At 38.0% G+C, this 114,559-nt stretch overlaps 7 protein-coding genes and 1 non-coding gene across 13 annotated transcripts; 5 read left to right on the top strand and 3 right to left on the bottom strand.

The window, feature by feature from the left end:
• The first annotated feature begins 2,806 nt into the window (after window positions 1-2,806).
• LOC131325054 (vacuolar protein sorting-associated protein 52 A-like) lies at window positions 2,807-24,347 on the top strand. 3 transcript variants are annotated; one of them, XM_058357098.1, is made up of 21 exons: window positions 2,807-3,065; window positions 3,735-3,817; window positions 3,995-4,089; window positions 4,875-4,932; window positions 6,164-6,259; window positions 6,846-6,947; window positions 9,750-9,833; window positions 11,362-11,442; window positions 11,573-11,716; window positions 13,807-13,898; window positions 15,313-15,394; window positions 16,876-17,058; window positions 18,298-18,413; window positions 18,532-18,590; window positions 18,963-19,063; window positions 19,754-19,804; window positions 20,584-20,763; window positions 22,388-22,522; window positions 22,686-22,760; window positions 23,504-23,561; window positions 23,654-24,347. In XM_058357098.1, the coding sequence occupies exons 2-21, from the start codon at window positions 3,791-3,793 to the stop codon at window positions 23,956-23,958; spliced, it is 2,124 nt and encodes a 707-aa protein (XP_058213081.1). In that variant the 5' UTR covers window positions 2,807-3,065; window positions 3,735-3,790; the 3' UTR covers window positions 23,959-24,347. The 3 variants fall into 3 exon arrangements, with proteins under 3 accessions (XP_058213081.1, XP_058213088.1, XP_058213097.1); XM_058357105.1 differs by having other exon boundaries at window positions 2,852-3,020; XM_058357114.1 differs by lacking the exons at window positions 2,807-3,065; window positions 3,735-3,817 and having other exon boundaries at window positions 3,995-4,085.
• Window positions 24,348-27,497: 3,150 nt separating this feature from the next.
• On the top strand, window positions 27,498-35,970 carry LOC131325040 (rac-like GTP-binding protein ARAC7). The gene is made up of 9 exons (XM_058357089.1): window positions 27,498-27,744; window positions 27,795-27,894; window positions 28,402-28,489; window positions 28,780-28,889; window positions 29,172-29,235; window positions 29,492-29,556; window positions 29,678-29,743; window positions 29,904-30,010; window positions 35,564-35,970. The coding sequence occupies exons 2-9, from the start codon at window positions 27,796-27,798 to the stop codon at window positions 35,595-35,597; spliced, it is 633 nt and encodes a 210-aa protein (XP_058213072.1). The 5' UTR covers window positions 27,498-27,744; window position 27,795; the 3' UTR covers window positions 35,598-35,970.
• A 2,729-nt stretch (window positions 35,971-38,699) lies between these two features.
• Window positions 38,700-41,989, top strand: LOC131325024 (cyclin-dependent kinase F-1). Its single transcript, XM_058357088.1, has 2 exons — window positions 38,700-39,282; window positions 40,786-41,989. Exons 1-2 carry the CDS (start codon window positions 38,782-38,784, stop codon window positions 41,710-41,712), a joined length of 1,428 nt encoding a protein of 475 aa, XP_058213071.1. The 5' UTR covers window positions 38,700-38,781; the 3' UTR covers window positions 41,713-41,989.
• Window positions 41,990-43,299: 1,310 nt separating this feature from the next.
• Window positions 43,300-57,604, bottom strand: LOC131324988 (probable plastidic glucose transporter 2). Of its 3 annotated transcripts, none has more exons than XM_058357084.1 (15): window positions 57,404-57,604; window positions 55,360-55,483; window positions 54,521-54,632; window positions 54,293-54,360; window positions 54,021-54,153; window positions 52,196-52,295; window positions 51,948-52,060; window positions 51,743-51,836; window positions 47,004-47,157; window positions 46,696-46,839; window positions 46,546-46,619; window positions 45,313-45,401; window positions 44,425-44,539; window positions 43,762-43,946; window positions 43,300-43,642 (listed from the first exon to the last, which is right to left on the bottom strand). In XM_058357084.1, exons 2-14 carry the CDS (start codon window positions 55,448-55,450, stop codon window positions 43,764-43,766), a joined length of 1,470 nt encoding a protein of 489 aa, XP_058213067.1. In that variant the 5' UTR covers window positions 55,451-55,483; window positions 57,404-57,604; the 3' UTR covers window positions 43,300-43,642; window positions 43,762-43,763. The 3 variants fall into 3 exon arrangements, with proteins under 3 accessions (XP_058213067.1, XP_058213069.1, XP_058213070.1); XM_058357086.1 differs by adding an exon at window positions 55,797-56,050 and having other exon boundaries at window positions 43,300-43,946; window positions 57,404-57,594; XM_058357087.1 differs by having other exon boundaries at window positions 43,300-43,946; window positions 57,365-57,594.
• Window positions 52,581-52,686, top strand: LOC131308810 (small nucleolar RNA snoR100). Its single transcript, XR_009194572.1, has one exon. It is a non-coding gene; the product is annotated as a small nucleolar RNA snoR100 (small nucleolar RNA).
• A 5,793-nt stretch (window positions 57,605-63,397) lies between the features above and the next one.
• LOC131324962 (phosphatidylserine decarboxylase proenzyme 1, mitochondrial) lies at window positions 63,398-76,389 on the bottom strand. 2 transcript variants are annotated; one of them, XM_058357082.1, is made up of 12 exons: window positions 76,096-76,389; window positions 75,599-75,687; window positions 74,931-74,984; window positions 74,712-74,777; window positions 72,438-72,498; window positions 72,115-72,224; window positions 71,757-72,004; window positions 67,506-67,612; window positions 65,509-65,576; window positions 64,746-64,823; window positions 64,144-64,266; window positions 63,398-63,764 (listed from the first exon to the last, which is right to left on the bottom strand). In XM_058357082.1, exons 1-12 carry the CDS (start codon window positions 76,256-76,258, stop codon window positions 63,606-63,608), a joined length of 1,326 nt encoding a protein of 441 aa, XP_058213065.1. In that variant the 5' UTR covers window positions 76,259-76,389; the 3' UTR covers window positions 63,398-63,605. The 2 variants fall into 2 exon arrangements, with proteins under 2 accessions (XP_058213065.1, XP_058213066.1); XM_058357083.1 differs by lacking the exon at window positions 64,746-64,823.
• A 4,519-nt stretch (window positions 76,390-80,908) lies between these two features.
• Window positions 80,909-96,937, top strand: LOC131324946 (protein tesmin/TSO1-like CXC 5). Its single transcript, XM_058357081.1, has 8 exons — window positions 80,909-81,564; window positions 83,456-83,563; window positions 85,114-85,285; window positions 89,348-89,704; window positions 90,215-90,318; window positions 90,394-90,488; window positions 92,268-92,723; window positions 94,093-96,937. The coding sequence occupies exons 1-8, from the start codon at window positions 81,251-81,253 to the stop codon at window positions 94,356-94,358; spliced, it is 1,872 nt and encodes a 623-aa protein (XP_058213064.1). The 5' UTR covers window positions 80,909-81,250; the 3' UTR covers window positions 94,359-96,937.
• Window positions 96,645-108,493, bottom strand: LOC131324929 (peroxisomal fatty acid beta-oxidation multifunctional protein AIM1). The gene is made up of 18 exons (XM_058357080.1): window positions 108,158-108,493; window positions 107,993-108,064; window positions 106,241-106,303; window positions 106,096-106,152; window positions 105,841-105,908; window positions 105,669-105,750; window positions 105,509-105,564; window positions 104,064-104,366; window positions 103,690-103,776; window positions 101,789-101,963; window positions 100,919-101,040; window positions 100,524-100,687; window positions 99,715-99,969; window positions 98,886-99,007; window positions 98,687-98,808; window positions 98,372-98,520; window positions 97,571-97,709; window positions 96,645-97,045 (listed from the first exon to the last, which is right to left on the bottom strand). The coding sequence occupies exons 1-18, from the start codon at window positions 108,249-108,251 to the stop codon at window positions 97,001-97,003; spliced, it is 2,175 nt and encodes a 724-aa protein (XP_058213063.1). The 5' UTR covers window positions 108,252-108,493; the 3' UTR covers window positions 96,645-97,000.
• Window positions 108,494-114,559: the final 6,066 nt, after the last annotated feature.

Below are 114,559 nucleotides of genomic sequence, written 5' to 3'. Positions count from 1 at the left end.
ACAGAATATTCAAGAGTTAAGGGTTACAATATTCCATAGTCAAAAGATCTACAAATAAAGTTACAAACACATCTTCAAAAAAGATTTACAAAGATGCCTAAGTAACTCCTCAATCGTTAGCTTTCAAAATAATTCCACCTTCAAGCATTTCAACCATGCACGCTATTGCCCTGTGTTAGTACCTGAAAATGATAATAGGCTTGAGCTACACTAGCCCAATAGGAAATTCTACGCTAACATTTTATGCAAGAGAGATGCAAGGATGATCACAAGGCAAGAATGGGATAGAGACCCAATAATAGGCAATAACCAAGGTTCAACAATCCAATATACTTGATACGAAATCTAGTAAACACCTCAACCTTCATTCATCTCAACTTCCCGTGTGTCCAATGTCACTTCGCATTATGTGTCATGAGCCGAAGCTCCTACCGGGCTAATTATGGAACCCCGATACCCCCTACCAAGCGCCCACCTAGAAGGTTAGGCCTTGAGTGTCCAATATGAGCATTAGCTCTTGCCGGGCTAATTATGGGACCCCGATATCCCGTGTCAAGCATTCACCCGTCGATAGGTCCCGAATGTATTCGTTGTGTCAACAAGTGTTCAAGCGTATCACATTCTCATTACGTGTGATTCCAATTCAATTCAAAGTTAATTAATCGACGTCAAAATTTATCGAACAATGGCAAATGATGCAAAGGACACATAACGAACTCAACGAATATGATTAACAATATTATAGAGTGATTTAGTGATGCTTAGAACAAGTTAGAAATGATCAAGGGTCAAAACGATGAAGTTTGGAACAAAAGAAGCGAAAATTGTCCATAAGCATATGGTATCGATACAGCCAAAATAGCTGTATTGATACAAAAAGCAAACAGAATGAGAAGCTACAATTTCGAAATGGTATCGATACGACCAAAGGCCCGTATCGATACGCTGACGTTTCGAGCAGATTTTCAGCAGAATTTATGGGTTTCAATGCCATCAACTACTACAACAATAACAAGCATGGATTCAAGGATAGAAACACGTCTTTTACATATATTGAAAGGTAGAATCCCTACCTCAAAGTCGAAGCACAATTTCCAAGAAATTACGAGCCCTAGCCTTTCGAAAACCTTGATTTGAGCGAAAACACTCCACACTGAGCTCTAATCGACGAAGAGCAAGCCCAAAATCACGTGTAGAACGAGGAATGAGAGAGCCGAGAGATAGAGAGAGCAAGAGAGAGCCGAGAGATAGAGAGAGAGCCGGTGAGGGAGATGAGAGGGAAAATGATTCTATGCTCTCTCACCCTCCTATATATACTCTTATATATAATAATTACACATGCACCCTTCAATTAACCATCTTATCACATTAATCCCAAATCACATAAACACACTTATTTCATATTTCTTTCTCGATAATCAAACATTTATAAAACATTAACTTTGATAAATAAATACGGGTCTCTACAATTCGACTCTGGACTTCCGGATATTATGCTGCAATCGACCTAACCTTATGCTTGGGGCAATCTCTACTACGACACACTTTGGTGGAGCAAGCAAGGGACGACTGTGGAGATGAAATGATTGAAGGGGAGGGAAGGAGGGGGAGGGAAGGGAGAGTTCAAACGTTTTAGAGTTTTTTTTTTTCTTGTAAGGATTTATTTTGGAAAAAAATACGAGTTTTTGTTAGATAGTATGTTTGAAAATTTCTAGATTTTTATTGGGTTGTATTGAAATTTTTTAGAAAGTACAAAAATAGGTTTGAGTTGTATTTAGAAATGGGTTGTATCGAGACAATCGGCATGGAGTCCTACATGAAATTGGTTCACATCTTTCCCTAACTAGACAAGGCTCCGTTTGTTTGGACGTAAATATTTTTTGATAAAATATTATACTTATTTTCCGTTGTTTGGCTAGAAAAGAGAAAGAGAAGAATATTTTCAAGGTAAAACATTTTGCACAAGCAGGGTGTAATTGTTTTCCTCTAATTTTGATCCTAAGTCATTTTAGCATTTCACCCCGATGGTCCGACATTTCCCCAAAAACGTATTTCATTTGTTTCTTCTCCCAAATTATACTAGATCGAGAGAGAGAGAGAGAGAGAGAGAGAGAGAGAGAGAGAGAGAGAGAGAGAGAGAGAGAGAGAGAGAGAGAGAGAGAGAGAGAGAGAGAGAGAGCTTACTCGATTAAAATATTTCTAAATAAACAATCTCTTATTATTTTGAAAATTATTTTTCATGTGCCAACCAAACATCTAAAAATAAAAATTTAAAGTTGTTTTTTTGAAAAAAAAATATTTGAAAAGAATTGTACATTGTAAAATATTTTACACCGAAAGAAAACGGAGCCCAAATTCTAATTTTCTGAAACTCCATAACTGATCCTAAAATAACGAACCAGTCTACTGGCACAATAAATCTGTGTACAAATTTTTATGTGAGGCCCATTACGGATTTCATACAAGTGATCTGAGCCATTCATTATGTTTAAAACATTTTTTCAAGAGCTTCTGCGAAAAATCAGCTCAATCCGGTACATATAAATGCTTTATTTAATCATCTAACTTTTCATTCAAATTTTTGAGAATGAAAAGTTGGACGATTAGATCAAATACTTATAGGTATCGGATTGAGGTAATTTTTCGTTGCGGCCCTTGAAAAAATGTTTTAAACATAATGAACGGCTCGGATCACTTTTGTGGGACCCTTACTGGGCTCCACATAGAAAACTGTGCACAATCTGTGCACAGATTTGCTGTGCCAGTAGACTTTGTGTAAAATAACTGTGGAGGGGTAGAAGAGGAAGAACACCACGTCTCCGCCCCTAGAATACGGGGTCGATCTATAATATGTTCGGTTCGATTTCTTCCTCCGATCTCAAGCTTTTCAATGTTTTCATTACCGTTACAACTCTGTCGAGATTCTCTCCGAGTGATTTAAATTTTTTTTGAACGGCAATTTCTTTCCGAGTGATTAACCTCGGCTGCGTCACATTGACGGGATTCTGTGAGTTGCGCAGGTGATTCCAATAAGCTGAATCAAGATTGAATCTCTCACCCGTTTGGTAATTCAATCTCATCTATTGATTCTGATTTGTGTAATGCTGATTTACAAGTAACGTTGATTAGTTTTTTTTTTTTTTTTTGATATTGGTTACAGCCATAGAGTGCATTACTTTCTCACTCGATGTTTTACCATAGATTTTGCACTGGCCGTAAATGAGTTATGTAAATCAGGATCCGCAAACAATTAATCTTGTGGGGTTTATCTAATGAGTAAGAAACTTTTAGGAATCGAAAGGCCTTTTGAAATGAATACAACTTGGACCAAATATTAGGTTTCTTGTTGGAGTAGCAATACGTTCATGTACTTAAAGTATATAATAAAATATAATTGATTTCCTACAATTCTAGTTTAACAGCGCTAAGTACGTCCTTTTGGAATATGTTTCTCAGTTGTACTACAATCGATCTCAGATAAAAGGCTTCAAACTCTAGTCATTAAAACTACCACAAAAGAAAAGTAAGAAAGTCTTTTTCTTGACTTGGCCTGCCGGGAAAGCTGTCTCGACCCGGCCAAAAAACACAATTTCGATTCATCAAGATTCAATCTATTTTGGGGGTGCTGCTTTTTTTCCAGAATGCACGCCAAAATTCCGCACATGTGCTCCTTTTATTTACTGGTACCTTGTGACCTCATGTTGTTTGCATATATTATTACCTTTTTTTGATAGGTCTCCACGTACGCTTAGATAGGCAAGCCCAGTGAGTGTTGGATTGGTTGAACAAGATGGTGGAGGTCACCACAAACAAACAGGTAGTCTTTCACGTTTCAACTTTCAAGTGTATCCTTTGGTATGTCTACAGACTCTATACTGGCAGCGAATGGAAATTCTAAGTATATAATTTTCCTTTTGCCTTTTGTTTATGCTTGCTTACTTTCTTTTTTTCCTCCTTTCTGCATATGTATGCGGGTCTACTTATGTATTTGCAGGGTGAATCATTTGGCGAGACTGGTGATGCCCATGGAGCTGTATTCGAGTTGGGAGCCTTTGTTGGGGATTTAGCTGTTGAGGAGGACGCAAGTATGTAAGTATCACTCCTACATCAGTGAATGCACATAATTTACGGTTCCTCGATCTCTGAGTGAATCGTCGGATATGAGAAGTAATTGCAATTTTGGTTATGGACCTCTGGGACATGTGGGCATAATTATTTCATGAAACAAGTACGTTAATTGGAAGTGACCGGTGTTGTGATTACTGAAAGATTGTACAGAATTTAATAATTAAACACCTTATAAGTTTGTGCTTTGGTATCATGTGATAGAGTATCATCTGATTCGACATTTTGGAAAATACACTTACGGTTCTTTGGTCTCCCCCACCAACTACCGTATAACATTTGCCTTAACAGTCATCTTAGTAGCACAGTGCAGGACTTCTGTTGTACTGACAATCTCGTTCGCAACTAGGTATATACCATAGTGCTAATAGTGCTGATTCTTTACTCTTTAGGAATTACTTTAATTTCATATTTCCACTGTACATCCCGCAAGGGAACGGCAATTGTTCTGCCATGCTGAAAAATGTAAAAGGTTTGGACAAAATTCCAGAACCAGGTGATGTGATCAAACCCATGCTGTTGTGTCACCTTTGATATACTGGTAGAGAATTATTTTCTTTAGCTTTAGTTTGCTCATCTCATGAATATATACTGCCCATTTTATGAGAGACACATCTGCATGTCCTTTTATTGAAATAAATATTTGCTTCAGTTTGTAATTACCATTTCACCTACATTTGTTGGTTATGCCTTTGATTATGTGGCTCCACAATAGCATCCTGAATTGATGTTTGGTCATTTTGTTGTAGTGATGATATATCACTTGAAGGACTAGAACAAGAGCTAGAAGAATGTAAGACTGATGATGTAAGTGAATTGTTTTTTTTTCCAGTCACACTTGCACGGTTATGTTTTAAATGTTACTTCAGGTTGCGCTTACTTTATACTCTATACACTTGTTTTGTTTTGCCCATTCAGAATCCTACCAACTTTTTTGACCCTGTGAAATAATACAAAGCTCCTGCGGTTAAACGTAAGAATTGATATTCAGCTCTTAACTATTGAAATAAAAAAATTCAAGTTCTTGTATCTTGTTCCTATTACTCACTGGTGAAACTGACCAACTATCCAATCTGGAGTTAGTGAGTTACTTACTTACTTTCCTTAAGGGGCAGGGCTACCAAGGGTGGGTGGCTTGTATCACCCCAAGTTTCAAAAATAAAATTATATGAACTAGAAACTTTAAGCCATATTTTTTGTGATTTTTTAACTTTAAACCCTACTTTGTATCATATGATCTAAGTAGTTAAACTTAAGAGGGTTTCGTATGATTTTTGCTTTGGGGCCTTGAAAAGAGCAGACACCATTCCTCCTTTACTATATTCCTGCGTAATCTCTCCCTCTGTCCCACTTTTCTTATCTCTCTAAAAACCAAAAACAAATCCACCTTGTTTTCAGTATCTGAAAGAACGTCGATTACTTGTTAAACTGTTTTTTGTTCTATGTTTATGGATGATTGGACTTTGAACATATGTACTTTTCTTTGGGTATTAAACGTAAGTATTTTAGTGGTTGATTTCTGGTAAGTTTGCCAGCCCCGAATTCAGATTCTGGCTCTGCCCTTGCTTTCCGTATTCCAAGGTTCTGTTTAGTGCTTCATTACACCTGTATGGGTAGGAAATGTGGGACTGCTACATGAATTGGAATAGAGAAAGAACAATAAAAAATGGGTCGGAGGAAGAAAATTATCTATGTTCGCTTGCCATCAGTATAATCGATTAGTGGTGGTGGAAGTCAAAGTAAAGGGGAGCACGTTTGCTCTTTTGGAGTGGTGGTGGAAGAAAACTTGTTTACGATGATTTGCATACTGTCTTCTGAACTAATTGATTGAGGCACAAACAATAATAACTAAGGCATTGAAGCATGCAGCTTAACTCAAGGAGAAAAAAGGGACTGGTAGCATGTATTTAACTGAAATTAACACTTGATGGCGCTGTATAAAAGAATAGAATTCATGTAGCTAGCCCTGAAATGGTGGGATATGACCTTGAATAAACGTTTATTTGTTTGGTTTTCATTACAATTATTTTTCTTGCAGGTTGTTACAAACATACTGTCTAAAGGAACAAAACTGCGGGAGTACACAAAGGGCGTTGAGAACAATTTACGCCAAGTTGAATTGGATTCCATTCAGGTTGGTGATTAGATGACCGAATTTATCTTGCAACCAGTGGTCTTGTTGCCTGCCTTTTCTTGTCAACTTATATGTAGGTTTCATCAAAGGGAAAAACGAAGACTACAGCGTTTTTGCTAAAAATATTTGCTGGACCAAGTTGATGCCAAGTGGCCATCTGTCTCAAAAGTGTCAGGCTCTTTCTCGACCAATATAACAAATGGAAAATGTTAGGCATACATTAGCCGATACACTGACCTAATTGACCCTTGTTGACTTTCAAGACTTCCTGTTTTGTTGGAGAAATGTTGACTCACTTTGTGCATGAATCGTGATAAAACTTGTGTGACTTGGTTCATTGCTCTTAGCAGTCTAAAAGGGTACCACAGTATTTCGGTTTATATAGGTAAATATGTTGTGACTTGTTTCATTGCTTGTAGCAGTCTACAAGGAAAGCGCAACATTTCAGTTTCATATTTCATTTCAAGACAGTTATTCAATTAATATGTTTGGAAAAGATGCTGTTTTATTTGTATCTTGTCAATACTTCTTCCTACTTTTTTAGAATGTCTTTTCCTTAAGCAGTACCCTTTTGTTACCATGGCAGGATTATATAAATGAAAGTGATAACCTGGTCTCGCTTCATGATCAGATTCGTGATTGTGACATTATTCTGTCACAAATGGAAACTCTACTCGGTGGATTTCAGGTACTCTCAACACATCTTAGAGACTGATTCTTTATTATTCCTACTGATGATTGGCATGGTGTTTAATTTGCTGGACTATGTTGCAAATAGGAATTTTTCAAATGCAATTGCTGAAAAACATATAGAACTGGAAACAATTACAATCTACCTTTTGGCTGTAGTTGCAGGGAATTCTATCAAATGTTGCCAGAATTTTTTTCTTTATCTCTCTGCCTTCATGCATAGTCCATACTGCTGGGTCCATTAAAAAGCACACTTGATTATTACGTCCTTTGGATAATTCTCAGGTTTTATCTCATCTTGTAATACTGTTCATTAGGAAACAAATACTGAATGAAAATCAATGTTACATGGATCCTTCATTTTGGCTCAAGTACCGTTGTTGATGTGCCTAACACCCGTATCCATTTTGTACTCTCGGATCCTCTAATTGATATGATATTTACAGAAAAGGAATAGCAAATTAGCTAGAAAAGCCATATTTCGAGTATTTCACATGGAAAGGAAATAGCAAAAACATATTTTTCTTAACCCCTTCTCGTTTAAATACATATCTAAATTTAATTTACAGTACATAATCTGAAATTTTTTTGCAATATATACTGCAAACAAGTGTTCAAGACGTGTCCCCGTACCCATGCCCAATTTGGGGACTCATATCCCAGTATCGTAAGATTTAAGTTTAGGAAGGTCCGACGCTTGGACTTGCACCTGCACTCGAGTCCATGTAACATTGATGAAAATAACTATCAGCAAGCCCAAGAACATCAATTCCATTTTTACCCTAATCCTAATACTTCTAAAGGTGGGTAGGTAGGTAATTTTTCTTCTGAGAGTTTGCATGTTTGTGAATAGTAATTCAACTACATCTTATTTGCTTCTGCCTACTAGGAATCACAAGTCAGCATCCTTTTCTTCTGCCAGAAAGGATTTATTGAGCTATTAATACGTTTTCAAGTGTCTTATGAAACTTTAAGGACATGGAAAGCAGTACGTTTAGGTCATAGCAGAAGTGTTACTGATAGATACATTGTCTTACATGACCATAAGCAGGCAACGGAAAACAATTCACCAACAATAAATTTCTTTCTTCTATTGGTTCACCTGTATGACCTTTCATAAGAACCTCAATCTATAACACATGGTCGATAATGGCCTGGCTTATACGAGCACGCTTTGCTGATAGAGTCTATTGAGACTATGGGGTCCTCTTGTTCTAAATTCTTTTTCCAGTTACACAGAGGAATGGACTACACGAAGAGTTCGGAATTCAACTACAGTAAATTTCTTTCTTCTATTGGTTCACCCGTATGACCTTTCCTATGAATCACCCACATATAACATGTAGCCAATATGACCTTTCCTTTACTAGCACTCTTAGCCAAAGGAGTCTATTGAGACTATGGGCAGTGGTGTGGCCAAGAATTTGCTCGAGTGGGGGCAACTATTACTCTATTAGACAAACCATCAATCAGTTTCTTAGTGAGAAACAATCGTAAATAGCTAAATTTTTAAACTGAAAATAAGCATAAAACAGTTAAGATACTCTTTGATAAAGTTTCTTAACAACAATTCGAGGACGTAGCTTAGATCTATGATGAGGTTACCAAAAAGATTGATTTCCAAGCTTTTCATGAAAACTAACCTATCCTTTTATGAAAATCAAACATACTGAAGTTTGAGTTCTCTTTCAATAATGTGTTTCTCCATGATTATTTTTTAAACAGGAAGATGCTAAACATAACCCTTAGGATGGTGGATAATATGTAGGGTGTGTTGAAATCCGAGAAAACGTGTATTCATACCCATGAGTGTGTATCGATATCTGTGAGATCGGTATCAAAAATTTAACTTGTTTGGCATTATATGCATATTATCCACCGCCTAATGGGCATTGGTAGTCAGGACCCTTTTAAAAAAATGAAGTAATACACAAACTATTGCCCTTAAAAAAAATTCCAGGACAAAATGTTAAACACTTGGATATGTCTAATGCACTTCAACTTCGATTTGATAAACAAGGACAAGTCAAAGACTCAAAAGTAAGTTGACAAGTGATAGGTATGTTATTAATGCCATTTCCAATGAAGCAGTCCAAGTTGAAGCTTGGCAAAAACTATTAGGATGGATGAGAGATTGAGGGGCCATGGACATACAATTTTGTAGGGGAGAAAGGTTGTCATATCTTTTTAGACTTAGGGGTACAAGTGTTAAGTTACCAATTGTCCCAAAAACTTGAGCTTTTAGGAAATGGGCCCAACAATGTATATCAAACTATTCAACACCCTGCCTCACATACAACCCCATCTTGCACGTGGAGATGCAAACATTCATACAAAATGCATCAGAATGTAAAGGGAAGACTTGAACCCAAGGCCTCTCGCAACTTGAGCTCTGATACCGTGCTAAGTTACCAATTGTCTCCAATGCTTATGCTTTTAGGAAATGGCCCAAACAATGTATATCAAGCTATTCAACATTAAGTAGTAATTTGAAAAAATCCAGTTGGGCAGCTTATGTTAAATCTGCCATTGTCTTTGGGGTCCTCTTGTTCTATATTCTTTTAAGTTTTACCAGTTCCGAACATTTGTTTACGTGTGCTTTGGTTTTTTCCTTTCTTTTCGGTAATATGCTCGCTTGTTCTCTTGTCCTTTTCCCTCCTTTTGGGGTTATCTGATACCTTTTCAAAATTTTGTCTTGCTTAATGCATAAAGAATAGGAATGCTTCCCTCCCTCTTTTCTTTCTTTGTCCTGAAATCTCATGTCATCAAAATTGTTAATATTCCCTAATAATCATGCCAGGTTGAGATCGGCTCTATAAGTTCAGATATAAAAATTCTTCAGGAGAAGTCAATGGATATGGGACTAAAGTTGAAGAACCGCAAGGTACTTTTTCTTGGTAAGCTTTATATTTACTTTGAAGCGAGGGTAATAGCTATCAATGAAAACATAAGAACATTGAATGGCCTCTGTATTGATTTGCTACTTTTGCTTTATTTTGTTTTGTATATTGCTGAAGTTGCTTGTCTCTTGTAATGTGCTTACTCAATGAACTGGCAGCAATAGAAGTTGTATTTTCATGGATCTGTTCTTATCGAAAGGATATTGCTATATTAAAGAAGATACCAATATCACCAATAATCTGTCTATCTCTTGTGCCATACTGCCATCTAAGATTCCTAGTGTATGCGTACGCTTTATGGTTAAATTGACATTTCCCTGTCAAGAAAGAAGTAGCAGCATTTTGCGGGTGCTGGTTCTGCAGCATACGACTCCCAAGTACATTGATAAAAAGTAATATACTCCCTCCATTCCTAATTGTTAGTCCCCCATAAAATATCGTACAAAGTACTTCCGCTCATAATTATTTATATTTGTCGCATCAATTTAAAGAACTAATAATTGAGATGTTTAATTTGGTGGAATTTTTTTTTAAAGAAATATGCGCAGAAGTACTTTATTTTTTGATCGGACAATTGCAGGACTTTTTTGTGTTGGACTAACAATTTGGAATGGATGGAGTCATCTTATACATAAAAAAAACCAACTTTTACTATAGTTATTCCATAGAAATGATGTCTTTGTGTGCTTGCAGCTTGTCATATCCTTGTCTTTTGTCGATATCTGTCATGGTTAGAAGTTAGGTCCAAGAATATATACACTTGTTTGTGTTTGGATAAGGCTTTGTCACATTTGAGTTGAGTTGGATATATGTTTGCATATCAGTAATACTTTTGGAGCCCAGTTTGATGTTATGTAGTCGAAGCCTTTTCAACTTTCTGTCTTGCTTGTTCTTTTGGCCTTCAAAACGGTGTCTAATTGACTTTCTTGACAACAATCTCAACTAAATAGCTGGGTTATTTTCAGAATTTTGTTCATTTGAGAGGGTATGCATGACATGAGGGGTGAGGAAGCATATCACATTGTGTTTATTCAATTTCCTTAGCGTGACCTTTTGTCTTCACTGGTTAATCCTTTTGACTAGCTTTCTGTAAAAAAGTTATGGTTTGCACTTTTGCTCGTAAGAAACAAATATTTAGCATATCTTTTCCTTGCGAGAATGATGTTGTGACCCGTGAGAGACATTGTCCGGGGGCTTGGAGTTAGAAAAGCTTAATTATTTAGAGTTGATTTAGACAAACACTAAGAGGCATTGTTTTCTCTGGATGATAATGTTGTATAGCTTGAGTTTTCTGGAATCACTTCCTTCTCACTTGTCTTTATTTTTGATAGCTTCCTTAATTCACTCTAAATACAATCCCGCTATAAAATGCTCATTTCTGTCAGTTGACCAACCTTCTATTTACTACAACGATGGTGGTCTCTCTCTTTTATGATATCTCCCCTACCCCCAGTGGTGTCTTTTTTGGGGGGTGATAATAAATTGTAAGAGTTGAGTATTCTTGTTTGACAGGTGGCAGAATCAAAACTAGCAAAATTTGTGGAAGATATTATCATTCCACCGAGGATGATTGACATCATTGTTGAGGGAGAGGTAATTTTCCACTGGTGACCGTAGATTTCCCAAGTGTACAGTACACCTTGAATTTTTTCCCATTAAAAAGCTAGAAATATTGTGTTGTTTCATCAGCTACTGACGTAGATGTTGTGGATTTCATCTTTAGGTTAGTGAAGAATATACGAAGACTCTTGAGAGTCTGAGTAAGAAGCTGAAATTTGTTGAAGTGGACCCTATGCTTAAAACTTCAAAAGCTCTAAAAGATGTACAGCCTGAGCTAGAAAGACTTCGGCAGAAAGCAGTCTCAAAGGTTATTTACTAGATTAAGTAAACATTTCCACTGATTGCTGCTGATTATTGAGAAACTTGGTGCCTATTTACATATGATCTTCAGATTATTGCAGAAATCATATTTTCTATCAAGTTAATAGCTATCCCGTTTGCATGATTATCACTGGGATGACTTATTTTTTTTCCTAGTACCTGCATGCGCAAAAGTTCCTCAAAGGGTAGATGCAGGAAATGAAGCAAAATCTAGTGTTTGGTGTAGGAAGCTTGATACATACATGCATACATACATATAAATTTGTGTGTAAATATTTAAAGATCAGCCACAAACCGGATAAGTTGTGGTATAATTGTAAACTTGTAATCCTATGCCACTTCATCAACGCCTCCTTTACTGTTTCAAAATCTTAAGATACGCTTTATAATGTATCTCAAATTTCTACTATAAATCAAAGGAAAGGTGCTTCTGATTGATGTTTATTCAATGGTACCTTGGCTTGTTGACTAAGTTATGCCTCTCTTGGGATGAATGAAGAGTAAAGGTTTGTGGATGTGGAAATATCTTCCATATTCATTAGGTTATAATTTCCCACAGCTATGAATGGTTTTTGCTATGGCAACTTTCCTTGGAACTTGACATGGAAACTTTCTAACCAGTTTCTTCTCCACACGCTAGTTCAAAACATGAATAAGGGAAACAAATTTGGGGAAATCATATTGTAAATTAGGTGGGAGCTACTAGGGGATCTTAAAGAATGTTTTGCTACCCGAGGTGGACATTCCTGAGCATTGAATGGTGTCTCTAAGGGAGTCTTCTTGTAGCTTCTTGTTACAGGAGGTTAGATAATCGTGGTGATGCTAATTTCCTATGCAAAAGGTTATGGCATTCTAAGGCCATTCAGAGTGTGGCCTTTTTTGCTTGGACTGCTATTTAAGAGACTATTCTTATCCTTGATGACATATGAAAGCAAGGAAAGGTTTTGTTGGGCTGGTGCTGTATGTGTTGAGGCATGAGGAAGAGGGTGAATCATCTTGCATCGGATTATCCGCTGACCTCATAGATTGGGGACTTTCTCCTTTGATATTTTTTGGTGTAGCCTGGGTCATGCCTTGTTCAATGAAGGCTGTCATCTATTATTGGCATATGGGATACCTAAGAGAGGTGATAAAAAGTGTGGTGCTGCCTCTCTGCATGATGTAGTGTATTTGGAGGAAGAGGAGATTTAGATCTTTTCACGGGAAAGAGTTATGTTCATGCCTTAACAGTGCCTAGAATTTGCTGTTTCTTCTGCATGCCCCCATTCTAGACATTCTAGACACTTACAGAATATATGTGTATGTCAGTATCTTACAAGAAAAAAAGGATATGGTAAAGTCTTTGAGGAAATAGGTAAAACAAAAATTGGACATATTGGGCCGATGATCACTCAAGGATTTAATAGTAGAAATGATCGTTTTTATCATTCTATGATATCATAGTGCAACATAATAAGTACATCCATCAACCACTACATGATCGAGACATACACAGAGTTATCATGTCTAGGACTTTAAATATAAGATCATAAGCCAACAACTTATCCTCCTCACAACCGGATATTACATATAAATTGGTCGCCCTACTCTTATTCTCACTGTGGTTTCTTCTGGCTCTTTCTCCTCATCATCTCCAGCTCTCATGTCGTATTCTTCTAAATCCTCCCAATTATTCTGGCTACATTTATGAGATGATATAATTCAATTGAAGTAACTGCAAGGTTATCCTAATTGCCTGTCTCTTGTAACAGTTGTGCCGAGAATTTTTTTGTCAGGATAGTCAAGTTTGTTTTGCGAATTACTTCTATAGTTTTATGACGACAGTCCTTCTAAAATTCTAAAATCCTATACAATTATGAAGTTTTCATGAGCAGAGACTTAGTTTTCTTGCTTAAGAATTTAAGTAGAATTTAGATCTTTAGCTGACAATGATTTTCATGTTAGTCTTGCATAGGGTGCTGGATGATCTTTTATTCAGCTAGTCAAAATTGCTGCCCGTCTATCGTCGGTTAATGGGAAAGTATTATAGTATTTTTCAGATGTCTTCTTCTCTTTTACCTTGTCCTTGTTTACCAGGTGTTCGAGTTCATTGTTCAAAAGCTTTATGCATTAAGAAAACCCAAAACTAATATCCAGATCCTTCAACAGAGTGTTCTTCTAAAATACAAGTAAGTTGTATCTTTTCCTTCTCAGTGGTGCTCATCTTAATTAGGGCCATCGTTTACATAGCGGTGATTTTCTCTCATCAAAATTGCCATTAGTGGGCTCTCTTGGCATTGCATACGTTTTTCATTGGAAAAGAGTTTTCTAAGTGAATCTAATAGTTTCTGTGATGTGCTTCTTATGGTTATTTTCTGCATTCTCCAATTTGTAGATAAATCTACCCACTAATATTTCCACTGCTGACCTTATTGTGCTATATCATCTGTAAAAATTCGTGGCAAGTGAAGCAAATTTTCTCATTAAGTTTGTCATTTGAAATATTCTCACAGAATGTACATGTTCAGTTTCTTGTACCAGAAAAGTGCTGTTTGAACTTAGAATAGATGGATAATGCAGAACCCCAAAATATTCTTAGGAGTTTCCAATATGACTTTATATAGTTGGACAACTGAGAAGGGTTACTGCCAACATATATTGATGGATTACTGAACTTAGAGATGACCCATTTCTAGACACAAACCTTTAAAACAAAAATGTTATACATCCCTTACTACATCCCTGAGGAGTTAATGATTCCAGATGACTTCTCTGCTTCCCTACACAAGCAACACCAATTGGGGAGAAGGGAATTCACCTAATATAAGAAAGCTTAAGATTGGAGTCGAAAGTTAAAGTCCCAACAAGAAAACCGCCATTTTATGAACCTGGATTTTTTAAGTAAGCCTGCATGGTAAGGACCTCCTGTAATTCTCACACGTGACTAGAGAACAAAAAGATGTGAGAACATTTCAGTAACCATTCCTCCATTTCATCATGTCCTCCCCTTGCTTATTGCCCTGTTATGATATATCCTCAAAATACTCCTTACTAACTTCGACTCCCAAAGTTGGACAACTTAACTGAATTGGGTTCAGATGCCTTCCAAATTGCTGAATTATTTAGGCCCCAATCCTTAATAAGACATTCTTGAATCTGTTTTCCTGAATGAAAAATTCTAAATACATAAACTAGGACTCAACTCCCTGTGATGGATGCTTCCCTCCGGACCAAAGCGGTCAATCCTATTATTTCTTTAACCCCATGTAGTATTTGATGGATTTGTGAGCGTAGTTTCTTTTACTACGCTCATGAGCCAGTTTGAGCCAAGACTAAGGGTGGAGCGGAGTTGAAGAATCATCGAATTTTTCTATGATTGGAGGTATATTAAATCAGGACGCCCAACTATATGATATACCATGTAAATTCCACTTTTAGGTTATCATTGGATGAAAGCGGAAAAGCTCTTTAATGTTGTGAATGCAGGGCTTATAGGTTTGCTATTTGAGCAATTTTATCTTTGTTAGTTGAATGACATAATTTAAGATTTGCTTCTTTAATATTTCTTTCGAGTAAACTGGTGCTCTTTTATCGAAAATGTAGGTATATTATCTCCTTTCTCAAGGAGCATGGCAAGGAGGTATATACTGAAGTTCGTGCTGCATATGTTGATACGATGAACAAGGTAAACACGGAATTATTTTTAAATTTGTACATTGTGGTTTGCAGACTTGCATTTTGAACGAAATTAGTTGATGTTCTTTGAGAGCTGGGAATGTTCTGATCTCTCTATGAATGACCATGAAGCACTCCCTGCTGTATTTCGTCCTTCAAATTCATTTTGAGCAGTGCCAATAGATAGTGTTTTTTGCAATTTTAATTGGAGCACCCTACACTGATACTGTTAAAAGGTGCATTCTCTGCTGGTTGATGATTGGGCTTCGGTAAATAGCAGAACCTTATTTCAGTTTCATGCTGCGTACTTGATCGGAGAATTAAAGTATGGTGTCGTTGCAAAACGCTTTTCAGTTTCAAGCTGCATGTTCTTGCTAGTAGATTAGTAAATGATTACTACCTGCTTTATTTTTCCTTGTTAATTTGGTAATGGGTAGTGTGTAATGTTCGACTTCTCAATTTTAATTGGCGGCAATGCATGCCTTGGGGTGGAAGATGCATACCAGACAATGGTCCAATGGAAGACTGTTCTAAAACTATATACAACCTATATAGATACGCTTAATGGTCATACTCTTCACTGTTAGATGATTGGACTTCTGTTATACTCCCTCCGTCCCAATTTGTTTGTCCAATCGTCGAAATTCGTGTCTTTCAAAAATATACTTATATCTTATATTTTATAACATTTTTTATGATTTTGAAGATTTTGTATAATAAAACTAATTGAGATCTATCAAACGAGATCCATATTGCATATTAAAAACATTACGAATTGAAAATTATAGACAATTTTTTGAGAGGTCAAACGCTCTCAAAAAGTCAAAAAGAGGACAAACAAACCGGGACGGAGGGAGTAACATTTATATTCATCAGTATAGTCTTCTTGCCCCTCGTCATAGTTCCACTTAACAAAACAGTTATTCTTTTTCTACTAATCCCCCTCCAAAGATGCAAAGCCATTTTGTTTAGTACCTAGAAACCTAAAGAAAGCAGCAGGGTGCTATGATGAATGTTTGCAATATTCTCAAGTCCTAAACATGAATACCAAACCAAACCAAGCCTTGTGTCCCAATCAAATGTGGTCAGCTACATGAATCCAATTTTTCCATTGAGCTCTGTCTAGGGCTACCTCTTCACTCAGATTTAGTAAGCCCAAGTCCTTTCGTATCACGGCATCCAAAGTCAATTTAAGTCTTCCTCTTCCCCTAGCCCAACTATCCACTACTATCATTTCACTCTTCTCTTGAGTAAACATGAATATCAACTAAAAGTTTCATTCACTCAACCTCTAGCAGGTTGTTTGACATTGTGGCATACTGCGGGTTTATTGACAAAGAACAATGTTATCTATTATTCTTTTCCACTTCTTAGAGGTTCTAAACTTCTTATTGTCATTATCCAAGACAATTCTAGTATAAGAAAACTAGACATTGGTATGTTTTAATGTGTTATCCGTATGTTTTAATTTGGTAGTTGTTATGGATGCAGGTTTTAAGTGCACACTTTCGTGCTTATATTCAAGCGTTGGAGAAATTGCAATTGGATATAGCAACATCTAGTGATTTGATAGGTGTTGAAACCGGAAGTACTAGCCTTTTTTCCAGAGGGAGAGAACCTTTGAAGAACCGATCTGCTGTTTTTGCTCTAGGAGAGAGAATAAGCATTCTAAAGGTTTTATGCTGCCATTAGAAATATGTAACTTTGCTATTTTCCCAAAAGCATTTTTACGATGTTAATTCATCTTGACATGATTTATCCACTCCACATCGTCACTCCTAGTGCATAAATTTGTCATGCCCTTACTCTAAGCTTCTGTCAATATGTTCCATTCTTAGGACAAGTGCTATACATATACACACGACCATACATGTGTAGATAACAGGAGCATTGCTTTTGTTTCTGTCTGATGATCATCATGCCATAATGATACTATATACTAAACGTGTTGCAGTTATATATAATTGCACTAAGTGTGTTTATTTCCTTTTGACTAGTCATTATTAACCATCGGTGTTTTATTTCGTGGAACTGCATGCTGAGCTGTCTTAATTTGGTACTTTGCAAAGGAGAGGGAACAACGTAGTGCTATCTATTGCATAATGAAAGATTACAATGAATAACAAAGCAAACTAGGTTAAATAGAAAAAGGAGAAACCCAAATTAATGCCATGACTAAACTACCCTTGGAAATAAAATAAATTTACAGGAGCACTAAAGATGCTAAACATATATACATTCAGAAAACTTGACATCATGTCAACTCATTTTTACCTTTCCATAGACGAATTCCGCATATTTCACATATAGGATTTACATATACAACATATATCACTGTCAAGAAGGAATTTCTTGTTATTTAGGTATTTCGAGTCAAAAAAAGGGGCACATGATCCATGGAGGAAGGATTCATAATGCGTGTGTACCACCTTTGCCAACTTTTTCTCTGCTTTCTTAGTTTTTGAGGAGTGGTCTTCATGGCTAATAGGATCAGCAGATGCACAGAGTGATAACAAATATACAACTCATTTCTGTAACTATCTCTAGAAGGAGCAGGTTGTTTTGTGTCCGGTATACACGTTATGAGCAAAGCATACATTCAGTTGAATCCGAACTTCTGGCTTTCAATTTTTTTCTACTTCCTCCAACTGAACTGCTGACATTCTATTTCCTAATGATGAAAGAGCACACATTCTTGCTTATAGCCATGGTTCGGAAAACTGGGCAGCAGAAGAGAAACAGTCTAATCTCAGTTAAACCACAGACAGAATCATATGGGCTTAGCCTAAAGTTCTTGTTTATAACTCGGATTTGGAATTTGGGACAGTTGCATGATGTACTAAACAAAGTTCAGGTATCTGATTATACTTTAGGTGAAATTGGCTTTGTAGTTGAATATATTTACCCTTGCAGGAAATTGATGAACCTGCATTGATTCCACATATAGCTGAAGCCAGCTCCCGCAAGTATCCTTATGAAGTGCTATTCCGGAGCTTGCACAAGCTGCTTATGGATTCTGCTTGTTCTGAGTATACATCCGGTTTCTTTGTTTTGGATATCATATTGAAATGCTAGTCAATGACTTCACATTGCTACAGTGATTTAGCGCACCAGATGTGCGTATTGACCCTTTTTACTAATTTACAGGTATCTTTTCTGTGACGACTTCTTTGGCGAAGAATCTGTATTTTATGAAATTTTTGCAGGTAATGCCGTAAGTTGTCATTTATTTTCATCTATTGTAGATAAAAATGTAAATAATCCATAGGAAATTGCAAGTGCTGGTGTTTAATAAAATATTTGCAAATTGTCACAAACTCTTCTCGACATCTTCCTACATACATATACATGGATGATAAGCGATGCCCTTCAAAATGTTTTTAATCATCTTAAAAAAGGCTTGAAGTTTGGAGCCGTTTTGCAATTACAATAGCAAGCTTTCATTGCCTGGTTGAATTTCTTGAATATAAAATGGGTTTTTAAGCAAAGAATACTTCAGACCCATAATATATTTAACAGTATGCCATGTTTCAAATTATGATGATTCCTTGACATATGCTTTAAATCTATGGTATCAGGTCCATTTGCAGTAGTTGATGAACACTTCAATTCAATCATTCCATATAGTTTTGATGCAATTGGCCTTATGCTTATGATCCGCATTATACACCAGCATCAGGTAACATTGGACACTCAAGTAATCCTCGTTTGAGTTACACGAATAGTATATGTACTTGGCCAGAATCCAATTTCTTCATATTCCTCACAAACATATGCTTAAAGCTTCTCCCTATAGACTATACCTATTGCAAAGCAAGAACTAAGAGCATCTCCAAGGGAGGTAGCAAAATCAAAAGCAAACTACATTTGAAGAGCCACATAAGCAAAACACTGTCCAAGGGAGAAAGCACACTTGCTAGACGAGCTATTTTGGTGTATCTCTCTCTCTCTCTCTCTCTCTCTCTCCAACTTTGAAGAGAAAGAATGCACTATCCAAATTGCCACATCATCAAATCTAATGCTTATTATTGGTGAATTGTTGATTTCTTAGGCAAAGTGGGTCCTTTAAAGTTAAATAAAGTGATAAAAAATCAATATCTAAAGAGTCCCTTGGAGTGCATAACTCTCCAACTTGCCACATGGGTCATCAAAGTACATATTTGATGTAAAATTTTGCTTGTTCCCTTGAGATGCTCTAATGGATGATTCAAGAATTTCCTTAATTCTGGATCAAATACTTCTGAACTCTGAGTTGGCCAGAAGCCTATTTATTAGTCAATTTGATGATGGTTTATTTATAATTAGTGTTTGAATATGATCAAAGTAGCAATGTAACACTTGTTTTCACTCATATTCTTTTCCTTCCCAGCTCATTATGTCTCGAAGGCGGATTCCATGCCTGGATTCATATTTGGATAAGGTATGCATCTTTCTAGTTTGTCTGAATGATGATGATGATGATGATGTGTGTGTGTGTGTGTTGTGCTTAACCTTTTGTTTTTACAACTGGCCTTTGGTTCTCTCTTAATTTTGACGCTGAGAGTTAAAACAAGAAGCCGCCATATAGTAGCTTGTCTATTTAGCTTTATATTCAAGAGCCATATATTGGTATATGCAGTGGCTAGGGCACTTTGATACGTAGTGAAATGCCTTGAGGGGTGCACTCCTTTGGTCACAATAAAGCCTTTGGACGAACCATTAGAAGCCTTTGAACAGGCCCAAAGTCAGAAAGTTTCATGAAATATGGAATTAGGAGTTGCTTTCAACGAACTAATGATTTGTTTCAAACCTGATGTTTGTGTGAAGTCATATACTCTTATTGTCCATTTTCATTAGTCGGCCTTTAATCAGATCAACAATAGTGCATTTTTCGGGAGTTAATCAGTTTTTTGAAAGTTTTCCCACCGATCAAAAGTAGCTGTGCATTTTTCGGGAGTTAAATCAGTTTTTTGAAAGTTTTCCCACCGATCAAAAGTAGCTGTGCTACTCGTGTCTTTAATCAAATCAATGAATGCTCTCATCTTCCTAACTTCTTTTTTTTTTTTTTTCTGAAATCTTTTCCACCTATCGAAAGAACGCCAAAAATAGACAAACAAAATGGGATGGAGGGAATGGCTATTTCCTTAGATTCTGCTTACCTTGTTTATCGATCAAGCTCAATATAGACCAATAGAAGTCCTCTGTAATGAGTTTGAGCAGGTCAACATTGCTTTATGGCCTCGTTTCAAGATTGTATTTGACATGCACCTCAGCAGCTTGCGGAATGCAAATGTGAAGACATTGTGGGAAGATGATGTTCATCCTCATTATGTAATGAGACGCTATGCTGAGTTTACTGCTTCACTTATTCATCTTAATTTTGAATATGGAGACGGCCAGGTTAGACATACTTCAGGTTCAACGATACTTTTTATCGTGCAATTATGATTAGCATGATCTAGAAGTACACAGACATCTACAGGCCTCACTTATGCATATAAGATACGCTACACGCTGGACAAGTGTCAGACACGCCTAGATATATGTTCGATATGACTTTTTATATTAAATTGCCTTAGTTGGAAACCATGGGCACATATTAGAAGGTCAAAATGCAATTTTAAAAAGTTGAGGTTAAAATTGTCTTAGATGCTTAGTTCATGTATATTATCTAATGGCTGTTCTTTATATATTTTCATGATGTTATTTTTATTTGTGTTTATCCTAATTTGAGGGAACAATTTGTAATTGCTATGCAAAATTATAGTGATCCAAATGATATTCATTCAACTTTTCCTCCCACATGTCTGTGTTCTAGTTTTTGGAAAAATGACATGACATTGTCATTAGAATTGTCCAATCCACAATTCGTTTCAAACGGGTCAGGGAGTAAGTTGGTGAATCGATGAATTCAGTTGTTCGATTCATTGGCTATTCGCTAAATTTGGTTTTCTGCTCCTTTTTCGCAATCGAAAGAAAATTTATTTTTAATAGTAAATAGGAAGGGGCAGAGACAAAATATGACCCCAAAGGCCTTTAAAAGGGTTGTCTATTACATAACCTTTCGCCACCAAATAAGGGCCAAAATAGGATCGATTAATCTACATCTCTTGCAATAGAAGCCACTGTCTTACCTATGACCACGTGATCATCAATTAATCATTATGAAATTTTTTAATCAATTTAGGCACATAATTTTCCTTCATACATCCTATCTTTATCTTCAAAATGCATAGATATATTTTTCCATCTTAAAAATCATGACCGTATCGGAGCATTCCGTTTCTGATAGAGGGGAGTGATAAAGAAATCGATTTTTTCAGATCGCCTAATTCAATAACTCAAAAATAGGTGGAGTTCGCCCTTTGAAGCATAGTTAAGTGTTGCAACAGGGGGCTTGTTCAGCGAACGGGAAGCAAAGTCTCCTTTGGATTTCTTTTCATTTTCTTTCTTCAATCATTGATAAGAACTCAGAAGTCGAGTTTCATTCAAATTTTTTTAATGAATAGGAATTTTTAATCATTTTGACTGACTCTTTTTACGTAAATGATAAGTAGAAAAGCTGTAACGTTCTGATTCGAAGAAGCCATATCGATTCTCAATTCGGTTCATGATTTGACAACTATGTGGGATGCTTGCTCCAGGATTTTGGTTCAGCTGTGACAAAAATGTTCAGAATTTTTTTTTGTATACGGATTTTTGAATAAAGTAGTGATATTTATTTTGTTTGAAAATTAATTTGACTTGATTTATTTTATTTTTTTTGAGTTTTATTGTCTACTTACTCACAAATGTAAGTGAATTGGAGTATTATTCACTCTAGTATCATATAAATTATTCAGTGCGGACAATATTATATAAAAAATAAAATCTATTTTAAAATGTAAAATTTTAGTTCATTTTTTGAACTCGGGGTTCGCTTGAACTGCCCTCAACTTACACTAGAGCCGCCCATGGGATGCTATCTGTGTCCATGCTTCTTAGAGAATGATTGCTGAAATATGCTGCCTTCCTGTATTTCCAGCTTGAACTGAACCTGGAAAGACTGAGAATTGCTGTTGATGACTTGCTTGTCAAGCTTGCAAAAATGTTTCGGAAGCCAAAACTGCAGACTGTTTTTCTTATAAACAACTATGACATGACAATTTCTGTACTGAAGGTAATTTTCTTGTATTCTTTGTGTTTCAAATGGAGGTTGCCTTGATTAAAGCCAATGTCCATGCTGATGCAACGCATATCTAATTAGTTCAAATATATAAAAGACAGATTAAAGTTTACCAATTTTTGTGGAGCGGGTTAGAAATTTATCATTTTGTTCCCAGGAAGCTGGTCCAGAAGGTGGGAAGATTCAACTGCACTTTGAGGAACTTCTGAAGAACAACACAGCAATTTTTGTGGTGAGTAACCGCTAACCAATGGCTTTAAAGCTTGCATTCTAGCAAATGCGGGTTTGCTGTTTTATGCAAGGCGTAAAACCAAATTCTTTATCTACGGTCATTACACTGGCAATCGTTCATATTTGAACACACCCATAAACCAGACAATGTTTCTTGCTGGTGGCAACAAATGGGTTTCATGACTGGCTGACATTGAATTCACGTATGAAATCCAAGGCATGGCAAACTCATTGAAAATCGGGTGCCTAGCATAATCTTCTAAGTTTACCAAGTCACATTTCGAGACTAAGATGTCAGCAGGTTTAAGATATTCATTGTACAAGGAAGCGGGTCGGGAAGGCCCTCAAGGGCGGTCCTGCACTTAGGATATTTTGCCAAATTTCCTTTTTACTTAATGTTAGGTACTTGTCAAACTACTCATTCGATTCCCCTCGCTTATTTGCTTATATTTTTATTAGCTTGCTGTTTTTATTGAACATTTTTCGTATTCTGGTCATTTTGTAAAATTTCTGGTAGGTCTCGATCACAGGAATCAGGAAGTGAACAAATATAAGAAAAATAGTCTACGGACAAGTAAAAAAGGGTGAACAAAAAGATTTGGAAAAACAAGAAAATAGGCAAGGGGAACCAAACGGGCAAGTCATTAGTCCTTTATCGTCATGTGATTAGGTTTTTGGCATTCCAAATCTTCTCCACTGCTTTCATTTAGTTCACTCTTTAATTTTGCTCATTGTTCCTTGCAGGAAGAATTACTCCTGGAGCATTTCAGTAATCTTATCAAGTTTGTAAAAACCAGACCATGTAAGTATTATTTTGAAAGAAGAGTAAAATTACAATGGGATCTTAGTCTTCTGACGGTGGAGCTTGGACTTATTTTGCATGTTATTCATCAGCGGAGGACCCAAATTCTGGTTCCGAGAGACCAATAACTGTTTCTGAAGTTGAGCCACTCGTGAAGGACTTTTCTAGTAGATGGAAAGCAGCAATAGAGCTGATGCACAATGATGTCATCACTTCTTTCAGCAACTTCTTGTGTGGTATGGAGATCTTAAGAGCTTCATTGACTCAGCTGCTGCTATACTATACAAGGCTCTCAGATTGCATAAAGAGGGTCATCGGTGGGTCTTCGCTGAATAAAGATCTTGTTTCCATATCTTCAATAATGTACGAAATCAAGAAATACTCGAGGACATTCTAGATCGATCGCTTTTCTGATGCCAACTGATCACTGAAGATTGTAATTACTCACGATTTGTTTGTGGGAAAAGGTAAATAGAAGTTCTCGTCATTGTTACAGGATGTGTTGACATGTGATATTTTTTCCCATTTTGCCTCGTGGTCTAGGAAGATATTGTATGGGACAATTTTGTTTGCAACGATCATCAAGAGATGAATAATTGCTGCAAATATTGTGGTTTATCTCGGAGTTTTCATTTACACCGATGTTGAGTATGCCACTTTTTTGTATATGTTGTACAATAAGATGGTGTTAGGTGCCTCGGTACCTCATCACCTGTAAAATGTAAGGAAATTGTTGAAATTGTAGCTGCTTCGCTCACGTATTAGTAAAAGTTGGTAATTCTTTGTCGTGTGTGTCTTTTAAAGTGAATGGAAGATTTGTATATTGTGGCCACAAAACGAAGAATGAGTTCAGAAACCAAGAATTAAACTACAGAAAGTGATCAAGAATTATCACATAAGCAAGCAAAAGGCCCTCCCAGTTAGTTAGGGCCTTGCATTGCTGATGCGTTGATTCTTGATCACTTTTGGGATTTAATTCTTGATCCTTGCACTTATTTGCACTTTCTGTTATCGTAACAAGTAGAATTCTAAGTTCTAGTCTATGTTTCATAGCCCATTTACATTCTATGTTCTCAGCACTTTGACTATTGCTAGAAAATGCTAGAATGGATCATTTGAACTACATCACATCACTGTGATGTTTGCCTCATAGATTGTGTACCTATTTTCCCTATCGGCTCACACTCTCGGTTGATTCAATCACCCGGAAATGGAGCCAAGTCCTTTGTGCCTAAATATTGCTATACCCCTATTTCTGCAGATTTTCAGCTACTACAGAATTTATGCGATGCACTTGTAAGGAGTTGTGTTCAGATGGTTGTGCACCTAGCACTCTCTGCGTATTACTAGTAGTTTAACGCAAAATGGAACCCTAAGTGACACAATTCTACTGAGTATACATTACTCTCGGGACCAGATAAATGTTGTTTCTTTTACATCTCAGAAGATGACTTGGACTAGAAAGTGACTTTTTGGTTGTAGTAAAAAATTAGGCAAAGGAGAAATTGATTATGACATTTCATTCGAGTAAATCTCTCTCTGAAAGCAACTTGTGCAGAGTGAATTTGTCACCAATGGGCTTTTGTCCCAGTTGGTAACTCTTGTCCTCCGCATGTAGGAGACCATGATTCGAGTCCCGTCATGGGCGTTTAGAATTCAAGATTATAGATAGCCTCTGAAATCTCTAGTGGACTAATCTACTACTAACACTCCGTTGCCGATGTATACAATATTGGAAAAATTAAAAAGGTGTGAATTTATCCTTCCCTCATCAACATTGAAAACGTTACGTACTTAACTTCAATGGCTATTTTTTGTGGATTTTTCTTGGGAAAAAAAGAAAAAAAGCTTGTTCCCGATAATAGTATAAAGTTTATAGGTTTCAAACAACTTCTTTTATTTGTGTTTTTTGTTTTTCTCTCTTTTGGTTTGTTTCTGTTTTTTACCCAGTTGGCATGGTTGGAGTTTGGCATTTTCTGTTGAAGCTCTTACATGGGATTCACTCTTTATGCCATTAAAAGTTGACAAGACGGAACTTTGACAAAGGTTTTTGTGAATTGTTAATTTGTCTCGATAGAATGAATTAAAAAAATAAAAAATTAGTATGACTTTAACCCAATTGTTTTAAAACTATTCAAGAACAAGCCCAAAAGATCAATTTTTTAGATTTTTTCTTGAATAATTTCAAAAATATTCGGGTAAAAGTCACAATTTTTTATTTATCAATTAGAGGAATCAGATAAGTAAAAAAATACGACTTTCATTCAAATTTTTAAGAAGTATTCAAGAAAAAGCATAAAAAGTCAAAAAAATTCTCATGTCCACGAATGTTCGTTTCACTTTTCAAAAAGAATTTTTTAAAAAATTCTCCCAACTTTCAATATTTCTCTCTCTATCTCTCTCCACTTATTACTCCTACTATTTTTCAAAAAAAATTTCAAAACCCAATCCAAACATATATTTGAGGCAAAATTAATACTACTACTAACTTAAAAAAAATTATGGAGAAAACAAAAAAAGTTAAACTTTTTAAAGAGAAACTACCTAAATGTACCAATGAATTTGCAAAGGGCAAATTTCACTGACCTCCCCTGAGGTTTCTGAAATGACACTGCCCTCCCCTTCTTTACCCGACAATACCAAGGGACCCCCCTGCCGTTACCTTTCCGTTAGAAAATGGATGGAAAAGGTGATGTTGTACTATACTTTTTACAATACCTATACTACTCTCATCAGACTCTTTACCCTTCTCATTTATAAAATATAAAATACAAACATTTCTACACTTTGTGCTCATTTCACTTTGAGATTTTGTCCTTATTTAAAAGGATTCGTATTTGTTAATTTTCTGTCAAACTCTTGTGAATTATTGGTTCGTCTTGATAAGAGGAATTGAAAAAAGTAAAAAATTAAGACTTTTACCAAATATTTTGAGAAATTCAATATTTTGGGTAAAAGTAATAAATTTATACTCTTTTGATTCCTCTCGTTGAGACAAACCAATAATCTATAAAAATTTAACGCAAAACTAGCAAATACGAAAAAAATTCAAATATAAACAAAAATCAAAAAGCCTAAAAATCCCACAAACAAGCCTGTATGAAAAAATTGAATATGAACAAAAACTAAAAAGTCTAAAAATTCCACAAACAAACCCACAAATTTTTTTTTCTTGCGGGCTTGTTTTTGGGGTTTTTTTTAGGCTTTTTGGTTTTTGTTCATATTTGAATTTTTTTCGTATTTGCTAGTTTTGCGTTAAATTTTTTTGGATTATTGGTTTGTCTCAACGAGAGGAATCAAAAGAGTATAAATTGATTACTTTTACCCAAAATATTGAATTTCTCAAAATATTTGATAAAAGTCTTAATTTTTTACTTTTTTCAATTCCTCTTATCAAGACGAACCAATAATTCACAAGAGTTTGACAGAAAATTAACAAATAGGAATCCTTTTAAATAAGGACAAAATCTCAAAGTGAAATGAGCACAAAGTGTAGAAATGTTTGTATTTTATATTTTATAAATGAGAGGGGTAAAGAGTCTGATAAGAGTAGTATAGGTATTGTAAAAAGTATAGTACAACATCACCTTTTCCATCCATTTTCTAACGGAAAGGTAACGGCGGGGGGGTCCCTTGGTATTGTCGGGTAAAAGAGGAGAGGACAGTGTCATTTCAGAAACCTCAGGGGAGGTTTCTGTTCGTGTCAGAAACCTCAGGGGAGGTCAGTGAAATTTGCCCATTTGCAAACCGAGAATACAGATGGACCCCAGCTATGGCAGAGAGAGTCTAGGTGCCGTTAGATAAGGGGTTTATAGGGACCCACTTCTGGATTTGTGCATTTCAAAAACCTTGAGAGGGGAAAAGCGAAGTGACACTGTGAGACCTTTTTGACTTTCTCTCTCACTCGCTAGTGCACCATTTTCTTCTTAACGTTTTCCTTTCTTGAAACTAGCAACTACTCCGTAGTATACATCAGCTCTTTCTTATTGTCTCTTTAAACATTTCCAGAGATTCTGCCTCTTCCTCGTCTTCCTCCCATCTTTTCCTTCAAGACTTTTTCTTGAAGCCCCTTTCTCACTTCCACTCAAAAAGTTGTAAACTTTGGAGAGTTTTGTAGCTGAAGAACCTAACTGTTCAAGCTAAAGTTGGAGAGAGAGAGAGAGAGAGAGAGAGAGAGAGAGAGAGAGAGAGAGAGAGAGAGAGAGAGAGAGAGAGAGAGAGAGAGAGAGAGAGGATGAGTGCTTCAAGGTTCATAAAATGTGTTACAGTCGGAGATGGAGCTGTTGGGAAGACCTGTATGCTTATTTGTTACACTAGTAACAAGTTCCCCACTGTGAGTACCTCATTTTGAAACCCAATCTAATACTATCAAAAACAACCCTTTTGTTTTTACTGTTCTACTTGCCTTTTTTCTTCTGTTTATTAGCTTTCATTACAATATTGTATCTGGGTTTTCTAGTGATTTCTTCAGTGGGTTCTTGAACTCCAATATTTTAAGGGGTTTTTTTTCCTTCCAGAAATTAGTATGTACTAAATTTCAATTTCGCTTTCTTTGGTAGTGCCTTTTTCTGTTGAATATGTGCTTTTATGGGGAGAGAAAACAGAACAAATCTATTATGTTCGAGTTTAGGGGCATTTTGGTTTTCTTGTGATTGCTTCAATGGGGTTTTGAAGTCCAAAAAATGGCTCTTTTTTTTGGGATGGAAGATTAGTTCCTTTATTGGGGTTTTCCTGTGTAGTGTTTTTTATTCAGAATGTGTGCAATTTAGGGACAGTCACATCTCTCTCTCTCTCTCTCTCTCTCTCTCTCTCTTATATTATTCTCTCTCTGGTGTGGCAGGACTATATACCAACAGTTTTTGACAATTTCAGTGCTAATGTGGCTGTGGATGGAAGCATTGTCAACTTGGGATTATGGGACACTGCAGGTATCTTTCTACTGCATGTTTTGTGGTCAGTGTTTGTTTGATGAGTTTTGAGTTATGTTCCTTTTGCCCTCTTTCAACTCCATGGCTTCAGTGTGATCTAAGTCACAAAATGCACATGCGCAAGTCTGAAAGCATTTTTCAAAAACATCCCAAACTAGTAAATTTCGTGAGAGCAAGGACTGAGAGAGCGAACATATAGTGAGAATTGGGAGTGCGAATGCGGAGTCCTACGGAAAGATTATGTGACTAAAGTCGCGACTGAATGATTGATTTGTGATTATGATTCAAAGGTCAGGAGGACTATAGCAGGTTGAGGCCACTGAGTTACAGAGGTGCAGATATATTTGTGTTAGCTTTCTCTTTGATCAGCAGGGCTAGCTATGAGAATGTCCTAAAGAAGGTACTCATTTTATTGCTTGACATCTTTAATCTCTTCTAATGCCTTTTCATTCCAAATGAGGATACATGGTTCTTAGCTTCTCCCTTGACCACGTCACATGATGATAGTTGTTGTCTTCAACTTTTGTTGTGATCTAAGTTTGAATATAACAACCGAAAAGAGCAAAAAAGCAGGTTGAAAAATGGTCAATCAGCACTGTCATCAATTGACCAATTAGTCTTTTTTTTTTTATCTGGGTAGATATTAACCAAACTGAGGTGTTTCTTTCAAATTTTGTATCAGTGGATGCCAGAACTTCGACGATTTGCACCAAATGTTCCAATTGTTCTTGTTGGAACAAAATTAGGTACAGAATTAACAAAAGGACATACTTGCAGTTGCAGGTTTTATCTTCCTTATCTCCGTTCCAAAAAGATTGTCCAATCTGCAAAACAAGAACTTAAAAGTAATGTACTTTTATTAGAAAAATCAGATTTTTACATAAATTGAAAGAATTCACTAAACATTGTTTTCAAGTTCTCATTTTGTGGAGCGGGCAAATCTTTGTGGGATGGAGGTAGCAACAAATAGCAACAGATTAATCTTGTTTTCCTTTTTCTCAGATCTTCGTGACAACAGAGGGTATCTAGCTGATCATATGGCATCCAATATCATAACACCTGCACAAGTATGCATTCATAACTTCTAACTTTTATGTGCTCAAGTTCTTAAGGCACCATGGTTCCAAAGCCACAAAATTGTTTTAACTGGAGACATTTAAATTGCTTAACTGGAGAAAAATGTTCTAGGGGGAGGAGCTGAGGAAACAAATCGGTGCAGCAGCTTTTATAGAATGCAGCTCTAAGACTCAACAGGTAGATTTGCAAAAGGAGGAGGATGTTGTGGACGTTTTTGTCATTGTTCACTACATGCGAAATTTCATCACCCCGCCAAGTCGCCAACACCTGTTATAACTCAATGCAATGACATTAAGTCTCAAGTGAATTCTGACTAGTTTTTCTCCTTATGTATTAGAATGTCAAAGCCGTTTTTGATACTGCGATCAAGGTTGTGCTTCAACCTCCAAGAAGGAAGGAAGTGGCAAGGAAGAGAAGGCAAAGAAGATCTGGCTGCTCGGTTGTGTGAGTAATTTACCTTACTTTTGAACTAGAGTTAGTGGTGGTAACTTACATATGGGATAAGCTTAGTTAAACTCTTCTAGTGCCCTGGAGAGTGATAACTTCAAAAACCCATCTCTCACTTAAGATGCTGGTGACTAAAATACGAGACCGAATGAGTAGGACTAAAGCAGCATCTGTCATCAGATGGTTATGTTTCAATCGTTCTTCCTTTGGGGAAGCCAAGTTGATGAGCACTTGGTCTCGAAAATTAAAAGGCTTACTTATGCCCACTGAACTTACCTCTACTTGTGAATTCTATCTTTGTGAGAGGAGTATGTTGACATGAAATCTGATTGACGGCCAAATATCAAATATGATGTCCTTTATGCCAGTGTTTTGGTGTCATATGTAATGATCTTAGTGACTTAAGTGTTACAAATGTTGGAGGAAGACAAGAGAATTGTATTGCATTATTCGATTAGATAACTTTAAAAATATCTACAAATTGTAAAATTGAAGAAATGGTGATGGTGTGTGTGCTTGGTGACAGGATAGTGAATGTAGAATAAGGGACATCATCAATATGATGGTAAATGGTGGTTGGAGACACAAGATACATGTATTGACATCCTCTCAAACACAAAATGGTTGAGAGACCAAATTGAGTTTGCAATGAAGAACTTAAGAACTGCAACCGTGGATTTGCTGAGTCGGTGAAGCTTTAAATCCCTAGGTGGATGACCCATAGAAGTCGGTATGAGAGAGCGCATTAGTGCCGATTGAGATTCGGGGCAAAACTTGGATTGGGCGATCCCATTTCAATTATCATGGTCGGACCTCTATATCCTGGGGCATATTCATAAGAACCACACAATATGGGATGAGAAAGTGCATGCGTGTCAAATGAGCTATGACGCAAAATCCGAAAGAGGAGTCAGTTTAAATAGTTATGGTTAGAACTTTAGATCTTGAGGCATGACCACGTCGTTCCGTGTCAAAAATAAATTTATAAAAACTAGGAATTAACTACTACTTTGTAGAATAGTGGCTAAGTCCAAGTATCGATCCTCAGGGACAGTATGGCTAAGTTACTCTAAATTCAATTAATTTCTAGATCACTTCAAAAGGAAAAAATTGGATTGTTTTGAGTAAACTAATTAAAGCAATTAATTAAACTGTTGAAAATTGATGGAGAAGAGTCTAGGGTTTAGAATCCACCCCAACCGCATAACCGTGTATCGCATAGACTGGTTAACACTCGAATCGTAAATTACTAATCGCTAGGGCTTGCAATCCCTATCGATAGTGGCCAAGTAAATTTCTACAATCTGCCAACCGGCATGGGCTATCCCACGGCACGAACCGTCTCACTAGCGCGGTCTAGCTGCCGTCCGTCTCACAAGCATAACCCATCTCATCACCCGGATTGCGAACAATGAAAACCATTATGTGAACGGTATTTGAAAACCTAGGAAGCAAATACTCAACCGATAAAAGAATTAAAAACCATTCCACTGATATCATAAAAGGAGTTCTTGAACACATAATCTAATTCGAATAAAAACCCTAATCTATGCAAAAGAACAAGATTACTTGGTGTGAGGCTTCATCCTCCCCCTAGACTAGGGGTTTAGCCGGCCATGGAGAAGAAAGATCCGTTTGAAATTGAAGAACACATGAAGTTCTCATTTCGATTCGCTCTTGCCTCTTTTTTCTAACGTGCTAAACAAAGTTTGGAACCCCAAATAATGGCCCAAAAATTACACTTAGAAACGTGAAATAAAAATCCTGCGGATAGCCCGCTGGTCCGGACCAGGACTAGAAAAACAGAATGTCCAGAATCTTGCCCAGCCATGGTCGTCCGGACCAGCCATTCCTTGGTCCGGACCAGCGAGACCAATTTTTGCTGTTTCTTTCTTTTCGCCGTGAACTCCACCGGAACATTCTTAACTCTTGATTCTTACTCCAAATACTTATCGAATGCTCCATAAGCCTTGGAACACCACAAACCAATTAAATCTCGTCAAATAACACTAAATAGGACCGACAAAGCTTAAATTAATGGGTATAAACAGGTGCTTTCCAGCACCTATCAGGGCGGAAGACTAACATAAACCGGGATAGTAGAGCAAGATCAGGGCCAAATTAAAATGATGGAGTATTCAGGGTTGTTGGGAGGGCAAATTATGAATAAAGAAATTTAAACTTCTTTCTGAGAGGAAGCAAAGACAATTGCAATTTTTGGGACAATTAGAATTTATATGATGGCTATTCCAACCGTCTATGGTCGCTCTGAAAGTGATGAGGACTTGGTGAAATGACATGACATTGCGCTTGAGCATAGTGTCCCACACTTGTTTCGTGTTATGAGTAGATCAAAATGCGTGCTAAGTGACAAAGAAATCGAGATAATTGAGCTAGTAGCAGGAAGCCTCAAAAGTTTGGGCTCGGATCTTGTCCAGTGCCCTAAAAACCTATTTAGTCCAGTTTGTGGCCAAGATTCAGCTGACCTACCTTTTCCTAAATCAAGGGCTGGGATCATCCAACCCATTTATGCTATAATTGAAAACTAAGCTCGAAAAACTCATCCCAACCCCATGCCGGAAAATTACTGCCAGCGATTGATAATTACCGCCCATAAAATTCATCCCAAACCACCTTCTCCTAAAACAACTAATGAGAGAAATTTGGGTCCCCACTCCCACGCTCTCTCTACTTGCCCCTTTCAATCCCTCCCTACAAAAACACAAGAATATGCAAAATTTGGCAATAAATCTACGGCCCCAAATGAAATTAGGGCTTTTTAAGCGAGGGAAAAATCTGGGTTCTTCTCCCTCTCTCTTTCTTTCTTGAGTTACGTCTTCGTCTGGATCTCTCTCCAGAAGTAGATACGAAAATTTATAAATCCCTCTCTCTCTAGCGTCTCTAGCGTCTGTGTTGTCGGAAGGATTGAGTGAATAATGCGAGCCCCTCTCTTCAGTCGCCGATGTCCATGAAACAAAATCAGAACAAGTATGTTTGGGGAATCAATCAAGTTTATTAAAAAACATAGAGAAAAAGAAAAGGAGAGAGAAATGAGGAGGAGATGAACGAGAGGTGGTGGGTGGGATGATCCCAGCCCTTGATTTAGGAGTTGGATTGGCTGAATCTTGGCCACAAACTGGACCAAACACCTCGTCCATCTCCTCCTCCCTTCTCTCTCTCTCTCCCCCCTTTTCTTTTTCTCCGTGCTTTTTAATAAGCTTGTTTCCCCAAACATCCTTGTTCAAAATTTGTTTCACGTTCACTCATCCCTTCTGACAACACAAACAGCTAGAGAGAGATTTATACATTTTCGTATCTACTTCTAGAGAGAGATCCAGACGTAACTTGAGAGAGAGAGGAAGGAGAACCCAGATTTCTCCCTCGCTTAAAAAGCCCTAATTTCATTTGGGTCTGTAGGTTTATCACCAAATTTTGACTATTTTTATGTATTTGTAGAGAGGGATTGAAAGTGGCAAGTAGAGAGGGTGGGGACCCAAATTTCTCGCTCGTTAGTTGATTTAGGAGAAGCTGGGATGAGTTTTTTGAGCGGTAATTGTCAATCGCCGGCATGGGGTTGGGATGAGTTTTTTGGGCTCAGTTTTCAGTTATAGAATAGATGGGTTGGGATGATCCCAGCCCTTGATTTAGGAAAAGGTGGGTTGGCTGGATCTTGGCCACAACGGGACTAAACAGGTTTTTAGGACACTGGATAGGATCCGAGCCCCTTTCATAGGTCCAACTTTCCTCAATAGATGTCATCCTTTGTTTAGTGGATCCATCAAAGGTTTCTCAACAACCATACCAAGTTTTCTCTAATGCCATAACAAACCAAGACCTTTCTTACAAGGAGAACCCACGGCTCCCCTTTTTGAATATCCCCCGGATTGAGGTTTTTTTTTTTTGCTGGATTTACAGATTCCTGTCTTTCGCTCATATTGTCTCCTATGGAGATGGATTGATATGGAGGGTTTCTACTTCTTACCTGTTCACTTCTACTTGAACCGTTCAACGAGCACTTTAAGGATCCAAAAGCAAAAGAGGGTTTCTACTTCTTACTTGTGGGGTGTTGCATACCCTGCAGACAACAACTGCTGCAATCACTATTCTGGTCCCCTACCTCACAAAGTAGCTTGATGGCCGAATCACTCCTAGGTTTCCGGCTACTACCTCAGCTATCAATAGTTCTTTGCCACTTAGCGGGCTTTTCAATCTGCCTTGACACAAAGCCAACACGCATTACTGTACTTAAGTCCCATTTCACCTTGTCATTATTGCCTTAGAGTGCAATAAAGCTATGGGTTTGATTGACCGATTCTTCTTCCTTCGGACAATGTGTGACTACATGTGCCATACAAAGTTGTAGAGTGCAATATACAACGAGGTTATCCCTTTGACTCTTAATAAAGCTATGGGTTTGATTGACCGATTCTTCTTCCTTCGGACAATGTGTGACTACATATGCCATACAAAGTTGTAGAGTCTGTGTTTATGCCTCCTTTGATGATGGGATTTATTCCCAGTGTGCTTTCTGCAAGATAAAATACTGGTAGCAATACTCTGGCTAGTGGTGATGACAGGAAGAAATGCCCACCCAACGGTCAAGTAGTTTCTACTCAAGGGCAAACTAAGGACCAAACGGACCAAACAGTCCTTTCCGAGACTCTAAAACAATGTGTTCTCTCAGCAGTATTTTCTACGAGCCTTGTGCTGTCTCAGCTTCTGGTATTTATAGGCTAATGGGCTAACCACCCTAAGGCCCCTTACCGTCCCTTTAGCCATGGGCAAGCGTCATCATTACTGTCTTTTTCCTAAGATCGCATGTGATTTGGGACAGGCCCATGCAGCTACCTATTAACTCAGATTCTTATCGGTTGGCTGATGTGCTAGAAGGTAGTCATTTTGGTGGGGCACATTCTAAATGACTACTTTCTAGGCTTCCTACTGGAAGCGGAAATTACACAGAGCCTAAATCTTATAGATCTAGTCCTATGCTACAATGTAGAAGGAAGAAGAGAGAATGGCATTGCCTTATTTTGCAGACAGACATTCTCTATAAAGAGAGAGAAATGGTGATGATGAAGAGCCTTGGTGTGCATGCTTTGTGGTAGTATGGTGTATGTGGAATAAGGGATATGGATTTGATAGCAAATAGTGATGGGAGATACAGAATACATGCAGTAAGATTAAGAAAGAAAATCGCCAAACAAACCTAAGTACCGTAGTAGGGTGAACCAAAGACCATTCTCTTGTCTTAAGCTTCTGTAGTTAATGATCATGTAGCTCTTTCCATCTGGGATTTGGTGATAATTGATATAATCCAAACTAATATCATGCCATGCACTTGTTAGTTGAGGTTTCTTATTTGCAAAATACTGAAATAGTAGGGAAAAATCACTTGACATAGATTTTAAAATTGTCAACATTACATACCTATTTGGTCTGAACATTTTTCAAGAAACACATCATGACATTTAGTCACATGATGTGATTTGTATAAGTCATTGTCTATGATTTAAATGTTCCTTTTTGTGGTATCTTTCTTGTTAACAGCAGAGGCATGGTGTGTGGAGGTTGTGTTGCGTAGGGCTGTCTGATGTTGTCGCCTGCCATAATGGATGTAGTTTTGCTGTCCAAATGTGCTGAATGTTTGACAAAGCTTGGTTCACCTAGCCATATGCGAGTATGTGTGTATCTAACATATTGCAACGTTGTTTGATGATTAGCAATTTAGCAGAAATGGTGATTTTATGCTTAAAAGTGCCCTGTGAATCGTGTTATGACTAGTGCTTATGGAAGTAACACCTGCTTAGTGTTCTTAATATCCGATCCACTCTAAGTTCGCAGAAACAACCAAACTCTATTCATTATATAAGCTATTTTGTGGATTGCCGTTTTCCAGATTTTATATGCAACAGTTCTAGCCTTTGAAGTTTCAGGACATCCTCACTCTCCAGATTTATGTGGCTTTTCATAATTTGATATTGTCTTTAAAATAGTCCATAATGATCTGATTCTGTGTCGTGAGGACAAGCAATGGTATGTGCCTTCAAAATGAAATTTACAAATGCAGGGTGAAGTTTTGGGATGTTTTCTTGCATTTGCTTTTCAGAAAGCCTATAGGGACATACCTTTAAAACCAAAATTGGAACACATCTGTGTTAAGAATGGTTCGATAGATGTGAATTCATGTGCACCTAACGGTTCCGGATATGGTTGTGTCTGGATTTGTGTTTTGAAGGTGTGTTAGCAGTATTGCTCCTTGCTTTTAGTGTAGTTTTTAAGTTTCCGCGTTAACCAAAATGATGGCTGTGCAAAAACTAAACCATTATTTGTGTCTGGAGATTCTGCATACAATCATTTTACAACCACACTTAAACACTCAAAAGGGTGTGGGCTTCACGCACACGAGATGTGTATAGTATGGTTGTGCACTTAGGTGTGGTTCTAGCATTTTTCTTTCTCCCTACACTATTCATTGAGTGCACGCTCTCCTTTTTTGTCTCCTAGTGAGAAGACTTAAACAAAACTCCTAACCTTTTTTTTTTTTCATTATTTAGAGTGTGTTTCCATTGTTCTATCTACAAATTCTAGATTATGATCGTTTCATATTCTGCTGCAAATTTTACTAGAAGAAGATTATGATTACGCTTTACTTGTATTGTTTACTTCAAAAACTGAAAATCAGCTTTAAAATGCTCGGAATCTGATTCGAAAAGCATCCTAAATCTAGTTCATTTAGAATCAGATTTTAGACCCCATTTCAGCTTTCTAGGAATCCCTAGAGTTTCAAAATTTGTTGATAAGAATATTTGATAAACACTCCATCAACTTTTTTAAAAGCTAAAATCTCATAATATGCTCCTAGAATTTTTTGTAAACACGCACTTCATTTTGGTAAGGGTTAGTTTGATATTTGTAAGGATCAATTGGATTTCAGAGTACTATCATTCGTTAATCCCATTGAAAATATAGTTTGCTCGCATGGATAGCAATGTTCGATTGAAATGATTTTTTTTTTTTGCGCAAATGAAGTATTGAGAACTACATAATGAACTGATCGGACTATCTAATAGGATCATAGTTGGTCCTACTTCGGAGGCACGTGAGGGATTGTATTTTGAGTAATACTATGTAAATTCTCCCATCACAAGACAAAAAAGAAAACAAGAAGGGAAATCATAAAACACGAGAGCGCGAGAACCTTTTTTTTTTTTCATTGTGCTCCACTTTTGTTCATCAAGCAATACTACGGACACATTCGAAAGTGTACTCTAAAAGCTAAGTATAGTTCACTCAAGATCAAAAGACGTAAAATTAGATACTCCAAAAATATATTAATTTCTTTTTGACCATTAAAGGGCACGAGTCTTTTAAACAAGCAATGCTACGGACACAAACATGCGCGAAAATCTTTCGATGCATGTCTATTCCACATGGTAAACATAGAGCTCACACGCACATCAGACGGTCAAATACATGGATCTGTGAAGAATTTTCGTTCTTAAACATTTCCCTCTTACCACGTGCACTTGCCCCAAGTCACGTGCACTTGTCTACCCTCTTCTCAAAAAAAAATTCCAGAAAAAAATTTCCCAAAACTAGGAAGAAAAAGAATCCTACGGGAATATTGAATAAGGAAATAAAACTATGTTGCCAGCCTCAAAAGTCAAAAAGAAATCCACTGATGCTCTTCCGACATTGATAAGATCCAAGAATAGATAAATTTTTCTGAGTATAATTATTTTATTCCATGCCCCTAGGCATCACGTGGTGGTGCTTCAAATTCTTTCGTACCACACGAATGTACGGTGAAGAATATTGGCGAAGGTGTGTAAGGGCCCGAGGGGAGTCCAGCCACCCCCAATTTTAAATTTTTTTATAATATAATTAGTATTTATATAATCCGCATACAAATTTGTGAAAATCAAAGTAATTTTGATTTGATCTAGTCGAAAATAAAATTATTCTACATTGAACGTAATCTCATATGAGCGTTGCAATTGTCAACCAAAAAACAAAATGATGTCATATGCAATATCGTAATGTAAGCCCTTAAACGAAAGGGAAAGTAGGTGAGATCGAAGGAACATGAGTTTTCTTTAGTGTTCTAATAATAGCCGATTAATCGCTGGCGGGGTCTATGTGATTAGGTCCGACTAACGATTAATTGCCGATTACTAATTAATATGTACCGATTAATCACTAATTAATTGCTCGAAGGTAGCTGACCGTCCGATTAACGCCTAGCGACTTTTTGAACATTGGTCTTCTTCCATTGCGAGGGATGAATTAAGAGAAGAGCACAAAGCAGGCATCCATTGTTGGAACATGGCTATAGAGCTTTTCGGGTGTAACTTCATTGCATTTAGAGCTAACGAAGAAGAATAGTGGTGACCTTTTACTTCATGCTATAACTTCGACGCTGGCTCCAGACTCACGCATACTTAGGTATGGTTAGGTAAGGAAGATTTACTTCAAAAGCTACACGATATGTTGCGTACATTTTGTCTAAAATTCTGGTTCTACCGTTGATGAGGATAAATAATTTCTCTCTAAGAGTGATTTTTTGACAAGTGAACAGAAGACAAAACAAGGAAAATAAGGATTTACCCAAAATAAAAATAAATAAATAAAACTCGAGTTTTTTTTATATTTATAAACATTTGCCTTTTGCCACGTGCACCTGTCCATCATCTTCTCCCCAAACACATTCCCTCAAAACCAGAGAAAACCCTACAACACCACCACCACCCCTCCCCCACCCCCAAATGGACCCACCATCACCACCGCCGCCGCCGCCGCAAAAAAGCTGGAGCATCCATACCCGCCGCGAAATCACCTCAAAATACACGATCCAATGCCGCGTGGGCTCCGGCGCCTACTCCGACGTCTACAAGGCCCTCCGCCGCTCCGACTCCCTCCCCGTCGCCCTCAAGGAGATCCACGACTATCAGTCCGCCCACCGCGAAATCGAGGCCCTGCAATCCCTATCCGGCTCCCCAAACGTCGTCGCTCTGCACGAGTACTTCTGGAGCGAGGACGAGGACGCCGTGCTCGTGCTCGAGTTTCTCCCCACCGATCTGGCGTCTGTTATTCGGGAAGGGAAGAAGAAGGGTGGGATTGCGGTGGGGGAGATTAAGCGGTGGATGGTGCAGATTCTGTGTGGTGTTGACGCCTGTCATCGGAGTTCGATCGTGCATCGAGATTTGAAGCCTGCGAATCTGCTTGTGTCTGCCGATGGTGTTCTCAAGTTGGCCGATTTCGGTCAGGTAATCTTTAAAAAGCTCAGTTTTTTTTTTTTTTTTTTCCTTCTTCTGATGTGTATGTTCAAATTTGCTGCAAGTTCTATGAATTAATTGGAAGTTGCTTGAAAGAAGGGCTGATGAACAAATTAAATTGTTAGAATTCGAGCTCGTGTTCATTGGTTTAAAGCTCCTTCAAAATCAGTTTGTTACATTGACCAAGCTTGAACCTTAGTTGCACGAAGTGGGAGCCCGGTCGGGGGAGCGCGGGAATATAGAAGCTCCCAAGGTTGGGAGGGTGAAAGGAACGTGGACATATATGACAAAAGCCATGTAGCATTGAATATACCCTTTCAATGTACAATCACTTTAAGTGTAGGAAATGGGCTAGTGTTACAATACAGGGTTTTTTATTTCAAGATCTCATGACTTGGGCTAGATGTATGAATTCATCAAATACCAATTGATAAAAGTGTTAAATCCCTGCTTTTGTATACGAGGATTGTACAAAAGCTCCCATCTTCATAAGGAGCGTGCTCCCATCTCAATGGGAGCGCTCTCCTGTCAAGCTCCTTAGTTGGGAGCGCGCTCCTAAGGTGGGAGTGGCACCACTTTAGAAGTTCCCTGCTGCTAAGGCTTGAACACTTTCTTAAAAAAAAAACAAGCTTGAATATTTTTTTGAAGCTTGTTAAACATTCAAACCAAACTCGAACAAGCTATTACTGGGCTGTTTGGCTCAGTAAACTAATGATGTTTATATAGTTCAACCTATTCAAGATCAGGTCGTTATTGGCTCGATTAAAGCTCTTTTTCATATTGGTTCCCCTTATAAACAGACCAAGCTTGAGCATGTTTTTGAAGCTAGATAAGTTTTTTAACTAAATTTGGACAGTTAATTGTCAGCTGGTTTGGTTTATTTATCAGCATTACTTGAAATTATGTTGTTGCTAAAGACTGTTTTTGAGTATTTGTGAATCTGATTTTTGTCATTGAATGTTTAAACTTTTGTAGCAGAAGTAGGCGGCTGCAATCCTCATTTGCTTTTTAGTTGGTTTTGAGCTGCAGAGTTCCAACTATTGAGATTTGGGTTCTAATTTTACACCTATGATGAGTATCAATGGCATATTCATTAGGCATTTTTTTCCCCAGTGGTAAGGACAATGGCAGTTAGACAGTAGTACTTCAATTTGCTACTTGTTCTCTGCTGCTGTGGATATGGAGATGTCTTTCTTTGTAACAATGTCTTGCAAGAAAAGAGGATATGGAGATGTCTTTTATTCCCAGAAAAATTTCTCTGTTTGTTCATCATGTCGGAATTAAGCTAGTGGACTTATTGTTCATTCAAGCGTTTGGAATCGGTAACACCATTATTTTTTAAGCAAAACTGAGGTCTTTCACTAAGATACTAGGCAGTATTTCCTAAGTATTCTGAATAACAGCGTACTGCATTCTTTTGCATCCCATACACACAGAAAAAGAAGCAGTGGCCAACTATTGTCTTATATCTCTCCGATCATTGCTGGTTTTCAGGCAAGGATACTTTTAGATCCCGGTTCTGTGACCTTGAATGGAAACCCACTGCTGAATGAGCAAATTACTCCAAATCCTTCCAGTGTTGAACCACCTGAATTTATTCTAGAAACTGAAATTCCAATCAAAGATGGCTCTGCAAATGAAGAGCTTGGATCTTCAAGCAAAGATGATTTCATCGGGGAGTTGGATGAGTTCAAGTCTAAAGAAGCCATGATTGAGATTGATAAGGAAACTCAAGATGGAGATACATCCTGTCTTGCTACATGCACAACTAGCGAAGCGGAAGACGATCCATTCGGAGGTTCTTTTTCCTACGAAGCCGAGGGTGGAGATGACGGAAATGGGCCTCTCACATCGTGTGTGGGAACTCGCTGGTACAGATCGCCCGAGTTACTCTACGGATCTACAAAATATGGGCCAGAAATCGACTTGTGGTCGTTGGGATGCATTTTCGCCGAGCTTTTCAGCTTGGAGCCAATTTTTCCAGGCAGTTCGGATTTAGACCAGTTGGGGAGAATTTTCAGTGTCTTGGGCAACTTAAGTGAGGAAATCTGGCCTGGGTGTTCAGAACTTCCTGATTACAGAATCATTTCGTTCGGTAAAGTGGAAAATCCAATTGGTTTAGAATCGTGCCTTCCCAACAGGTCCCCTGACGAAATCAATCTAGTGAAAAAACTTCTTTGTTTCAACCCAGCAAGTAGAGCTACTGCCATGGAACTGCTCCATGATAAGTATCTCACTGAAGAGCCTCTACCGGTTCCGGTGTCTGAACTTAGGGTTCCTTCTTCACACACTGCTCAAGACCAGGATTCTGATGATGAGTGGGGTGACTACAGAGACATGGGTTCGGATTCTGATTTTGACGATTTTGGTCCTGTGAACGTTACTGCTACTGAGACAGGTTTTTCAATTCGGTTCCCTTGAACTCATAGCATGAATACACTACAAATAAGTTATGTACGCATTTTATTCTACATTGTTTGTACACCCAATTCTTATGAACAGGTGCCCCCTCAAATTCTTGGGGCATAGCCGTTCTATTTATAGCAACGTAATATGTTCTATCTGTAGCCATTCTATTTATCTTGAAGTAGTAATCTGTCAGAGATTGAGAAACTCTTCAAGCATTGGTTTTGCGACTAAGTTTAGTTATTTGTGTAAAACTGAAACGAATAATATGATCTGTTTTGATTATTTGTTATTTCTGTTTGATTGTGCGAATAGAACGTTTTGAATTTGAATTAGCCATTAGTTATCCTTCTTCTTTGCAAGGAACTAGAACCATAGCACCTTGTGTTGGTCGTATTACGAAAAATCCCCAGTGCTAGGTTTTACGCCTCCTTGTAGCAATCTCGTATGGTTACCTTGTGTTGGTTGTATTACGAAAAATCCCCAGTGCTAGGTTTTACGCCTCCTTGTAGCAATCTCGTATGGTTACCCAGAAAAGGCCTTGGAGGATTTTTCAGTTAAGCCAGCTCCAATGTAGCGGCAGTTCACTACATCACTCACCAAGATGGAGGATTAGAGACTAGAGAGGGGTTCTTTTTCCCGGCTGTAGGGGAATCGAGAATGTGAGCTATTTCATAGCCGAACGCAGAAGTCTTAACAGCAGCGAGCTTTCACTGCAAGACGTATTGCATCTCTTGTCGATTCTGTGCATGTCAACTGTTGTTCCCAAAATGATGCTCCACTATAAGAAAAGATAGACGAATTGTAAATTACACCTCATGTTTTATGGTAGCGATTGTCCAACGGAAACACATCTCCACACCAATTGTTGCTGCTGCATTTTTGGTCTTGCCCATTGTTGCACAAACACTCAGGGATGGCAATTTGATTGGGGCGGGTTTTTATCAATTTTTTGGGTACTGGGGCAGGTTCGGGAAATCGAGGGAAATTAGGAAAACCCGGTCGGGGCGGGTTGGCATTAACCTGCCCCAAAATATATTTATATGTAAAATAATACTTTTACCCTAATCTAATTATCATTCTTCTTAAATCTAATTATCATTCTTCTTAAAGATTTTATATTTTTACCCTACTATTATTATCATTATACTAAAAAAAGGTATATTCTTACCTTTATATTTTCACCATTATACTACTAAATACCGCTTTACTTATAACTGTTTGCTTTTAGGTTAACAATTTTTTTAATTTCTTGCGGAGCGGGTAAACCCTCGGTGGACGGGAACGGGGTACCCAAAAAATATCCAGTCGGGTCTGTGTGATAATTTTGGGGCGGGTCAGGGTGCGCCAAAATCTGCTCCGTCCCATTGCCATTGACTACCAGGGAATTTGTAATCCTCATGTGCCTAATCTGGCAATTAGCAGTTTCTTTAGGTAGAAACAACCGTTTATCTGAATGTGTGTTTTATTCAACAAGCATGCAACCAACCAACCTGCCCTGCTTCCCGTGCGTGAAGTGCCCTAACCTCCATTGTCAATCCAATACACTGAAGCAACCATTCTGGATCACAAATGGCATATCGAGCCTTTACCAACGGTATCTAATTCGAGGAAAAATCTTTTATTTTATACATATAACATTCCTATGAATCATAAAGGGCCCACGCGACATCTTCGTTTCATACAAGTGAAATTCTAGCATCCTCAAACTGATGAAGTTGGAAGTTCTAGGACTAATCATCCGTACCACTAAATAACAGTTCTCTGAGATACAGACATTATAAGCAGCTATAGGGCAATATTTCTTTCGATTCAAATGTAAACGGTGACTGAAGCACCACTTGAACGAAGATGATGATTGGAACTCCAAAATGTAGCCCAATCCAAATTAAGATATTTAGCAAAGTCGGGAGGTGTCCAAGCTTCCATCTTCTAAGAACTTCAACTTTTGACAATATATTCAGCAGCATTCGCAACATCTGCCGGAAACATGAACCAACCTTCAGGCTTGCACAGCAATAAATAATTTCCAGGTGAAAACACGAACTAAACAAGAAAAATCACCTTCAGTCTTGTGGAAGAAGAGCGATCTCAATTTCTTGAAGAGTTTTCCCTTTTGTTTCCATCACATTCCTCTTCACAAAAACCACCGCAAGCAAACAGAAGGTACCAAAAATGGAGTACAAGAGCCGTCGCCCAAGATGCTCAAGTAAAGGCAAGAACAGCAAGCCCACACAGAAATTGAACACCTAAAAAAAAGCCAGTCAAACAGTCACGGGAGCGAAAAAAATAGATAACCTATCCAATCAATATCTCAATTTGGCTTATGAGTAATCTAGGGACCACAGGTATAAACTTGAAGTTGTTTTCTCCAATTCTTTTAGGCCCTTTTGCTATCAGACTGGACTAAAAAGGCAAAGCGACTAGATATCATCCTGCATTGTTTGGAACTTCTGCTGTTAGCATTAAACATTCGTGATTCGCCCAACACGGAATCCCACAAAGCATGGGATATACAATTCCATGGGGGATGCATTATTATTCTCATCACTATTTGACTACTGGAATAATTGAATCACATATACTATGGAAGTGCATATCCCTTCTATTAGTCCAGTCAAACAAACAGGGCCTTGCGTAATCTGCAGACTCAGTCTCACTCTATGCACTATTAGAGTTCTATAATTAACAGTAGGGGTAATATGTGAGGTCGAAAATTTATATTACCCAGTGCACTGACATACAAAATGCCATAGCTTTGGCCCTAATTCGGCTAGGGAGAATCTCTGGTAGGAGGAGACCAGGAACTGGACCAGCTCCAACAGCAAATGTCAACACGAACCTGCATAAAGAAGTCCAATCAGCATGCATCCATCCCTTCATGCTTGGCCCTATTGCCAATCATAGTAATATAAATTGGTTTTTGTAACAAGATAAACAATTGCTCAAAAGCAACCCTCCCTCCCTCCCTCCCTCCCTCCCTCCCTCGGGTTATTTTTTCTTGTTTGCTGTTATCTAGAGTCTAGAGATGCCTTCAGGTTCTTTTTTTCTTGTTTGCTACTATCTAGACTCCAGGGATGTACCAAACTTTGTTAATTAGAGTACACCAACTCAGTCATCCAAAAAGCCGCTGAATCTTACAGGCAGGACCAGAATATAAATGTTTGAGCTCGTAAACAACTGTAAAAATAACTTCCAAAGTTCACACAACTCTTCAGAGATGCATGTAGTACTTTTATCATCTATTATGACCCCAAAAACACACTTAACTCCATTTCAATTTGGTTGTCCATTTTTGGCAATCGTGGCCTTTACTCAGGTTAGCAAACAACATACTTCGTGAAAATCCACCAATCAACAGATCTCAGTTAGTTCTTCTACACATATTCTTCAAAATCGATATTGATCATTTTTTGACATGTCCAAAATAGTAAAAATGGACAACCAAATTGGGTCAGAGAATATATTGGGGATTGAACTATAAACTAATCTCGGAAGCTTAAATTCCTTTTCTCTGGCTGATAATATGTCAAAGAGAACTCAAATTGATAATTCACAGCACTGTGAGGGCTAATTTGCATAAACATGGATCTAAATATAAGAGAGAGTACTCACAGCAGCATTCCACCAACAGACAGGTATAAAGCTCCAGAACCTGATCCAGGAAGACCAGCTGCAGTGACTTGCAAGGCCATGGATAATGCCTGAGTAGGTCAAATGTAGAAAATAAACAAGAATCTGTCAAAGGAACTCATTCCTTCCTTGAAAAGTATGATATCATCATTAGGGGCAACCATGATAAGCTCATAACAGAAGGTAATGATTTTATGATTGCTGTGGTACATAAGCAGCTCTAGAAAAAGTTAATTTACTGAAGCCATTAAACATGAAATTGGTGTGATCCCAAGGTGTGGCATATTTGAACCACACACAGCCAAGGTTCTAGTCCTGGTAACTGTTCAATTTTATGATATTGATATTCATTGTCGAATACAATGATAAATAAATAGGAAGAAGTGCCACAGCATGATGTCCTGAGATTCTTCCCAGGATGGAACGAGTAAATATTCAAGAATTTTCTCTTCTTCCCCAATTTTGTGCAATTTTAAACCCTTTACAGCACTCAGTTGATTTACCGATTAAATCCTCAAAATCCTTCCCTCCTCAATCACAGAACCCAGAATCTGCATAGTCAATCTCCAGTAAAATACAAAAACCAGCATATCCGATACCAACACTAAAATACTATACTCTTCCTAACCCCACAGAAAGCCCCATAAATCCTATATTTTAGCAACCTTTGAGCCACAGAAAACAACTCTAATCAACCCAAATAAAGTCCTCCGCATCACCCTGCATTATTCTCGGTGTCTCTTGCTGGGAACTCACGTAATTCTTTTACTCATCATGACAATTTCGCTAGATTTATTGTGACAGAACGTAACCACTTTGTGCACCAAAAACATAGCAAGGTAGTTTTCTGGGCAAATCAACACTGCATTGTGAAGCATCATTTGCAGCATTTAATATGTTTACTGATGCCCATATGATGTCTATTGCGCAGCGAGGGAGAGTGCTATAACCAATCTCATGGAAATGCAAAGGGAGGTCTAAATTGACATGTGATGTTGAGGTAAAAAATGGCTATAAGGGAACATGTAGCCCTTCACGTAACGAGAATGGCAGAAAAAGGATTCATGTAGCAGACCCCTTGATTGGGACGTGGTTTGATTTGGCGCGGTTGGTTTGGTTTGGTTAGGTTAGTTGTAGACTACAAAGTTGAAATTCCAATCTCACTTGCTACTGATACATAAGTAACTTCTATCAGAAAATCAAATGAGATATTACCATGCCAGAGAAGCTCCACATAAGAAGGACCTTCCTCCCTAGTTTATCCATCAAAATCAATGCAATAATAGATCCTGAAGATTTTTATATTTCATGGTCAGAGAACAATATCATTAACCTTTAGTATGAAAGAGAGAAGCAAAAATATACCTAACAAGTTTGCAATCCCTACGAAGATGTTCGCAAGGTTTGATGATACTCCCGCACTTCTAAATACAGTTGAAGAGAAATAAAACACAGCATTTATTCCTGATAGCTGTTGTAAAGCAAATAGGGTTGATCCAATAAAAACAACTGCAAAAGGAAGGAGTGAATACGGAAGGAATTTGGAGAGGGAAAAGAGAAAGATAAAGTGAGAGTGAGGAGCAGCAGAGATGGTAAGACCCATTGTCATGCCGCCCTCAGCAGTAAACAGAGAAAAAACGTAGTAAAAACTACCAAATCCCAAAAGGGCATACCTCTGAAATGGCGACCATAAAGCAACTCCGAGAACTTCATACTATCAGTCTCATCCCCTCTGTCCGACTTGGACAATTCTGCCATTGCAGATTTGACATGAGATCCTCCTAAAAGCTTCTCAAATTCAGCTTCAGCTTCAGCAATTCTTCCACGCTACAAAACCAACAAGAAACTCTCAGCATTTTTCACAGCACGATTACATAAAGCAACAGCAGCAGTTAAATTTTACCTATTGGTCGCAGAATTTAACTCATGCCATACATAGTCCAAATGATCAGGATAAGTTTCCAAAAAAAAAAAAAAAGGAACTATGTTTTAAGATGGACTAAAAACCAAATATGGATGAAACCACTGCACAAAATAAAGCAACTTTGCCAAGAAAAGTCTCTCACAGTTGAAGTGAAAGTTGGAACTGCTAGAGATCATATAACATTCTTGGAGAGAGAGAGAGAGGCTGCTCAAAAAAAAAAATCTTGGAGAGAGCACTTCTATCTACAAGTTTGTAAGAGGTCCAACATAGGAATACTAGTGTAAAATAGAGAGAATACTAGATAATCCATCAGTGAGGTAAGGAATTACAGCGGTAGGAAATATCGCAGGGTGAAAAAACAGTGCAATTCCTACTGGATACATGCTAATGGGCAAGGCAGAGAGCAAAGGAAAGAATACTGGCACCATAATCTCTCTCTCAGTAAACCTCGCCCTGGTGTCTCATCACTTTATAAAGGAACAGAAACTCTAGAAGGAACTTTCTCTATCTAGAATTTGTCCCTAAAATCCAAGGGAATCATACTTAGTTCCCCTCGCTACAAGGGCATTCCCATGCATAAGTTGCACTGTTGTTTAGAACCTCTCTTGATTCTTGCGGTCTCAACCCTGTGGTATCATACTCGTGGTCATGACTCTTGCGACTCCCATAGTCTCACCCTCGCGGTTGTGACTCTTGCGACCCTCGCAGTCGTGACTCCCACAGCTCTTCCAATACCCGCTGCCATTGTGATACCAGCGGCCTTTGTGGATTCCCGAACCATAGTCATTGCACGTACTAGATCCGTGCCATGCAAGGATATCTTTGGATATCAAAATCACTCCTCAACCGCACAGTATCGGAGGTTAAGTGCCAGGACTTCGTCATGCCATGAGTCTTAATCTCTTTGGTCTCCTTGTCAATGACTATTTGTACTTGCCTACAAAGTTGAACTTCAACAAGGCAAGTTTCTTTCTCGATTGATATCAAAGTTCAAATGCTAGAGATCATGAACCATACTGGAGAGAGAGAGAGAGAGAGAGAGAGAGAGAGAGAGAGAGAGAGAGAGAGAGCATGTCTATTTAAAAGCTAAGAGATTGGAAACGTCTCAACTAATGCAATCAAAATATCAAAGGGAATCAAAGATTCAAAGAAATGAACAAAATCCCATTCAAGGGGATAAACCCCAAAGGGTAGAGAGAGAAACTATGTCTCAATCAATATATTCAATATTCTTAATAATAAAAAAGCTACCAAATGAAAGAACAACTCACCTATATATAGACTCAATACCCTAACACCACTAAGGACGCGAAATGACATAAAGGACCCTCGATCCTACTGCATCATACACCCCCTCTAAAGAAAACAACTTGTCCTCAAGTTGGACAACAAAACACAAAACACTAAATAAAGAAAACAAAGAAGTGATTATCGTGCAGCTTCAACTTAGACATGTGGCTACATTCCTTGATCAACACGTCACCCTCATTCACAACCAATCTTCAATGTGAGCTTCTTCTTGTATACATCCACCACGGCCAGACTTAGAAGTGAATAAGCAATCCATTTGGCATGTCTTCGGAACAGCAAAACACCATCAAAATATCTCTGAACACGTACTCCCAAAATATACTTAGACCAATCATCATTCAATGATTTAAGAACGTGTAACACCTAATACCCAAGACTCGCTTGAGTGAACACCATACCCAAGGGGTCTTCAAATTGTCCCATGAGTGCTGCTGCTTCTTTTGGTGAAGCCCAAGGGATGGGTGTGGAGAGAAGTGTTGACTTGGGGACCAATGTACCACAAACTTGAACATCTTGCAATTGGGGCACCCCATGAGGCAACACTTGGAAGCAATCCTCGACATTTGGTTCAACCAACTCTTCATCAAATAGTGGAGCTTCCAAATCATTCCCATACTCTTCAATTCGAGTGTCTTGCACCAAAGGCAACTTGAAAATCAATTCTTGAGAGCAGTCTTCAATCTCAAGGTCACGACTTCCCTCTTCTCTATAACCCTCCTCCAAAAGTTCCTCACTATCTAGTCTAGGCCTAAGGAAACTTTCCTTGAGCATATCAATAAGCATTCCCTCTTCATTATCAACACCAAACTCATCAAAGACGGGCACATCTTCAAATTCACCTCCAAAGTCTTCATTTTCAACAAAGATGGGCAAATCTTCAAACTCATCTTCAACCTCAAAGACACAATCATCTTCAAGAACACCCTCGAGTTTGTCATTAGGATATTCATCAAAGATGGGAGCGTCGTCGAAATAACCGTGTTTCATCTCATCATCAAACACATCCGGATTGAAGTTCATCTTCTCCTCAAAAAAGGGGCATTACTTTGATTCTAATAAGCATTTTCACCAACCTCTAACTTAAAACTAGATTTCCCTTGCTTGAAGCATTCAAGTTTCTCATTTGTAGAAGAATTTCTAGCCTTCAAATTGTCAAATAAAGGCTGATTTTGTATTGGGACAGCACCTATATCAACTGTGCTTTGTACTCCAATCCCAAAAGACTTCCCACAAGTCCTATACTTAGCAATATTAGTCAAAGAACCAACATTGGCAAAGGAAGGGAAAGGTAAGAACCGTTCCTTGAACGTTTTCTTCATCTTTTCCCACTCTCTAATCTTTCCCTTGCCTCTCCTTTTCCGGTTATCATGTAATTGTTCCCACCAATCGGAGACTCTTCCTCGAAGGTGTTTAGAAACGAACTTTACTTTCATTTCATCTGAGATAAAATGGCATTCAAATACTCCCTCAAGAGTATTCAACCAATCAACAAACTCCTTAGGAGTGAAGCTTTCATCAAACTTAGGGAGTTCATAGTCAATGTTGTTCGAACATGCTCTACGCCAATGCAGAGCACCAAAACAATTCTCAAATCGAATGCGATTCATACCTTTGGTTAGGAGTTGCAAATGCCGCATCTTCTCAACCAAGATAGATACTTCTTCACTCAACTCTTTAATCTCATTCCTCTTGCAATTTGAATTGCCATAAGTATCAATTTCATCACCAAAATTTCCTATAACATCTCTACCTCTACCTCCATGAGCCATTACAATACGCACAATCAACTCCAACAATCAAATCAACCCCAAAGAACATGCACCGAGTCAACTCAGTGATTTAAGACCCAAACTCAGCCAACTCAGTACAATAAGTCAACCAACTCAACCAAAATCGATCAAACCCAGTTTAACTCAGTACCAAACAGCCTCAACTTGCAAGTGAACAGCAAAAATCATTGTTTTTGAGTGCCGAAAGAGGGTTAATCGACATATTCAACTTGAACCCAAGGCTGTTTGACAACTAATCAACAGTTTCGAAGTCACATCCCTATTTTCGAGCCTAAATCAGTGCTGATAGGGTCGAAGTAGCAGATCTAGGGTTCGAAATGTACCCAATCACTCGATTGGTGCTTGGAATCACAGATTGGAGCTCCAGATCTGGATGAACAAGGACTGAATCAAGTCGAACAGTGTTTGAATCACGTCTACAGCCTTCGAAATGCTTGGAAAGAGATCGAACAGCCTTCAAAGGCTGAAAACGACACCTATGGAGTGCGAAATGGGTTGAATCGAAGCTTGAGGGTTTCGTGAAAGGTCATACAAACCAGATTTGAGCTGCGAAATGGGTTTTGGTTGTCTGAAATGGAGAAAACAGCTCCGAAATGGTTGATTTGAGAGTTTTAAGGGTCGAAATCGAGCTTTAGGGTCTTGGGTTAGGTAGACCTGTGGATTTTGAGTGAAATAGGGGCTCCGGCGAGGTTTTCCGGTGAGATTTCTAGCCAGATGAAGAGCTAGGATTTGAGCCTAGGCTTTGATACCAAATGATGCAATCAAAATATCAAAGGGAATCAAAGATTCAAAGAAAGGAGCAAAATCCCATTCAAGGGGATAAACCTCAAAGGGTGGAGAGAGAAACTATGTCTCAATCAATATATTCAATATTCTTAACAATCAAAAAGCTACCAAATGAAAGAACAACTCACCTATTTACAGACTCAATACCCTAACAACACTAAGGACGCGAAATGACATAAAGGACCCTAGATCCTACTGCATCACTTCAGTGACAAATAAACAGAAGCATGGAAGTGTACAAGCAGATCCAAGGTAGTAACAAGAAACAACCAAGAATATAATCAGATAAATGAGAGCAATTATCGAAAACTGCAGGCAACTAAAAAAATGATGGGATAATAATGCATCAAGCATATGTAAAACCTTGGCGATTTATTCCAGTTACCGTCTACCAGGGGAAGGGAATAGTTGGTTAAGAAAAGCAAAGCCATATGCAAGCAGAATGTAACATCAGAAGGGGAAAAAAGGGATATAGAGGTGGAATCATAAGAGTGAGCATGGTATATGCGTCCTTGGTCTATAGCAACACAAACTTTCATTGAAGCGTTTCAATTCTCTAATTCATCAGATAATACTGTCTTCGGTACACACAAAAGCAAACCTTGTACAGCCAATGTGGGCTCTCTGCACAGAATACCATGGCAAGAGCTAGTATCGCAGCTGGAATCGCAGATACCCAGAAACATACACGCCACCTGATAAGAAAGTAGATTGAAATTTAGCAACCACTATTCCTAGAAAGTAAAACAAATGAAACAGTAACACTGAAATTAAGATATACTGTAGCATCTGTTCGCTCTTCTCACCAGCCAGCAGTATTTTTTACGGGCATTCCAATGAACAGAGCGCCAATAAGTCCAAGGCAGGTTGCAATCTGAATGAAGCTTCCATACGTACCCCTCACAAAAGCTGGAGAAATCTGCTCATACAAACAAGACAAACCAAAAAAGAATCAAGCACTCCCATAATTACAAGCCTAAGTCCCCTAAGTAAATAAGTACTTTGAAACTTAATATATCTCATGCCATAAATGTCCAAAATATAATTTGTTTACCTCTGTGACATAGAGAGATGTAACAGGGGGACCCACGCCCAATCCAGTCCCAACCAAAAACCTCCCAAGAAGCATACCTTCCAAATTGTTGGTCATTGCACTGAACATGCATGTATTAGTATTTTCCAAACTAGAAAAAGGTGAAGGATGAAAGGCACAATGCAAACAACCACATGGGCCAACTTTAAACTATATGAAGTAGCATTAAAAAATAACAAGAGTTCATCTCTGTAAAAGTACAGACTCAATTCTTTTTAACTGGTACAGAAAGAAGAACCCAAGGTAACGTTATGGTTTGGCTCTTCCATATGACAACAAGAAGATAAGGGTAACGAAACCTAACTGAAATTTAAAAACGAGACCAATCAAACGATAACTCATTATTGAACGAAGGAAGCTAGGTCATGAGCACAAAAAGTGATTCGGGTCTCTAGGCCTGCCCTCTTATGCTTTCAGGCTTTGATTAGGGGGCATGGTTCCACGACATACGTTCCTTGAGTTTCTCAAATTCCGGAGGTTGGGGGCCGCTATTTCAGTGGTAAAACTTTCTGAGTGCACCACCTTTGTGCATATTGCTAAATTTTAGGTTTTTCTTCACTCCTCCCCCGCCCATACCTCCATCTATTGGGCATTACAAGACTGTTAATGCTGATGAATCTTTTAACATGACAAATAAACTCCTGGCAGAAATCCTTTTCCCCTATCACGGTTCCAACTTTCAATTATATAAACTACAAGTCTACAACTACAATCCTCCAACCAAAAGCAAAATACATGTCCACTGGAGAGTAACTAGTCCATAAAAGCTACTCCTACATTACATTTACACTAGTCAGTGTTAGCTACACTAGTCAGTGTTAGCTTCTCTGACTATTTCTTAGTTTTGCAGAGTCCATGATTCCACTTTGCAGTAAACCGTGATAGAAGAGTAGCGTCAAAAAGAAAAATGGCATTGTAATCCCAAGTTCCCATCATCCCTCGAGAATAGCCTTTTACTTTAGTTTCCTTCTTAAGGATAGCCTCATTCTATAGCTAGTTTTTCAGTCTCAAATACATCACAAAATGTCCATTGCTGTGTTCATTTATTAATTGCACAAAGGAGGGGCAGACCCATCTAGGGCCTCCCTCTCTCCCTCACTGAGTTTGCCCTCCCTAGGTGATAATTACAGGGAATCATAATAATCAACTTTATCTGAATGGGGAGTTCACATAGGTTTTGTCTCAAATAAGGAACACACTGTCCAGAAAAGGGAAAAAAGAAAAAAGAAGAACTAATGAAAACCTGCAAAGAAGTCAATTACACCCTGATATTAAAAAAGCACAGAAGACAAAACACAATTCCCGAATGAGAGTAGGTACACAAGAGAGGATATATGGAATTAGAAAATGATAGCATGGCAAAATTCTGGTGTTAAAGACTATCAGAAACAGTGAGAAATTTACAGCATGAGACAAAATGATGGGACCATTAACAGACCATCAAGGGGACCAAGCCAGTACACAACCCAGAGTCCTATTTCTAAGGGCCATAAGGAAGAGCAAAAAATTGAGACCACAGGGCAGGGCAGGGGGGTGGTGCCGGCCTGCAGAGGGAAGGAAGCAAATAGCAAACTAGAAAAACCATCTACATTGACATTCCCCAAGAAATAAGGAAAATTTTAGTTATCCATAGGCTTTATTAGAGGAATAAATAAATTTAGGACAACACATAAGAAGCTGATGTGATAATTAGACATGATTACGTGCAAGCCATGTAAAGAATCTGTCAAAACAGCAGTTATACTTAGTGAAGCATCAACTATGTAATACAGGCTAGACGCATTACCTGATAGAAGCGCCAATAATCATAGGCAGAGCACACAACTGAAAAGCCTTACGGCGCCCAACCCCATCAGCAATCCAACCACTGAGTAGGGACCCAACAAATGCACCAGCCAGACATGTACTGACCACTAAACCTGCAATTGACATGCATTAACAACTACAGTATATAACATGCACTTGTATGCAGATAGCAGAAAAAATGAAAACAAACATTATTCTAAAAAAAAAAAAATAAATCGCGAATACGAAATGAAGTTCCAATTTGCATGTTACCTTCAGCCAAAGTATTCCCACTAAAACCAAGATCAGTTGAAATGCTCTCAAGCGGTTCATTAACTACTCTGATCAGACAAAACAAAAACATCAAAATTCATACATTTCATTTAATGGCTTTTTATTTATGCAAAAGAAAGTTGGTAGTGGTCAAAACAAAAACAAAAAACAAAAAAAAGGCACAAGGAAATTGCAGATAAAAGTAAAACTTCAAGACAGAGGGCAAACCCCATATGGTAGCCAAATAAGAATGCAACTAGAGTTGCCACAAGGACATGTGGGACAGAGAGCTTCCAAGAGGGACTTGAAGTCTCTTGATCCATACCGTTCTGCAAAAGAGCTAAAACACAGACAACCATTCAACCAAGGTACCATCACGAGCTGATTACAATCAATCACAAAATTATGCCCAAGAATAGAGAGCATCACTCAATGAAACTTCAAAATATCACAAAGCACATAGTCAAATAACTCAAATCTAATAAGTACATAAACATAATAGTCTATCCTGATTTATCTTAATGCCATACATAAGAACCATAGTTCTGCCTCAAGCTGAAAATTATCATCACTCAAAATTATGCCCAAGAATAGAGAGCATCACTCAATGAAACTTCAAAATATCACGAAGCACATAGTCAAAAAACTCAAATCTAATAAGTACATAAACATAATAGTCTATCCTGATTTATCTTAATGCCATACATAAAAACCATAGTTCCGCCTCGAGCTGAAAATTATCCTCCCTTTAATTTACTTTCTTCTATTCTCAAGCTATTAGCGCACATCTTTAACTTCTAGGCACATCTTTAACTTCTAGCAAGGAGTACCACATAAACCTGCTGAATGTTTGCTTGCCTCATTGGATAGGTTGGATTCTAATTTAATAGTTTCTAAATCTAGTTGAAGCCCGTTTATTAAGTGAGACTTCCATATATTTTCCAGCTAGAAAAAAAGACAAGTAATTTACACCCGGTCCACATAATGTAAACCAATAAATCAGGATGCAAATAAATCATTAGGATAGCGTGTAGCAGTCAAATTACCTCAGCAATTTATAAAGTTACCTGAATTTTCTTCGATATCTACTGGGTTAGCATATTCTCTGGACGGCATCCGCTTGTATGTGGAGGAAGAATCACGCAGACGTATCCACATGCCACAATAGGATCAACCTCCACACCAGACCACCTACGAAGTGCACGCCAATTGAAATCAATGTTCTAAAAGTCACTAGGCACTAGTCGGGCAGTCGGCCACCTTCGAGCTATTAATCGGATTAATCGGGCAATTAATCGGTGCATATTCATTAGTAATCGGTGATTAATGGTTAGTCAGACCTAATCGGATAGACCTCGCCAATGATTAATCGCCAACTAATCGCCGATTAATTCCTTGTTTTAGAACACTGATTGAAATAAAGTAAAAGCAGGGTTTGATTTATGACACTTTTAGACAATCTAATTCATGGTAGTGACAATTGGCAGTCACCACAACCACTCACTTGTTCTGTTGGTGGGATACAAGGAAAATATGAACAGGGTCAAGTTTGGCATCTTCTTTCTAACAAATTCAAACTCTGCGGGGTATTGATTCCTTCATCACTTATCACCAGGGACGGTGCTACAACAGGTCCAAAGGACGATGCTACAACAGGTCCAAAGGGGGCCATGCTTTATAAATTAAGGTCTCACAAATTTCCTATAGCAAATTGCGTCCCCTTTACATGAACAGTAGACTTGTCAGCATCTTGCTCTACTGCATGAGTATCATTAAGTTACCAATTGTTCCAAAAGCTTAAGTTGTTAGAAAATAAACTTCACAATATATATGTCAAGTTATTCAATACCCCATCTTGTAGGTGGACTGGCAAATAACAATAAATAGAAAAGAACACAAAGGGAGAAGCATAATGCAAACAGCAACCAACTGCAAACAAACAAAGAGACTGGAACCCAAGACTTCTCCTTTGATACCATGTTAATTTACCAATTGTCTTAAAAACTAAGTTGTTAGGATGTGGACATAACAATGTATATTGAGCAATTAAAAAATACGGCACACACATTTCTCTACTTACCAAAAAAAATGACTCTCTCTCTCTCTCTCTCTCTCTCTCTCTCTCTCTATGGCACACACATTTCTCTACTTACCAAAAAGAATCTCTCTCTCTCTCTCTCTCTCTCTCTCTCTCTCTCTCTCTCTCTCTCTCTCTCTCTCTCTCTCTCTCTCTCTCTCTCTCTCTCTCTCTCTCTCTCTCTCTCCAATCTTTGGAGACCGGAAGCTCTAATTGAAATACTACCTAATGCTCCGACAAAATTCTTTGGTAGGTTCTTTTATACTTAAGATAAGAATTCAGTAACTCTGCATTTTTTAAAACATCACCAAAAAAAGTTCCCACACAAATTTTTTGGGCATACAATGACTTAGTTTTGGGACATTTCTATTCTTGTTAGTCACTCTTATCTCTAATTTTGGCACTGTTATTGACTTATTGAAACCTTGTTTATCCTTCACATATCCAAATTTAATCCAAAGAAACAAAAACAACCACTAGAAACCCGAAACGAAACCTCAGCTGGGTACTGTTTGCATTAGTTGATGAAATATTTTCACCTTCCACTTCTCAGAAATTTTAACAAAAATGCCATCTATCTTTCAAGGTTTCCTTTCTCTCAGCAACCAAACAGTTCTCACCGACAAACAAAATCCACTTACCCCGGCCTTAACGAATTTAGCTCATAACCCAATATCTTTGATCTTACAATTCACAATTCCACTGCACATAGCATAACATAAACAAAAAAAGCCCAGGAACCCATCACCGGACACAATTGTGTCCGCAACTGTTCGGATGCGTGTGCGGGACACATGGATGCTCCAACGGTTCCGGACGCAATTGGATCCCGAGTTTTGTGTTTTAAAGTTGTGTACGTAGCATCCCTCTACACAAAAAAAGGATCTACATACGCGATTATACACATGAACGCGTCGTACAAATCAAAAATCCCCGTCAATAGACTACTGACTAGTGAATAGAAACAGTTTAAAATCAAAGAAAATTCACTTTACATATATAGAACTGGCATGCGGCGATTCGAAGCTTGTTACCTTCGAGCATCAACGATCCACCGAGATCGCAAGCAGCAGAGATTTCTGATGATGAGAGCGAAGTGAAACTTCGCGAAGGTTTTGGAGAAACAGTTCGTTAAAGGAATCGTTATGTACACGGGTGCGTATATATGGGTGTGACCGTGTGAGAAACAAGGGATCAGTGCTAAGATGCGCCTTTTGCGGTCGGTATTTTCCCCGTAATGGGTGCGAGTGAAAGCCTACGTCCTTTTTTTATGAGAATTTTTTCGGTGCCGGGTGGGATGAGTATATCTTACGTGGTATCCGTTCAGCACATTCGGATCGTCTAATACATTTTTGGACTGTTCGGATTCAGACCATCTTTCCTCTCATTCCAACATTTTCTCTTTCATTTTTTTTTTCTCCAAATCCGAGTCATCCAAAAATGCAATAACCGGCTCGAATGAGCAGAATGGGCACCACATTGTACCCACCTGACACTTAATTTTTTTTCGTTTTTTATACGTACAAGAAGGATTTTCTGTGTCGAAAATTCCTGTGTCTCTATGTTGAGGAGTTTTCCGGCCGTTGAATTTTAAACATAAAAAAATCACACAATTCAACGGCCGAAAAATTTCTCGACACAGAGATACAAGGATTTTCAAAACAAATGAAATCGGACTCGGAAGAAGCTGATAATCTATTAATAGTGAGTAGTATTTTTTTTTTTTTTTGTTGAAATTTCAGTGAATAATGTGAATTTAGATTTGTACAACCAACTCGTATCTTGTGCAAGGTATAAAGATTCTGGAAAATGATCTTGTTTCTAAGATTCTTGTGCTCTAAAACTGTTTCGTTAACGAAAATTCATTTCCTAATGTATCTTCTTCTTTGTTTTTGCTTTTTTTGATCCGCTTTCCTAATGTATCTGAAACAATTGATAGGAGTGTTATGACTAAATAATTGAGATAGATTTTTTTTTATCTTTATTTAAAAGTTTTTTTTTTTCATTTGTTAGTTTTGCGTCGATTTTATATGAATTATTGATTCGTCTTGACGAGATGAAAATAAAAAGTAAAAAGATTAATAATTGAAATTTTTAAAAAGTTTGCTAAAGACAAAAATAATCTAAAATATACAGAATTTTTTGATTATTTTTTATCTTTATTCAAAAAAGTTAAGTTTAATTCACAATTGTTTTCTTTTTAGATTCCTCTCGTAAGTACGAATCAATAAAAAAATGAAAAACTAATAAATGAAAAAATTTGAATAAGAAAAATATATAATTTGCCTCAATTATTTATCCAAAACACCCCATAAATCATTTATTTTCTACGAAATTTATATAAATTGAACGCTTCAGTACAAATCTATATTTGAATATGCGAGAGCTGTGGGACCATTTTGGGTGACGCTATTTTATCTAAACCGTTCATTCTTTTCGTCTTGTCGAGTTGGTAGTCCACCAAAAAATTCATATTGATTTGTCATCGATAATTACGTTTTCAAAATGCATTTTCCTTGATAAAAAACTTCAAGGTAAAATGATAACCGATCAAATAGTTACCAGTTTCTGATCAACCTGAAAATTATCGTGAACCTGCACTCGACAAAACAAACAAAATAAACAATTTAGATTAAACAGCAGAACTCGGGGTAGGTGCATGCATGCGCGCGCGCACCTGCTCCCTTGAATTTTGTTCTGTTAATACAAATTAACAAATGTCATCACATAAACTAATGGCTAAACTAATCACCAATGATTGATATGGGGATTAAATATATAATATCCATTCTTTTTTAAAAAATGGGATTTGTTTATAGGATGTGGAATAAATAATGTGTACAATATTTTGTAGTGGGACACGCGTAACCAAAAGGAGAGAAGGTAACAAAAGGCTTGTTTGTGTCACGAATAGCTCAGTTACGCTACGGTTTTTATTTTTTAAGTATTTATTTTTCATTTTATGAGATAGGTTATTATCGCACAATACATCATCTTTAATTCGAAATGGCATATGGGCGGGGCAAAACCAAAAGGGTATCAACCACCACACCAAGCACTCGCGCTTCTAGTAAGAATCAAACTCTTACCTTCCATTGAGAGAGGTGAGGAAATGACATTAGACTACAAGTCCATTGGCAAACTATTGGCTGTTTGTCAGATTGTAACGAGTATTGAAGTTTTTAATTGTTGGGAAAAAAACCTATGTTGTCTTTTCTCAATCAATCATTCTATAATTACAAATATTTACCCAAATTCAATTGCATTCAAATTAGGGACCACACACACTACATGGTGACACCTCTAGTGTGTGTGGGCCCCACCAAAAGATTTGAGTGTGCGTGTAAAGTGTGTGTGTAAGTGTTTGTGGTTGCCCAAGGGATAGGTGTTGCTTCTATCACGGTCCTTTTTTTCCTCTTTTTTTTTTTTTTAAATTATGCACCGCACGAAAATTTATTTGTGGTCTTAGAGCACTATTGCGTAGTGCCCCAGCATCCTTATTCACCACCCATTGTTGTGGGGCAGGGCCTAGTACTAAATGTATGAACCCCGCAAAAATATATGGTAAATAAGGATGTTTGAGCACAACGTAACCGTGCATCACTCCCGATCGCACTCCATGGGGTTTCATGGGATATTTCTGCGCATGTATTAAAAAAAATTACATTTGGCGGTAATTAGGAAGAGATTTACGAATACTTCCTCTCGACAGAAATAATGATCTATGTAATTCACAAATTCAAAACATTAGTTTGGACAAATTTTTTAAGATTTTTTTCCTTAATTTGCCAAAAAAATGACTTTGAAGAACTTCTCTACTAACTTTTTCCCATAATGATAATGCCACAACTGTTTTTGTTTATGCCAAAACTCTAATGCATAAAAGCCTTTGTACCTTGCACATGATACAAATATTTTATGCACTACAATTTTGACACAAAGAAAAATAGTTTTGGCATTAACACCACCCCTAGTTTAAGCGAGAAATACTTGGACGGCGTTGCTCTCAATTAGATTCGTTCTCGTCTCCAAAAAGTGTATTGGTGTTCCAGTTGATACAGTTTTCTTGTGTTTAACTTAAAGATAGGATTTTGTGGTTTTTTTTTCCTCGGTGAAAATCGGTATCGTAATAAAAATGCATGAGAGTATATGAAAGCTACCACTCCACTTGCGGACAAAAATCACATAATTCAACGGCCGAAAAATTCCTCGACACAGAGGTACAAGGATTTTCGGGATTGAGGAGATCGGACCCGGGAGAAGCTGAAGCTAATAATCTATTAATAGTAGTAGTAGAGTAGTATTTATTTTTTTATGTTGAAATTTCAGTGAATAATGTGAATTTAGACTTGCACAACCAACTCGTATTATGTGCAAGGTATATTCTGAAAAGAGGATCTTGTTTCTAAGATTCTTGTGCTCTAAAATTGTTTCGTTAACGAAAATTCATTTCCTAATGTATCTGAAACAGTTGATATGAGTGTTATGGCTAAATAATTGAGCTAGAACATTTAATTTTTGCATTTGTTAATTTTTCATCGACTTTGTATGGATTATTGGTTCGTCTTGTCGAGATGAAACTAAAAAGTAAAAAAATTATGATCAAAATATTTAAATTTTTTTGTTAAAGACAAAAGTAATCTAAAACAGACATGCTTTTTGGATTATTATTGTCTTTATTTAAAAAAATTAAGATTGGTTCACAATTTTTTACTTTTTAGATTTAGATTCTTGTCATCAATACGAATCATTCACAAAAAAAATTAATGCAAAACTAATTAAATAAGGAAAAAATATATAATCTGGCTCAGTTATTTAGCCAAAACACCCCATAAATCATTTATTTTTTCTGTGAAATTTCTATAAATTGAACGCTCCCGGAGAAATCTATATTTGGAGCATTGGGACCATTTTGGGTCTCGCTATTTTATCTAAACCATTCATTTTTCGTCTTGTTGAGTTGGTAGTCCACCAAAAAAATTCAGATTCCTCGATAATTATGTTTTCAAAATTTTCTTCAAAAACAAACTGTAAGGTAAAATGGTAATCGATCAAATAGTTAACGAATCCTGATCAATCTGAATATTTTCGTGAACTTGCACTCAACGAGACAAACAAAATAAACGATTTAGATTAAATAACAGAGCTCGGGGTAGGTGCATGCATGCACACACACTGCTCCCCCGAATCTGCACACACAATTTTAATTTTGTTCTCTTAAACTAATGGCTAAACTAAACACCAATTATATGGGGATTAAATATAGGGAGATGATTTTACCACTTCTTTTTTTATAACGTCACTCCTTTTTTTGTTAACACCACAAATACACTTACAGAAAAGTGGTGTTAACAAAAAAGGGAGGGGCAAAATCAACATCCTAAATATACTCCTATAATCCATTCTTTTTAAATAATGGGATTTGTTTATAATATATTCAGGTATCTCGGTGTCCGAGGATGTGGAATAAATAATGTGTGTACAATAATTTGTAGTGCGACACGCGTAACCAAAAGAAGAGGTACAGGGACATGGGTATTGGAGGAGGCACGATCCTCTGTACTGAAAAGCTCTGTGCGACTGTACTGAAGAGTTTTTCGACCGTTGAATTCAAAACATAAGAAAAAAATCACACAGTTTAACGGACAAAAAATACCTCGACACATAAGCACATAACTTTTCGGGACAAAGATTGGACCCCATTTTGGGACAGGTGTTGCTCCTATGATCCTATCGCAGTCCTTCTTTTTTTTTCTGCACCGCATGGAAATTTATTTGGTGGTCTTGGAGCACCGTTGTGTGGCGCTCCAATATACTTACTCGCCAAGCATTGTTGTGAGGCCTAGTACTAAGTGTATAAACCCCACAAAAATATGTGGTGAATAAGGGCGTTGGAGCACAACATAGCCGTGTCCCAAGATCACTCCCAATCGCATTCTTTGGGGTTTCGTGAGATTTTCTGCACATGTATAAAAATAAAAATAAAAAGACATTTGGCGCCAAGTTTTAGGGTGAGGAAGAGATTTACGAATACTTCCTCTCTACAGAAATAATGATCTATGTAATTCTCAAATTCAAAACATTAGTAGTTTGGACAAATTTTATGAATTTTTTTCTTATTTTTGCAAAAAATTGACTTTGAGGAAATTCTTTGTCTTTATTATGTTAATGGCAGAGTCTTTGCTTTCAGAGCTGGGTTTTCGGCTCTCAGATCCGATCTGCTTTGGCGACGGGTCCGTGGGTTCTTTTGCAGCAGCGGTGGTGGCACCTTGCAACTACGACTGCAGTGGGACGAAGGGACGTTGAGCTTCCGTAAGTTACCGATGTGTTTCCTCCATCTTCCTCTAACCACATCCACGAGTGAATCGGTGGTCTCCATCAACGCAATTGTCAATTTTTGCATAATCTTTTTCGTTTTTCTTTATTTTCGGTTCAGATCTATAGATCCTTTGTACTTGTTCTTGATTATGAATACATGTTTCGTTTCCTAAAAAAACAAAGTCTTCATTTTGTTTAATTGAGAAATACTTGGACGGCGTTGCTATTCAATTAGATTCGTTCTCATCTCCAAGAAGTGCACGTCTTGGTGTTCGGTTGATACGGTTTCTTGTGTTTACCTTGAAAAGAGTTTTTTGTGTTTTTTTTTCCCCTCTATGAAAATCAGTATCGTAATAAAATGCATGGGAGTATATGAAACCTACCACTAGACTATCACTCCACTTGCGAACAAATCCACCAGTCCTGCCCATCTCTTTTTCTTTTCCAATCAATTTCACTTTTTTTTTTTTTGCTTGAATGTTAGTACTTTTTGATGTCCTAATTGTTGTGTTTTAACATTGACAAAACAAACAACTAGGTTGAATATTTCTCCCCCGTAACTCAAGATATCCGGGTCAGACTACAAGAGTTGAAAGCACCAAGGAGGTTTTGAATCTGAAAAACGTAGGAGTGAGCAAACTCTGGTAACAAGGCTAAACACCCCTTGGGCACCCCAGCTCCGGTAAAAACCAAAATCCACAACTAAACAATGATTCAAAATCACTCGGCAAAAAAAGCCAAACACCTTTTTTTTCATAATCACCAGCATCCTAAGATTTACAGGCAGACATCATAAATTCAGAACATGAAAGCCAAATTCTGCTCAATGATGCACAAAATGAGTCTTAGATTACTGCAAATAAATTGATCAAATAGCACCCTAAGCATGGCAGACAGCTCACTGGGGCATACCGGTCGCTATGAATCGTTCCACCTTCCTAGCGCTTCCCCAACACGAACTCTGTCTCCTTCTCTAATAGAGAACTTGAATTCTGATGAAACAGACTCGTCACCCGGCAGAGATATGGGAGCTTGGAATACAAGGACAACCGTCGACCCCATGTTGAATGCAGCCACCTGAAAGCATTATGGGGAAAGACTGAAGAAATAAGAGAGCTAGAAACCCAAAATAAATTTTTAAAAAAGGGCCACCCCCGAGGTCTACATGACTAGAAGTACAGAAACTTGCCGTTCAAAAAATGATAGAAGTAAGTACGGAAACTAAATACATGTATGGCAGTTGTACATGAACCAACTCAACCTTTTAGTTTGCTAATACCTGCTAATTTTCTAAAGAGGGAGTGAAATCTGTAGGTGGGGGGAGTAATTTAAATGCATTTGTGAGTTAGGATCAGTCGTGGAGCAAATACTTGATCCAACAAGAAATAATCTATAAATAAGCCAAGGGTCATCAAGCTTCTGAGCTTTTAAGGAAATCAATGTCAGTCATTCTAACCTCATCCCCTTTCTTAAGCATCACACCGGCACGTGCAGGTTCATAAATCCGTTCTTCAGGAGGCTCGGAGTGCAGTAACTTCTTTCTTGGCCGGTTCGTCCCCAGTGCAGGTTCAATGAAAAGCTGTCACGTGAAGTTCAGAGTTCACAAAACGTCTAGTACCATAGAAAGTAAATGACAATCTGAACTATAGAAATTGCAATAACGTGAACTCTAACAGAGTGAGCTGAGGTACAATGCTCTAGGTTATGGAAATTCATACCCTAAATGCTGATTCACCTCAGAAACATGTTATAATAACTCATTGTGGTTTTAAACGATGCCCCTTTACATGTAAATGCAAGAAAGGCCATTACTCATTAGCCAGGGTCACGACCCGTTATAATGCATGAGATTTCATTCTTTTATGTAGTACAGTAGCAGCGGCTTCCAAATCCTGTGTTCTCATGCTTTACAACCCAAGCTTTTACCATTTTACTGAAGGATAACCCCTTTCTCACGTCATCAAAAGAGATGGATGGGGGAACATCATTGAACCTCAACAAAAGACCCCACTAAACGGATGTACATTGCATTAACAAAACGAAAAAGCAGCACTCAACCTCAATTGATCCAATATTTGTAGCGCCTATTGCTGCCATTGCCATATAACCTTCTTCCCATCGGCCTTCAAGTACCACCTGAAGAGACAAAATATGAAATTCTGTGAAACCCTCAATCTCCCATGGGGACAGATAACCATTGCGGGGCCGATTATTGACCCAACATTTTTTTTCACATTGTGTCCTTTTCAATGCAGGCTACTTGTGTCTATGTTGGTTTAGGGGGAGCTTATAAATATTAGACTTGCATTTTGAAAACTACTAACTTCCTGAAGAGGTGGAAAACAAGCTCTTGGTAGACCGGAACGATTGTAATAACCCCTTGGTGGTGCTGGGTCGGGCTATTACCCAAACCTGTCATGAGGAAACACCTGCAGATCCTCCGTGCCCAGTACTCCACGTTCCCGGGCCCGTCTATGCCCTTATTGTCTCCCTAGGGACTAGAGATCCATCGGTCACAGTTGGGTATCACACATTGATCACCCTGTCTTACAACTTTCCCCGATCACCGAAGAAAGCTGGCTAAATTTAAAACCACCACTCTTCCCCCATACCTCTCTTAACTGTAGATATAATGTCAAATTGGTTTATCATCCTCTCTTTTGATGCTATATGAATTCATGACCTCTGAAATTAGGAGCCGCTAGTTTCACCCTAGAATGTGAATGCCCTATGTGCCCACGTTAGACATAGTCGAAAAGAAAGTGGAGACTAAAATAAATGGACAGTCCCCCATTACAATACAAAATGAATATAGACTCACTCTCTCATTCTCGACATAGAGGTTCCTGATTGTTCTTGTAGCTCGTTCATTCAAAGGGAAAAGCCGACCTGCAAAAACAATAAAAGAATGGAAACTTGCTGAGATTAATCAGGTACAGAGAAATTGGAAACGAGTAATTACATTGAGAACGACGGTTTATTTATGGCTATCCAACCAGGACAACAGCGACCCAGTCAGGTGGCTAGGTCAATGGTTCAACATTTCACCATCTGTGTCATTCGATATACAGATTTTTCAAAAGAAAAAACCCTGATGAGAGAGAAACATGCCAAACTACCAATAAACCAGAAAATGTAATGTTAATGACGGAAACAACAACCCAGGAGTCAACAATGGCCCAGTCAGGTGGCCAGGTCAATGGTTCAACAGTTCACCATCTGTCTCATACTCTCATTAGAAAAAACATTCTTCAAAAGAAAAAAGCCTGATGACATAAAAACATGCCAAACTACCAATAACAGGAAAATGCAGCAGCATAGTCCAAAATCAACACGTACGTAGAAATGTTATGACGGAAACATATGAATGAATTATTCTTACTTAGCTAGGGGTTGCTTCTTGGGAGATTTAGCGATAGGTTCACTATAGACATTTCATAAGCCCACAAGTCCACCTCATAGTTTTGTAAAGCCACAAGTTCACACAACCTAAACCCTAGGGTACCCTATGCAAGTGCCTAAAACCCTATGAAAGTGCCTAAACCACTAAAACACTATAATAGGAAAGGAGTACTACTATTTGCACCGACGGTTTCCGTAGGGAAACCGTACCGACGGCCACCGGACGGCCGATCCAAGCCGTCCAAAATTTTTTTTAAAAAAAAACGAGGGGGCCCACGCGGGAATCAACGGCATCCAAGGTGTGTAAGTTGCTTGATCCGAGCACCTTTTTTTCGGGTATATATGTATATTCGAATATACATATATACCCGAAAAAAGGGTGCTCGGATCAAGCACCTTACACACGAATATACATATATACACGAAAAAATGGTGCTCGGATCAAGCACCTTACACACCTCGGATGCCTCCCCTCGTTTTTTTTTAAAAAAATTTTTGGACAGCTCGGATCGGCCGTCCGGTGGCCGTCGGTACGGAAACCGTCGGTGCAAATATCTTTTCCGATAGGAAAGTGCACCCTAAAACCCTATAAAAGTACCTAAACCCTAGGGTACCCTACGCTAGGGTAATCTACCCTACCCTAGGGTACCCTATCCTATAATAAAAAAGTGCACCCTAAAATCTTATGAAAGTGCCTAAACCCTAGGGTACCCTAAAATGGACCTAAGACCTTACAAAATTAATAGGTGGACTTGTGGGCTTATGAAGTTCACATAATGGACCTAAGACTAATTTTCTATTGCTTCTTTCCCAACAAGAATGGGAACAGGTAGAACACGATCTAGCTGAGGCTGCCCGCTACAGTGAATCTTGTAATCCTTTAATAGTCCAGGATCACCACACCATATTCGTTCCTAACCACTCATGTTTAGACACTTGGGATACAAAGGGTCCAAATAAAAGGACTCAACTCGTTGGCAAGAGAAAAGTCTCAGCGCCAAAGGTGCGAGTCCGTGACCTAGGGTGCGGGCTCCTTCCTAGCCTAAGGTGGTCAACCACGGTTCATGAATGGATGGACCAAAACAAAAGTGACCTGGTGATCCAAGCATGGAGCAGTTCTACAGCAACGAAGAAAGGTTTATTCCATCCACTGATATATATTCTGATTGCATGAGCCATCTAAGCAACAATATGATACACTTTCTTCAGTTTAGAGGGTTTTAAGGAATTGATATATAAAGATCCATATGAGTCGCTATAGGACCAAGCGGATAAAAGATGGATCAAACAGCCAATGGTATGCTTCATTTCTTTAATCCATACCAGCACTGAAACATAAGTTATCAGTAAAGAAAAAGCAATGCATTGAGTCCACATATACAGAGTTCTCTCAACAACAATGGCATTTAACAAAACCTGAAAAATGTCGACGAACAAGAACATTCCAATCAACTGGAGAGTGTATTCGGTGATAGTCTCCAGGCTTCAGGTAAAGCACACAATAGAAAAGGCCCTTCATTGGACTGCAAAAGGGTAAACAGTACACAGATTAACTTGCATTCTGAGGGCATCTCTAGTGGGATGCACAAGGGGTGTGTTTGATCAGTGTATAAGTCAGAGAGGTAATACAGTGCAAAAATTCATCTCTAGTGCCAGTGATTGTGTCCTAACTGTCCGTGTCAAAGCAATGTTAGCTAGGGAGCTCCCAACTCTGGGTCTCAGTATCAACGGTCAAGGGGAAGTGGGATAGGAGAGAAAGAGCACTGACATTTAAAAGATGGGAGGAGAGAGAAAGAAAGAAAAGGAGGGGTGAGGCTTACATATATATATATATATATATATATATATATATATGTGTGTGTGTGTGTGTGTGTGTGTATATGTATGTATATATATGTGTATATGTATGTATATGTTTATACATATATACACAAATATATGCAGATACACTTATCTTACACTACCACACATCTTTGCTACGCCATTAAAATACTGATTCACTCTCCTAATATACACTCTTACAAACACAATTGGGTCCCACTACTTACACTTTTTGTCTTATACCACACACTTTACCTAACAATTTTAGCTAATGCACTAGAGATGCTCTGATTCATCTCTAGGAGGAATGACTTAAGCAGAGGAAATTGGCGCTATGCCAGCCACAGTCCTACATGAATTGGACATCAACTCAGGCAACAATGTAGCTGATAAGTGCCGAAATATTGATATTTTGGCCCTCCAAACTACACTTGTTAGCCATTTATATATGTTGCTTGATATTAATCTTGCTTTTATTTCGTTTATAGGTTGATCGAGCTCATTGTCCAAGATTTTGGATAAAAACAAGAGTTTAATGATGTTCGGGGTCAAAGTGCAGAGTTACTCAAAGTCCAATTGCCAATTAATCATTACATAAAGTCCCATGGACCTATTATGTAGTTAATGCTTTCAACCCTACATTAAAGAGTATATATCTCTCTGACTTCGACAGAAAAAAAAAGTTCGGCTGGGAACGGACGACGACATCATAGAAGCATGACTCCGGCTCCCATGGCCGGCTAACTCCATTCCCTAGGGGGAAGATGAAGCACCATGCCAAGTAACTTTGTATATGTATAGGTTTAGGTTTTAATATTCGAATCAATTGTTTACATAGAACTCAGTTTCAGTTTTATGGAATGATTTTAATGCTTTAAATAAGTTCTGTATTTATATTCATGATTTTCAAATATGGAGTTAAACAAAGGTATTCTTTGATTGTGGTTGGAGTTCTGAGATAGATTATGCTCCTAAGAAGGATTGTGCCGTTAGACGGCCAGACCGAGATAGTGAGACGGTCCGTGTTATGGGATAGTCTATACCTTTTAACAACTCAATTATCTTCTTGACGATTATCGGAAGGGATTGCAAGCTCTAACGATAGTTTTTAATGATTCGAATGTTAAACCTAGCCTATGCATATCGTTGTTACGCGGTCGGGGTGGATTCGAAAACCTAGGTCTTTTTTCCATCAGTTTCCAAATCAATTAATTAGTTGCTTTCTTAGTTAATTAGTTTTCTGAAATCAAACAACTCAAATCTTTTTCCTCTGAATTAATCTAGAAATCAATCGAAATTATAATAACTTAGCCATACTGTCCCTGTGGATCGACACTCGGTCTTGACCACTATTCTACGGAGAAGTAGTTAACTCCAAGTTTTTATAAATTTATTTTTGACACGGTACGACAAGGTCAGAAAACAGCACCACCTGGAAATTCAAATTTTCCAACAAAGTGTCCAAGTAAATAAACAAATTACACATACATTGACTGCGCCACCTTTCTTGTGATGCATGTGTCTTAGTGATTTTCGCAACTTTTTGGTGGGATCCTCATGTCCTTAGCCTTATTTGAAATCAGAAACAAAATAGGAATATACTTGCGAATTACTCGTGCCTACGGCACTCCGAACAGGAAACCTTCAAGTATGTTTATGACATTGCTCAACTAAATCAATCTATCAAGAATCAACCATAACTGGAACCTTTTGACCCATGCTTTCACCATTATCTACCTTGGGTGTTTTGGCACTTGGTTAGTCTTTGATAAGATTTTTGTTGTTAGGGGAACCACTGCCTGCAATTTATCAATTGGTAGAGATCCTAACCTCTCTTTCAAGTGTGTAACGCAAAATTCACGTCCAACAAGAAACTAAGATAACAAAATCCAACATAACTACCACTTTAGCAAACTCGCTAATAGTATATAGTTGACTATACCATTTACAGTTGCCCCCGAGGAAAGATACTTATGGAACTTAAAGTTGATTGAAATATTACCTTCTGTCAAATATGTCAAGAGAGGTTGAATGGATTATCTTTTTTGAACGGCAAAAGGTTGAATGGATTATCTTTTTTGAACGGCAAAAGGTTGAATGGATTATCTTTTTTGAACGGCAAAAGGTTGAATGGATTAGCAAGCTATCCATTGAAAAAGATGTTGTGGCTAAACTTGATTATGCATGAGAGCTTAAATTCTACTTATGTAACAAAAAATATGAGAAGAGTGATGTTTAATTGTCCAGCCTTTTGTTATTATGATGTTGAACTTGTACTATTATCTTTGAAGTATATATATTTTTAATACTTGGAAATTTTTTATTGTGAATTATGTATAAAGGCCCCATCTAAAAACATTTGCATCTGCCCCCAAAAAACTCAGGGCTGGCAAGGCTGAAAACGGGAACTCCAGCCTTGCCAGAACTCCCGTCACGACACCCGATGGGTCACTGTAGCACTTGCTGCCCCTCTCTCATGTATATTCAATGACAACTATGCCGTGTCATTCAGTTGTTCGGAAACTGTTTACATGGAAACAAAATGGAACTGAAGCATTCTGGGAAAATGAAAAGAATCTCGGAAAAGGGAAATACTCAGTACCAAACAAATTCAGAAGGTATGAAAAGAAATCTGAAATAAATTAGAAAATAAAATTTCCCCCCAAGAAAAAATGCTCTACATTATGGCACATCAATTTGCTGAAGAAATTGCCAGAAACAGCAAAGGTTCAGAGAAGACGGATCGAAGAAAAAAATCCCTTTATATCAAGCCGTCATCGGTGGTCGTACCAATCACCAAACTCTAGATGTAATATCCAATTTCCGAACTTTTAACGGATGGTGAATGGATTCGGAAAGATGTGAACCATCAACGAATTAACCCATTCCCAATCCGTTCTAGAAATCAGAATATTGTTTTACGAATTTGGCAAAACAAAACTGGCTTTAAAAGGACCAAACTTAGAGGATAAAAAGATATCAACAATGGATCAACTACAGTCAAACCTCAAGTGTGGCCCCGGAGCTACAAATATTCGGCGGAGAAAAAAAATGTTAAAGGTTTGGGATAAGAGAGACTGTCCACTTTTTGGTAGGGAATATGAAAGGATTTTGATCAAATTACACTCTTTCCAAAACTCCTTTGGCCGAGAGGTTCCTTGGTTGATTATGGTTGGATCATTTTTGGGGCTTTAGTTATACTAGCCCTTAATTTGTGAGAAAGAAAAGAGAGGAGAGAGAAGAAAATGGAGTGGGTGGACAATGGCTGTTGGATCAAAGTAATCTCAACCATCCACTAAAAATGCCTTGTGTGGGGTCCACACCGTGGTGTTTTGTATAGTAGATACCCTCAGGACCCAAAGAGATTGAGGTTCAAACAATAGAATCACGTGATTTTATGAATCTATAGCACTAAGGTCATAAAACCATCACATCCATTGATAAAACAATTTCGTACAAGGTCCCTTCACTTATGAAAGGACTCAAAGAGATAGCAGATAGGCAACCTTCTCCCCACTTCTTGTAGAGCAGTTACGTCCCAGGACTCGAAGCTGCTAACCTAACTAAATCAATACTAAGGATATTAATCGTCCCTCATAGAACGTACAACTTTATCCCCCTAACATTTGTCAAGGATTTCTTGGCACTCTTGAGAAGAGAAAAAGCAATACAATCTATATGGTTACATTTGCATGGTTGAGTGTATCATGAAGACAATATCAAATGGATCCCCCTTTGAATCAATGGCAAATTAAAAATGCCATAGATTCAAAGGAAGTAGCAAAAAATAGTTAATGTGGAATAGGGCGGTGAAGATAAATCTGCAAAATAAGTAGGGATAGTCACCTTGCTGGTTCTGGGTCCCTAACTTTTGGAGAAGCCAGCGTAATTCTCCACCATGACTTTTTATCCTCATCTCGTGGAGCCTTTTCTTGTCCCCTACTCTCTCGTTGCACATCCTCCATTGAAGGAAGGAGTGGTCTTGCACCAAGAAGAGAAGACACAGAATACGAAAATCCTTTAACTTGCTCAATCATGGTGCCTGCTTCCTTAAAATCTCCGAATCTTAGAACAGTACCATCCACTGGACTGATCTATAATCATGACAATACAGGGTACAAAATATCAGACAAGTGTCAGAAACAGTTTAGAGTGACATGGAATCTGGACCAATGAGATGCCCAAGAAGCTGGTTACCAGTTACCAGACAACAAGGGTTGGAGTCTATGGGTCTAGAATCTTCTTTCAAGGAGCGAACAAAGAACTCTCTCAAAGATGCATATTCATTCAAAGGCTTAGCGGCTTCTTCCAAATCTGATATTCAAACCACAGGATGGTCGTAAGAATTCTTCTACTATATCTGGTAATCTTATTAGCACACAGTACTACTGATGATAAAAATAAAAGCTTCTCCCTTCACACATATAATGCAAACTGTATACCCATTTAACAACAGTCAATTGCACGCTATACAGTATTTACTATCTAATCATCGCAACCAAAGATAAATGGGGAAAAGAACTATACTGGAATGAAACGCCCGAGCCCAAGCTCTATAGACATGTGGACGGAACCAGATGGGAAGTTCCTGAAAGAAAATTTAAGCAAGCGATAATTAGCTCTAAGATAACCATTTTCAGCAGAAGTCATACATTTTTTTGACATACATAAGAAAACAATTTGATTAAATGGGGAGAAAATAAAAGTTTCTTAAGGAAAAAAGAGCACATAAAGATGAGCTAAAGTTGAACAATGGGTTGACTATATCATGAGTGATAATAGAACATGACTGCAAATTTACATACACTGGTGCAAACCTTTGGCTAGAAGCCTAGAACTCAACCTCAAAAGCCAACTTAAAAGAAAAAGGTGCCCATGAGATAAATGTTCTTATGTACAAGGGCTATTGCAAAGCAAAGAGGGACGATAACTTGTCACCGCGCACCGCATGTCCAATGTACACAGTGGCCAACTGTTATCAACATTGACCCAATGGTAACCCTTACCTACTTGGCATCTTCACTCACCTATCAGTATTCAACACCGATACACTATGCCCGCACGTAGTATAGGGGATTCCACACCAGCCTACCAGGGTCCAAGACCACAAAGTCCTTGCATTGGTTTTGTCACATTCCATCTTTGACATGGCCGGCTCTGTATCAAATGGTACAAACCCTAGATAAAACTCAATCTTGAAAACCAGATTACAGTAAAGGGTTCCAAGAACTTATATATTCATGAGTTAAAGGCTATTCTAAAGCAACATGGGATGTAAAATACGCACATGTAAGTACATATCACTTGTCAAAACAGAGAGAGAGAGAGAGAGAGAGAGAGAGAGGTGTCTGATATTTTACTAATAATCGTTTATGAATTCATCTACTTGTGCAGAGTCCCAAACCAACAACTACTCTCTCTGGGCGGGGCAGCAGTGGGCGTAGGGTGGTGGAAAAGGAGGGAGTTGGCAATTGTCTCTAAAGTAAAATAGCATGTTAAATGAATGATAACATTCTACATTCAAAAGTTTCAATTGCTTTTCAAAAGCATACAACATCAAGTTATCAACCATTAGCCACCAAAAAATGCATGTTTATTGCAAGAAAATCTTTTGATCATACTCTGTACCGGGAAAAGCAAAATAGACCACAAATTTATTTCTTTGTGACTTCAAATTACCATGGTTTAAGAATCCCTAAAAGATAACGTAGCTAAACTAATAGCCTAATTGTGGAAGTGTCGTGATCACAGCCTAAAATGGCTCAACACCACCGGAAGTGGAGGAGAGAGCTAAGGGAAGCCTGAGAGAGAGAGAGAGAGAGAGAGAGAGAGAGAGAGTGAGAGAGAGAGAGAGAGAGAGAGAGAGAGAGAGAGATGACAACAGAGATTGGTAAACCAGAGAGTTAAGAATGCTTTACATAGGTCTTGTGTGTAATCAATGTGTGCTTAATGTTGTGTCAAGTCGTTTTTATGTAGTCTAGGAGCTTTGGAGGGGAGGAAAGCCACTTGCTAAGCTTCCTCCTCGTCGGTGACCATAATGAATGTTGACTAGACTCCTCATTGAAACCTTACAAACAGAGCCTAAGATCTTACTTGGGGATTCAACGAGGTAGTTTAAGTAATATGTGGAGGTATGTAAACAGAGTAAGGTGGTAGTTATAATACAGGCTCCCAAATGTCAAGCAGTGGTCGTGATACCTCTTCAAGGTATCAGATGTTGGCCAACTCCCTCTCTCTTTCTTACCAGCCATGTTGGGGCTCCCCACATTGAAAGTGAGTCTTGACAATCCTTTTGCTCTGGCCTCCAAATCACATGCCTCCTTCGGTCTCGAGCAAGGTACTAAGCCCTGCTCCCGACCTACAGAGTTGTGAAGTCACCATGCTCAATGGAGACTTTTTAGTGTGTATATAGGGGAGGTGCCTTGGGAATCTCATATAGTGTTCGTAGTAGCATAATTGGAGGATCCATCGAGGGGTTCCTTGCATAGATTTGAAATAAGGGACATGGGGTTGGGGGTTTGTGGGTAAATGCCACATGACAAGGTACCAGCACTAATTATGAGACGAAGAATAGAGAAATGTGCTTCCAAATCAGAGGAGAGTTGCTTGAATAGTTTTCATCACATCATAACAGAGAGAATAAGAAACAAAAACAGCCTCTTGTGAGTTGTAATGCGAATGCATCAGGTTGCATGTCATATGGTCTAGTTTCAGATAGCATGAAGCGGTATCAATCAAACAAGAGCCCTCAAATAATTAGAACCTCAGCTATCAATCGTATCTTAAATGACAAAAACTCACCACACTAGTTAAGAAACCCCAAAATCTGGAAATGGAGCGCAAAGGTACCAATCTCAAGAATGTAGCCTGAAGTTGAGAAGATCATATCATTTTTGGTAGTAAGTCAGCAACATGAAGAAAAAACATTATGTATCCATACAGATTATCGCCAGAACAAAGAGAGAAAATAAATAAAAACTCGAAGAGAACAATTCAAAGTTTTTATCATAGAAAAATTACTTTTGTATCGGGTTGAAACTCAAACTCAACTCCTTTCTCCCTTGCTTCTTCAATCTGCCACCCAAAAATCCAAAAACATCAAACAACTAAGCGATCATGAGAAGAATAATAATAACATACCGAACACCTAGGAAGCTAACTTTTTGATGGTTGGAAGTCCCAAATATTGGCTATGTCACCATGAGTAAGGTACTAAGCTGTGTTGGCTAAGCCAAAAGTGTGTCCCTTATACACTTACAAAGCAAAACGAGTTAGCTACCATGATGTTATGTTGCCACGGACCACAACTCTATTGGCAATGAGATTTGAATGACGCGCGCTACTCCAACCAAGTGCCTTGACTACTTTGTAAAGGTTAAATTGAATTGGTGGAATGTCATCAACATAATTTAGATCATCTTCATGGCTCCAACAAACGAGAACGCAGATGTTGTTGGAGTGGCAAAGCAAATGCCCGAATGCCAGCACATCAACTTTTGGGACATTAAACTAGCTTAAGCACGTTATATTTTTAATTTTTTTTTCAACAGCGATTTTTTTTTTATTAATCTTTGAGGATGATTACGCTATATTGCAAACTAGCCAGGTGCTACTCAAATGATGCCATGGATTTAATTCATAGATGTGTGCTAAACAATTGAAGACTTTTCGGAGCGTACTAAACATACCTTCTTGTCATTGTACATACGACGGGCATGAAGAGCACCAAGCATAACTATAGTCGCCATGGTTGCACCAGGTACCAGAAATGAATTACCTGCCCAGACACTGACATTTAGTGCCCATACATTGTCTTTACAATGAACCACGAAAATAAAAATACTCACACACGGAAATCAGACTTATAACTTGTATTTCTAACACACACCCACGGGTTGCCCCAATGGTTCAGGCAGATGTCCATGCTTTGGGAGTACGACTGTTCCTCCATTACAAAAAGGAAAGGAAACAAAAAAAACTTGTATTTCTAACTACTGGGCTTTTCACCTCCAGAATATCATGCAAAACTTTACGTTAGATTTGGACCGCACCAAACTTTCTGTTTCTTTTGCCAACCAATTGATTGTACAAGAAACTTAGGGAACTATGAGAAATTTAGCGACAATTTATCCTGTCTGATTAGCTATGGCAAAAAACCAAGTTACTACGAGTGAATCGGGCTGACCTTGGGAGGTGCTACTTTTGCCGCCATTGAAGGAAGCTCGACCTTGGGCGGTTTGTAACTTCCGAAGAAACGAAGAGAATGAAAGACGTCGCTGATTGAGATGGTTCATGCGCTTGTAGTTGCCAATGAGAGGGAATCTCTGCAAAACCCTAAATCTCATCATTCTTTCTTTCACAGCGTTGAGGCCACAGCTCGTTTGGATGAATGGACTTCAAAGAGAGAAGGAAAGAAAGGGAGGGAATAGGTTTCCTCCCTTGTTTGGAGCTCTGTTTATCAAGTTCCGATTTTACCCCTTCCAAGAGGATATCCAACTTGACCCATTTTAAAAACCAAATTTAAAATTTGGGCAAAACCCACAAAAAAAATCCTCTCCACCAAAACCCTTTCTTATTTTGGGTTTTACCTTTTTTTTTTTCTAAATTTGAGACAACCCTAGTCTTTCTCTATTTTTTTTCCCAATATTCCAATGACTCTTTTCTCTTTTCAACAGCCCCTTTCATGTCATTCTGAGAGCATGATGTGTACGACGTCATGACTTTCTCAAGCTTGGATACTTGTAACTCTCTCTCTCTCTTTCTCTCCCTCTCTCTGAATGCTGAAGACTCAACGATCTCTCTATTCTCTCTAGAAGAATCCTAAAGCTGGTTGCGGAATAAGAACTGTGTCGTTAAAGAGAGATGTGTGCTACCCTTTTGGCAGAAATCGTTGGGGAAAACAAAAATGGAAGGAAATAGTCTTGAAAGCATAAAAAAACAATATACTCCATATTTGGGTAAGGGATCATTTTGCCTTTGGAGTAAGCTTTGACCCAAATTTGGATAGAAATTTGGATGAAGGCTCTAATTGAACAAAAATGCACCATTGTCGGTACAAAATCCAGAGACGTGTATTCCAAACCAACCCTACTATGGAAACAGACCATAGCCACCGACGGGTACGCAAAGCCCATTACGGGCTTCATACCGATGATTCGAGTTGTTCAATAATTTTTAAATAAAAAACCAAGTAGGCTTTGGAAAAATCCACTCAATCCGATTTGTGTATATGTTTGATCCTATTTTTTTATTTTTTTTCACAAAAAATCTGAAATTAGAATGAAAAATGGAAGATTGAATCGAGCAACTACACATATCGAATTGAGCTTACTTTTCATGAGCCCACTCAATTTTTTATTTAAAATTTATTGAACAGCTCAAATTATCCATGCGGGACCTGGAGTGGGCCCCACGTGCCCATTGGTGCCCATGGTCGGTGGCCTTAGAGTTTCCGATTCCGAACCCCAATTTCACCCTTTCACAATGGTGCTATTGACGAGACATTCACCACACATAGATTCTACACGGATTTTAATGTAGGACCTATTAGGGATTTCACATAAATGATTTGAGCCATTTATTAAATTTAAATATGAATGAAAAGTTAAAAGATTTGATCGAGCACTTGCAATTATTGGATTGAGCTAATTCTTCACGGGGGTACTCGGAAAAAATATTCTAAATTTAACGAATGGCTCGAATTATTCGTATGGGACCATAGCAGGCCCTACATTAAAATCTATACAGAATCAAAATCACGGGAGTACTCAAAAAAATATTCTAATTTAATAAACGGCTTGAATTGTTTGTATATGACACAGTGAGCCCAACATTAAAATATGTGCAGAATCTGTGTGGTGAATACATATGTGGACAAACTTACTGTTTCACTTTCTCTCTTCTTTTATTTTCCCTTCCCTTCCCTCCATATTTTTCCTCCACCACGTCCATTTACTCCACCTATTTGTCATTTCCCTTCATTTTCCTCCATCAGTTTTCCCTCCATTGGATAGAGAGCTCTCAGGTAAGTTTATGCAAAATTCTTCTTTGCCATTTTTTAGAACATTTGATAAGAGTACTTCTTACCATATCTAGTACGTGAACTCTATATAGGATAAACGAATATGCAAAAAAAAAAAACATCCAGCGCGTGGGATCAACGGCTACAATTAGCCGCTGTTCAAGCTCTTGGCATTGTGGTATATCGGTATTTGCATCGAAAGTACTGGCAAAAATATTGTCACCGCATCATTTTAGGTATGGACAGAAAAAAAGTTCGAGATGACTTAATGACCCGACTTCAATTTCAATTTAAGAGGTCTCATCGCGATATTATTCGTATGGGGCCGCATTCATTTCGACATTTGTGTGATCTGCTTGAGCGATTTGGTGGGGTGGAACTGACGAAACATGTGACGATTGCGGAACAAGTCGCAAAGGGCCTTAATTTACTTGTTATAACACAGAGCAACAAATAGTGAAATTTCTTTTTTTCTTCTCCTGGCGCTCTGATGAAACAAGAAGTCGTCATTTTCATAAATTCTTAGGGGGAACTTCCTGGCCGGTCCTGTCTGTGTGAAGAATTGCCTATTATGTCATGTCCAAAGAGCCTATAGCTCAGTAAGTCCTTTTCATTATTTTATTAACAAAAATACCCCTCGTAAAAAAAAACGATTGGAGAGAGACGATCCAGCCACCACCACCACGCTGCCACCACCACCGCTCCACCCCACTGCCACCACCACGCCGTCGCCGTCGCCGCCACTATGCCGCCACGCCACTGTGTCGCTACCACCACCACCACCATGTTGCCGCCACTACTACCACCACCACCACCACAATTGACAGTGTTAATTTTTGTCTGAATTAACAGTCGATTCATACAACCTTCTACACCACCACCACCACAACGTCGCCCCTACCACCACCACCACTCCACCATCACCACCACGCCGCTGCCGCCGCCACCACCACCACAATTAACATTGTTAATTTCTATCTAAATTAACGGTGCTAATTTTTATATAAATTTACACCACAATTAACAATGTCAATTAACAGTTGGCCTATATAACCTCCTATACCACCACAACCACCACCATTACCACGCCGCTGCCACCACCTCCACGATCAACAATGTTAAATTCTATCTAAATTTATAATTAATAGTATTAAATTCTGTCCAAATTTACAATTAACAGTGTTAATTACCGCCATGGTTAACAGTGTTAAATTCTGTCCAAATTGTTAATTGTAAGAATGGCGATTGCAGTTCCAGACGGAGGCGGCGGAGGCATCGACGTCCATGGAGGCAACAGGGGTGGAACGACCAGAGGAAGAGTACCTGGCGGTGGAGCTAAGACCAACGGAGGAGTGGCTGAGACTGGTGGAGGAGTAGCCGGTGGTGGCGGGGCTAACTAGAGGAGAGAGAGAGAGAGAGAGAGAGAGAGAGAGAGAGAGAGAGAGAGAGAGAGAGAGAGAGAGAGAGAGAGAGAGAGAGGTGCATTCATTTGAAACCTTAAATGATGGCTGTGTTCATTTGTTGCTATTTAAAGTGGGATAAAGAAGTAAAATCACGTCCACAGGACTGAATGAGCATTGCGCTTTTACCCCATAGGATTTGGTGGGATATGAAATCCAATAATAAGACCGGCCCAGAATTTACTCATTCTTGTAAGCTGTGATATCAATGGCAGAACACTTTCTTAAGCAACCTGATGGTGTTTTTTTTTTTTTGGGTCATAATTTATAGTTACCGGGGGTTAATGAAAAGTTAGTCAATGAGAGAACTCAAAGGCTATTTATAGCTCTGAAACTCCAAACTCCGCCCCTTGTGGGACTCGAACCTTGATCTCCACGGAGGGAGACACGAGGAAACGAACTCACCAAGCATGGTTTCTCACCTGATGGTTCACAAGTTCCATTGGAAACATCAAGTAGTAATTGGTTCTACCCATAATAGCCTTACCAGATACCAGCGATATAAATTACTGCTATATTATGGGTGGACATTTGACCATAATACCCTTACCTGTTGGGCTGAATAAGCCAATTGGCTTATTTTATTATTTTTATTTAATTTTTTTTGTATTTGTTAGTTTTTCGTCAATTTTTTTTGAAAATTATTGCATCGTCATGACGAGAGGAATCTGAAAAGTAAAAAATTACGATCAAAACCTAATTTTTTTGTCTTCGAAACCTAACAAAAAAATTAGGTTTCGATCATAATTTTTTACTTTTTAGATTCCTCTCGTTATGACAATGCAATAATCTCCAAAAAATTGACGAAAAACTAACAAATACTATTTTTTTTCGAATAAAGACAAAAAAAAGCTAATTGGCTTATTTTGCTGAACGGGGAGTATTGTTTGTTAATCGGACATACTACTCAGCCCTTGTTTCTCTTGGCTTTTTGTTTTTTGTTTTGTTTTGGCCTTAATTTAATTTTTTTTTCACATTTAGGCTCTATTTGTTTTTGATATAAAATGTTTTTCAATAAAATATTTTACTCATTTTTCAGTTGTAAAATAGTGTAAAATATCTTCCAAAAGTAAAATGTTTCACAAATTTGGGCATAATTTTGTGGATTATTGATTCGTCTAAACGAGAGGAATTAGAAAATTATAACTTGTACCCATATTTTTATAATATTAAAGAAAAAGCCCCGAGAACCTAGTTTGTTTTTGGTAATATTAAAAAATTAGATAAAATTCATAATTTTAAACTTTTTCGATTTCTCTCGCCATAATAGATTGGTGCAAAACTAACATATATAGAAAAAATTTGAATAAGGATAAAAAAGCTAAGGGGCATAAGGGCTTAGGTCTCCTGATCCGACGGTCAGTCAATGACATCTGACCCCTCTATGAATTCCATCCGCTGGATCCTCACCTCCAATACCAACCCTACGATGCTACCCCAAGCCAAATCTCACCGTCCGAAATTTAGGAAATTGAATTTCAAAACCTCGCGAGGGAGGAGCGAAAGAAACCTATTTGCTCTCTCCCCCACCTCTCTCTCTCTCTCTCTCTCTCTCTCTCCTCCCGATTTCTCTCTCTACGCTCTCCTTTCTCTCTCTCCCATCTCCGCCCGTATATACGTATACACACACGCGTAGGTTTCGAAAGCTCCACCAACATCAGTCTGATCCAAACATTCACCCGAGCTGTCAAAATCTTAGTTCTTGATTTTGAATTAGGTTTTTCTTTTTCCCTCGGCGAGAGTCAGCATTGTTAGTGGTAGTTGGATTTTGAATTAGGTTTCGAGGGATCCTCGACTCGAAAGGCGTCGAATTTGAGGGGATTTTAAATTTTATTTTATTTTTTGATTTTTTGGATTCGATGTTGATGGAGAAAGGCGGAGGGGATGGTTTCCCTCCAAAAACGGCTCAACCGGCGAACGCGCCGACGCAGCCGGATTTTCCAGCGAAAAGGCAGCTTGATTTCGGCGGCACGGCGTCGGCCGTGATGTCGCCAGCGCACACTCAGCAGCAGCAGCCGCTGATGCCACGTCAGCAGGCGCCTACGGTTGTGCAGATTCGGCCGCAGGTGCCGACGGTTGTGCAGATTCGGCCGACACTGCTGCCGCAGTCCCAGAAACAGCTACTGTTATCCCCCGTGCAATCTCAGCCGCCTCTTCCTTTGATACGACCCGTGTAAGTGGACCTGTAATTATATCTATTCTTTTGAGTTCTTTTACTTATCAAAATAAATAAATAAACTCAGCCACTCTGGTGTCCGGGCTAATGTGCAACTCGATTAATTTTGGAACCAATTCTACAGTCCACTAGCAGGAGCCTAATTATCAGATGTAACTGGCCCAAAAAGTTGATGACACTTGAGAGGTTTCCAACGGTAGAACTTAGAGGAGCAAACCCCTAACAGCTCCTATGGATTGAGGAATTTGATAAGAAAAAGAAAAGAAAGGGTTTCAGTGTCTTGCCAAATCATTCATTTTGGATAAATGGAGAGAACCGTACAAAAATGAAAAAAAAATTATTGGCTCCTTCGCCCTTCTTTTTTGCGTCTCGTGTAAGTCTGTAATTATGTCTATTCTGTTGGGTTCTTTTATAACTTGTGTGTCCGGGCCAGCTTATGCGCGACTCGATGAATTTTAGACTAATCCTACCGTCCACTAGCAAAATTAAAGTCAGCAAAATTTCATATGTACCGGCCCTAAAGAAGTTGATATTTTGAACCAGAGAACTTAGAGGAGCAAACCCACAAGTCCCACGCTTGACCACCAGGCTAACTCCTTGGGGTTAATAAATGAAGGTCCTGTTTCGTTTGCAAAGACTTGGTCTTGGAAGTTGGAGTTTTGGAATTTGTGGAAGTTTCCTGGGTACTTCTTGATGTTGCAGTCCCTACCCTTTCAAATTTGGTTTAGTTATAAATTTGTTAAATCAGTTGTTACTGTGCATTCTATGGGAAGGCTCTGTTTGGGTACATCCCTATTTCGAATGAAGGGATTTTATGTTCTGACCAAAAAAAAGAGGAAGGGATTTTATGTTCAATTTAAACGAATGAATAAGAGGTTTAGCTACATGTGGCTTTGTGACACGAAATGGTTTTGATGGATAAGAGGGTAGTACTTATCAAAAAATGGATAGGAGGGTAGTTTCCAAGATCCTCTTATAGCTCTAAGCCTCTAAGCCTATAACCCTTAAATGATGTTGAGTTACCCGTATAGAATTGTAGTTTCTAATCCATCTTGGTACAACTCTATGCTAATTTTTAAAATCCATATTTAGACTATCAAGCATTGAGTTATTCTCATTGAATAATAAGATTTTTCCCAACATTTGAAACAACATCTGTCCAGAGGGAGCCTAAATGTCCCTTTTTGTTTAATTTCAATCAGGTGATGCTTAATTGGATGTTATAGACAGGACATACATGTTTTGTTTCCATATGAGTCGGGGGTACTCAAGTAATTGTGATTTGGTGGAACAAATAAATTTCCATCTCTTTTATGTGGAAAACTAGAATTTTACTATTTATAAGGTGAGGACACTTTCGGTTCTTTTAAAATTTTGTAGGTTGGAGAGGAAGTTAATCTCTTGGGGATTTCTACGCTGACCAACTTTCTTTGAAACTTGTTCATATGTTGAGCAAAAGAAAACTTGCTTACATTTTCTCAGGGAACTTTGAGAATTTCTAATACTCCTAGATGAATGTATTGGTGCATATTTTTCTTCCTAGTTATGTTGTTGGCTTTGAGCACCTACTAAGAGTGTGTTTCTCTCTCCTCTACCACAGATACACGTGAGGGTTGAGGTCTCCAACCACTTATTTTATACTCTTTCCGCTAGAAACCATTTGATGAAGTAGATTATTTCTTGCTTATCTTTTTGCTTGCTAGTGCTGAATAATACTTGTATATTGATCCAAATGCTTCCTCATGGCAATTTATTCTTGTTCTCCTGATGCATTAAGGCAAAGATATTTTTGGGCAAATGCAGATATCAGAAGTAATTTTGACTCCAAACCTTGATATAAATCTCAAACTTCAAAATTACTATATGAAAGTGGTCTTTCTTTCTTCAGGAAACCAGAATCCCCCAATGTGCGGGCAAGAACAAATGTTGATGTAAAAGACAGTACTCCCAAGAAGCAAAAACAGTGCAACTGCAAACACTCAAAATGCTTAAAGTTGTAAGTATACAGCTCTTTATATGCACTTTTGGTATGGCAAAAGTCTTCATTTGAAATATGATAGATTGTCTTTCTTTGGAATTTGTGTATTTTGATGTGAAATTCTGGTCTCAAATAGCTATTTTTGAATTTCATGGCAATTCTATTGTTCCACACATGACGTGGAGCTGGTGATTTAGTTCTGTCTTGTATTCTTGTTTGTGGATTAAAGCCATAGAATACAGTTATTTCTTTTTAAGTGTAATTACTGAGTTACAAGTTTATGAGGATAAATACAAAGTTGCAACGTCATATGTCAGGCTTGAATAAGTAAAGCAGGCTATCAACTAAAATATAGGTACTCTGGAGAAAGATTTATGCTTTCAACGTATAATTTTTGTGGGGTCAATGTATAACACTCCCTCCGTCCCAAATTGTTTGTCCGGTCTGCAAAACGATAACGTAAAAATAATGCAAATTTTTAAAGAAAAAATTCAAACTTTTTCACAAATTAAAAGAACTCATTAATATCTGGTAAGTTGTTAAAAAACTTTTGAATTTTTCTTGCAAAAATCATATTATTTTTAAGACCCCGTTTTGCGGACCGGACAAACATTTTGGGACGGAGGGAGTAGTGTTTAAGCAACCAACTCAAAACCAATCGCAATGAGTGCAGAGGCTGCTCGGACTCCTATACTAGTTTAGAGGCAATAACTAACGAATGTGGGGCAAGCTCTAGTATTTCCCTGCACGTGCGACCCCAGACTCGCATGTGGAGAGGTAAACAAGGAATAATACAAGGGTCATAGTGAAATAAGGCGCACTTAAGGAATAGACAATCGGGGCAATCTATCAAGAGAATCCTCTCCACAATATTCTACTCAAAACCCATTGGCTTTAAGCGGAGAGCTTGTCCAAGCTCATATATTAGTTCTAGAAGTGATAATATACTGGCTTGGAACAAGCTCTAACATCACTCCACAAGTGTAATCTCTTATGCGCAAGTGAAGTGGTAAACAAATGAGGCACAATAGGGATCATAATGAAATAAGGCGCACTTGAGGCACAAACAAAGGGGCAAAATCAAGAAGGAGAGCGATGTCCAAAAGCCTTTGGAAGGTTAGCTTTGATACCATATGTTAAAGCATCCAACTCAAAACTAGTTGGTTACATGACCTTTAGTGAACTTTTAGTAGCCCTACGCAGGCTCAGAATAAGGCCCCCCATAATATTTTGTGAAAAAAATTACCAAAATATCATCACAGGAATGTTGAAAAATAATATGAAATTTGATTCTTTACATTATTATCCTATCTGTTTTACCAAAAACAGAAAAGAACTCTAAAGCTATAATAGTTGAGGCATATTTTTTTGAATTGAAATACTTTTGGTAGAAAAAAAACTATGCTTTTTAACAACTGTTAATTATTAATTACTGTTACAGTGATTTTGTAGTGATGGATGAATTTAGTTCATTTTAGTGTCAATGCATATTCCTTTTCCGTTTTCGGTACTTTTGTGAAGGGTATCCACTATCCAGCATGACGTTTAATTCGGCGATATTTGGTCAGGTATTGTGAGTGCTTCGCATCTGGAATATACTGTGATGGATGCAACTGCGTAAATTGTCATAATAATGTTGATAATGAGGGTCCCAGGCGAGAAGCTGTTGAAGCTACCTTGGAGCGTAATCCAAATGCTTTCAGGCCAAAAATTGCTGGCAGTCCTCATGGAATCCCTCGGGTATGCATGACTTATGAAACTTACATGTTCTACTTTCTGATAATTATTTACGAGTGTTTTAGTTGCAAAAATTAAGATCACTTTATGCTTGCACCTAACAGGGGTTTGACGAAATTAACTGGTAGTTCTTTGAGCTATTTTGTTGTTGCCGATGATGTTAGTGATCCATAAGAAGCTTCTTTTTGTTTTAACATCTTTTGCTATTGTAACTACAAGGATTTACTGCAGATCAACAACTCAAATATACAGTATATACTTCTGCAATAATTTCATCGCACTCCTTGCTTTTGGAATTGTTTGGTGATGCATATTGGGTTTCTCCTGTATGGACCCTCTATTTTATTTGCAGGTTAGTTTGATGTACTTGGTTGGCAATTTATCTCAGCATGTGTGACTGTGTTCCTGCTCTTATTTGTGAAATATGCGATTGCTGGCAGTCTTCTGTCCAGTTAGATAATAAACATGTTAAGATACTGCTTTCCCATCAATCGTCAGTGTGCCTCTTGAGTTGTTGAACTCGAAGACAAACCAGAAGACAGTAAAACAGAATTGATTTGCAATATGAATTACAGGCTGTAGACTATTTTCCACAAATAAAATGTAGCAAAGTCGAAATTTACTACTCGTTGTTTCATGGTTATATTCTCTATAAGATGCATGGTGTTGAAATCCTTTTCTACCAGCTTAAGCGAATAAGTTCAATGTACTGAACTAGTTCCTAAGGGTATCTATGCAACTCATATTGTGATGGGATAACGTTTTTCTTGAATCTTGGAAACTCATTTGCCTTTCTACTGGTAGCTTAACATAATCCTACTTCTTTCGGACACTTCTGCGAACTAAGTACGAAGTTTGCCCTTTTTTTTGATCTGAATCTTCATTACAACTTTAAGTTGCATCGCCGATCAAAAAGAAAAAGCAAACTTTAAGTTGCACTCTTGGTTACTTTTTTGTTTTTGTTTTTTTTATTCTTGGTATGCACTCATGAATTTATGCACTGCACAAGTTGCAAATGTCCTATTCTTAATAGTAGGAATCTCCAAACCGGGGTGCCAATCTCTAGACCTTGAGTCTCCGATTCAAAGCAAGAACCTTGTCAAAAACTCGCTCCCATTGGGGCAGAACCTCACTCCGGATTATGATTGAACATCTCAAGCATAATAATGCATGAGTAACCCAAAAAAGAGCTACAAAGCAAGAAACTATGTTCTAATCTTTGCTTCCTCGATGTACCCTTGTCGAGTTTTTAATAAAAAAAATTTGCCGATAAAAAAAAACTATGTACTAATTTGTTTCTAACTTGAATTTATCATAGTTCTTTGTCATTACACAATATTTATGTATATGATAAAAAAATCTGCAATTGAAATCTATCTCCAATATTCATTTTTGTGTTACTGTATATTTAGCACGAAGCGGAAAACATTTTTTACACACATTTATTTATTTTACATAAAATATAAACACCCTACAGGCACTCCCAAAGTTACTCTTCAATGTGCCATCACTTCCCTACCTGACGCGGCGGAATTCACGAGAGACTAGTTAGCGTACTAGTCCAAACGAGATAAACAACTCGTCGCAACGAGCAATTCTTGCGCACAAGAAAGAAAGAGAAAATCTCTGTAATATTATTGATAAAAGTTTAAAAGTCCAATAATTGAATAGGTTACAGCCCTTTTTATAAGACCCTAACCCTAGAAATCCTACTGTAAAAGAAATAATAAATCATGCCAAAACAAGCGGCATTAAATAAAACATATTTCCTAATTAATTATAATAAAATCTTAATTCTTGTAGACCAAGAATCCTAATAAAGGCAAAAATCAAAATCAAACAGAATACGGAAAGTTAATAATTTTAACCTAAACGAAAATATTCCTAGTCAAATTCTTATTCTAAAACAATAAAAATAAAATACAAAAACTCTCCATTTTTGTCCTACATCACCACCCCACTACTACGAAGTTGAAAATTTTGGAATGATCATTGAGCTTTGGGTTGGTGATGCTTTGAGCTAGGGGTGCGCAAAAAACCCGACCCGACCCGACCCGACCCGAAGGGTTTCGGGCGGGGCCGAACATGTGGTTCGGTCGCGTACGGGTTCATTTTTTTGAAAAAAAGTAGTTTTCGGTTCGGGGCTCGGGGTGCTGTTTTTGTTATCCGACCCGACCCAAGATGAACAATTCATATAGATTACTTCGGTTTTTGTCCGATCCGACCCGACCAAAAAAATCGGGCACGCGGACAGTTATTCCCACTTGTTCGGTTCGGGTTCGGGGCCGACCCCGACCCGTGCACACCCCTACTTTGAGTAACAGGTGAAGAAGTAATAATAATTAAGGGTGAAGAAGTTGTTGAATACAGATCCTGAAGCATTTGTCAGGGGACATGGGAAATGGGATTGGAGGCAATTTAGACAAGGATGTTTGAGGACTATCTTACATCTTTTGTAAACTTGGGCTGTTAATGGGGCCAGGTGTGTTAAGGGAGAGGAGCAATCTGTCCAAGGATGCCTTTGTTTGGGCTCTTACACCTCTCATCCTAATCAAATCCATTTTGCGTGGGCCACTTCCTAAGTCCTGCACTAAGAAATTTATGATATCTTGTGCCTTTCTACAGGTATAAGCTGGAAGCATTAAACAGTTGAAAGGTAAATGATGAAGGCATTAGTGTGGCTTTTTCAAGTAACGATTTGATTACATAGATTAGTAAATATGTTCCTACGCTGTATGGTGATTTAGAGTTTGAATGGTTGGTATTAAGGGTTAAAAAAACACAGAAAATTTTCATTTTAGATGTCTGAATTTGGGGAACGTTAAACTTTTGTAGCCTGCAAGTGAACTTGGCGGGATGCAGAGAGAGCAATCCTGGACGTTGCAGTACATAAAACCCCTTTTCCCTTCTGAACCACAAACCTTTTTCTTTAACCCCTTCTCTCTCTCTCTCTCTCTCTCTCTCTCTCTCTCTCTCTCTCTCTCTCTCTCTCTCTCTCTCTCCAAAGAAAAGGCATTTGGAACGCTCATGCACAGCAGTGTTCACCCATTTATCCCATTACACTCATTGGCGCCTGATAAGTACCCCCTTTGAAGTCTTACTGATACCCCTATGTAGGGAGACGGTTATTTACCATGCTTGTTTTGTTAAGGTTTTCCTTTCTGCTGTTTCTCAGTGTTGAAACTTTAAAGTACATGAAAGATCTTTATGACTAGGTGGCGTCTAAAACAAATAGAAGCATTCAACTTTTGTGTGGATTGGAGATTATGACTTGTCCAGTTCCACATTCTCATTAATGAGACCGCTTGAGATTTTTCAAGATGTCAGGTTGTCTTTTGACATTTTGATCTTTCGTTTGGATAATCTGTTAACTTTTGCGCCTCTTCAGTTAGGATGGTTCTATTGTACAGATGTGTTTAGGGAAAGAAAGATGTATATGTTTGTTTGACACATTAGTCGTCTGCCCTCTTAGCATAGCTGTCCATTGAATTTATTTGAAAACTGAGTTTCAAAAACTAAAGGGTTGTTCAGTTGTTCTCATGGTTTCTCCCTTAAGTTCCAGTCCATTGGGAATCTTGAATTTGCTCACTAATTCAACTTGTGGAGCAGTCCTATTAAGAGAGGCCTATGAAACAACAGGTTGCTTGTCTCCACTTATACGGCATTACATTGCAGCCATTTCATTAGACAATTATGCTTTTTCTAATGAAGGCCTCCGAGGAAGAAGATAAAATAGCTTGTTACCAGTGTCCAGTTTTGTGGTATTCTTGTTTCTGTTATTTTCATATGTCAAGGCATTGAATTTTACATTCATTTGCTGTTGTTATTTTTTGCAAGCACTGCATACATGGTTTGAGAGCATTAATGGTATAACTGGTAGGATAAACAGATTCATACAGCTGACCCTAGTTGATTGGGACTTAAGACTCCGTTTGGTTTGGTAATCCTTGGGTTATAAGCTATTAGAACAAGTTTTAGCGGAGATTTGTTTGCTTGTTGATATATGGCTAGAGATTGTATGCTTCTTGGACCGTGTTGAAATTCACTGGATTGAGTAATGTGTAGGTTGAGGTCGGGGATATGGCATTGGCAAAGCACAATAAGGGATGCCATTGCAAGAAATCAGGGTGCCTCAAAAAATACTGCGAGTGTTTCCAAGCCAATATTCTCTGCTCCGATAATTGCAAATGCATGGACTGCAAAAATTTTGAAGGCAGTGAAGAGAGGAAAGCTCTCTTCCATGGAGACCATAACAACATGGCATATATCCAGCAGGCAGCAAATGCTGCCATCACTGGTGCTATTGGTTTTTCAGGATATGGATCCCCTCCATTATCCAAGAAACGAAAAGCTCAAGAGCCCCTTTTAGCGCCCACAGCGAAAGATCCATGCATTGACAGGCTTGTACCACAATACCAGCAGGTAAACTTGGTATTTCCCTTTTCCATTGAATGTTGGCTTTGGACTGGTTGGTTCAAGAAAAGTCGAAATTGGTACTCCAATGTCCTCGGTTGTCCATTACTCCATTTTCAAGATTTTGCACATCTCAAAAAATCTTGTATAGTTTCTTATTTTTTGTTTTTTAGATGGTTTTGAAAACTTTGTTCTAAAAGAACTGATTGAGATCTTTTGATTGGTAGAATAATCTTCAAATCTTTTTTCATGGAAACACATATTTGTTGAACGATTAAAGGATACGACTGCCAAACAAGGACAAAGAGGGGGACAAAGAGAGTAATAACTACTACCATATTCTTTTCCACATTTCTCTTCTTAGCGTAGTTGATTTCATATGCTATAACACCTGCACGTATTGGTAGTTGTTTGGTAATTGTTTCTCCTTGGCAGGAACAACTGCATCTATTTGGTTGGTAAGTCACGCAATTTACTTTATTTTTGTCATGTCGTGATATTTCTTTCCTACATTGGCAGGCAAACCAGATAAAAGCTTCTGCTCACTCCCCTTTCTCGGCTTCCATTCCTGTTGCGCATGTCAGTAATGGTGCAATATTGGGCCCTTCGAAAGTTAAATACAGGTAATGGTTGTTGCCTTCATGTAGATTTCAATCACGTACTTGTTTACACCACTGACTTGTGCATGAACATTGTAGGTCTCTCTTAGCAGACATCATTCAACCTCAGGACTTAAGGGAGCTTTGTTCAGTTTTGATGGTGTTTTCAGCAGAAGCTGCTAAGACTCTAGCAGGTATTGGTGGATGTGTATCTATATATGAAACTGCAATTACAAGATAAAATTAGTTGTTTGTTATGCAAACATGTGCATTTGGGCACCGAGCTGCATGCAAAATCAAATGACAATTTTGTGCGAATGGGGCCCAGTTTGTCAAGAATTTTCTTGTTTCCACTTGTAGCATTGCTTGTGATCATTTTCTATGAAGACAGAGCAAAGGATAAATTAATACAGCCTTTCCTCCAATACAGATTATTTTCAGGTAACTGACAGGTCATGGTATATGTACCGGTAAGTTTGCCCCCTCTCGCACAGGCCTATTTAGCCTGTGGTATCAAATTCACGTAACAGGCTTACAGTTACAGCCAATGGAAACATAGTCTTTCAATAGTTTTTTGTTTTCGGGTTTTGTTTGTATTGACTTGTATAGGTTGATGTACCATCTTCTTACCAAGTTTTGACATCATGGTGCATGCGAAAACCACAAATAAAACGACAGCGTTGTTTGAATTGGCTGTGTATATAGGCTTTGGAGCTTGTCTTTCTTCAAGTTCAATCCCTTCCCAAATCCTTCTCACAACACAAACCTTTAGGGGCTCATCCTTGTGTGTATCCATATGAATGCTTGTTTCCTTGCGTGGTTATCTTTAATGTATTGTAGCCTTTGTTCTGATTCTCCCTCTACTTAATTTTCAACTTGCTATTGATCCAATCTGTATTGCCTCGAAGTTTTGTACGAGTAGTGGAGCATTAATTAGCACACCTTCAAAGGTTCTCACTTGTTACAGTGAATTGCATTTGCCTGCTGACAATGTGCTTTATTTTTTGAGAGTTTGTGTTATAGAATACTAAGAAGGAAAACGTATGTTGGAAGAGAACAATTTGCTGCATATAACTCAATTTCTTGATTCTTCCAAAAACAGATAAAATGAAATTCAACTTTTTACTGTGTGAGGCCTGCATCTATGCGGGAATAGTGAAGACAACATATGAAGTACTAACTATTACATGCATAGTTCTGGAACATAAACTTCTCATCCGGCACAATTCCAACATAAAATTGGACTTCAGAACCTCTAGCTTTGTTGCATAGTACTAACAATTACATGCATAGTGAAGCCACTTATCTATTGAAATACTTGGTGGTGGTTCACACTGGATGCTGGGTAGGGAAGTGGTTTGAACTTTGAACTGTATTTTTGTCTTCCATTTATATTTTCTAGCATTAAATAAAGTTTGCATGAACACAAGTTTGAACATTCCATATGTGGTATACCATCACCGGAGGATATGCAAAATTCTGAAAATGACATTTTCTTTCCCCTTTCGTGCCATTTGGTAGGTTGGTGGAGGGGAAATGGGTGGAGGGACTTTAACCTCTGAACTGATGAGCCACAATTCAATTGCCTATACACTGACTCGATGTACTAATTGACCTAGAAATTTATGACTTAGTGCATAATCTGACTAATATATCTTGAGGAATACATCCGTATCCCAGCTACTATGCTGAATTGGCTGACAAGTATTTTTATCAGGGGAAACCTCACTGCACTTCTCCCGAGTCATCGGGTGAATTTTTTAAGTCTAATGTCCCTAGTCAGAAATTCCGTTAATGACTAGGACAAAGTTAAGTCATGTTGGACCAAAAAATACTCTTGAAAGTTTCGGCTTCAATGAAGTTTTATTTACTTTTTTTTTTTTGGGGGCTTTATTGGACCTTTTCTGCGAGGTGGAAAAAAATGCAGCTTCAACCCAACTTTTTCTTTAATGCCGAATTCTAATAATTTCCAGACCAAAGAAATGCAATGGAGAGGCATTCAGAAGATCAGATGGAAAGTTCCCTTGCTTCACCAGCTCAAGACTCGCAAAGCCGGCAGGAATTTCCAGTTGAGAAAGCTGTAGCAGCAAATGAGTCCAATTCAGTAGATGGCACATATTTATCCACTGGAAGGCCAATGTCTCCTGGAACTCAAGCATTGTTGTGTGATGAGTCCAATTCAGCAGATGGCGCATATTTATCCAGTGGAAGGCCAATGTCACCTGGAACTCGAGCATTGTTGTGTGATGAACGTGATACCATGTTCATGGATTCTGCTTCGCCTAAATGCTTGATGAGCCGTGGCTGCAATAACAAATCTTCACAGTTGTGTCATGGCATGACAGCTGTTTATGCAGAGCAAGAAAGGGTAATTTTGACAAACTTTCGAGATTGTCTTAAACGGCTTATCACTTTAGGAGAAATAAAAGGTAATTGTCTACCTCTTTTCTGCCTTCATTCTAACATTTGGAACTCTATTCATCGGGGATGAAAATAACTTGGCAACTATCATTTGTGACATTAAAGAAAACATGCCCAGAAACTTATGACATTAGTATAATGCTTTAACTTTACTCAGAGACCACAATATTCACTTATTTTTGGCTGTTGAAACTTATAACAAGCAGATAGGTCAGAGTTTAGTACCGTTTGATTTGCTATATCATTAAGTTCTCAAGTCTGTGTTTTGGATGATTGTTCCTGTACTACGAATCACCTCCTTCTGTATACCTGGTACATGACAAGCAATCTGCAGTAGGAATGTTTCCATTGCTCAATATGTCGCCACCAACGTTAAAATTTGGCATCAGCAGAGTGGTTTTCTGGAGAGAAGGGCACTTTAATATGCTCTTATTTTAGTGAAAATTCCCTTTGCACCCTTGCACTTCGAATCAAATCCCAGTTTGCCTACTTCAAAAAGTGCTAGACAAAACCCTGCACTACAGATCAAGTTTCACTTTCTCTTCCCCATTCAAATTCCATCCAAAACACCGACGGGGAAATTCTTCCCCATGATGTTTGCTCTAATTCCTAATTCGGCCCTTAACATTGTAGCCAAGAAGCACGGACACGTCTACCGGCCTCACGTATCCGTGTCCGACACGTGTCGGTCGCGGACACGATATGACACTCTCCGGACACGTATTGGAGATGCCTAAATACTTATTGAATGACTTTATAATTTTTCTTTTAGTTAGACACATTGTGGATACTCTAGGACACGTTGGCAAATGGCAACACTCGATTGAACATGCATGCTAAGGACACATTAAACAAAATGTCTCCGACGTTTATATTCAATCATAACATACTTCTATAATACAAGTACACTTTACGTTTGACGTGTCCCCGACGTGTCCTTGTCCTAATTTTCAGAGAAATGATGCATCTGCTTGTCTGTGTCATGTCGTGTCGTGTCGTGTCCGTATCCCGTCTCCATGTCTGTGCTTCTTACCATTTTAGTTATGTCAACTGGACCTTTAAACTACCAAAATTTTGTCAACGTGGAGGTCCTAGATTCAACATTCGTCCATTGTATTGATTGAAATCACCAAATAGAACGCACGTGGCGCCGTCTGGATCCATGTGGAGACACCTTGCATCCCATGTTTACCCATATCATGTAATCATGCCTCAAACTCATGCACGAACATGCAAACAAATTCACTAATTCAATGCAGCCTTTGTGATAATTGGTATATTTTTGTACGTTCTCATATTGGAAGGGCTGAAGCAAGTAACTTCCATCCTATGGTGTTTTCTTATAACTAAAGACAGGCATCCTCATTCTCTTTGCAGAAACGAAGTATTTTCGATTGGCCAGGACCGATTCAGGAGATTTAAAAGATCCTGTAAGCAATGGTGCTGCAAATACCAGAATAGAAACAAGGAACCGACAAGAACCTTTCGGCAACGGTGTTGTAAAATCTGCTGTTCCACTCAGAACTGGGACATCTCAAATGATTTCTGCAGCAACCACTGACTCAAACAAGGTTATGCTTTCAAAAATTCTATCCCCTGCGGAAAATGGGGACTTAAAACTGATGATACAGAAAGAGATGTAAAAAAGATTTAGGAAAGAAGATTCACCCACAGGCCACAGCCATGCCCACTTGCATCTCTGTAACCTAGGTCATTGTCGGCTTGCCCTTGATGCTGCGGTAAGATCATATCCTTTCATTGGCAACAGCAAGACCATATCGATCCCGTTTCACTACAACTCACTAGGGTCTGATCCATTTCTTACATTATTCACTGACCTATATTTGTAGGAAATTTTGGGCATCTTGAGTACAGTTCTTTTAACAGTTTGCGTAGAATGCAGAGTTGTATAAATGTTTTAGATATAGTTAGATGCCAGTGACCATTTTAGCTTGTACCGCTCCTCTCTAGGGCCACCTTTTACCAATTTACATTGCTGAGGAAAAGAACAGCAGTTTTATGATTATCATGGTTTTATAACTTGAGAATACCTCACAAGAGTATCATAATGGTTATTTATGTTACGTTCTAGTCTGGATGCTGATTATTGCTTATTAATGAGATGTTACGCTACACACCCTCTAAGGATGCATTTCGATCATGGACTGGTGAAGCAATTTACCAAAGACAAAAGAAAAGGATACAGAAACCAAATTACGTAGTATTTAGTTTACATTTGGTTACTTTCTGGACTTCATTGTCTTCACGTATTTCTTTTCGGTCGCAAATCCATGAGATTTGAAGGTGAGGATATGATGGTGGAGGGGCAGGGGAGAGGGGAGAGATGAGAACTGGGGGAGGTCAACGGGGAGTTGGCAGCGGCGGGCGTTCGTAAATTTTTTGGGGCAGAGGTAGTAGGAGAGAAGACAAACGAGGGATTGGGTGTCGTGTGATCTTTTGATTTCAGCTCTGGGGGACACGCGTTGTCTTTTGAGGAGTGGGACTGGGACGGGGACGAGGGATAGAGGATCCGAGCCGAGAAATTTGCTTTTTTCCTATGCATGGTGAGTGATTACTTGGAACCAACAAAACTTTTTATATCATTCTTACGTTTCTCCAGTAGGGCGAGACTGGTTTTCGTTCTCATTCATACTCCATATTCTTTTCTAATTTTTGAAGTTGTAATGCTTGATGTGCTCCTTCTTACTAGCAGATGCATTATGGTTCATGGCCTTATCTATCAGCTTTTTCCATTTTTTTCCCTCTCGAACTGACTTCCTTGTTGCTGCGAGAAATAATAAGGCTCCGTTCTGCTAAGGAAAAAAGTATTTATTTGAATGACCTGTTTTGTAAAACGTGAAATAAATATTTAAAAAATAAGAATCTTAGCGGAACAAGACTTAAATGCAGGAATTTGAGACAATATACGGTGAATAGCCACAAGTCACGCAATTGGGTCCTCATGTATATTTCACATAGAATCAGTTGGTAGTTAGTTTAATCCGAATCATCCTAGAGCAAGAAAATTTCATCACAGAAATTCTCGTTAACAATTTCTACTAGGATGATAGTAAAATGCTACTCCTATATTGGCAAGGAGCAATGCTATGGACACGGATGGATGCGCACAAATAAGGATACAGGTGTCCGTCCAAGTAAGAAAAATTCTTTTAAACACACTCACATTCATGTTTAGACCGACACACAACACACACTACTGGTGCAAAAGTGTCTGTCAGTGTGTGCAGCACATATACACTAGCGGACCGTTTGCGACGGGATCTAAGGAGCGGATATGTTATCATCTTGGATATTATATCCGAAACGCTTATATCTTGTGTGCAATCACCGGATATAGACGACGAATATTATATCTCTAAAAATTATATCCGCCTATAAGCGAATATAATAAGAATGGAGGGAGAGGTGGTGTTATCATATCCGCCCTCAAAATTACAAAATACCACTGTCCTTTTTCAATTCTATATCCACCTACTCATATCCATCCCAAAACCAACTGCATACCCGTTTTATAAATTTTTCAAACAAACCATCTATCTCATATTCCCCCTATATATATATGCCCACCCTTTTATCATATCTTCCTTCATATTATATCCACTCAAAACTAATCCAGTCGGAACGACCCCTAGTAGTGTGTGCCTGCGTGGATCTCAACATGGACGTGAGTGCATAGTATTTGTGTAAGTGTATGATTGTAGAAATTTTTTTAAGCGCGTAAAGAATGAAACATCTTGTCCCGAATAACGCTTTGCTAGTTCCAGCTCATATGTTGCTGTCCTAGTGTTCCACATTAGCAATCAGCAAAGTAGTGTCCCTGTCTTTCCTGGTCTGCCTCCTCTTGTATGTATGTCAATTTTTAAGGCTACAGAATATACTCTGCATATATCTCTCAAACACTATTGGTATAGCGAAATGCATTCTACATATATCTTCCAAACACTATAGATTCATAATACATTTTGGTTGTAATCCAAAAAGCCAAAAGTATAAAAAGTAAAAATATGAGGCTTGCAAACACCTCCCAGAATTGAAGAGCTTCGTACTTCCGTTGCACCCAAAAAAAAATAAAATAATTCAACACCTAATTTGTCCATTATTAGTGCATTACACATACAGACAATTAAGGGGAACATTCACATTTTGTGAAAAAGGACACTTATTGCTTTTCCAAATATGTGAATTAGAAAAAGAGAAAATGGCGCACAATTGATTTTCACGGAAACAAATATGCCTGAGGTCTTGACCAAGAAGGAATATTTGCCTAAAGCCGTGACCTTGAACCTGGAGATGTTGACGCAGCTGCACTCTGCAGAAAATGGTAAACATGTCAACACATTAAACCCACGCGTGCATACGCATGCACAGGGACATACACATACCTCCCTACATAGTGTGTGCGCGCAGGCGCGCGCGCGCGTGTGAGAGAGAGAGAGAGAGAGAGATGAAATTAGCTTAAAGAGAATTTTAACGTGGTTAGCATGCTTTTGTCAATTAAGCTATGGTTGTAAGGTTCTTTAATGCAACGGCATTGATCTAGGTGTGCACCTATAATGTTGGCAGTCGATCATGGTTTGCAGATTGCATTAATCTACTAAAGCACTCCAGTATATTCTAAATATATTCTTCTATGAACATATCCCAGCCGTACATGTTTCCTATGTGGCTATATCTGTATACATGCTCTTCTATGAGTCAGATTAATCAACGATCAGTGCGTATAGTACATTAGTACCTATATGGCTATATCTGTATACATGCTCCAAAGTCTAAAAATAGGAAAGAGGGCGCGGGGGGTGCGCGCTGACGGAATGGAACGAGAAAAGGAACTCACCAGCGGTATGCCTTTTGTTGCCCTTTCTTCCAAAAACCTTGAAGGTTTATAGAAGCTACCATAGAGTTCTGACCATTTCTTCAGACTTGTGTAGATATGGTTAGGCCCAACAGTATCACCCCAAAATACAATACCCCCCCTGCCAATAAAACAAACATTTTTTTGAACAATGCTCTACATAGTAGTTTGAAAAAAAGCAATTTCAATCTTGAAAATTAGAGTCCTAGAGTCCTTGGACAAGAGAATTAAGCAATCCAACTCGATACTCAACAACCCACAACCATGCCATGGTCGTATAATTGCAAGCTTCTTGTGAGTATCCGGTACAAGTTCACACTTTTCTTGGTTCAAAGAACTTCTCGATTAAATTTGCAACTACAAGTTTGTAGATGAGCCAAAATGGTTTAAACACAAAGTTTGATGATTCATTGACATTTAATCATCAATGTATGAGACATATATGTTGATTAATTGGAGTTCAACCATCAGATGACTTTGATAGTCACTCATCCAGTTGGTCTAGATGACAGAACATCCGCCCACTAAAGAGTATGACCACGCAGTGTTTTTGTATGTCACATAGAGATGATGGTTTTCTTCAAATGTATTTATGTGAACTATTTACAGTTCCAAAAACTCTGCTTTAATTTAACTTGAGTAGCTCCACAAGATGCTTTCCAATTGAGATTTTAAAAACAGTGTTAGACTTTTCATGAATGCTCACCAAAAGGAGCCCCCCAAAAAGATGACAGAAAACAATAATAACAATCTATAACCGCTAGAGATAGAAGTCGCAGTCACCTGTAAGAAGGGAAACTCATTCCAAGAACAGATGCAATGTCAAGGTCTGATGCTCGTACTACAACTCCTTCATCCATCACACGACATGCCTCATTCACCACCGGAAAGAGTATCATCTCTACAATTTCGTTGTCACTAACAGAGATCGGCTTTTATCCACATTTCAACAGATGTGTCAGATACTTTGGAACCAAATGTGCATACATACATAATTCCGTTTTATATCATTGCAAGCAAAGTAAAAGTATCACTTGCAGGAGTGAAGAAAGTAAAAAATAAATATATGTTGTTCATATGTAGTATCAGTTGAGGTACCTTTCCACCAGGCATAACATTGGTAACCCTTCTACACTCCTCAATTATTGGAAGCACTGATGGATCTGGTTTTGGCTTGCTTCCCTTTTCATACAAGTAGTAGCCTTTTCCATTGTTTTTACCTGAAACACAAAAGTTAATATGAAGCCTGAAGCAACACCCAAAAATATGAGAAGGAATAACCATGTTTTGTATATACCATTTCGCCCACTTTTCACTAGAAGTTCAACCAAAGGAGACCGGAATGAGCGATCAGAAAATGCAGCTCCTAATTCCTTGCCAACAGCAAGAGCTACACCATATCCAGCTAAGTCTTGGAGCCTGTAAGCATAATTTGAAAACAATACCACCAGAATTACGAATGTAAGTCGGTTTTATGAGTTTCTTTGTACGAGAAGGCACATTTCATCCTTATCTGTCTAAATACCTCCATAAAAACACAGAGGCTGGAATGCTTTGACCACAAAAATGTCAAAGGATTGGACTCCCATTAGTGTCCTAATTTTTCGAAGGATTTTGGGCTTACAGCTAAGTTCTGAATTGTGCAAATAGGATGACCGATGATCACTTAACGTTTATGCAGAACCCTCTCTAAAATCCAAATACACTGGCATGCATTAGGACGTTTCTTCTGAAGCTCAGAAATGCTACTAAGGGCATACCCAGGAAGCATAATTACTTGGTCCAGACGCTTGACATCTGAGGTACTAACAAACATGCTCCTCACACAATCTATTAAATGACCTAATTTTGAAATGCATGCATGATTTTCCATTTCGTCTACAAGACATATAATCAGGTAGAGTTTACTATTGGTGAAATTGTGTAATTTCATGATTCTTGGTAGCAATTTGCAATATGCTAGAATTGCATCGAAAATTGCCATTGCAGCAGCAAAGCTGAACAAAAAATGCAAGGGAACATCAATAAACATGCACTCCATTTCCTCCTGCCCCTTTCCTTTTTCCTGCCATCTTTTTGTTGTTGTGTTCTTTAAAAAGAATCAATTCACAAGGATAGAAGCTTACTGGAATGGGCCCATAGGTAAACCGAAACGGCTGATCAGCCTGTCAATTCTAAACACATCCACACCTAGATTTAGCAAAAGATGAGAGCCTTGTGTGTAGGGGAAGAAGGTTCGATTGACAGCAAAGGCAGTGCAGTTTCCCACTACAACAGGAACTTTCTTTATGATTTTCCCAACAGCCATGAGATCAAGAATGACTTGTGCAGAAGTCTTCTCTGTCCTAACAATCTCCAGAAGAGGCATCACATGTGCAGGACTGCCAATAACAATCCAAGTTAGAAATAAGAGAAAAACAAAGTGCTTGCTATTTTCATGTGTCAATAGAACAATGATCTCTTTACTATTTGTGGGGTGGGACTTGTGGGAGTTTTCTCAAAATTAAATATGAAGACCAAAAACAACTTTTCATGGGTAAGATAAGCAGATAATATTCCGCAATTTCAACCGGGAGAGTAACCTGATTTCTCTTCCTATGCAAGGGCATAATCCTATCTTCCTATTTCTTTCCTTTAGGTGCTTTTCTTTCAATTCCTCCCAATATCTATTTTACATTCAGTGGTTACAAATACCAGGCCAGGTAGGACATATGAACTTTAGTACCTGACAGACCAAAAGGACCATGTGATTCTGAAATTGAAGTGTTAAAAAAAAAGAGACCTTTCTTCTGAGGACACATTTATGCAAATTTTGTTACATTCTTTCGCTTTTGGAAATTTGAAGATCTCTTACATCCTTTGCTTCCAAGGATAATAACAAGACTATAAGGTTCTTAAAAATGTTTTGGTGGTCAAGAAATATGAAGTGTACAACCTGAAAAAATGTGCCCCAACAATGCGGTCTTGAGAGCTGGTCTTTTCTCCTACTACATTGAGGTCAATAGTAGATGTATTTGTGGCCAAAATGCAATGGGGAGGGCAGGCCTTCTCAATATCACTGAAGATAGTTTGTTTCAGTGGAACTTTTTCAATGACAGCCTGCAATGAGGAGACAAAGCTATCAACAGACTTGTAAAACTCCCAGTGAGAAAAGTAATCAATGGCATCACCAACGTAAAATAATGGGCATTTACCACAAGTATGAAATAAGAAGGGGAGATTAAAGTTAAAACACTAACAAGGCCTACATAGTCCAACATTTAGACATGATAAATATCAAACTTTTGAATCTAACTTCTCCTTGGCAAATTGAAACTTGATAGAGCACACCTCTATGACCATATCAACATTTCTAAATTCTGAGTAGTCCAATACACCTTTGAGCATTGAGAGGGCTTTCTCTGCTTTGTCCTGTGCCAACTTTTTTCTTGCCACTAAGCCCCGTACGTTTCCTGTGAAATAATTTGTGTTAGTTATATCTTTCTTAAATGAAAAACACTGAATGTTGATATGCGGAAACCAATTGAAATGGAACAAACATGTATGGTGGTTTTTTCTGGTTTCGCAATTTAAACCTGTGATTTGTTCCTCTTGACAAGAAAAACACTTTTCCTGTCCAAATTTTTGTGGCATGGACAACGAGGCACAAAGTCTAAATGAAATATCTTTGGATAATATGTTTAGAAAACTACTCTATCCATGTGTATGATTATTTGTTTTGGGAATTGGCTTTGAACCAAGGGCAATGACGACCAAATTCGGAGACGTAGAATAGGGGACTTCTAAACAAAGCAAGATCAACAAAATGGGACAAAGGGACTAATAAGTTGTTCATGTGGAATTACATCCCTTTCAGAAGGCGTACCAAACAGCATACTATGGAGTGTCACAGTCAAATACTTGTTTATTTATTACTACTTTTTGAGGCAGCTGTTTCTTTAAACAATGCCCCACAAACAAAATGAAAGCCAGCTAGGCAATTTCTGCAAAAGAAATAAAACATAATAGTAGCCAATGCCTACATCATTCGACTCGTAGGTTTCGTATACTACTACATAACAAGAACATGCAATTTTCTTCAACCAAGAAACAGTATGGCACGCAACATGCGTACTGCTATTCTATGGAGAGAGAGAGAGAGAGAGAGAGAGAGAGAGAGAGAGAGAGAGAGAGAGAGAGAGAGAGAGAGAGAGTACTTACCTTCTACCATTTTTATTCCCCTCAGTAGATATTCAGAATTAACTTCCTTTAGGACAACATATATGTTGCCGAGGATCAGAGCTGTGGCTATGCCGGAGCCCATCAGACCCCCGCCGATTACAGCAACTCTCTTTACAGACCTTGGTTTGAGCCCGATATCAGTAACATTCGGCACCTGTCAGAGATCACCATTCATGAAGTTAGAGGGCGATTATGTGTCAACAAAAAACCATAAATGTTAAGCAGAAAGCTCAAACATCAAGATACAGAACACTGAAAGTAGAGAAAGAAGGTTCTCAAAACAAGCTAGGATGGCGGTAATGAGATGTCAGTACTCAGTATATGTCCTTAGTAACAAACCTTTAATATTTCCATGTCACACATTCTGAGCTTCCTCAACGATTTAATACGCTCATTCAAATTTATGTTAAAAGAGGGAAGAGAAAAGCGAGAAAAAAATGGCTGAAATTTACTATCTGAACAAACTTGTTATCAAACAAACATATAAAAGAGCTTTAAAGTGAATAATATATCAAAAGGAAACCTAATTTAATACAAACATGATTTTAGCACTAACCATCTACGACCACGGACACAGACAAGGGACACGGGCAATTTCAAAAGAATAGGGGCACTGGCACGGCAAGGGAAAAATAATTATCTTTATAATATCTAGTTGTTATTAACATGAGTATTGTATCCGCAAATAACCAAAAACAATAGAAACTAACACCAACTTGGCACATAGGTGAAAACTAACACTAAGTCTACATAATTAATAGATGATCCATATTCCATCAAACAAGAAAACCACGAGGCACTAGTAACAAGTTTTTCCCTATCTAACCCATGTTTTTTTATCATGTGAAAAGACCCTCCACCTTGTACCCTGCTAATTGTTGGAATTTGTCCTACATCGGTTAATTATCACCTCGAAAAATAGTATATGAGCCTAGGCAGCCTCTCCCCTCATTGACATTGCCAATTGGTTTTGAGTTGGATGCTTTATCATTAACATATACTAATATTATCAGGACACACTATAAGCATAAATTGCCAAAAATGGAGCAAGGTTAGGGTTTAAATTGCCAAAACACACACACAGAATGACCCGTCAGCACCATGTTATCCAAGTTACCTGCCACAACCAAAATAACATGATAGGAATAGCTGGAGAATTATCTTACTTAACTTGACTATCCTACTTTGAAGAAAGTATAAAACAAGTCCAGAATATTTAGGAGAAATTAACGAATACAGAACATGCTAAGACCAGAGAACCCAGTCTCCAAAAGAATAAATACAAATTCGATGAACACGGTGAGCGAGAATTGTGTTTGAGCTTTCTACCATAAAAATGAACGTGGCTGAAACAATACTATAGACTAGTGGGTTACTAGTAGATTTGTGTCGTGGCTCTATAAATAAAAGGGAAGCTTCAAAATCTAGCAAACTAATTGCTTAATTAAAAGAAATGGTTTGTGGTGTATTGGTGTTATAGAATACAGGCTACCACAAATATAATATAACCAGCAAGACTCCTGCAGATTATCCAGAAGGACTGGAAACAAACATACATGATTACGAAAATAGGAACATCACACCTAACCCAAGAGCATGACACTCTTCAAAGGTCTGAATCAACAAACGAATGGACTTCATATAGCTGTACAGTAAGGTTTTTTTTTTTCAATCTTTTTACCACATTTTTTGGGGATAATAATATTTACACTACACTTTATCTTCTTCTGGGCCTGGGATAAGGAGGAGGAAGGCAGCTAGGCAAGATTACCAATGTAGAAGCTGCCAAACCTCAAAAAAGAAAGAGAAGAATGAAAAACGAAAAAGAAAATAAACCAGCCATCGATAACAGGCATAAATTCATTGCATTGATAAAGTACCTTGGATGTTGCACGTTGGGCAAAAAAAACATGTACAAGGCCCCTCGAAGTATCAGATAGGACTAACTCTTTAAAAACTCGAGCTTCCTGCAAAGAGCATTTTGTATATTATTAGACTGCACATTTTCAATAGCCAACTGTTTAGAATCTAAAGGCCAAGGCCTCTTCTGGGAAAACCAAGCATGGTTCAGCTGAACCGCTGACCCCCCTAAAAGGTTCACACTTCACAGTATCTATTACTTGGTGTTCGGTAGTGAACTAATATCAAATTCCAAATTGAAAAAAAACCTATAAGCCCAACAATATAAGTTAAGACACAATAATTAGTCAATCATCTACAAGACACAAATTTGCAAATCTAAATAGAGGATTACCTTCAAAACCCCATTATATCCTCCATGTACAATGCCTTCCTCAATTACATCAAGGCATGCCAGGTGCTGAGGCATATTTGGTGCGGTTTGTTTGGCTTGTTGTCTCGCAACTTTCAATATCTCACGCGATTCAGACAAAGAACCAAGCTTGTCTGTCCTATGAAGGGAACGGATCCAAGGTTTGCGTCTAGCTGCAATATCTAGAGCCCACAGCCGAGATACCCTCAACAACTCTTCAGAAGACACTAAGGCATCAATAAGACCCAACTTCTTGCCTTCTTCAGACATAATTGGTTTAGATAACTGCAGAGATTATTGGCGAGGTCGAGTGGCATTAGTGCCAACAAACGGTTTGCTAATAAAAAGAAGCTGACATGCGAAAATGTGGCCTAGGTTCAAAGTACTAAACTATCAAAAAGTATACATATCGTAACTCGTTACATTTATACATACTAAACAAGCAAGTGGTTCAATATCCCTACAAAACATTTGTATATTAGAAATATTATAGATATGATTATTCTGTTTCCCTTTCGGATCTTTTTCAAGATTTGAAGCCTAATAATGGCAGATAACTCATCTGGAAGTTGTAACTGAGACCAAGTTTGTGTTTGATTCCATCCATTTCAAAAGTTGAATAATAAGTTACCTGCTACTGCGCACAAGCAAAAAGGTACAAGAAATTTTGGAATGTGATCCATACAATAATCATCATTCAAAACTGGTAGTTCCTTTTGAATCTGGATCATCATTAACCAAACTTTCAAATCGGTTTAACGAATATGCTTTCTGCCATGTAAAGAACATTGACGCTAATTAACACCTAGACAACTAGTATATAACTGCATTAGATGTTAGTTATGGCTTTTGTAAAATTTCCTCAAATTTAATTTTCAAGGTAATCCAACTAACGCGATCAAAAGAAAAAGTTAACACAACATGCAACCCATTAGAAAAAATTTCAATTGACTTTAGAATGAGAAACAAAGGGAGTTGGTGCAAGAACAAATTAGTTGTCAAGGACAATATCGAACACATAGATTGAAGTACCAAAGAATGCAGCCTTAGATGCATTTTCAACACACTCGATCTAATAATCTCGAATGTCAATTACAGAAGCTTCATGTCAAGCAAAAATTGGCGTTCTGAATGCTGATAACTTGCAATTTCCCTGAAGCACAATGTCGTATTGAAGAGTGAATCTAGCAATATACAAGTCCCAAAAGACAATTACAATTACCATTTCACTGCATCGGTGAACCTATAACAAAACCAACCTTCACAAAAGAGAAATTACGCATGGTGTCTAACAAAACATTATAATAAGGAGAAGAGTAGTCACAAATCCAATATTGTCTGATGATAATACGAATAATTCCATAATTTCTATGAACAATGGTATGGCTTTTAACTTCCTTACAAGTTAAACGGGATGGACGGCTTACCAGCATCATTTCAACAGCCTTTGACAACCCAAGCAGCCTTGGAAGACGTTGTGTTCCTTGCAAAAGGAGCCACGACATACTTAAAAAGTTAATTTTTCTATATCAGGCCAACTGCACAGAGTTAAAGATCATAAAGAATCTACAAGGCTAAAAGCTATACCTCCAAACCCAGGCAAAACACCAAGTGACAGCTCTGGCAAGCCAAGTTGAGCTTTTGGTGCAGCTATGCGTGCATGGCATCCCTGTGGGTAAAAATTAATGATGACATAGCAACGAAAAAATGTCGAAAATGTGGTTAGTTAAACTACTATAGCACAAAAAGAACCACAAACCATTGTCAACTCTAAGCCACCTCCAAGTGCAAGTCCTTCTATGGCAGCAACCACAGGCTTCTTTCCATCTGAAGGCATGATAGAGACAACATAAAGAAAACCACAAGTAAAAGCAGTGCTAAGAGAATACAAAGAGAAACATCAGAAGGATAACAAAAACAAAAGGAAGGATAAAAGAAAGATCTTCCTTTGTGAACTTCAAAAGTTATAATTCAAACTTCAAAAACAGAGTAATAATTAAGAATAAGTGAGGACCTTCAATTGTATTAACCACAAGATCAACTGATACATCCGGCATAATCGAAATATCTCCTGTCAAGCCAAATAAAAGAGTTCATTAGCACCAGGTCCGGAATTGTTCCTACCTCAACTTCATAAAGTAAATCAACCAAACAATTACCAGTCTTGTGAACCTTTTCAAAAACGTTGATGTCGAAACCACCAGAAAACTTCCCACCTTTGCCTATAATTAAGTTAAGGAGAAAAACTTCAGAGATAGGGTACAAGAAACAGGCAAAAATTTACTTTCTTTTTAAACATGAAGACCCACGTTAACGGACTAATAGATTCAAATAGCTATACTACATTTGGGGGGATCAAAGATTATCACGCACAAATGCCATCAATTGCAGGGAAAATATAAACATGACTTCTAAGTTCTAACTGCTTCATCAGCATATATTGTTTGAAAAAAAAAAAAAACCTTCAGGGGATATTGAAATACTCCACATTTCAATTCTTGTAAAGGCTTGTCAAAAGTCGATCATACCTCAAATTATTCCAGAGTCGGTATCTGTTAAGATGTCCTTAACAGAAATTGTTGTTAATAGTTAGAAATATGCATGTATGGGATACGATCACAGAAAATAGAAGAACCGAAATTAGAAGAGACAAGTTTTTCACCCAAGGTGGGCAACAGCCACAGTAGCTATAGCTACAGTTTCACTATGATCAAGAAGAATATGAGACACATCAAAGTTATACATACTTATAAAACAACAAAAGTATCCAACGCCAAAGGTATCCTTCACCTTCGGTTGAAAATATGGTACAATGTAGTTGGATAGATAAAAATCATGAACCACCGTATTAGGCAAACAGTAAGACTGAGACACACTCACTAACAAGGTTTCCTCTTTGGCTAAGGAGCCAAGTTTAGGATCCATAATTTTGATTTTTGACTATTTCAAAGAGGAAAAAAAAGGGACCAAATTTGCTTCTCCATAAAAATTAACTAGAAGGCAAACTAGGAGTCAAGTTAGGTTCCCACTGGAGATGCTCTAAGCAACGATGACCTTAATTCAAACAATTTACACTTGACAAACCATACAAACTCGAACACAGTGCCTAGCATGAGAAAGGCCGGCGCAGACATTTTGGTGGTCCTTCATGCATTTTACAAGCAAAATGATTAAAAAAAATAATGAAGCAAATTCGAAAAGCAAAACTATTACATTCAACAACATAAATTTTAAAATTATACGTATCATTACATTACAATAGTAAATAACAATCACTTAAGATCACTATTCTCGTATTTTTATTGACAAAAGTACTAATTATGCCACTTAATTGACATGCTCCTTTCGAATGCATATAATCTGAATAGTACATAACTTTGTTTGGGCCCCTAGTTTGAGCAAAATTTTGGGGGCCCAAGGCGTTCTCCTTTGCGATACTGAGCGTGAGTGTTCTCCCTTCAAGGGAGAGGACTTGAGTTTGACTCCAAGTCGAGTAGGTGCTCGGCTCCTATTGTAATCACTAACTAGAGCTGCAAACACACCGTGTTGCTCGCACTCGGCTCAGCTCGACTCATCTAGCAATCGAGCCAAGCTCAACACTCAGTAGCTCGGCTCGCAAAAGCTCAAGTCATTTGCATAGGCTCGGCTAGTTTCAAGAGACTCGTTAATTTCAAGAGACTCGTTAAGTGCCCAGCTCGTTTACAAACAAGCCGAGCTCAAAACTCCAAAGCTCGGGTCAGTTCGGGTCGTTTACACCCATTATTGACACTAACCGTCTAACACCAACTAACATCCTACCGTCCGGACAAAACAAAAGCCATACAAACTCAATTGAATGCGGATAAAAAAAAAAAAAAACTCAATTGAATCGGAACGAAACTAGTCTAGAACAGCTCATCTTAAAAGCTCACCGGTCAGGACAATAGCTTTAACGTCCTCTCTACTCGCGGCCTCCACAAACTTCTCTTTCAATCCATCGACAACTACGTCGCGAAACAAAAAACCAGCAAAATTAATCCAGTAGAACAACGATTAAAGAGAAAAATCTGTCAATGAAAGATGTCTGAAATTGTTACTCGGGATGGCCAAGGCGTTGACAGGGGGATTGGAGATGGTGATGACCGCAACGCCGTCGTTTCCGACCTCCATCGTCACTCCAACTCCTGCCATTTGCGCTTCAGGCGATACAGCGGTGCCAGCGCTAGGGTTACTTCCGCAGGGGAGCAGAGGAGAGTGGTGTGTGGGTGGATCAGAGATTCAGAGGAGAGAGAGAGAGAGAGAGAGAGGGAGAGAGAGAGAGGACGTAGATATATGTAGAATGTTTCTTGTGTAAATCGAAAGTTTATTAATAAATAGCGGGAGAGGAGAGAGAGAGAGAGTGTGTTGGACGACACAGACGAGAACCGACGAGTGCGGTTGTTGGTTGTGAATGGTTTTTGTTTTTTAATCGTGTGACACGTGGGAAGTAGGAATATCTTTATGGCAGTGCCGCAGTTTCAGTTGGGTAACGATTTTTATATTTTTTTTATAAATACTCCTTTCGTGTTAAAAAGAATGACAATTTTTGAAATTTGTATCATTTTTCATCACTTATATATTTCAATTTATAATATTTTTCATAAGTTTGAAAACTTTGTATAATAGAATTAATCGAGAACTATCAAACAAGATCCATATTGCATATTTTTTGAGATCCATATTGAAAGATAAAAGGAGTTGAAATTGACACAGATATCAAAAATTGACATTCAATTTGGGACGGAGGAATACATTTTATTACGTATTATTTTTTATTAAAAAAGACTTGAAGTGAAGTTCATTTATACGAATCACAGCCAAATAATATTCGGCTTGCAAAATGCAAACAAACGCCATATCCGGCTTCTTCTCTTATCCGGCTTCTATCCACATCTGCCAAGAGGCCGCAAGATTCTGCATAAACGACTCAAATCGTTCATTAAAATATTTGGAAGGGTATGTGTCCAAAATTAATCCCCCTCCACGCGGACATACGAATCCCAACAAAATAATATCGGGCTTGCAAAACGTAAACAAATGCCGGATATACACAACCCGGATATGTATATCCAGCTTATTCTCTTATCCAGCTCCTATCCACCTTTACCAAATAGGCTGTAGGGGTCCTGCATAAAAGACTAATCGTTCATCAAAATATTTTTTGAGTGGCATTGTAAAAAATCAGCTCAATTTTATAACTCAAAATGCTTAATCCAGTGTACCAATTTTTTCATTCAGAATACACGATACTGCATTTTGAGAACTGTGGGTACAGTGAATTTTGAGGCGAAGTGTAGGCTATAGGCAAAAGTTTGATTCTGGTCAAAATAAAAGTCGAGTCGAGAGCATCGAAATAGTTCCTTCCTATTACTGTAATTTTTGTCCCCTACGTGAAACCACCCAGTGATTCAGACGGATGCCCAGACTTTGGAAGTATTTTTTTAGGTCTGGAATTCGATTCCTCACAAGGTTAGTATACTGAAATCGGGGGGGGGGGGGGGGGGGGGGGGACTGTGACTGGTGTGACCGTGCTAGTTCCCCCGGAAGTTTGGGTTACACAGTCGAGTTCATTTAGTAGACTGTAACACTGTTCCTCCGTGACCAAAAAAAAAAACTGCACCACCAATTTCTGTGCGAGGGACCTTTCTTTGGTTTTGGTAGTTGCACGGCTTTTTCCAGGAAAGTGTTGTTACTGGTTAGGCGTATTCGACTCGATGTAACCACCAGAGTCTTTTGAGGAGAGGTGGAGAGGCGGGAAAGCAAGAACTCAGTTAAAACGGAGGAAGAAACGAGAAGGCAGTTGTTGGAGGTAAAAATGAACTGATTTAAGATTAATTTGTATGCACGAAACACCCTGGCAATTCTGTTAGCACCTGCTTGGAAATTTATCTGTTTTTAAACAAAATTTGCCTTAGTTGTTTAGGAAAATATTGTTAGGAAGTTTCTTCAAAGTGTGGTGGAATTTGCCATGACTTTCAAGGGAGAAAAAAGGCAGGAGTACTACTTCAGTCCGTGGCATGTTTTCAATATTTTTTAAAACAGGCATCATAAATATGTTTGTGTTACTGTTTTTGTTTACAAAATACATAATCAATTTCATTAGTTTACTGAAATTTTAGAAACACAAAAATTGCATTTTTATTTGTTTCGAAAACACTTTTCAAAAAAAAAAAAAAAACTATTATGGTCACCAAACATGTGTTTTTGTTTTTATTTTTTAATAAATAAACAAAAACTCATTTCTTGTTTTCCATAAATGAAAAAAAAACTGACAACTTTACCAAACAGAGCTTTATGTTTTGGTTTATTTTTGTCATTAGTAAATTTGTAACGACCCGAATTTTCGGTCAAATTTTATTTTATTTTATTGAATAAAATTTAACATTTTATTGAAATATTTTTGTTGATTAAACTGTTGGGTCAATTATTAAACTTAATCTATATTTTTTTTTTAGAAAATCCCAACCCTGGCCTACTATACTACCACCTCCTCCAAAAAAATATGAAATCCCATCTTCCATTTTTTTTTTTTTCAAAATTTTCGGCAGAGGGAGAGAGAGCATGGGGTTTTGACCATTAATTGTTAGCCATGCCTGTTGCATTTGATGTCCTATTAAACTTAATGGAAATAATGGAGAGAGAGAGAGAGTCAACCGAGAGGAGAGAGGGAGAGGAGATTGGAATGGATTTCTTGCACCCAAAGGCTCATTATTGTTATCCAATTTTGTAAACACATGCATGTATTTAGTAAAGAGTAAAGAGAGAGAGAGAGAGAGGATAAGATTTCGTACATGCAATTAACCTAGCCAATTGGATAGAAGTGTGGAGAGCAAGAAATATATCTAGGATTGTTGTCTCCTATAAATACTCACCCCCTCATCCCATTTTTCTACACACACTCTACTTTTCTCATTTGGAAAAAAATACTAAAAAGAGAGCACAAGGGCAATTGGAGTTTGTGCCGCCCACCATGGACTGACGCCGTTAGAATCAGCCCATATCGCCTAAAAGCAAGGTAGAAACCTCCTTCCTACTTACCTAAGTATAATGTAAATATATTAATTATTGAAAGGATGAAGTTTGAATTTAGTTGTTAAAATTACATGACATAAAAAGTATAGTTTACTGACATGGGAAGCTTTGATAGGGAAAGGTTCTTTTAAATGTTTTACTGGCAAGGTTAGGGTAATGTTACAGGAGCTTAATTACTGCTATGGGAATTACAATAACGTAACTTAGGAATTCATGATCGCATGATTAATTAGAAGTTGAAAAGTTGATATTGTTACTCGCATGATTAAAATTATATATATATATATATATATATATATATATATATATATATATATATATATCCCTGTTACGATGTTATAATTGTTTGATTAAGTTGCGGATGTGATACTTCTTAAATATTGTTAAAAGTAGATTTGCATGGAATTAGGATTTATTTTATTGTATGATTTTAGCAATTTTTAAGAGAATAATGTAAAACGCGAGGAAATGAAGCATGTTACGAGACACGGAAAACGAGAAGTGAAATACAAAAAGAAATGAGAAAATGAAATGTGAAAAGGGTTGATGATTGTGTGAGCATGAGAACCCGGTAGGTCCATTGAAGATGGTCAACGGAATCATGGCTCGAGTGTGCGTGTGAGTATGGGAGCCCAGTAGGTCCTGAAAAAATGGTTGGCGGAACCATGACTCGGGTGTGCGTGTGTGGCCTAGGAGCCCGATAGGTCCTGAAAGAATGGTTAGCGGAACTAGTGTCGTGTGTGCGTAGTGAAATGTGAAATGATAAAAGACTGAGAGCCCAATAGGTCCTGAAAGAGACGGTCAGCGAAATCAGTGCTTTTGGGTAGCAAAATTTAAATTTAGCCTGAGAGCTTGGTAGGTCCTGAAAGATAGTCAGCGGAACCAGTGCTCGAGAAAAAAAGGATGAAAAGTGGAATCGATACTTGAAAAATGAGGACACGATTTACGATACGCTGCTATGATGATAAACTCTGATAAGACATTGACACTTCATTTGTTGATTTGATTTTATGTGATGAACAGTTTTCTACAATTTACTTTATAAAATTATATGATATTTTTGCTAGTGTAAGGGACATAGAGGTAGGAGTAAGCTACTGAGCTTAAAAGCTCACGGTGTAACTTTTGTGACCCTGACATATTATGCCAGGCCTAGGTGACGAACATGGAGAATTTTATGCGGAACAGGTTGTTGCAGAGGAAGACGGACGCCCTAAAGAGTAGAATTTACCATAGTAACCCTTTTTTTTTTTCTTGTATAAATGTAATTCGATTCAAGATTTATTTGTTTGTAAGACTAAATTATGATTTTATTCAAATAAATATTAGACTTGATTTTACTGTATTTAAATTAACGTTCCAAAAAATCGGGGTGTTACAAAATTATTCCGAGTTTTTGTTGTAGAAGTGGTAAACTACAAAAGTTTTTTTTTTAAATGGGTAGTCTTAGATTTGATTGTGTCCACAAGTGGGAGAGAGCAAAACTAGATGTGTTTTATTATTATTATTATTATTTAAGTCAATTGGTATTGAAGTATGTAAAAGGTCATTATCCCTTTTATCGTATGGGTAATTATTATCTATATTATAAAACAGAACGGTTTTTGTTTATTCATACAAATCGAACGATCTCTACAACCATCGGATCGAATTTTCAATGGATCATATCTATCCAATTGAGAGCATACTTCCTAATATAAACCTCCTAACTTTGTGACTGATAAATTCTTTTCAATTGATTGCTTTTAAGTTATTTCCTTAAAAAATTTGATTATCTTTTTGAATTTAAATCAACTCAATAATTGATTTCTGTTTAAAGTTGATTCCCTCACATTCAATTTAATATTTGCTTTTAATTTGTTTCCTTTAAGATTGATTTCCTTATAGTCATATAACATAGACAGAGCGGTTTTTGTTTATCCATACAAACCAACACTCTCTACAACCATCGAATCGAATTTTCAATAGATCATATCTGTTCAATTGAGAGCATACTTCCTAATATAAACCACCTAACTTTGTGACTAATAAATTCTTTCAATTGATTACTTTTAGGTTGTTTTCTTAAAAAACTTAATTATTATTTTTAATTTAAATCAACTCAGTAATTGATTTCTGTCTAGAGTTGATTCTCTTACATTCAATTCAATATTTATTTGCTTTTAAGTTGTTTCCGTTTAGGTTGATTTCCCTACTGTCATATACGAAAAAAGAAAATAACATAGGATCTTATGAATGCAACATTGTATTTGGTTTGAATTTGTTGGCTCAAATTTATGTGATTTGGATGATTATTGGTAGTATCGTACACACAGATTATATGTTATTCTTTATATTATAAAATTGAAAAATAGCGACGACGGATGGAAAACAAAACAGTTTTTATGATAAAAAAAACTTTTATGCTCAAAACGCATTGTTTTGTGCCTTCAAGCATGGACAACCACTAGTTATCATACAAAACATGTAACACTCCCAATTTTGGGTACGTTAAAGAAGACAATTTCATTGAAAATCTAAATAGAGTCTAGCTCAATATTACAACATAATTCTCCCAAGAGTACTTTATTAAACAAAAGGAGGGTAGACTAGGGTTCCTATCTACTGCTCTGCCTCTTCTTCCATTCTGGCCAGCTCCGAAAGCTTCCAAGGTGTAAAGTTCACCCTGTTCATCTATAAGATCTGACACATTATACCGGCGTCGCCACCAATATAATATGTCAGGGTCACCAAAGGTAACACCGTGAGCTTACAAAAGCTCAATAGAATATCCAAACCCATTAACCCTTAACTTACAAACAATAGATCATAAAATCAACAGAGTACAAGCAGGTTTAAAAACGATTAACGATATCACATCCATATTCCCTATTCAAGTATCGTTGGTGTCCATGTTTTTTTTTTTCTGTGTTTCTCCTACGCGACTCATCGTAGACCGTGTCTCCATTTTCACTTTTCATAACCAAATCTACATTTTCAAAATCCGTTTTTAACACACCCAACCTCGGTTCTGCTGTTCCGGGTTCCCGAGTATCCTCACAATGGTTCCGTCGCACCGGGTTCCCATTGGCACACTTTGCATTGGCTCCTCTCCGCGGATAACCAAGTCACACACCCAACCTCGGTTCCGCCGTTCCGGGTTTCCGAGTATCCTCACAAAGGTTTCGCCGTCCCGGATTCCCATTGGCACACACTCACACACACATCTCCCATAATGCCATCAAAATCGGTCATTATGTAGTTTCAAAAATATTTCCTCCTTCGAAACACATTTTTTTTCTTGTTAACCATACCCTAAGTGTCATGTTTCTATTTTCTCGATTTCCGTATCTCGTTCTCATGCATAGACTCCGCGGTAGGACTTTTTACAAACATAAATCATTCATTGTAATCTTAAAACTAAACTAGCAAAATTATCCAATTCTATA

The sequence above is a fragment of the Rhododendron vialii genome, chromosome 1a, assembly GCF_030253575.1.
Source record: "Rhododendron vialii isolate Sample 1 chromosome 1a, ASM3025357v1".
NCBI classification, from domain to species: domain Eukaryota; kingdom Viridiplantae; phylum Streptophyta; class Magnoliopsida; order Ericales; family Ericaceae; genus Rhododendron; species Rhododendron vialii.
Note: the sequence above shows the minus strand (reverse complement) of the source record. Positions and strands in the feature narration are given on the sequence as shown.

Coding starts and splice junctions, on each gene's coding strand:
- LOC131325040 (XM_058357089.1), top strand. CDS start 27,796: ATGAGTGCTTCAAGGTTCATAAAATGTGTTACAGTCGGAGATGGAGCT. Junction 29,236..29,491: donor TCTTGTTGGAACAAAATTAG/GTACAGAATTAA, acceptor CCTTTTTCTCAG/ATCTTCGTGACAACAGAGGG. Junction 30,011..35,563: donor AGATCTGGCTGCTCGGTTGT/GTGAGTAATTTA, acceptor TCTTGTTAACAG/CAGAGGCATGGTGTGTGGAG.
- LOC131324929 (XM_058357080.1), bottom strand. CDS start 108,251: ATGGCAGGAGTTGGAGTGACGATGGAGGTCGGAAACGACGGCGTTGCG. Junction 105,751..105,840: donor GTGGCTTAGAGTTGACAATG/GTTTGTGGTTCT, acceptor TTTTACCCACAG/GGATGCCATGCACGCATAGC. Junction 100,688..100,918: donor ATGTTGATATGGTCATAGAG/GTGTGCTCTATC, acceptor TCCTCATTGCAG/GCTGTCATTGAAAAAGTTCC.
- LOC131324962 (XM_058357082.1), bottom strand. CDS start 76,258: ATGATGAGATTTAGGGTTTTGCAGAGATTCCCTCTCATTGGCAACTAC. Junction 65,577..67,505: donor TGTTCGTCGACATTTTTCAG/GTTTTGTTAAAT, acceptor TTGTTTTTGCAG/GTCGGCTTTTCCCTTTGAAT. Junction 64,824..65,508: donor TCTATGTCGAGAATGAGAGA/GTGAGTCTATAT, acceptor TTGTCTCTTCAG/GTGGTACTTGAAGGCCGATG.
- LOC131324946 (XM_058357081.1), top strand. CDS start 81,251: ATGTTGATGGAGAAAGGCGGAGGGGATGGTTTCCCTCCAAAAACGGCT. Junction 81,565..83,455: donor CTTCCTTTGATACGACCCGT/GTAAGTGGACCT, acceptor TTCTTTCTTCAG/GAAACCAGAATCCCCCAATG. Junction 89,705..90,214: donor TTGTACCACAATACCAGCAG/GTAAACTTGGTA, acceptor CTACATTGGCAG/GCAAACCAGATAAAAGCTTC.
- LOC131324988 (XM_058357084.1), bottom strand. CDS start 55,450: ATGTGGATACGTCTGCGTGATTCTTCCTCCACATACAAGCGGATGCCG. Junction 54,361..54,520: donor TTATTTGGCTACCATATGGG/GTTTGCCCTCTG, acceptor TTGTCTGATCAG/AGTAGTTAATGAACCGCTTG. Junction 46,840..47,003: donor TTATGGTCGCCATTTCAGAG/GTATGCCCTTTT, acceptor TTCCTTTTGCAG/TTGTTTTTATTGGATCAACC.
- LOC131325024 (XM_058357088.1), top strand. CDS start 38,782: ATGGACCCACCATCACCACCGCCGCCGCCGCCGCAAAAAAGCTGGAGC. Junction 39,283..40,785: donor AGTTGGCCGATTTCGGTCAG/GTAATCTTTAAA, acceptor GCTGGTTTTCAG/GCAAGGATACTTTTAGATCC.
- LOC131325054 (XM_058357098.1), top strand. CDS start 3,791: ATGGTGGAGGTCACCACAAACAAACAG. Junction 9,834..11,361: donor TAAAGTTGAAGAACCGCAAG/GTACTTTTTCTT, acceptor CTTGTTTGACAG/GTGGCAGAATCAAAACTAGC. Junction 18,591..18,962: donor ATTTTATGAAATTTTTGCAG/GTAATGCCGTAA, acceptor CTATGGTATCAG/GTCCATTTGCAGTAGTTGAT.